Raw genomic sequence first — 144,179 nt, forward strand, 5'->3', positions numbered from 1 at the left:
TTCAAAATACTTAGTATATAAAGTTTATCAAAGAAAAAGTGATTAGAACTTAAATCTGATGGCATCTGAGGCAAGAGTTCAAGTGGGGCATATCCCTAAACATTTCTTTTCTGGTCTTCTGGATCTCATCTAATGTTATTCAGTCCAAAAAGGACCTTTAAAATGGGCAATGCAAGAGTGCAGTAGGAGTAGACTGAGTAAATACAGAGTTCCAGCATGACAATCTGGGAGACTCTTAAGTTTGTGAGAAAGTCAATACCCTTAGCAACCATCCACCTTACCCACTATTTTAGTTTAATAAAGAAATTGTAGGTATAGTCCATCTGACAGTGACCTGGGCTTCTTCAAAGTAGAGGTTCAAATCAAAAATACTGTAATCTCTTTCATCCTTGATATATGATTTTCTTTTATAACAGAAGTTCAGCAAAGAAAACAAAATCTTGACTCTTTCCCAGAAAACATGTTCCATCTCAGGAGTGGTAGTAAAGAAGTATTTGTGAAGCATGTTATATAGAACATAATGTTTAGGAAGAGCAAAAATAATAACTATATGTTTTACTATTCCAGAGAAGAAGTGACATAATGACACTAATATATACAAAAATTTAGGGGTGAATACATTCAGGTAATGAATCTGTCATTTCAGATTTGTGTGACAAAATTTTCAATGAACCAATCAGATCTGAATGTTTCTAAATAATAATTATGCACTGACGTCAGACATATTTAGGTGATTAGTATATCAAAATCTCTTTAAAATAATTCATAAATAATTTATTTCATAGGCTGAATCTATGAGGTGGAAATATAGGTGTATTTACCACACACACAAAAACAAGTTTTCTAAAGATGTTACTGAATGTATGACCTTTGTTGCTTGCTTACTTTAAAAATCTTCATGCTTTATATGGTATATATTATATAAATTTAAATGAAGATGTCCATGTAACACAATTCTACTGAATAACAAGGTATCCTTTATTGACATGGCTTTTATTATGTTTCTTTGTACTGAGGCAATTACAGCATCAAGTATTTCCAATGCAACTCACAGGAATATTATATTACTGGGGCCTAATGTAATAAATCTTAAGTGAAGCAAGTCAGTCTAAAAATCTTGGTCCAATGACACTGCTCTGTGGTTGAAGGAAGAGCAATGCTGAGTACAATACGGCATTTACCGTGCAGACTTGTTCTATGCATGAGCTCTCATTCTCATGTGCCTACAGCTTGTCCCAGGGAAGTCTTCAATTAAAAAGGAAATGAACTTAGCAGTTCACATTAAACTTCCTCTGGGATGCAAAAGGAAGTAGAACAAATTGGCACAGCATATTGATAATCAGTTGCTAAGTCACATCCAACTCCTTGCGACCTCATGGACTACGGTATGCCAAGTTTCCATGTCCTTCACTATATCCCAGGGTTTGCTCAAACTCATGTACATCGAGCTGGTGATGCCATCCAATCATCATCTCCTGTTGACCCCATCTCCTCCTGCCCTCAGTCATTCCCAGGATGAGGGTCTTTTCCAATGAGTTGGCTCTTTGCATCACGTGGCCAAACTATTGGAGTTTCAGTATCAGTCCTTCCAATAAATATTCTGAGTTAATTTCCCTTAGGATTGACTGGCTTGATCTCCTTACTGTCCAAGGGACTCTCAAGAATCTTCTCCAGAACCGCAGTTCAAAAGCATTAATTCTTCAGGGCTCAGTCTTCTTTATAGTCCAAATCTTACATCCATACATAACTACCGTAAATACCACAGCTTTGACTAAATGGACCTTTGTCAGCAAAGTGAGGTCTCTGGTTTTTAATACATTGTCTAGTTTCATCATAGCTTTTCTTCTAAGGACAAGGGTAGTTTAATTTCATGCCTACAGTCACCATCTTTGGCTACTTTGGAGCCCAAGAAAATAAAATCCATCCATGTTTTCACTTTCTCCCCTTCTATTTGCCATGAAGTGATGAAATAGAATGCCAAGATCTTCGTACATTGAATGTTGAGCTTTAAGTCAGCTTTTAAACTCTCCTTTTTCAACTTCATCAAGAGGCTCTTTAGCTATCCTTCACTTTCTGTCATTAGAGTGGTACTACCATCTGCATATCTGAGGTTATTGATATTTCTCCCAGCTATCTTGATTCCAGCTTGGGATTCATCCAGCCTGGCATTTCACATGATGTACTCTGCATATAAGTTAGATAAGCAGGGTGACAATATACAGCCTTGATGTACTCCTTTCCCTATTTGGAAACAGTTTGTTGTTTCATGTTTTGTTCTAACTGCTGCTTCTTGACCTGCATACAGGTTTCTCAGGAGGCAGGTAAGGTGGCCTGGTATTCTCATCCCTTTAAGAATTGTCCACAATTTGTTGTAATTCACACATTCAAAGGCTTTTGCATAGTCAACAAAGCAGAAGTAGATGTGTTTTTTTTTTTCTGGAATTCCCCTTGCTTTATCTATGACCCAGTGGATGTTGGCAATTTGATCCCTGGTTCCTCTGCCTTTTCTGAATCTAGCTTGAACTTCTGGAAGTTCTCAGTTCACATACTGCTGAAGCCTAGCTTGAAGAATTTTAATCATAACCTTGCTAGAATGTGAAATGAGCGCAATGGTACAGTACTTTGAACATTCTTAGACATTGGTTTTCTTTGGGAATGGAATGAAAAGTGACCTTTTCCAGCCCTGTGGCCATTACTGAGTTTTCCAAATTTGGTGACCTGTTGAGTGCAATTTCCCAGGTGGCGCTAGTGTTAAAGAACCTTCCTGCCAATGTAGGAGACACGGGTTTGATCTCTGGGTCAGAAGATCCTCTGGAGTTGGAAATGACAACTCACTCCAGTATTTTTGCCTGGGGTATATCATGGACAGAGGAGCCTGGCAGGCTAAGGTGCATGGGGTCCAAAAGAATCAGACATGACTGAAGTGACTTAGCCATGCAGGGAATGTAGCACTTTACATCATCATCTTTTAGGATTTGAAATAGCTCAGCTGGAATTCCATCACCTCCACAAACTTTCTTTTTAGTAATGCTTCCTAAGGCCACTTGAATTTATACTCCAGGACATTGGGCTCTAGGCGAGTGACCACACTGTCGTGGTTATCTAGGTCACTAAGGCATATTTTGTATAGTTCTTCTGTGTATTCTTGCACCTCTTTTAATCTCTTCTTCTTCTGTTATGTTCTTGCCATTTTTGTTATGTTCTTGCCATTTTGTCCTTGATGCATGAAATGGTATCTCTAGTTTTCTTGAAGAGATCTCTAGCCTTTCCCATTCTATTGTTTGCTTTTTTTCTTTCTTTACATTGTTCATTTAAGAAGGATTTCTTATCTCTCTCCTTGCTATTCTCTGAAACTCTGTTTTTGGTTGGGTATATCTTTCCCTTTCTCTTTTGCCTTTTGCTTCTCTTCTTTTCTCAGTTATTTATAAGATCTTGTCAGACAACCAATTTACCTTCTTGCATTTCTTTTTCTTTGGGATGGTTTTGGTCATTGCCTCCTGTACAATGATATAAACCTCCATCCATAATAGTTCTTCAGGTACTTTGTCTACTAGATTGAATCTCTTAAATCTATTTGTCACTTGCATTGTATAATCATAAGGGACTTTACTTAGGTCATACCTGAATGGTATACTGGTTTTCCCTGATTTCTTCAATTTAAGTCTGAATTTTGCAATAAGGAGTTCATGATCTGAGCCACAGTCAGCCCAGGTCTTGTTTCTGCTAACCATATAGAGCTTCTCCATCTTTAACTGCAAAGAATATAATCAATCTGATTTTGGTATTAACCATCGGGTGATGTCCAAGTATAGAGGTGTCTCTTGTGTTGTTGGAAGAGGGTGTTTTCTATGACCAGTGTGTTCTTTTGGCAAAACTCTGTTAGTCTTTGCCCTGCTTCATTTTGTACTCTGAGGCCACACTTGCCTCTTATTACAGGTATCTCTTGACTTCCTACTTTTGAATTCCTCCCCTGTGATGAAAAGGACAACTTTTTGGTGTTAGACCAGACCATCTTATCTGCCTCTTGAGACATCTATATGCAGGTCAGGAAGCAACAGTTAGAACTGGACATGGAAAAACAGACTGGTTCCAAATTGGGAAAGGAGTACGTCAAGGCTGTATATTGTCACCCTGCTTATTTAACGTATACACATGCAAAACGCCAGACTGGATGGAGCAAAATCTGGAATCAAGATTGCCGGGAGAAATACCAATAGCCTCAGATATTCAGAATACACCACCCTTATGGCAAAAAGCGAAGAGGAACTAAAGAGCCTCTTGATGAAAGTGAAAGAGGAGGATGAAAAGGCTAGCTTAAAACTCAACATTCAAAAAACAAAGAGCACGGCATCCAGTCCAATCACTTCACAGCGAATAATGGGGAAACAATGGAAACAGTAACAGACTTCATTTTCTTGGGCTCCAAAATCACTGCAGATGGTGATTGCAGCCATGAAAGTAAAAGACACTTGCACCTTGGAAGAAAAGCTATGACAAACCTAGACAGCATATTAAAAAGCAAAGACATTACTTTATCAACAAAGGTCCATACAGTCAAAGCTATAGTTTTTCCAGTGGTCATATATGGATGTAAGAGTTGGACTATAAAGAAAGCTGAGCGTTGAAGAATCAATACTTTTGAACTGTGGTGTTGGAGAAGACTCTTGCAAGTCCCCTGGACTGCAAAGAGATCAAACCAGTCAATCCTCAAGAAAACCAGTCCTGAATATTCATTGAAAGGACTAATGCTGAAGCTGAAGCTCCAATACTTTTGCCACCTGATGTGAAGAAATGACTTCTTAGAAAACACCCTAATGCTAGGAAAGATTGAAGATAGGAAGAGAAGGGGATAACAGAGGATGAGATGGTTGGGTGGCATCACCAACTTGATGGACATGAATTTGAGCAAGCTCTGGGAGTTGGTGATGTACAGGGTAGCCTGGCATGCTGCAGGCCATGGGGTCACAAACAGTTGGACATGGCTGAGTGACTGAATTGAACTGAAGGTATTGTAGGTCTTCATAGAATTGATCAAATTCAGTTTCTTTAGCATAAATGGTTGGAGCATAGACTTGGATTACCGTGATGTTGAATGGTTTGGCTTGTAAATAAACTGAGAACATTCTGTTATTTTTGAAATTAAGTCCAAGAACTGCATTTCAGATTCTTGATGAATATGAAGGTTACTCCATTTCTTCTAAGGAACTGCTCACAGTAGTAGATATAATGGTCTATTAAATTTCTCCATTCCCATTCATCTTAGTTCACTGATTCCTAAAATGTTCATGTTCACTCTTGCCATCTCCTGCTTGACTATGTCCAATTTACCTTGATTCAGGGACCTCACATTCCAGATTCCTATGGGATAACTGTCCTTCACAGCATCAGACTTTACTTTCACCACTAGATACATCCATAATTGAGTGTTTTTTCCACTCTGTCTCAGTTTCTTCATTCTTCCTGAAGATCAAATCAGATCAGATCAGTCGCTCAGTAGTGTCTGACTCTTTGCAACCCCATGAATCGCAGCATGCCAGGCCTCCCTGTCCATCACCAACTCCCGGAGTTTACTCAGCTCATGTCCATCGAGTCAGTGATGCCATCCAGCCATCTCATCCTCTGTCGTCCCCTTCTCCTCCTGCCCCCAATCCTTCCCAGCATCAGGGTCTTTTCCAATGAGTCAACTTTTTGCATGAGGTGGCCAAAGTACTGGAGTTTCAGCTTTAGCATTAGTCCTTCCAAAGAAATCCCAGGGCTGATCTCCTTCAGAATGGACTGGTTTGGTCTCCTTGCAGTCCAAGGGACTCTCAAGAGTCTTCTCCAGCACCACAGTTCAAAAGCATCAATTCTCCAGTGCTCAGCTTTCTTCACAGTCCAACTCTCGCATCCATACATGACCACTGGAAAAACCATAGCCTTGACTAGATGGACCTTTGTTGGCAAAGTAATGTCTCTGCTTTTCAATATGCTATCTAGGTTGGACATAACTTTTCTTCCAAGGAGTAATTTTAATTTCATGGCTGCTGTCACCATCTACAGTGATTTTGGAGCCCCCAAAAATAAAGTCTGACACTGTTTCGTTTTCTGAATGTTGAGTTTTAAGCCAATTTTTTCACTCTCCTCTTTCACTTTCATCAAGAGGCTTTTTAGTTCCTCTTCACTTTCTGCCATAAGGGTGCTGTTATCTGCATATCTGAGGTTAATGATATTTCTCCCGGCAATCTTGATTCCAGCTTGTGCTTCTTCCAGCCCAGCATTTCTCATGATGTATTCTGCATATAAGTTAAAGAAGCAGGGTGACAATATATAGCCTTGACGTACTCCTTTTCCTATTTGGAACCAGTCTGTTGTTCCATGTCCAGTTCTAACTGTTGCTTCCTGACCTGCATACAAATTTCTCAAGAGGCTGGTCAGGTGGTCTGGTATTCCCATCTCTTTCAGAATTTTCCACGATTTATTGTGATCCAGAGAGTCAAAGGCTTTGTCATAGTCAATAAAGCAGAAATAGATGTTTTTCTAGAACTCTCTTGCTTTTTCCATGATCCAGCGGATGTTGGCAATTTGGTCTCTGGTTCCTCTGCCTTTTCTAAAACCAGCTTGAACAACTGAAAGTTCATGGTTCACGTATTGCTGAAGCCTGGCTTGGAGAATTTTGAGTATTACTTTACCAGCGTGTGAGATGAGTCCAATTGTGTGGTAGTTTGAGCATTCTTTGGCATTGCCTTTCTTTGGGATTGGAATGAAAACTGACTCCTCAGCAGCATATTGGACTCCCACAACCTGGGGGGCCCATCTTGTGGTGTCATATCTTTTTCCCTGTTCATATTGTTCATGGGTCAAGGCTAGAATACTTAAGTGCTTTGCCATTCCCTTCTTCAGTGGACCACATTTTGTCAGAAGCCTCCATGACCCATGTCTTGGGAGGCCCTGCAGAACTTAGCTCTTAGCTTCATTGAGTTACACAAGGCTGTGATCCATGTGATTGTTTTGGTTGGCTTTTTGTGATTGTGCACAACGTAGGATAAATGAATTATCTTCAATACTGCAGTATGTTTTTGTTGTCTCAAGCAGATATATCATAGGTGGTACTTGTAACAATAGTTATGGTGGTTGGGGTCAGATAATTTGGCTTAAGAGTACATAGTGCATTTAGGATTGCAGTGTCTCTATTTTTCCTATAGCAGTTTCTTTTCAATGAGTTTTCTGGGACACCTAGCACAGTTTTGGAGTTTTCAGAGTGTGGCATTGTAGTAACTCTCATCACTCTGACAACAATAAGATCCAACATCAACTACAGGACCAGCAAGAGATGACAAGTCCATAGCCAGAATCAGTGGCAGGAGTGAAGATTCCTCTACAAAGCTTGTGGAAATCAGGGCCTTCTGAATAAGCTTCAATTCTTAATTAGTGCATGTCCTTTCATATGCCACATATATAGCCCATCACTTCCTCAGAGAAGCCATCTCTGGGTCCCCACCTATGCTTCTGTGGTGCTGTTAAAACTCTTTCAATGAACACATCACACTTTTAGTTGTTTGGTGCCTACCTCCTCTCCTAGTTCCTAACTGGCAGGAGAACCTTTACCTGGCTCCTCTTACTTCATGCTCTATCCACAGAGCCTGACATATAACAGGGGCTCAAAATCCATTTGTTGAATTAATAAAAATGATACCCTGACTGGGACAATCCTAATTTCCCCAGAAGTCTTCCATATATAATGAGCAAATAAAATCACCTCAAACATAATAGACTGTTTTGTGATACAAGAATAGGGGCTGAGCTTCAATCTCTTAATTAGCCAGGAGCATAGGGAGCCCTGGGAATTTCCTAGGTGGCTCTAGTGGTAAAGAATCCACCTGACAGTGCAGAGGACATAAGAGACGTGAGTTCAATCTCTGGGTCAGGAAGATATCCTGGAGTAGGTAATGATATCACACTCAATTATTCTTGCCTGGAGAATCTCATGGACAGAGGAGCCTGCTGGGCTATACATTCCATGGGGTTGCAAAGAGTCTGATTCGACTGAAGTGACTTAGCATGCATGCATGCATAAGGAGCCCTGACAAGGAAATAAAACTATGCTCATAAGCAGGGATCATATACATATGCATTTGTCCAGCAGTGTGATGGGGTTTCCCAGGTAGCACAGTGGTAAAGAATCCTCCTGCCACTGCAGGAGACACAAGAGAGATGGTTTCGATCCCTGGGTTTGGAAGATCCCCTGGAGGAGGAAATGGCAACCTACCCCAGTATTCTTGTCAGGAAAATCCCCTGGACAGAGGAGCCCGGTGGGCTATAGTCCATGGGTTTGCAAAGAGTCAGACATGATTAAGCAATTAAGCACATAGTTGCCTGATAGGTAGATGCCAACAATGGTACTGGAAGAGGGCATGATGAAGCTGGAACAAGTAAAATGTTTGGAAGACCTAACTTATCCATGAGATAGGATCACCTTTAAAGCGAATACTCTTTGGGCCCTAAGATGTGTGGGCCTTGTATAACATTAGTTATACAAATTGCTCCCCAGATCTGTTGAAAAGAGCTCTTTTTCATGCCAAGAGAAAATACACAGTTGTATCTATTTGTACAATTTTCTAGAAATGGTCATGTAAATGGTGTGAGGAGGACATTCTTGTTTATAATCAGAGCTGTTCTTTTATTTTCTTTGGCTAAAGCTCTTCCAATCACTGATGCTATTTTGCCCTGAACCTCATCATATGTTTTAGATACTATGCTACTCCCTCAGAAGTCAATAGTGAGGAAAACAAAACATAATTTCACCAAGGAATTTGGTCTAGTAGAGCAGATGGATATGAAAATGGGCCAATTCAAACCCAATTTGTAAGTACTGTAATAAGAATAAGCAGAGAATACCCTGGGAGCAGAAAAGGTCACCCAAAGTACTATCAGGGATGGATTCTCAGAGGAAGTGACATCTAGGTTAAGATCTACAGAATGAATAGTAGCAGGATACAATGTCCATGCCTAGGGCAAAGCTTGTGTAGTGGTTTGCACAACATAGTTTATTGAAGAAATACCAAGTGGCAGATATAAACTACTATATGTAAAATAGAATAAAAAGGTCTTACCGTATAGCACATATTAGGGAATATATAATATATAGGGAACTAATATATTATTATACAATTTAATTATATTATAATTATAACACATAATATTGGGAACTATATTAACTATCCTGTAATAAATCATAAAGGAAAATAACATGAAAAATAAAACATGTATATATCTGAATCAATTTGGTATACACCAGAAATTAACACAATATTGTAAATCAACTACACTTCAATGAATTTTTTTTTTTCAAAAAAAGAAATACCAATTGTTTAGTAGAGCTAATTGATCAGAAGGTCATAACTGGTATAAAGGTACAGGAGAAGATTAAGAGATGTTAACAAAGCTAGATCATGAGGGCATTAGAAGCTATGATAAATGCCTTTAAAAATAGTAAATTTTGGGTTAAAATATTTTACTATCAAAAAAATCTCAGTTTTCCTTTCCAACCAATATAATAAAGAATTGTGGATCTGACAGAAACAAAAAAATGAAAATTAAAAAAAGAGAGAAAGAGAAACTATGCAAGAGACTGAACTGATCTACTTTATCCTGGAAGTATCTGAGAGTTATTAAAGGTTTTAGGGGTTTCCCAGGTGGTGGTAGTGGTAAAGAAGACAGAAGAGATGCTGGTTCGATCCCTGGGTCTGGAAGATCCCCTGTAGGAGGGCAAATGGAAGTGACAGTATCAATTTTGCATTTTAGAATGATGCTTCTGGCCATAGATAGTAAAAAATGATCACACAATTAAAGGTTAGATGTAGAGAAATAAGTTTGGAAGCTCTTACAAAGTTCTAATAATACCAATGGCAATGAGAACGATTTGAATGCCAAGACAGGATATTGCAAACTCTAAAGAGAAGTAAGCCTCAACAGTTGCTAAGTACTGGTTGATTGAATGAGGGATAAGAAAAAGGGAAGATTTTTGCTTGCACATTTGTGTTAATAAGAGTGTTCTGGCTCTAAGAAGGAGAATCCACTGGGCCTGAATGAAGTTAGACCATGACTGGTATGCATGTGGTGTAAGACTGTCACGTTACATGGATACAAGGAAATTGCTGAAAGAAAGCTTCCATGGTGCTGAGGGGGAAGTCCCCTACATTTCACAAGTATTTCCCGGGATAGTACCAGCTATCATGCTGTCCACTGAAAATATTAAGAGACGTACCTTCATCAGCTCTCTGTATAACTACTCCCAGATTGCCTTTGTTGCATTAACATTATTTCCACAATCTGGTTAAGAAATCAAGGCCCCTGAGCAAATTGCTTCCCTTGACACACTCTAAAGTGTATCAGGTACTTTCTGACACTTTTTTCCACATCATGGATATTAGTGCACCTGGAGAGGGCTTTTCCTTTCCTGTTTCAAAGAAACATAGAAGAAATGGGAAGCAAAACTATAAACTTTGCCAAAGCCATACTTACAAATCTACCTGCACTGGAAGCACAGAATCTGGCTTTCCTCCTATCACTGGAGATGAACTCCTTCGTTTCTTCCCTGGATTCTAATACCTTTCACCTGTTTGTGCCTCCTCCATCTTGATGTTCTCAGCAAATAATATCTCTATTTATCCATGATCTCAGGCAGAATGCCTTTTAATCCTTGATTCCTTGCTTTATCTTGTCCAATGAATCCAACTCAAATATCATCCCTGTGAGCACTACCACCAAAATATATCCCCAAACCATCCAATTTTTTTGGCACTTCCTCTGCTACTACTCTAACCCAGACACCAGTACCTACAGTAGAGACCGCACTGTGGTAACTTCATCCCAGATCTTCTTCATACTGATCATGACCCCTCAGGTTATTTTTTCATATAGCAGAAGTTAGCTTTTAAAATATACATTTGAGCATGTCAGTTCACTGCTCGAATCCCTCCAATGACTTCCTCTTATATTCAAATAAAATCCTAACCCCCTTCTATGTTCTTCAAAGCCCTATAAGATCTGATCCTTGTCTTATCCCGCCACCTAAAATACTCTGTCTGAAGTCCTTAAAATAACTCATTTCTCCAGGTCACTGAGCACGCCACTTAAATGTTAAGATACTGTTTAGAGTTCAATCAGAGAGTTTTATATATATATAACTCTCTGATAAATATATATATATATATATATATATATAGAGAGAGAGAGAGAGAGAGAGAGAGAGAGACTATCTCCACAAGCATGAAACTGTTGTTCACAGACAGAATTGCTCCTGTCTCACAGGAAAGCCTCAACTCTGATTTTAAACCTTCCAATTGATTAAGTCAGCCCATTCAACATAGTCAGTCTTACTAAAAGATAACCAATGAGAAATTATAATTACATCTACATGATTTCTTCATAGGATCATCTTGATTATTGTTTGATTGAATAGCTAACTGGGGACTATAGCTTACAAAGGTTGACACATCAAAAAGTCATCACAGTTACCAATTGACAGAGGCCTTCCATAATCATAGTGGCTATATCAGCAACCTGTCAATCTCCTTAGTCTGTATCCATAATCTGCTTTATGTTTTTCACAGCATGTATTATAAGATGACATTATTTATTTATGTATTCATTTTATGATTCCTCCAGTAACTCCAAGAAATTAGAGACTGTTTCATGTACAACTTTACTGTCATTTAAAAAATTTTAAATGAATGAATGAATTGGCCAATGAAATGATCACTACTAATGAACTCAGAAAGGGTGGGTGATTTTTCAGTGTACGATATAATTCTCAGAGATCTTTTCACAGTGCTTGGCAATGAGTGTGGTTATATCTTTCACTAGGGACTTACCGTAAGAAAATTTTGAAGGTATTCTCACCTACAACCCAAAGTAAGAGAGCAAGGACTGATAATGATCTATTTTATTTTAGTCTAAAGCATTTTAAAGACATGTGGTTTCTAATGCATTTCACTCTTCTGACATCTGTTAATATTTTTTCTCTACAACTGAAATCTTAGCTTCGTTTCTGACTAGAGAAGAGCAGCATGTATAGGTATAGAAATTAACAATGTGGTTCTCAGATATAAGAAAGAGAAACAAAGATAAAAGAAAGAAGGAAGGAAGGGAGAGAGAGAGAGGGAAGCAGGGAGAGTGAGAGAGAGGGGGAGGAAGAGAGGGGCCTAAAATTAATCCACCATCAATTTCAATTTTTTTGCTTGATTAATTTTTCTCTTGTGTTTCAAGAATACAGTAAAGTGTTATTTCTAATCATTGTGTTTTTTATTTCATATAAATATCTTTAAAAATACAAGTGACACTGTTGTCAATAAATTTTACTTCATTCAGTTTCCTGTTACAATGAATAGTGTGCATAGTCTGAAAAGAATGAAAACAGTGCTAATTCAATGTATTTTTACAATATACTGAAATTGTATTATATGATAGGCACTCAAGGGGTTGTGTGAGGGATACCAAAAATGACGTCTGCTTTTCTGTACCTTTTAGTATAAAATTTTCTTTCACTTTTCTCTGACTTTACTAAGCACAGATTCCCTTTGTCATAGTTATATTTGTTTTGAATTAACTTCAGTTAATGAATGAATAAATAAATAAATGTCACAAACCCATTTAAAACATTAATCTTTTCACAGGGGATCTATACAAACAATTGTTGATATGAGAGTTTAGGACATATAAAAATCAAAACCTATGCAGGGCAAGCAAGCAAACCTACAAAGTCGGAGTTCCTCAGAAGGAAAAAAGAAAGCTTTAGTTATACTGAAAGTAAATACTTCATCAACCAATTCTCTAGTTGGATGAATGGATGAATTATTCCCAGGGAGCAGTAAGTTGGGTCACTGCAAAGATCTAGTCTCTCAGGCCACTGCAGGCACATCTAGAAAATGAAGGTGCTGTATATAAACTGTATCCAATAGATTAGAAATCAAAATGCCTCCCTATCTCACTCACCAGGAGAATCTGGCAGATTGAGAATTGTTTTAGAAGACAGCATATTAGGCAACAAATAGTTTCCTGAATTATACCCAGTGTAGGAAATTAGAAATGTTAAGGAAAAAGCTCCTTTGAAACCAGCAGTATACAAAGATACTTAAGAGAGTAAAAAGCAAGTTCCAGAATAAATGATTCTCAGTGGCTTAACATTCTCATGGCTTAACAAACTCATACTAAAAATGACTTTCAAAACTTGTATGAGTGACTGCTCAAATAATATTTCAACTCCTGGGTTGGGAAGGTTTAACACCTGGGTTGGGAAGATCCCAATAGTTACTTTCTGGATGGGAGGTTCTCAATGTTTTGTACTTGTTGCACACTTTCAAATACACACCTTTCCCTCATAAGTCATATTTTCGTAATGCAAATTTGGTATGACTTGATCAATTAATCTTGGAGAATAATTATTAATTTCTATCAGATAGAATGAACTAATAACATTTGCTCTATTCTAGAGTTCATAAGAAAAGATTGGCATACACAAAGAAAATAGACACAATCAAACACTGGGTCTCTAATGAGATTTGTATTAATTTGTAACAATTAAAAATATAATTATCATTGAAACTTCCTGTGAATCATTGGTTAGCCCACAAATGAAAGTGGAAGTTCTCTATCATTAAGAATCAGTAAAGGAAAAAAAAAAATCAGTGTTGTTTATAGTAGCCAAGACATGGAAACCAACCGTTGATGGATAAATGGATAAAGATATTGTGGTATATATAATGGATGATTCAGTCATAAAAAACAAAAACAAAAACAGGAAATTCTACCATTTGCAACAATATGGAAGGATTTTGACGGTCTTATGTTGAGTGAAATAAGTCAGAGAGAGAAAGACAAAGACTATATGACTTCACTTATATGAAAAATCTAAAACAAAGAACGTCATAGAGAAAGACATCAGACCTAGAGGCAGAGTGCGGGGGTGGCGGGGGGCGGGGGGGGGATTGGAGGAAGGTAGTCAAAAGGCTTAAGCTTTCAGTTATAAGTATGTCCCTAGTATTTATAACTGTAAGTTTATGCTCTTTGACCACAGACTAGGGATATAGGGGTTTCCTTTATTAGAAAAGATCCTGATGTTGGAAAAGATGGAAGGCAGGAGGAGAAGGGGACAACAGAGGATGAGATGGTTGGATGGCATCATCGACTCAATGGACATGGATTTGAACAAACTCCAGGAGATGGTGAAGGACAGGGAAGACTGATGTGCTGCAGTCCATGGGGTCACAGAATCAGACACAACTGAGTGACTGAACAACTGGTTCAGTTCAGTTCAATTCAGTCGCTCAGTAGTGTCCGACTATTTGAGACCCCATGAATCGCAGCACGCCAGGCCTCCCTGTCCATCATATACTCCTGGAGTTCACTCAGACTCACGTCCATTGAGTCAGTGATGCCATCCAGCCATCTCATCCTCTGCTGTCCCCTTCTCCTCCTGCCGCAATCCTTCCCAGCATCAGAGTCTTTTCCAATGAGTCAACTCTTCGCATGAGGTGGCCAAAGTACTGGAGTTTCAGCTTTAGCATAATTCCTTTCAAAGAAATCCCAGGGCTGATCTCCTTCAGAATGGACTGGTTGGATCTCCCTGCAGTCCAAGGGACTCTCAAGAGTCTTCTCCAACACCACAGTTCAAAAGCATCAATTCTTTGGCGCTCAGTTTTCTTTCTAGTCCAACTCTCACATCCATGCACGACCACTGGAAAAACCATAGCCATAGCCTTGACTAGAAGGACCTTTGTTGGCAAAGTAATGTCTCTGCTTTTCAATATGCTATCTAGGTTGGTCACAACCTTTCTTCCAAGGAGTAAGCGACTTTTAATTTCATGGCTGCAATCACCATCTGCAGTGATTTTGGAGCCCAGAAAAATAAAATCTGACACTGTTTCCACTGTTTCCTCATCTATTTCCATGAAGTGATGGGACCAGATGCCATGATCTTCGTTTTCTGAATGTTGAGTTTTAAGCCAACTTTTTCACTCTCCTCTTTCACTTTCATCAAGAGGCTTTTTAGTTCCTCTTCACTTTCTGCCATAAGGATGGTGTCATCTGCCTATCTGAGGTTATTGATATTTCTCCCGGCAGTCTTGACTCCAGCTTGTGTTTCTTCTAGTCCAGCATTTCTCATGATGTACTCTGCATATAAGTTAAAGAAGCAGGGTGACAATATACAGCCTTGACGTCCTCCTTTTCCTATTTGGAACCAGTCTGTTGTTCCATGTCCAGTTCTAACTGTTGCTTCCTGACCTACATATAGGTTTCTCAAGAGGCAGGTCAGGTGGTCTGGTATTCCCATCTCTTTCAGAATTTCCCAGTTTATTGTGATCCACACAGTCAAAGGCTTTGGCATAGTCAATAAAGCAGAAATAGATGTTTTTCTGGAACTCCCTTGCTTTTTTGATGTAGGTCAGTGGTAATGCAGGGAATGCAAGTTTGATCCCTGGGTTGGGAAGATCTCCTGGAGTAGGCAATGCTGATCCACTCCAGTATTCTTGTCTGGAGAACCCCATGGGCAGAGGATCCTGGCAGGGTATAGTCCACAGGATCTCAAAGAGTTGGACATTACTGAAGCAACTTAGCGCACGCGCATGCGTGCGCACGCGCGCGCGCACACACACACACACACACACACACACACACACGGTAGCTCTATTTTTATTTTAAGGAACCTCCATACCATTTGCCACAGTGGCTGAACCAATTTAAATTCCCACCAACAGTGTAGGAGGGTTCCCCTCTTTACACACCTTCTCCAGCATTTATTGTTCATGGATTTTTGATGACACTGAAAAATTTTTGCATCCCTGGGCTACATTTCATTTGATCATAATATATGATCTACTTAATGCAATATTAGATTTAGAATACTAGTATTCGTTGAGAATTTTTACATCTATGTTCATCAGTGACATTGGATTGTAATTTTGTTTTTGTGTGTGTTATCTTTGTTTTTAGAATCAGGGTGATGTCCTCATAGAATGAGTTTGGGAGTATTTTTTCCTCTGTAATATTATGGAAGGGTTTCAGAAGAATAGGCATTAGCTCTTCTCTAAATATTTGATAGAAATCACCTGTGAAGGTATCAGGTCCTGCACGTTTGTTTGTCAGGAGTTCTTACATCACAGTTCAATTTCAGTGCTTCTCTTGGTCCCTTCATATTTTCTATTTCTACCTGGTTCAGTCTTGGAAAATTGTACCTTTCTAAGAATAGGTCTATTTCTTCCATTTTATTGGCATACAGTTGCTTGTAGTAGTCCCTGATGATCCTTTGAATTTCTGCGGTGGGCAGACAGACTGAAACCACAATCACAGACAACTAGCCAATCTGATCACATGGACCGCAGCCATGTCTAACTCAGTGGAACTAAGCCATGCCACATGGGGCCACCGAAGATGGATGGGTCACAGTAGAGAGGTCTGACAGAATGTGGTCCATTGGAAAAGGGAATGGCAAATCACTTCAGTATTCATGCCTTGAGAACCACATGAACAGTATGAAAAGGCAAAAAGATAGGACAATGAAAGATGAACTCCCCAGGTCGGTAGGTGCCCAATATGCTACTGGAGATCAGTGGAGAAATAACTCCAGAAAGAATGAAGGGATGGAGCCAAAATAACACCCAGTTGTGGATGGGACTGGTGATAGAAGCAAGGTTTGAAGTTGTAAAGAGCAATACTGCATAGGAACCTGGAATGTTAGGTCCACAAATTAAGGCAAATTGGAAGTCGTCAAACAGGAGATGGCAAGAATGAACGTCGACATTCTAGGAATCAGCGAACTGAAATGGACTGGAATGGGTGAATTTAACTCAGATTACCATTATATCTACTACTTGGGCAGGAATCCCTTAGAACAAATGAAGTAGCCATCATAGTCATCAAAAGAGTCTGAAATGCAGTACTTGGATGCAATCTCAAAAATGACAGAATGATCTCTGTTCATTTCCAAGGCAAACCATTCAACATCGCTGTAATCCAAGTCTATGCCCCGACCAGTAATGCTGAAGGAGAAGGCAATAGCAACCCACTCCAGTACTCTTGCCTGGAAAATCCCACGGATGGAGGAGCCTGGTAGGCTTCAGTCCATGGGGTCGCAAAGAGTCAGACATGACTGAGCGACTTCACTTTTACTTTTCACTTTCATGCACTGGAGAAGGAAATGGAAACCCACTCCAGTGTTCTTGCCTGGAGAATCCCAGGGAAGGCAGAGCCTGGTGGGCTGCCATCTATGGGGTCGCACAGATCAGACACAACTGAAGTGACTTAGCAGCAGTAGCAGTAACACTGAAGAAGCTGAAGTTGAACGGTTCTATGAAGACCTAAAAGACCTTCTAGAACTAACACCCCAAAAAGATGTCCTTTTCACTATAGGGGACTGGAATACAAAAGTAGAAAGTCAAGAAACACCTGAGTAACAGGCAAATTTGGCTTTGGAGTACAGAATTAAGCAGGGCAAAGGCTAACAGAGTTCTGCCAAGAGAACACACTGGTCGTAACAAACACCCTCTTCCAACAACACAAGAGAAGACTCTACACATGGTCATCACCAGATGGTCAACACCGAAATCAGATTGATTATATTCTTTGCAGCCAAAGATGGAGAAGCTCTATACAGTCAGCAAAAGCAAGACCAGGAGCTGACTCTGGCTCAGATCATGAACTCCTTATTGCCAAATTCAGATAAATTGAAGAAGGTAGGGAAAACCACTAGACCATTCAAGTATGACCTACATCAAATCCCTTATGACTATACAGTGAAACAGAGAAATAGTTTTAAGGGACTAGATCTGATAGAGTGCCTGATGAACTATGGACAGAGGTTCATGATATCGTACAGGAGACATGAATCAAGATAATCCCCAAGAAAAAGAAATGAAAAAAAGCAAAATGGCTATCTGAGGAGGCCTCACAAAAAGCTGTGAACAGAAAGGAAGTGAAAAGCAAAGGAGAAGAAGAAAGATGTTCCCATTTGAATGCAGAGTTCCAAAAGATAGCAAGTAGGGATAAGAAACCCTTAATCAGTGACCAATGCAAAGAAATAGAGGAAAACAATAGAATGGGAAAGACAGAGATCTCTTCAATAAAATTAGAGATAGCAAGGGAACATTTCATGCAAAGATCGGCTCAATAATGATGGAAATGGTATGGATCTAACAGAAGCAGAAGATATTAAGAAGAGGTGGCAAGAATACACAGAAGAACTGTACAAAAAAAGATCTTCATGACCCGTATAATCACAATGATGTGATCACTCACCAAGAGCCAGACATCCTGGAATGTGAAGTCAAGTGGGCCTTAGGAAGCAGCAATACGAACAAAGCTAGTGGAGGTGATGAAATTCCAGTTGAGCTATTTCAAATCCTGAAAGATGATGCTGTGAAAGTGCTGTACTCAACATGCCCGCAAATTTGGAAAACTCAGCAGTGGCCACAGGACTGGAAAATATCAGTTTTCATTCCAGTTTCAAATAAAGGCAATGTCAAAGAATGGTCAAACTACTGCACAATTGCACTAATCTCACATGCTAGTAATGTTCAAAATTGTCCAAGCCAGGCTTCAGCAATACATGAACTGTGAACTTCCAGATGTTCAAACTGCTTTTTGAAAAGGCAGAGGAACCAGAGATCAAATTGCCAACATCCGCTGGATCATGGAAAAAGCAAGAGAGTTCCCGAAAAACATCTATTTCTGCTTTATTGACTATGCCAAAGCTTTTGACTGTGTGGATCATAATAAACTGTGGAAAATTCTGAAGAGATGGGAATACCAGACCACCTGACCTGCCTCTCTTGAGAAACCTATTTGCAGGTCAGGAAGCAAAAGTTAGAACTGGACTTGGAACAACAGACTGGTTCCAAATAGGATTAGGAGTAGGTCAAGGGTGTATACTATCGCCCTGCTTATTTAACTTATATGCAGAGTATATCATGAGATACGCTGGGCTGGAGGAAACATAAGCTGGAATGCTGGGAGAAATATCAATAACATCAGATATGCAGAAAGTGAAGATGCAGAAAGTGAAGAGGAACTAAAAAGCCTCTTGATGAAAGTGAAAGAGGAGCATGAAAAAGTTGGCTTAAAACTCAACATTCAGAAAACTAAGATCATGGCATCTGGTCCCATCACTTCATGGAAATAGATGGGGAAACAGTGGAAACAGTGTCAGACTTTATTTTTTTTGGCTCCAAAATCACTGCAGATGGTGATTGCAGCCATCAAACTAAAAGACACTTACTCCTTGGAAGAAAAGTTATGACCAACCTAGACAGCATATTAAAAAGCAGAGACATCACTTTGTCAACAAAGGTCCATCTAGTCAAGGCTATGGTTTTTCCAGTGGTCATGTATGGATATGAGAGTTGGACTATAAAGAAAGCTGAGCACAGAAAAATTGATGCTTTTGAACTGTGGTGTTGGAGAAGACTCTTAAGAGTCCCTTGGACTGCAAGGAGATCCAACTAGTCCATCCTAAAGGAGATCAGTCCTATGTGTTCATTGGAAGAACTGATGTTGAAGCTGAAACTCCAATACTTTGGCCACCTGATGCGAAGAGTTGACTCATTGGCAAAGACCCTGATGCTGGGAGGGATTGGGGACTGGAGGAGAAGGGGACGACAGAGGATGAGATGGCTGGATGGCATCACCGACCTGATGGACATGGATTTGGGTGGACACCGCGTGTTGCTGATTGACAGGGAGGCCTGGCATCCTGCGGTTCATGGGGTTGCAAAGAGTCGGACACAACAGAGCAACTGAACTGATCTTGTAATATATTCTTTTCTATTTCTAGTTTTATTTAATTGAGTAATCTCTTTTTTTCTTGATGATAAACCTTTAGGTTTACCAATTTTATTTATATTTTCAAATAACCAGCTTTTAGTTCCATTGATCTTTACTATTATTTTATTTTTCATGTATTTCTGCCCTGATCTTTGATTCTTTTTGCCTTCTACTTACTTGAAGCTTTATTTGTTCTTTTTTACCTAGTTATTTCGCATGTTAGGTTAGTTGTTTAGTTGAAATTTTTCTTTTTTTTGATGGCAAGATTGTATTCGTATAAATTTCTGTCTTAGAAGTGCTTTTGCTGCATCCCATAGGATTTAGATTGTCGTCTTTTTTTTCTTTTTCCCTTGTTATTATCTGACTTCTTCTTTGCATTCCTCAGTGATCCACTGGTTGCTTAGTAGCGTATTGTTTAGCCACTATGTTTGTGTTGGTTTTTTTTTTTTAAGGTTTTTTTTTTTTCTTGTAGTGTATTTCTAAATTCACAGCATTAAGGTTGGAAAAGATGCTTGGTGTGATTTCAATTTTCTTATGTTTGCCAAGGCTTGCCTTGTGGCCCAGCGTAGGGCCAATCCTGGAGAATGTCCCATGTGCACTTGAGACGTTTTTGATGGAATGCTACTAAAATTTCAATTAAATCCATCTGATTCAATGTGTTCTTTAAAGCCTGTGTTTCCTTACGATTTTTCTGCCAGGATGATCTGTCCATTGGTAAAAGTAGTGTGTTAAAGTCTTCCACTATTATTGTGTTAATGTTGATTTTTCCCTTCATGGTTGTTAGTATTTGCCTTACATATGAGGTGCTCCGTTGATGATTGTGTATATATTTACAACCATGATTGTGTATATATTTACAATATAATATTTATATATCTTCTTGGATTTATCCCTTGATCATTATGTAGCATCCTTTTTTGTCTCCTATAACAGTTTGTTTTAAAGTATTTTGTCTGATAGAAGTACTGTTCCTCCAGCATTTCGATTTCCATTTGCATGGAATCCCTGCTAACACATGACTTTCAGTCTGTATGGGTCCCTAAGTCTAAGGTGGGTCTCTTGTAGACAGCATATATATGGGTCTTATTTTGTATCCATGCACTGGTGCATTTAATCCATTTATACTTAAGGTAATTATTGATATGCATGTTCCTATTATCATTTTCTTATGCAAAGAAGTAGAGAAAACAAGAAATTGGGAAAGATTACAGATCTCTTCAAGAAACTGGAGATATCAAGGAAATATTTCATGCTAGGATGGGCATGATAAAAGATAGAAAAGGTATGGGCCTAATAGAAGCAGAAGAGCTTGAGAAGGAGTGGCAAGAATACACAGAACTATACAAAAAACGTCTTAATGACCCAGATAATCATGATGGTGTGGTCAGGTCACTCATCTAGAGCCAGACATTTTTGAGTGTGAAGACAAGTGGCGCTTAGGAAACATTACTACAAACAAAGCTAGTGGAGGTGATGAAATTCCAGCTGGGCTATTTAAATCCTAAAAGATGATGCTATTAAAGTGCTACACCAAATATGTCCGCCAATTTGGAAAACTCAGCAGTGCCATCAGGACTGGAAAAGGTGAATTTTCATTCCAATCCCAAAGAAGGGTGATGCCAAAGAATGTTTAAAATACCATATAATTGTGCTCATTTCATATGTTAAGCAAGGTTATTCTCAAAATCCTTCACACTAGGCTTCAGCAGTATGTAAATAAAGAACATCTAGATGTATAACTGGATTTAGAAAATGAAAGAGAATCAGAGATCAAATTGCCAGTATTCATTGGACCATAGAAAAAGCAACATAATTAAAAAATCACTTCACTGACTAAGCTAAAGCCTTTGACTGTGTGGATCACAACAAACTGTACAAAAATTCTGAAAGAGATGGGAGTACTAGACCACCATACCTGTCTCCTGAGAAACATGTTTGTGGATCAAGAATCAACAGTTAGAAGCAAACATGGAACAATGGAGTAGTTCAAAATTCAGACAAGGCTGTGTAATTTTCACCCCACTTATTTAATTTTTATGCAGAGTTCATGCATGCTCAGTTGCTCAGTTGTGTCTGACTCTGTGACATCATGGAATGGTGTTAATCTCCTCTGTCCATGGAATTTTCCAGGCATGAATACTGGAGTGGGTTGCTATAAGAGACAGGAAGAATAAAAGAAAAGCAGGTCTCAGCAAGGGCCACAAAAGATATTTATAATTACTGATAAACTGGATGCTATAAGGCATGAGATTCTTGGAACAAGTCCAGAGGGAACAGTTTATAATCTTGAAAACAAGATATGATCCTGGGGTCGGAAACCGACCCCAGACTGTTTCTCAACTGGTGTCTCAGAGTCACATGTTTTACGTATCTGGTGGCAAATCTATAGATAAGAATATTAGTCTTGGTTACTGATTTGTTATTGAGTACTGTTTCCTAATTACTCAATGGCTAATGATCATTTTGTTCTTTGGTCCTGAAGGCCACATGTTATAGTTTAACTCCCTGCATATTCTTTCATTCATGGCTGAAAGTATAATAAAGCTGGCTTGGATTCTGTTTCGGCACTTTCCCCTTGGAGTAGTGTTGGTCCCCCATCCTCACTTTTATCTCAATTTTTGTGTCTCGTTTCTCATTCTCTCACCATATCGCACTTTCAGAAACCCTCTTGTCAAGCTGGTCTCGACAGGTTACCATTTCCTCCTAGAGGGGATCTTCCTGACCCAGGGATTGGACCCTGGGTCTTGTGTCTCCTGTTTTGGCAGCTGGATTCTTTACCACAGTGCCACCTGGTACATGATGTGAAATGCCTGTCTGGATGAATCACAAGCTGGAATCAAGATGTCCAGGAGAAATATCAACAACTTCATATATGCAGACAATACCAATCTCATGGCAGGAAGTGAAGATAAACTAAAGAGCCTCTTGATGAGGATGAAAGAGGAGAGTGAAAAGCTGGCTTTAAACTCAACATTAAAAAAACTAAGATCATGGCATCTGATCCCATCACTTCATGGCAAATAGAAGGGGGAAAAGTGGAAACAGTGACAGATTTTATTTTCTTGGGCTCCAAAATCACTGCATATGGTTCCTGCAACCATGAAAGTAAAAGACACTTTCTTCTTGGAAGGAAAGCTATGATAAATCTAGATAGCATATTAAAAAGCAGAGATATCACTTTGCTGACAAAGGTTTGTATTGTCAAAGTTTATCCAGTAGTCATGAATGGATGTGAGAGTTGGATCATAAAGAAAGCTGAGCACTGAAGAATTGATGCTTTCAAATTGTGTTGTTGGAAAAGACTCTCAAGAGTCCCTTGGACTGTAAGGAGATCAAACCGGTCAATCCTGTAGGAAATCAACCCTGAATATTCATTGGAAGAATTGATGATGAAGCTGAAGTTCTGATACTTTGGCCACCTGATGCGAAGATCTGACTCATTAAAAATACCCTGAAGCTGGGAAAGATTGAAGGCTCAAGGAGAAGGGGGCAGCAGCGGATAAGATGGTTCGATAGCATCACCAACTCAATGGACTTGAGTTTGAGACAACTCTGGGAGACTGTAAAGGACAGGGAAGACTGATGTGCTGCAGCCCATGGAGCCACAAAGAATTGGACATGACTAAGAGTCCCTTGGACTGCAAGGAGATCCAACCAGTCCATTCTGAAGGAGATCAGCCCTGGGATTTCTTTGGATGGAATGATGCTAAAGCTGAAACTCCAGTACTTTGGCCACCTCATGCAAAGAGTTGACTCATTGGAAAAGACTCTGATGCTGGGAGGGATTGGGGTCAGGAGGAGAAGGGGACGACAGAGGATGAGATGGCTGGATGGCATCACTGACTCGATGGACGTGAGTCTGAGTGAACTTAGGGAGTTGGTGATGGACAGAGAGGCCTGGAGTGCTGTGATTCATGGGGTCGCAAAGAGTCAGACATGACTGAGCAACTGAACTGAACTGAAGCTACTGAACAACAACTGTTTTGTATTTGTTTTTGTAGGTCTTTTCCTTTTCTTATGTTTTCTCCCTAGAGTAGTTTCTTTAGCATTTATTTGTGGTGCTGCATTCTCTTAATCTTTGCTTGTCTATAAAGCTTATGATATCTCTGTCAAATCTGAATGACAGACTTGATGTGCAGAATATTCTTCATTGCAGGTTCTTCCTTTGCATCACTTTAAATATACTGTGCCATTTCTTTCTAGTTGCAGTTTCTGATGAAAAATCAGCTGTTAACCTTATGGTACCTCCCTTTTCTGTTGTCTTTTTTTCCTTTTTTGCTTTTAATATTTTATCTTTGTCTTTTATTTTTGTCAGTTTGATTACTATGTGTCTCAGCATGTTCCTCCTTGGGTTTATCCTGCCTGGATAAAAATGGATATTTCTGTGCTTCAAGAACTTGGTTGAGCATTTCCTTTCCCACCTTAGGGAAATTTTCAGCTATTATCTCTTCAAATATTTTTTTGGGTCCTTTCTCTCTCTTCTTCTGGAACCACTATAATAGAAACCTTGGTGCATTTAATGTTATCCCAGAGGTCTCTTAGGCTGTCTATATTTCTTTTCATTATTTTCTCTTTATTCTGTTCCACAGCAGTGATTGCCACCATTTTGTCTTCCAGGCCACTTATCTGTTCTGCTTCAGTTGTGCTGCTATTGATTCCTTCTAGTGTATTTTTCATGTCACTTGCATTGTTCATCTGTTTGTTGTTTAGTTCTTCTAGGTCTTTGTTAAACATTTCTTGCATCATCTCAATCTTTGCCTCCATTCTTTATCAAAATCCTGGATCATCGTCACTATCATTATTCTGAATTCTTATTCTGGTATGTTGCCTATCTCTATTTTATTTAGTTGTTTTTCTGGCATTTTATCTTGTTCCTTCATCTGGGACATAATCCTGTCCTTTCATTTTGATTAACTTTCTGTGGTTGTGGTTTTTGTTCTGGAGGCTTCAGGAATGTAGCTTCTTGTTTTTGCTGTCTTCCCTCTGGTGAGTGAGGCTATCTAAGAGGTTTATGCAAGCTTCTTAGAGACTGGGAGAGATTGGCAGTGGGTAGAACTGTGTCTTGCTCTGATGGGTAGGGCCTTGCTCAGCAAAACGTTAATCTGATTTTTTTGCTGATAGGTTCTGCTGTGTTCTCTCTCTGTTAGTTGTTTGATATGAGGCAACCCAGCCATGGAGTCTACAGGGTCTATGCTAGGGCTAATGGTGACCAACCTCTAGGAGGGTTCTGACAGCGGACCTGTGGTCCTAGGTTCTGACAGCAGACCTGTGGTCCTAGGACCACTTCTGCCAATGTCCGTGTCCCTGTGGTTAGTCACCACTGACCTATGCTACTGCAGAGGATCCTCCAATATTAACAAGCAAGTCTGGTTCAGTGTCCTATGAGATCACTGCTCCTTTCCCCTGAGTCCTGGTACACACAAGATTTTGTGTGTGTCCCCTAAGAGGAGGAGGAAAATTGTGGTTTCCCTCAGTCCTGTGGAAATCCTGCAATCAAATCTGCTGGCCTTCAAAGTCAGTTTCCCTCAGGATTGCTATTTGCTTTGTCAGATCCCCAGGCACAAAAGCTTGACATGATTAGAACCTTCACAACAGTGCAAGAACTTTTGTGGTACACTTGTTTTCCTGTTGGTAGGTAACCCATACAGCTGGTATGGGATTTAATTTTATTTTTGTTGCACCCTTCCTACCATCTTGTTGTGACTTCACCTTTGCCTTGGATATGCGGTTTATTTTTTGGTGGGTTCCAGCATCCTCTGTCAATGATCGTTCAATAGTTAGTTTTGATTTTGATGTTCTTGCATGAGGAGGTGAGTATGCATCCTCTACTCTGCCATCTTGAAACAAAATCCTTACTTGTGATTAGATTATTTCACAAAAGAACTGCACCACGTTCCAGACTCTAATGCTTAGCAGATAATCAATAAATATATAAATGAAAGACATTCAATTAAAAAAAGATACAATTTCATTTATAACACAAAAAGGCTTACAGGACTAGAAATGAGAACTTTCTATCAGAACCACTTAATAGTAAAACAAAATTTTTAAAGTTGAGGCAAAGTGAGGCCCTTGTTCAGTTAAAATTCAAATATACATCACCTAGGTGATTCATCCCCATAACAGCAACTTACTGTTCCACTTCCTCCATGATGAAGTAGCTGATGCAATAAAATTGAAAACTTTATATTCTCTCTTTCTCTCACATACACACACACACACACACACACACACACACACACATATATATATATATTTTTTTTTTTTTCCCCCCTGTGTTACATTCTAGTATGAATGTACACAATCTCACAGATTGGTCTCTTGTCTCTTTCATTTTGGAAGAAAGAAGTAGACTTTACTAGGTTATAATAATCATAATGAAGGTGTGGCTGAGTCTCTAAGAACTCTCAATGTGAGACCTGACTTACCCCTTAAAGCCTTGTAACCTGTTACAAAGTTTCAACATTTGTAGAATGGCTTGTCAGTTGGAAGTGATAAGTGCTACTACTAATATCCTCCACCTTCTTGCAAGTTAACTAGGTGTTTCTCAGCTAAAAAAGTGACCAAAAGCTATTTATTAGTCAATATATTGAATTACTGGTTTCTCATTTTTAGAAACTGCTTTGGATCATTTAATTATTCTATAGATCAAAGTATAGCAATCTATGATTCATGGACTGAATAAAATTTACTTAAGCTTTAAACATGTGTTTATATAAATAAAACCTTTAGATAGAAAACACCTCAAAAGCAGACTCTAACATCCAATTTGGTTATGTCTTACAATAATACAGTACTATGACTATTAAGAGATTGCATGATGATATGTATGTGTGTGTATCCCCAAATTTGAATTAAATTATTCTCCCAGGTAAGGAGCTTAGCTTTCAGAGCTACAGAATATAACTCATGCTGTCATCTGTTAGATTTAGATATGATCATTACTGTGTAGTTATTCTGAAAGCACAGGGACAGAGGGACCCTGAAATCTAGGATCATTAAGACAAATCTCTTATTTTTCTCTCATATTTCCTTCTTTCAGATTTCATGTATGCCATTCATTCCTTTACCTAAGACACCTTCTTGAGGCCATGTGTGTATGTTTGTGTGTGTGTGTGTGTTGGTTTCTCAGTCATGTCTGACTCTTTGTGACCCTATTAACTTCAGCTGGCTAGGCTCCTCTTAAGTATCAAATACTGTCTTAAAAATGTAGCCCTTTCTCATAGCAAGTGCAAGTGTGATGAAGAGAGATATGTGAATGCGTGATACAACAGAACTCGCTGTCATTTAATTGTCCAGTCATGTCTGACCCTTTTGTGACCCATGAATTGGGGTTCTCCAGGCAAGAATATTGGAGTGGGTTGCCATTTCCTTTCTCCAGGGGATCTTCCTGACCCAGAGATTGAACCTGAGTCTCCTGCCTGTATCTCCTTTACCTCTGAGCCACTGGGGAAGCCCAGAAATTGCTACAGATAATATTTAAATCATAGTATACTGATGAGCACTGCCTCAAGAAAGAGAGTTAATTTTTAAATCATGTTTTGAGCCTAAGTAGGAATTTTCCAAAAAGACAAACAAGGGCATTACCATTCAGGAAAAAGAATACATGATTGTTTCCAGGTACAAAATAGCTCAGAATTCTTAAGGACATGGGTTACTTCTAATCCATCAATAGAAAATAAAGCAAAGGAATGTTACCTACTTTCTTTACTTCAAGATTATTTTTTAATCCTTAAAACTAGGGACCAAAGGTTGAATGATCAAAATTATAAGGCAATATTTCTATACATATAGAATAACTGTGTGATACAGACAGAAAATATATGAAATTTTTAATAATGTGAAATAGCATTTGAAATTGCATGTTGTGAGATGTTTAAAGGACAGAGTGAGGAAGAGAGATACTATGGCTAGAGTAGGACTTTGAGGATGAGTGGGGTTTTGGCAAGTAACAGAGTGGAAGTATGATGTAAGTGAAGGATGTCCAAGAAGGGCTACAGTGTTGCAAAGTTCTACAGTATAAAAGTCTAATTGCAATTCTGCTGTGGGGAGAACTATTTGCATAGACTAAAATGTGAATATGTCATTCCCGTTTTTCCTCCTGGATTTGTTGAACTCAGCAGTACCAAATAACACACCCTGAATATCCCCTGAAAGCCTCGCCACAGAATTTGCAATTTAGAGCATCAAAAGTTGTTTAAGGCCTAAGGAGCCAATTTCTTCTTTGAGTTTGGGATCAGGCCACCTTAACACCGAATCTCAAGAGAGTCCTAAAGGTCACTAGCTTTCTGTGCCTTGCTTCTGCTGATCCAGCACTTAGAATTTTCATTTCCATTTTGAAACCAATAAATCAGCATATCTTGCCGGAGGAGTTTTAACCTCTTACGATGCAATCAAATTGCTCAGTCAGAATGACTCCTGAAAATTGATCTGTACATTGTTAAGAATGGAAGAGAAAGTGTTTCTAAGGAATATATATCTCTGATTTATAGAATAATGTTAGCTGGATCCTGAAGAATTGAGTAAAACGTTATGAGATTGTCCATACCAAATGGAACAGAAAGTTGCCAATCAGTGATACTGGCCAATTGTACACAGTTAGATAACCACTGTAATTAGTGTATTTGCTGATACATTGGTAATTATCTCCAGGTCAGCTTGAATGTTTATTGTCTCAGATCACTGATAAGAATGGTAAAATGCAAAATACATCTTTAATTATTGAAGTATCCCTCTTGGTGATTTAAATCACATACCAAAGGCTTGAAAGTTGCTTCAGGGTTTTTGGTTTTTGTTTCTTTTTTTGGTCACATAGTTTTAATTTTTTATCCTTTTTCTTTTTTTCTATTTTGATCAAAACAATTTTCACCAGAATTAGGTCTTTGGATGAGACAATTTTACTTTTAATATGTTAATTTTCTCATTCAATATATGTTTCAAAGCAGTAGTTTTATCAATATGTTGTGTCTCAGTTTTCTTCATCCCAATCTCATCTTATTTCTTTGGTCAGAGCTTGCCAAACCTCCCAAAACAATCTTAAAGTGATCATTTATCTCCCTGCCTGAATATTAGGATGGAGTTGATAAATGACCACCTCCCTTGGGACCCTACATCCCTCTTTAATGAAGCAATATCCATGTAATTAATTAAATCAGCTATCATAAAGATTAGCAAAGTAACATGTCCCAAGTGTCCTGTGTTAGCTAGAGAAAGGTACTATGTACACAGAAGAAGCAGCATGATGTTATTTGTGCATTATTCCCTCAGCCCTTAAACTGATTGGCTGGTTTTCAGCTTCAGTGCTCAGAATCAAGTGAGCATAATATTAACATAGGAAGAACATGTGAATTGGCAACCACCAAATATCCCTAAGTAATATCTGAAATATATGAACATGAATAACAAGTCTGCTATTGGGAATCTCAGAATAGAATTTTTTTTTTTCTTACAGACTTTAGCATTAATTTCTCCCCTCTTCACCTGATAAATGTCATGTAAAAAGTACCTTGCACATGTTTTACTAAACTAGCAAGGCAGGTAGCATTGTTGCTGTGTTCCTGTGGAAAGGAACTTAAACCTCCCCCACTGTAAGCAAGGTATAATGGAACAACCTTTTCTTGTAAAATTTTGTATTCTTATGAATATAATACTAGTATTTTTGTTAATGTTGTTAGCACCAACTCATTTTCTGTTTGAAGGCAAAGACTGCTAAAATATAAATGGGAAAAGGGAATAGAAAACTGAAGGAGTCATTAAAAGAGGATTGTGAAGCAAATCTAGTAATACAGCTGCAATGCATTAAATTGTAGTTTAATTATTTCAAAATTTTCCTCAGAATATTGAAGGAAGAATTGTAGGTGTATTGGAAAGGAAGGGTCAAGTATCTAAAGAAAGTATTCTAAGTTTCTCAACCTCTGTTATTTTTCTTGTGCTTTTTGTAGCACAGAGGAAGGGAAGGAAATAATAGATGCCATCCTCATCCCTATGGCCAAGATCTTGGTTGCAAAAGTCTCAAGAATGTGCTGCTGTCCCTTTGAGCTTGCTCTGCAATTATGATACGGGCTTTTCTATGAAGGGACACTGAAGAAAATCTTCTAGTGTCACTTTGTCCAGAAATTATTTTCATTTCTTCAGAAGCTATACAAATTACTTCTTGGGCCCTCAAGAACTGTAGAATGTGAGGCTGATATTAGGCAAAACTTTACTCTTATTCACATTTATGAACCTCTGAAAGTGAAGAGCCTTTATACATAAAGAGAAATATCAGCATTAGGCAGGGTACCAGCTCTGACCAGTTCCTACAAGTCAATTGTTAAATGTTCTGGCATTTGATGACCCATTTTTTAAGCCATTGGTAGCTTCAAATTGGGCCTGGCAGGAGTATTTATACCTGATAAACATAACACATCAGTCCCCTAGTTTATAAGAACACTAGCATGCTGAAAGAAGTGGCTAGTGTAACAGTGACTGCCCTCTGGATCTTATGTACTTTAGTAAAGATACTCAAGTTTAAGAGGATTCATGTGGAAGACTTTGTTAGTCTTGAGATGATCATCACAGTGGCTTTCAGAAAGACAATGGATACAGGATGATACAGAGGATGAAAATGCAAGAAAAAAAATGTCTAGAAGTTGTTTAAAAATGATCACTAACCACCCATGATGGATGTTCATTCCTAGACAGGAAACTTTGCCTTAAATATCACCATGCTTGACTGTATTAACTAAATGTCAAAACTGTATGCAATTTAACCAGTTTCCTCTCTACCTACCCCTGTCCCCAAGCAATTCTCTTAGTGGTATCCTAAAGCTCAAATTTCAAAAAAATCCTTTTGTGTGTTAGTTGCTTGCTGCTGCTGCTAAGTCATTTAGTCGTGTCCAACTCTGTGCGACCCCATAGACAGCAGCCCACCAGGCTCCCCCGTCCCTGAGATTCTCCAGGCAAGAACACTGGAGTGGGTTGCCATTTCCTTCTCCAATGCAAGAAAGTGAAAAAGTGAAAGTGAAGTCGCTCAGTCCTGTCTGACTCTTAGCGACCCCATGGACTGCAGCCCACCAGGCTCCTCCATCCATGGGATTTTCCAGGCAAGAGTACTGGAATGGGGTGCCATTAGTTGCTTAGTTGTGTCCAACTCTTCGCAACCCCATGGACTGTAGACCACCAGGCTCCTCTGTCCGTGGAATCCTCCAGGCAAGAATCCTGGAGTGGCTTGCCATTTCTTTCTCCAGGTGATCTTCTTGACCCAGGGATCAGACCTGGGTCTCTTGCATTGCAGGCAGATTCTTTACCTTCTGAGCCACCAGGGATTTTTTTTTTTTTTTTCTTTCTTAAATCAAAATACAATGTGAACTTTCTGGAGGTCACTGCCTCAGGTTTTTGCAGACAATATCTATATGGGTAACTGAGCAAATTTAGTTGTTTATTTATGCTCATAAGAGGACAGTTGCAAGATAAATAGCCAATACAGATTTGAAACTATAGTTAATGCTTATACACTGCTTACTATGTACTACATATATTAAATACTATATCCTCATATAATGTAACTACTTCCATTTTACAAATGAAAAAACAAAAACAAAAGATGAAAACCTGAGTCATAGGGAATTGCATTCCTTGCCTACTATCTCACAGTAGCAAGTCTGGAGCAGGATTTTGAATCCAGAAGGGCTGGCTCCAGAAGTGAAGAGCTTAAACATTACACCAGTCTCTTCATGGAACCATGAGGATTGTGGCATTCAGAAGTCTACTGGCTAAGAATGTTCCAACTCAGTTGCCTCTTTTGCTGGAATAAAGTATAATGTGATGTGCATTATATTTTCTCTCTTTTTAAAATAAATACTGTTTTTATGACAAGATTTTGACATATTTATCAATTGCTGTCATTACCAGTCCATCCTAAAGGAGATCAGTCCTGGGTGTTCATTGGAAGGACTGATGCTGAAGCTGAAACTCCAATACTTTGGCCACCTGATGCGAAGAGCTGACTCATTTGAAAAGACCCTGATGCTGGGAAAGATTGAGGGCAGGAGGAGAAGGGGACGACAGAGGATGAGATGGCTGGATGGCATCACCAACTCGATGGACATGAGTTTGGGTAAACTCCAGGAGTTGGTGATGGACAGGGAGGCCTGGGGTGCTGCGATTCATGAGGTCACAAAGAGTCGGACACGACTGAGCGACTGAACTGAACTGAACTGATCATTACTCCAGTAATTAGTATAAATATGAATTTCTCTACTTCAGTTTGACTTAACAAACAAGAATTTGCCAGAAATGATATATTCTACTGAGCACTATGAAGAACAGAAAAACAAGACAAACAATAACATGATATCTGAACCAAACATTATTACAACAGAACCTAAGGAGCAAAGCTTACACACTTGGGTCACTGAAGATTGGAATAAGATAACATACAATAAACTACTTCCTCTGGGAAAGTGTGTGTAAGAGACGATATTAAATCTAGGTGCAATCCATAAATATTTTTATAGAAAAAATAAGGTAAAATAATTAAACATTAGCAAAATAAATGAGAAAGAAACTGTTGCTTTGACATATAAAGGTGAATTAAAGAAATGATGATATAAACAAAGGATTTTCTAAGAAAAGTTGACACTGGGGAAAAAATAAAAAGCTGAGATGATATATAATCCTGAAAAACTGAAAAAAAAAAAAAGTGTGCAATGCAAGAAGAAAGCATGGCTGTAAATATAATATAAAGCTGAAGCTACAGGGGACAAACTTAAATTAGAAATTCAAGAGGTGCCAATATTTCCTTCAGTACATTGAGGTAACTGGATTAATAGCACTGCAACTGTCAAAGCAGATGAATAAAGAAGTATGTTATATATTTATTCAAAAATAATATTTTAAGTATATTAATGCAAAACTATTTTAACATTAGATATCCTTGATGATTGTTTTGACTGAGTTTAAGTCCTATTTGAATTAAAATAACAAAATTATTTAATTTAATGGGTTATAAGTTTCTGACTTATTGTCCATGTTAATGGGATGACTGAGGAGCTAATAAAGCATTTAAAGATGAAGACAGAAGTAAGGATCCATGGTGTCATCTGAGGAAGACATGAACTCAGAAAAGAAATGATGGAATGGACATGTAGTCAAATATTTTCCAATAAGCAAGGAAATTGATCCAATATTCTTCCAAGGCTTGGAGGTGTACCCAGGAGGATGAGGGTAGCACTGTGGAAAAGCATGTGTGAGAACAGAAATTCTAGAGGAAGCAAGCAACTTTCATGATAAAAACTAGATGAAATTTTACCTCATAAGGGCATTTATTGGTAAATTGATCACAAAAAAGCAATGGTGAGATCCTAAGGCCTATTATCAAATGGAATGTTATCTATTTCTAGTTGTAAGTCTACAGTGGTTACTGCTGCTGCTAAGTTGCTTCAGTCGTGTCCAACTCTGTGCGACCTGATAGATGGCAGCCCACCAGGCTCCCCCATCCCCAGGATTCTCCAGGCAAGAACACCAGAGTGGGTTGCCATTTCCTTCTCCAATGCAGGAAAGTGAAAAGTGAAGCCGTTCAGTCGTGTCCGACTCTCAGCAACCCCAGGGACTGCAGCCCACCAGGCCCCTCCGTCCATGGGATTCTCCAGGCAAGAGTACTGGAGTGGGGTGCCATTGCCTTCTTTGCTATAGTGGTTAGGCTAATGTCAAAAGTGTTAGAGTATGCAACCCTTGATATTGCAACAGATAAATTCTGGAATTTTAGAGGTTTAACAAAAATTTGTATCTCACGTGTGAAAAGTCTAACATGGGCCAGTCAATGCTCCTTCATCTTGTAGTTATCACATCATCCGTAATACCTGGCCTCCAGGCTCACCACAAGAGGAAAGGTATGACCTGGAGTTATGAATAATTTTGTAAAAAGTTCAAGCCAAGAAACAACACACATTGTAACTATCCATATCTCTTTGGTCAAAACAGCCACACAACCTAACAGCAAGGAAGTATAATTTTCCTGTGTGTCCAGGAAAAGAATGCATTAAAGTGTAAAATAGTTCTGTTTCTGCCAATATAACTTATTAGCATATAAGGAACAACAAATATGCTTAGATAAAATTCTGCTTTTTATTACTCATGACTAGGAGACAAAACTGAGCAATGGGATAGAACAGTTAATCACCAGTGTTGTCTCTATGAAACTAAAAGAACTCTGAATAAAGCAGTGTCTGTCCAATGTACAGTGAGCCAGGCTTGAGAGAAAGGAGAGTGCTAACTAGCCAAATTTAAAAATTGTGGCTCATAACACACCAATCATCAATAAGAATTTATATATAGTCTCTCTAAATACATACCATCTTGAAATCCTTTTGTCTCTGTGTCCCTGTACCATTCTAGACACAAAGTTGGACTTCTGAAGATTTTCCAAGAAGTCATCCAATGTAGAATTACCTGATAAAATTATGGACGGAGAAAGGTACACCACAAGGAATAATTTGACATTCTTCTTGAGATACTTCAAAATTGGCCTCCAATTTGCACTCCAGTACATACATATTTGCTTTTTTGCCACTTATTTTTTAATTGAAGGATAATTGTTTTACAGCACTTTGTTGTGTTGTTGTTTTCAGCAAGAATCAGCCATAGGTATGCCCATGTCTCCTCCCTCGTGAACCTCCTTCCATCTCCCTTCCCATCCCACCCTTCTAGATTGTCACAGAGCTGCTGTTTGAGTTCCTAGAGTCATACAGAAAATTCCTGTTGGCTATCTACTTTATATATGGTAGTGTAAGTTCCCATGTTACTCTCTCCATACAGCTCACTCTCTCTTCCCCTCTCACCCCATGTCCATAGGTTCTCTATGTCTGTTTCTCCATTGCTGCCTTGCAAACAAATTCATCAGTACCATCTCTTTAGATCCCATATATATGCATCAGTATACAATATTTATATTTTTCTTTCTGATTTACTTCACTCTGTATAAAAGGCTCTAGGTTCATCCACCTCATTAGAAATGCCTCATATGCATCCCTGTTTATGGCTGAGTAATATTCCATTGCATATATGTACCACAGCTTTTTTTATCCATTCATCTGCTGATGGGCATCTAGGTTGCTTCCATGTTCTAGCTATTGTAAATAGTGTTGCAGTGACCATTGGGGTACGTGTGTCTTTTTCAATTTTGGTTTCCTCAGGGTATATGCCTATGAGTGGGATTAATGGGTCATATGGTAGTTTTATTCCTTGTTTTTTAAGAAATCTCCAAACCATCTTCCATAGTGGCTGTATCAATTTCCATTCCCTCCAACAGTGCAATAGCATTCCCTTTTCTCCACACCATCTTCAGCATTTATTGTTTGTAGACTTTTTGTTGATGGCTATTCTGACTGGTGTGAGGTGGTATCTCATAATTTTGATTTGCACTTCTCTAATAATGAGAGATGTTGAGCATCTTTTCATGTGTTTATTAGCCATCTATGTGTCTTCTTTGGAGAAATGTCTGTTCTAGGTGTTTTTTCCCACTTTCTGATTGGGTTGTTTGTTTTCCTTGTATTGAGTTGTATGAGCTGCTTTTATGTTTTGGAAGTTAAATCTTTGTCAGTTGTTTCCTTTGCTATTATTTTCTCCCATTCTGAGAGTTGTCTTTTCACCTTGTTTGTAGTTTCCTTTTCTGGGCAAAAGTTTTTAAGTTTAATTAGGCCCTACTTGATTACTTTTGTTTTTATTTCCATTACTCTAGGAAGTCAGTCATAGAAGATCTTGTTTGATTTATGTCATTGAGTGTTCTGCCTATGTTTTCCTCGAAGAGTTTTATAGTTTCTGGTCTTACATTTAGATCTTTAATCCATTTTGAGTATATCTTTGCCTATTGTATTAGGAAGTGCTCTAATTTCATTCTTTTGCACGTGGCTGTCCAGTTTTCCCAGCACCATTGAAAAGGCTTTTTTCCCATTACATATTCTTGTCTCTGTCAAAAATGAGGTGCCCATAGGTGTGTGGGTTTCTCTCTGGACTCCCTATCTTCTTCCATTGGTCTATATTTCTGTTTTTGTGCAAGTACCATATGGTCTCGATGACTGTAGCTTTGCAGTATAGTTTGAAGTCAGGAATTTTGATTCCTCCCGCTGCATTCTTCTCTCTCAAGACGGCTTTGGCTATTTGGGGTCTTTTGTGTTTCCATATGAATTGTGAAACTTTTTGTTCTAGTTCTGTAAAAATGCCATTGGTAACTTGATAGGGATGTACATGTTTATTATACAAAGAAACTTACATTTTGAGAAATTCATTCATAAATTTGAATACTCAGGATCATCATTTTTCCCAGGGTAAGTAAGGGGGATAAAAGCTTGGTGACATTACCAAGTTTCTCATCCCTAACGCTTTAGAAGGAAGAAGGAAAGTAAATAAATGTATAAATATATTTTTCTGTCTTACTGAAAGGGAAGAGGAGAGGATGGGGAGGAGATATGGAGGAAAAGGACTGGCTAGCTCAGAAGATCAGATATTTCTATCCCCTGAAATAACTGGATCAAGGATGGACACATCCAAACAGGCAATTAAGATTTATGCCTGAAATTTTTCTGAAACTGTCAAGAAATCTCTCCTAATTTGATATGTTTTGATAATATAAGATGGTAGATAGAGAAGACTCTTGTTCCACGTTATGTAGAAAAATCTAAGCATAAATTAAGTAAAATTAGACAAAGTAGCTGAGAGATGGAAAAACATAGAAGGAAGAGGACATGAGGGAAGAGACAGAGAGAGAAAGGAAGAGAAAGAATCTTATATTCTTCCAGAACTGAAAATATTTCTCAACTTTTCAATTACTGAGCTAATAAGTTTCTACACTATGCTACTTCCACAATTCACATAAAGAGTTGTTTGTATATATAATATAATAGATACATATCCATTTAACAATAAAATTAAGCTTACTAGAGAAATATATACATAAATATAGAAATAAAGGATGAATCAACCCTGAATACTTTTTGGAAGGACTGATGCTAAAGCTGAAGCTCCAATAGTTTGGCCACCTGATGCAAACAGGTGACTCATTGGAAAAGACCCTCATGCTGGGAAAGATTGAAGGGAGGAGAAGGGGACTACAGAGGATGAGATGTTTGGATGGTATCACTGATTCAATGGACATGAACTTGGGAAAATTTTGGGAAATGGTGAGGAGAGGGAAGCCTGGTGTGCTGCAGTCCATGGGGTCACAAAGAGTCGGATACAACCTGTCAACTGAACAACAAAAATCAATAACTACAAAACTTTATAAAGCAATATTTTAAGATTTTTACGTTAGTGCTACAAAGCTTCATGTTTATACAATCCTTTGTACTTATTAAATTTTCTCATAAATTAACTAATTTAACCTTAATTGTACAACACTTACTATAACCCCACTCTACAAGAAGTAAACTTGTGGTTCAGAGAAGGAAAATGATTTACTCAAAGTCATACACTAAGAACCTGAGCAAAAACTCAAACCAATGCTCTCATTCTTGCTATGTAATTAAAAACTGTTCATCTTAAAGCCCAAAACTGTAAAGTCTAAATTAAATGTAACCACATATGATCAAAAAAGGTTACTTCCACCACAAAAAAATAATTACAGAAAATAATTCATTTTAGTCAGTCATCTTGGTTTGAGTTCATATGAAAGCAGAGCCTGAGATAAGCACAGATATTTTGTTATTTTATTTGGGAGGTGATCCTATGGAGCTCGAGTGAAAGAATGGGGAGACAGAGAAAAAGAATAAGAGAAAGACAGTAGAAGAGGGAACACTGAGCTTGTCATCATTATGAGCAACTGAAGCTCAATCCCATTTGGGAACATCCGATAAATATTACTGTATATACACAAAATTTTTGTGGGAAGCGTTAGAAGCTGGGGTTTGTATTTACCAACCCTGGATTTCTACTGTTTATTGTTCCATATCATCCCCTGCATCAGTACTTAATTGCAAATGGGCTGTGAATGACTGTCTCTGCTGCTTAGAGAAAGACCTATGAAAGAGCTCAGCATTTCAGTGAAGAGTCCCTTACAGCTGTAATAAGACTCAGAGGTGACCTGACACAGGACACCATAGTGTGTACTACAGTCATACCCAAAATAGATGAGCGTTAAAGTCAATGTGTTGACATTAGTCTGAGATTTGACATGGACTTGGTAACTACAGAAAGAATAATGGAAAAGTCTGTATCCACTCTCTTGGAAAATAAGAAACTTTTTCTCATTATCAATTAAGTTCAATACACAACTTCCTAAAACAATTTGTAGTTCCAGAGAGATTCAATTTCAGACTTGAGTGATAAATATCATTATTCATAAGCAAAGAATGAAAATGAGCAAAAAGAAGACCAAACTGCTATATACAGATATAAATATGTTTCATCTGTCTCTAATTAGAAGCTCTAACAGATATCACCACTACAAGTGAGTCATAACTCATAGACCAATTTACCTTTAACACATGCATCAGGAGGGCAACTTCTTTGGGGCAGTAGACAAAGATAAATATGTCTCAAGAGATACAAGGACTTAACGACTTTTCAGTGTTACATATTAAAGATAAATTGTGTGCTGCAAAATTTAAAATTTGCAAAGAAATTCTTTCTAGTTTCAAAAGAAAATTTAATTATAAAAACTTAAGCCTTTCTATTTGAAATATCATGCTTGTTTATAGCCTTAAAGTCTTCATAAGCATCGATACTTCTAAAATATTTTTAATATTTGCCAAGAAGTCAGGACTGAACACACAGGAAATGGAAATTTCTAGTGGGTAAGCCATGTATTAGTAGTGAAATTAGCGTGATATCCACTATACCAGCCACTCAAGTCCATTCCTTCTAAAATTATGCTTTTGTTGACTTCAGGAGTTAATACTCAATATCATATAAAAAGAACCAGACAACTGTTTAGGCAAATCTTCTATGATATCTTAGTTTAAAATAAATTAAGCCAAGCAATTTTCAATATCAGATAAAGACTATTAAATAAGGCTAGAATTTAAATCTTTCAAAATTTTTAATCAAAATACTTGAAATGAGGCTAATTTTATGAATCTTTCCTAATGAAATGCAAATGCTTCACACAGAGGTTATAATGCTAGAAATAAGAAGACTTAGGGAATTTCTCATATAGTCAGGTATATTAGTATAGGTATTATTCATAAATGTTTTCAAAATTTAAATCAACTTTCAGTTCAGGTCAGTTCAGTTCAGTCACTCAGTCGTGTCTGACTCTTTGCGACCCCATGATTTGCAGCATGCCAGGCCTCCCTGTCCATCACCAACTCCCAGAGTTCCTTCAAACTCACGTCCATCAAGTCGGTGATGCCATCCAGCCATCTCATCCTCTGTCGTCCCCTTCTCCTCCTGCCCCCAATCCCTCCCAGCATCAGAGTCTTTTCCAATGAGTCAACTCTTCACATGAGGTGGCCAAAGTACTGGAGTTTCAGCTTTAGCATCAGTCCTTCCAGTGAACACCCAGGACTGATCTCCTTTAGAATGGACTGGTTGGATCTCCTTGCAGTCCAAGGGACTCTCAAGGGTCTTCTCCAACACCACAGTTCAAAAGCATCAATTATTCAGCACTCAGCTTTCTTCACAGTCCAACTTTCACATCCATACATGACCACTGGAAAAACCATAGCCTTGACTAGATGGACCTTTGTTGGCAAAGTAATATCTCTGCTTTTGAATATGCTATCTAGGTTGGTCATAACTTTCCTTCCAAGGAGTAAGTGTCTTTTAATTTCATGGCTGCAGTCACCATCTGCAGAGATTTTGGAGCCCCCCAAAATAAAGTCTGACACTGTTTCCACTGTTTCCCCATCTATTTCCCATGAAGTGATGGGACCAGATGCCATGATTCCTAGTTTTCTGAATGTTGAGCTTTAAGCCAACTTTTTCACTCTCCTTTTTCACTTTCATCAAGAGGCTTTTTAGGTCCTCTTCACTTTCTGCCATAAGGGTGGTGTCATCTGCATATCTGAGGTTATTGATATTTCTCCCAGCAATCTTGATTGCAGCTTGTGCTTCTTCCAGCCCAGTGTTTCTCATGATGTACTCTGCATATAAGTTAAATAAGCAGGGTGACAATATACAGCCTTGACATACTCCTTTTCCTATTTGGAACCAGTCCTAAACATAAAATACAAATAGGCTGAGAATTACTGCCCCCTCATTGAAGAATGAGCTAGAGAATAGAATCCAGTCTTTCGAACAACCCATTAGGAGCTCTTAGAGTTTATATTTGTCAATAGTGATGGCTGCTTGCTTGCTCCAGCTTTTCACTTGGTAGATCTCTCCATTCAGGGAAACTCTGGGGAAAAAATTGCTTCTAAATTATAGTTTCTACTTCTCTTAAAGTCTCCTGTTCTAAAATCTGCCAAAATCAAGACCCTGTTCTTTCTGGGATAACCAATACTTCTGATTCATCTATTCAAATTAAACAAAATGCTTAAACAACAAGCAGAACTGATCAAAGGGTATCATATAGTGACTTAATTACTGTCAGAACTAAATAGCATCCTACACAGATTTCAGTTCTCTTCGTGAAGAGGGGGCATTTCAGTTTTGTCAAAGGATCCTGTGCTCTGAGCAGTAGTTGTTTGATAATGATGATTAGAGAGGAGGCAAAAAGGGATTGGACTAAGAGGCAATAAGTGGGAAAGGAGTAACCTAAATTTCTCATATTTTTCTGGGGAAGTGGCTTTGGGCCTCCATCTACATCCCAATCCCCTGGGTTATGGCCATGGAAATTTTTATTTTACATGATTTGTGACTATTTTCTCCCTAATTTGTGAGTAGGAATATATATCAAAAAAGGACAAGCCATCTGGGTTTCCATGAAATGAATTTTAAATATGGAATATGCGTGCTATTTATTCCCTCTCAGTGAAAACATGTAAATGTCTTAGGGGAAAGGCTGTTAATTTCAGAATATCTTACTTAAGAGTGATCTTTATGATATTCATACGCTTTATTCCCATAAAACATCTTTATGTGATTAGGACCATGGAATTTCCAGATATACTTGGAGAGGGCCTCTAAGTTTTCCTGTATCATCTATATAGTCATATAAAGTCAATATTTTGTCTTAATACTTGAGGACTTCCTCAAACTTTGCTTTTCCTCCATTTTAGTTTTTGGTCAGCCTGTGGTATTTCCCCAAATTGCTCTTTGTACCAGACATTAAATCCCTGAATGAATTAAGCCACTGTAATTTAGATTGACAGTCTACATCCTTATACTTCTTTACCTTGCCTTTCCTCCTTCTGAAAGCACCTGCTATTTCCCCTACTTTGCCTCCTCACTTACCACATGGGTGGTTGCTGAGGTCCAGAAAGTGCATAGTTAGCCACAAGAAAATGTGTAAAAGAGAACAGAAAAAAAAAAAAAAAAGTCATTGGTGTATTAATAATAAGGGAGCTTACTTGTGGAGACAGAGAAGGCATATTGACAATCAGAGAAAAATGACACTGTGAAGAGTCATGTAGGTAAGAAAAAAAGATCATTAGAGAAGTGGTGGCAGTTAAGATTTGTGAGACGGATGACAACAGATCTTGGACGTCCATCACTGTGAGGTGAAAGATTGAGATATGACTCTACAGATAATGGGTTACAATTGACTGTGAAAAATACAAAACTTTGAGTGACTGAACATGCATGCAATCAGGACGAAACTGTAGCATGGACTTTTTACTGTACTGTTGTCGTTTTTTAATTGCTAAGTCATGTCCAATTCTTTTGTGACTCCTTGGACTGTAGCCCACGAAGTTCATCAGTTCATGGGATTTCCCAGGGAAGAATACTAGAGGAGGTTGCCAGTTCCTCCTACAAAGCATCTTCCCAACCTAGGAATTGAATTTACATCTTCTGCATTGGCAGGCAAATTCTTTACCATTGAGCCATCAGGGAAATCCTAAATGGCTATGCTGCTGCTGCTAAGTTGCATCAGTCGTGTCCAACTCTGTGTGATCCCATAGATGGCAGCCCAACAGGCTCCTCTGTCCCTGGGATTCTCCAGGCAAGAACACTGGAGTGGGTTGCCATTTCCTTCTCCAATGCATGAAAGTGAAAAGTGAAAGTGAAGTCACTCAGTCATGTCCGACCCTTAGCGACACCATGAATTATAGCCTACCAGGCTCCTCCGTCCATGGGATTCTCGAGGCAAGAGTACTGGAGTGGGTTGCCATTATCTTCTCCACTAAATGGCTATAATGTACCCTAAAATGCTTAAGGTGAGTGACATGTGTGTGTGTATAAGTTAACTTTAATATATACATTAAGGGCAGTTGGTTAATTCAAGTGATCCTAATCAGGATTAGGATTAGAAGAAGCACAAGCTGGAATCAAGATTGCCAGGAGAAATATCAATAACCTCAGACATGCAGATGACACCACCCTTATGGCAGAAAGTGAAGAAGACCTAAAAAGCCTCTTGATGAAAGTGAAAGAGGAGAGTGAAAAAGTTGGCTTAAAGCTCAACATTCAGAAAACGAAGATCATGGCATCTGGTCCCATCACTTCATGGGAAATAGATGGGGAAACAGTGGAAACAGTGCCAGACTTTATTTTGGGGGGCTCCAAAATCTCTGCAGATGGTGACTGCAGCCATGAAATTAAAAGACACTTACTCCTTGGAAGGAAAGTTATGACCAACCTAGATAGCATATTCAAAAGCAGAGACATTACTTTGCCAACAAAGGTCCATCTAGTCAAGGCTATGGTTTTTCCTGTGGTCATGTATGGATGTGAGAGTTGGACTGTGAAGAAAGCTGAGTGCCGAAGAATTGATGCTTTTGAACTGTGGTGTTGGAGAAGACCCTTGAGAGTCCCTTGGACTGCAAGGAGATCCAACCAGTCCATTCTGAAGGAGATCAGCCCTGGGTGTTCTTTGGAAGGAATGATGCTAAAGCTGAAACTCCAGTACTTTGGCCGCCTCATGTGAAGAGTTGACTCATTGGAAAAGACTCTGATGCTGGGAGGGATTGGGGGCAGGAGGAGAAGGGGATGACAGAGGATGAGATGGCTGGATGGCATCACCGACTCGATGGCCATGAGTTTGCGTGAACTCCAGGAGTTGGTGATGGATAGGAGTGCTGTCCATTCATGGGGTCCCAAAGAGTCAGACATGACTGAGCGACTGAACTGAATGAATCAGGATTACCTACTTGAGAGATGGTTGGTTAGTTAGCTGAAGTTCAAACTCCACAATCAACCTCAGTTTCTTCCATTGTCTTTAGCTCCATCTGCTCTTGTGGGTTTGTTAGCTAAGACTAAATATGTCAGAAATAATTTTTCATCAGTGATACATGTTATTCAAAGTATCATATTTTGCCCAGCAGGTTATACATTTCAGAGTAGTACCCTAGACACAATACTTTTAATTCAACCCTTGGTTCATATATTTAATGAAGGATTCTGTCACTGTATTTCAACCAGGACAGCTGAATTATGCTGCTAGAAGATTATTACATATGCCTTGAGCTAACCTTTCCTGTTACAGTCTCACTGGTAGGCCTAAAATGATAATAACCTGGAGTTCACTGAACTAAGAAAAGTTATATGATTGTTTTTGTCACTGTTTTTTAATTTGTTTCCAAAAGTAGCAGTATTCTGAAACTTGCATTTATCATATTTACTATAATGTAGGAGTACTATAAAAAAAAAGCATATTTGTGGCTCTCTCACTTAAATAATAATTTAATTGAAGACTCATTATACTTATTAAAACCAAAAATCTAATAATTGTGAATGGATAAATGTGGGCCATCATGCAACAAACATAAGATGAATATCTATTTTGAATATAGATCAACAGTATCCATGTGAGGGAATGATGGACTCTATTATATGTGGGAATCGAAATATTTTGGAAATACTGAGCTCAAAGTCTCTTTGTGAGCATTAAACAAAAGGAATTTAACCTCAGATTTAATTAAACTTTCCAACTTAAAAAATAAATTTAATTCAAGAACATTAGATTAAGAACAGTATTATAAAATATAAAACATATGACTCAAACTTTATTTAGTCATTTTGATTAAAGTAATAAGGATTAGTAGGAAAGTAGAACTAGAATAATACAGGAAGTAGTTAGAAAAAATAATTATATCATGGGAAAAAAAGGTAGAATTCCAAAGACTGCCAGTGGTTTATCTAGAGGCATATTACAGGCCCTGTAGAAGAGTAGCTAGCATTGTGTGGGATGATGGAACTGCGCTGTGTTATGAAAACACAGCTGCACATCCTGTTCTATATAAACTACTATGGCTAGGGGGACAGATTGTACGTTGGTGCAATGTGTACCTAGTTTGTTCTTATAAAGGACAATTTTATGTTTTGCCATTTCTACATATATTTCTACATAGTTTAGTCCATTCTGAAAATTACTCTCTATCATCCCCAAGGAACAGCAAGATAATTTTGACTTATTTCTTTTGTTAAAAAAAAAAAAAAAGGCAATTGAATATTCAGGGGGAAAAAAAAGAAGGTAAATATCACGTATCTCACTCTATATGCTCCTCATTTAATGAGGTTATTCCCCAAATTTTGACTGTCTCTGTGATAAGCAGAATGACAAACTATTAATATGACATGATTACAAAAGCATGAAAATTCCCTTTAGTGCCCAAAGGATTTCTATAGTACTTAATGATATTATTATGTTTGACATGAAGAAATTAGCTGAAGCTATAGTTTGACATGTAAAACTTCACGGTGCATAGTATGTATCAATAAATCATGATAAATTTAAATGTACATACTGGAATGATGGATAGAATAAAAGATCATTAGCTCCTTTTTTACAAATCAAGAGATTGGTTTTTTCTTTAGCATTAGTTTCTTCTTAGAAGAACTAGATCTTTTATTTCAAAGAAGAGCAAGCTAGAGTATGTCTGAACCTTGAACAATTATGTAGGGATGCCAAGCTGGGGAAGGGGGAGTCTGGAAACTGCCAAAAAGTGAATGAACAAGACTAAAAGAGGAATAATTTAATATTATTAGTTCAAATTATTGTAATATTAGAATTTATTGTAAAATGATTTTATTTCCTAACTCTAACCATAGAAAGAAAATAAAATACATTAATGCAAGCCATTTGTTTAAATCTTTATAAAGTTATTTTTAAAATATTCCAATTCTAGTTAGTTAATAAAAGTTAATTTGAAATAGGAGGGAAGGGGCTAGGGCATAACTTTCAAAGAATGACACAGCCCTTAAGAATACAACCTAAACTGGATAGAATCAACTAGTCTAAAATCGCAGAAGATTCCACCTCCAGTAGGATTCCAATCTCACTATATACTCATTGTAATACATCAGCACACTAAATGACACCCCCACAGGTGCCATGATAGTCCAAGGTCACCGTAAAAGACGAAAAAGGAGGGGTGACCCAGTTGCTGTTAATCCCCACCGTTTTTTCAAGATAGCTGGAATAATCCTCCCACTCATTAGTCTATGAAATCACCCAACCCGTAAAAACTAATCACTGCCCCCATTTTGGGGTCCCTCATCTTCTGAGATGGCCCACATTCTGTCTGTGGAGTGCATTTCTTCCATAGCCACTCTCACTTCAAGATAATTCCATGCCCTGCTCAAAAGCCTGATCTCACCTTTTGAGACAGACCCAGGTCAGTCTATGGAATGTGTATCTCTCTAAACAAATCTACTTCTTACCTATCACTTTGTCTATCACTAAATTCTTTCTGTGACCAGACACGGAGAACCTGAGCTTCAGAAAGTCCCGATACCAGGTGAGAGAGATTTTATCTAAAAGACAGTGAGTGTGACTCCCAATCAGAGTTAAGAGACTCAGTCTGTGGGTTCAAGTCCCAATCTGGGTTTAGGCTGGGTTCAAGTCCCATCTAAGTTGTGTGGTTTTAAAGATAAGATCAGTCCAATAGAATAGATTCTAGGAAATATATGAACAACTGATTTTTGATAGAGGTGCTAAAACAATTCAGTCAAGAAATAATAGATTTTTTCAACTGGAAAAAATGTGCTGTGCTGAAAACTAGAGAGCTATTAAAAAAATACTTCAAAGTATACCTTGCACTAAAAGTAGTTTATTAACTTAATGTAAATCTAAAACTTATAGAAGTAAACAAATCTTTAATTAGGAAAAGCTTTCTTAAATATAGGTATAAAATATGATTCATAAAATAAAATTATTTATATGTTAGACTTCATAAACATAAAACATTTCTCCTCTGTGAAATAAGAGTTTGAAGAATGAAAAGCATAAATTAGGAAAACAATGTCTGCAAAGCATATATCTGATGAAAGATTTGTGTCTAGAATTATAAAGAAAAGTCTTAACTCAATAATAAGTAAACAACTTAATTTAAAATACACAAAAGATTTGAACAGACACTGAAAGAAGTGACAAATTAGCCCATATAGATGGTTAGCACCAGTAATCATAGGAAAATGATGGAAAAGGAAAATGAAAACACAAAGTAATGTCAAGGAATGCAGAGAAATCAGAACTCACTGCTGGTGGAAATAGTACAGCTATGTTGGAAAGTAGTTTGACAGCGTCTTAAAATTATAAACATATACCTACCATATGACCCAGTCATTCAATCCTTAGGAAATAAAACATTTCCATAAAAAGTGTCCACATCAACTTTTTCATAAAAATGTCCCCAAACTGGAAACAACCCAAATGTCCATCAACAGATAAATTAATAAACAAATTTTGGTATATCCCTTTAATGGAAATCTGTTTAGCAATACAAAGTTATGGAAAACTGATATAAACAATGACATACAATTAATTTCAAATTGTCTGTGCTAAGGGAAAGAAGCCAGGCAAAAAAATAGTACCTACTGTAATTTTTTTTTCTAAAATTCTAGAAAACATAAGCTAATCTATACATAGAAAAAACAAATCTGTGACTCTCTGGGGATAAGAGATAGATGGAAAGTGCTGGGAAAGGGAAATAAAAGAGTAGCATGAGGAAATTTGGAGAGGTGACAAATATATTCATTATTCTGTTTATATACACAAACACACACAGATGCATATTTCACAAGTTAAACATTTGAAGTTTATTGTTTATCAGTTACACACCAAGTACTTTCCTGGCCAAACAATCGTTAAGACTCTGCACTTCTAATGCAGTGGGCACAGATTTGATCTCTGGTTGGGAAATTAGAATCCCACATGTCCCATGGTGTGGCAGTTTTTTTTTTTTTAGTTATAAAAATTACAACTCAATAAAGGTATTCTATTAATATAAAACATATTTCCAGCTTCTGTGAGATGTTTACATAAACTTATATAATGCTCTATGAAAGCATTCTGATGTAGCTCATGTTCCTTTAAATTTATCACAGAAAAGGATGAATTAAGAATAAAATTATATGGTAGAAAAGTCAAAGGATATAATTAAAAATGACAACTTTATGCTCTTGAAGGGAACCACAAACACTAAACAGCAGAGCACTACTTCCTAGACTATTACTGAATTTGAAATCATAGGAAATAATAAAGGAGAAAAACAAAGCTTACTGTAAATTGATCAATGAATTGAAAAGAATTAGGAAATGGTACATTTCTTAAAATATTGCTTTTCTCTGCCTTTGGAGTGATGACTGCCAAACTAAAAACTGAAAAGATCACATTTTGTACTTCAATGAGAATTTGAACATGGTCATTTAAAAAGTAACGAAGGAAGTGGTTTGAAAATGATGAAATGCTGGAACCTCTTTAGAGGGTTCTCTATAAACCGCAAATGCTCACAGGTCCTACAGAGAGCTACAAGCATAATGTGAGCTGCCTTATAAATATGCTAGTACTGAAGGAAACTTCCTAAACAATTAGTCATTTTTTTCTACAGTGAGTCAAGAATTTTTCCTAAGGAAACTATGGTGAACAGTCTGGAATTGATACAAATAAAAGATCTAGAGGAATTTATAAAATATTTTTAAGTTCTTAAAGATAAAGGTCAAGAGACTGGAGTCTTACTCACTTTTTTCTTTTCGGTTTTTAATCGGTGCCAAACACAGGCATACTGGTGGAGTACTCGACAAATCTTGGCTAAAATGCTTTTTTGTCCACTTTGTTTTGTTTTTCACATGGGAGAACCATCTTTTTAGTGCATTGAGATTTTATACAAGACAATATTGGTTTAATGATAATAATAATTAAAAAAGCAACTCTCATCTCTAGTAGTACATTTCTAATCTTTCATAAGTGAGATTAATCAAGTGAGCACAGGTCAACACAAAAGAAACCAAATATAAGAGGCATCACCAAGACAACCAGAATAGAGAGGCTTATCAGAACAGAGGCTAACAAGCTAGGGAGTTGAAACATGACAGAAAAGCAATAGAATCATGGAGAAGGCAAATAACTTCCAAATTAGTAAATCAATCTACTGCAAAGATTCAAAGGCCCTTCATAATTTCAAGGTGTTACACTATTCAGAACAGTAATAATGCAGAGCAAGGAAATACTGCAATGGTCAAAACTGATGAACTGAGGAGCCGTGGGTTCAGAGTAATAAATGGCTGTAAAGTTGTTTAAGGGCAAGGAATAGCAAAGAAAAGAACAGGGATGAGAGACCGGCTGAAAGGTTACATGAGTAAGAGGAAATTGAAAACACCCTCCCTTGAAGGGTTTGGGTAGTTTGATAAGTGGAATGAAGAATATTTCATCTGGGCAGCCACTTCTCAGTAATTTTGAGGGTAGGGCACACATGCACATTAGAAGAAGGTTAATGGCAACTGATGCCAGTACTCTTGCCCGGAAAATCCCATGGAGAGAGGAGCCTGGCAGGCTACATACAGTTCATGGGGTTTCAAAGAGCTGGACATGACTTAGTGACTAAACAACAATAAGAGTAGATTAGGACTTTAAAGCAAATGAGCTTTATTTTAACTCTTGGATCATATGTAAAAATGAATTGCCTAGAAGCATAAACAAAGGACAATTTAAGTAACCAGAAGTTGGGAGAATCCTGATCACTTCAAGACTGCTTTCATTTACCCAAAGCCAAATACGGCCATAAAATATATTTTCATCACACCTTATATTAGCTTCCTAGGGCTCCTCCTCTCAAGAGCTCGATTTAATCATAATTTATAATACTAATTAATATTCATTCTTTTGCCACATTCAGTTCAGTTCAGTCACTCAGTCATGTCTGACTCTTTGTGACCCCATGAATCGCAGCATGCCAGGCCTCCCTGTCCATCACCAACTCCTGGAGTTCATTCAGACTTACATCCATTGAGTCAGTGATGCCATCCAGCCATCTCATCCTCTGTCGTCCCCTTCTCCTCCTGCCCCCAATTCCTCCCAGCTTTGCCACATTATGTTATAATAAATTCTGGGATTTAAGACATACTTTGAGGGGACTACTATTTAACCTACTACACACATTTTTCTGGGAAAAAATCATATAATAACAAACAACAAAAAGTCACAATTTATAAAAAATAATGAAATGCACAATATTTTTTATTGTAAACTCCATATTAATCAATTCTCATGGTATGTTTTCACTGATTTTTGCTGAACTCTTGTATCCACAGCCAAATGACAATTTCAGTTAACACAGAAAGTTGATTGACATTTTAGCTTTTAAGTTGTATGAGGGTGAAATAATGAGAACAAATGTGGGAACTTTACTCATTCATCAATGCAGTGAGCAAATTTTTGACAGACAGTATATATCTGTCTGTATACAGAGAGAGAGAGAGAGAAAGAAGAAAGGTATTTTTTTTAATACTGAAAGGGTATTTTCTCAAATATGCTAGTCACAATGTAACAGCAACAGATGGCACATACTCTGAAATCTAATCTGCATTATTAACATTTTCTCTATCACTTTAAGTCCAGACAATCAGCAAAACAATAGTCAAGTCCTGATTTGTAACATTTGCTAATTTCTGTTGTGTAAACATACCCAACATGACTAAATTCAGGACACTAATATGAAATCACTAAATGCAAAGTTGGAAAGTGATATTTCATAACACACAATTATACAGTATTTCTTCCATGAGATACATAAATAACCTCAAGAGCATAGTAATATTTAAATATACTAAAATAATTAAGAAGTGATAAACATTGATATTTATTTTCAACACAGTTTTTGAATTTTAAGTTTACATAATTTAATTTTCAGTAACAGTTATGTTTAAAAACTGTCTTTTACTATTTCTGACAATTTAAGTTGGCGCTTATAAGTTATTATGAGCTTGTTCCAGCATATTACTCCATAACATGACCTTGATGAATTAGAAGAAATATTTTCAAATCTTTTCATCATTAATTTTTAACTAAAAATTAATGATAAGTTAGCAAGTTTAGCCAAAGCAAATGCATCTTAAAGTCTTTAATCTTTCCCAGGACTATTGATACAATTACCAGTCAGGGCTGGCTCCAAAGAACAATACCAAGTATTATGTTAAAGGTCTCAAAACTTCAGTTATAATAAGCAGAAAAAGAAGCTGATTTTCCTGTTCTACATTTCCAAAAGTTTCAGCTATACCTACTGATGAGTCTCCAGGTGAATTTCATGAGGGAGCTTACTGATGAGTTCTAATTATGGCTAATTCCATATCCACCAACAAATTCACAGTTTTGTGGTGTGACATTAGGCAAGTGACTTCCTTTTCCCTGGCAATTTCTTAATCTACAAAATGTGGATATCTTGAGGGGTGTAGTAAAGTATGAAAATTTAGAAACTATTATGTATCCAAAATACAATTCCATTTAAAATAGTAATTAAGAAAATTAATGTAGGGAACTATGACAATTCCTTTGGAACCAAGACATTAATCTTTAAATAAGGAAAGGAGAAACATAAAGGAGTAACCTCATCATGATCTTTTATAACCTCTCTTTTGGGAGAGAGGAATCAGGCAACACTTACTCTCTCACAGAGAAAAATAGAGAGGCATGTGACCCTCAGCCTATTTCTATTATGCCAGCATCTGCAATCATTAGGATAAAGTGGCATTTAAAAAAATTATTTTCTCCAAAAGAGTCCCTAGGAAACAATAATTATCATTTAATGGAATTCACAGTGGCACAACAGCATCTCTACTCTTCCCCACCAGAGTTCTGAACCAGTTGAGAAAGGCAGATGGGCACCAAAATACCATCTTTATTACTCATAACAGAAAATGCAGCTTTTAATGGAGGGTAACTGGGCTTTCTTATAATGAACAAAACATCAAAACTGACTTTCCTACCATGACAAAGGCAAAACGAGATCACTGCACACAAAGGCCAGAACAAGGCCCTTGAATACTTACAGCATGACACATCTGCACAGGATACATGCTTCCCAAGACAGTAAGGACAAAGGGTCAGCCCCTCACCCCAGCATCATCTTCTAAATTCACCCTACCTCTTTACTGAGGGATAAAGGAATGATGTGGCAGAAAAAGTCCTAGAATGTTATGCTAAAGGAGCTCCTTTAGCATAAAGAAGGAAACCTCAGGAGTAGAGAAAGTTCCTCCTTTCCAACTCCCCTCACCATCATTCAAAACTACTGGTATAAGAAAAGAGGGAGGAATTGCCCATGAGGTATGCACATCTTAGCAAAGAATTTAGGATCAATAAAGAGGATAGTTCCCTTTTGTTCTTTAATAGTGTCACACTCAGTGCTAGGTGCTCAAAGAAATCAAGCATCTTAAGTGAGTTTATACAGCCAGCAGTGGTGTATGACTAGACTATGTGCTCTCTGAATGCAGAGATTATACCTCAATAACTATATAATAGCTATAGTCTAATAACAGCCTGGAACATTGTAAATATTTATAAAAGGAAGTAAGAAAGGAAGAAACAAGGAAGGAGAAATGAAACAACTGAGAGAAATAAATTTATACCCAGTTTTGCATAGGTCCTCTTGCCACTCTACATTGCCAGATATGGGTCTTGTAACTGGCCCTTGTGATTCCTGGCATCTTATTAAACATTTAGGAAGGAGTAACTCTTGAATGATCATATTCTTATTCTTAAGAACAGTAAGTCTCTCTAAAGGAAATAAACTCAGCGTTCCAACAAACTCAGGTACAATTCTGGCTGCATGCTGATGATATATAATCTCATGTGTCCTCAAACCAAATGAGAAAAACAAAATGAACTGCATCTAATACATAATGGTGTTTATAATCATACTTAAGATCAGCATGTTATGCCATAAATAATAATGTAACTGCAAGCTTGCATTAGCATATTTTAGGCATCCTCTCTCAACACAACGCACAAAGCTAGAGCTGTCATTCTTTCGCTGTTAAAGATTGCTCTTATAACACTGACAAGCATTGATATATGGGATTAATACCTTTAACTCATTTACTCAAGAGATTATTCTCTACCATGCCCATGGCTGAATAAGCAAACAATAAATATTATTGAAAAATCATCAGCAATCATTGGTCAAAAAGTTCAGGTAAGAAAAGCAGTCAGTCATAGAGTTCAAGTAGTTTTTCTGCTCTTCACATATTTTGGGATTTAGGGAAATCCCAAATTTTTCTACTTACAAAGAAAAACTAAACCATTATGTATGATGAGCTATATGAAAAACTAGAGTGAAATTTCAAAAATGCTTTATATTAGAGGAAAAGATATTAATATACTTTTTAAACCTATATATTTGGTAATTGTGAGTCTCCTTTATTGAAGATTCTTACATAAATGTGCTCTTGAGAGGGAGAGGACTTATGTATATCTATGGCTGATTCATGCTGATGCTTGACAGAAAACAAAATTCTATAAAGCAATTATCCTTCAATTAAAAAAACAAATTAAAAAATGTGCTCTTGAATCTGTATTTTAGAGTCTAAAATTAATAACTAGTGGGACCACATTAGACATATGATGGCTCTCCTCTGGGTCTCAGTTATAGTATTTTGTTCATAAGTGAAAGTCACTTTGTCATGTCTGACTGTTTGTGACTGCATGGTCTATACAGTCCATGGAATTCTAGGCCAGAATCCTGGAGTGAGTAGCCTTTCCCTTCTCCAGGGGATCTTCCCAATCCAGGGATCGAACCCAGGTCTCCAGCATTGCAGGCAGATTCTTTACCAGCTGAGCCACCAGGGAAGTGCTTTATTCATTAGGATGATAGTAACTGGTTACATGAAGACAAAGGCCTAGACCAAACAACCTATTTATAGCCTTTATAGCCTTAAACATCATGATCTATGATTATGTGTAAAAACTTGCAATTTCAGACAACTGGGGTCTTAGGAAGTTAAGTGGCAAAATTGCTGTTCTCATTCATCTGCCCTTCTGCACCCATGGCAGCTTTAAGAAGGATGCTATCTTTTGTTGACTTGAGTGTTAGCTGCATCAGCCTCCACTGCAATAACATGAAGGCTGATGCCTAAAAGAAGCTTTATCCTCCACTCCAGTCAAGCCAGCCTCCTCTAGTACAAGAACGCTCCATAATCAGGCATGCAATTCAGTTCTGCCTGAAAGCTAAAGTCACTCAGTCCTGTTCAAGTCTTTGTGACCCTATGGACTATATAGTCCATGGAATTCTCCAGGCCAGAATACTGGAGTGGGTGTTGCCTACACAATGCTTATTCATGTCCTATTCAGGCTGTAAATCACACCTCCCCAGTATTAGTTTCTTATTACTACTGAAACACAGACTTAGTGGTTTAAAACACCACACATTTATTATCTACAGTTTTTTAGGTTAAATGCTCTGCATGGGTCTTTGTGCCAAATGGCATAACAAGGCTATATTCCTCTATGGAGGCTCCAGAAAAGATCTACTTCCTTGCCAAAAGGCTGCCTACATTCCTTGGCTCATGGCTTCTCTTTCATCTCTAAAGCTGGTCACTGACTCTTATTCCATATTCATATAAACCTCTAGCTGTAGCCAGGAAAGTGTTTCCATTTTAAGGACCCATGTGATTAGATCAGGTCCACCTGGATGGCTGAAGATAATCTCCCCATCTCAAGGTTTCAAGATCTCTGTTCTTAACTACATTTTCCAGATCCCTTTTGCCACTGTATTAGGGTTCTCCAGAGAATCAGACCTACTGGTATGTTCCTGTGCGCACGTGCACACACACACACACACACACACACACACACACACACACACACACACAGATTCATCTTAAAGAATCAGGAACTGGGTCACAGGATTGTGAGGAATGGCAAATCTGAAATCTGCAGGATAGGCCAGCAGGCTGGGAACCAGGGTAAAAACTGAAGTTATACTTTGAACCCAAAAGCATTGTGAAGGCAGAATTCCATCTTCCTTAGAGGAAAACGTTCCATCATTTTGTCTTTTAAGACCTCAAATGATTATAAGGCCTACTGACTTACAAAAGTTAATCTACTTTACTCAAAGTCTACTTATTTAAATGTTAATCTCATCTAAAAATGAAAAAAAAAATACAGTAACATTTAGACTGACTAAATATCTCAGTACCCTGGCCTAGTTAATACATAAAATTAATGATCACAGCCCTGTAGGTGACATATTCATAGGTTCCAGGAATTAGAGCAAAGACATCTTTTTGGGGAGGGAGTATTATCTTGTCTGTCATCTCCTCTATGAACTTCCCATAACCATTCCAGCCCTCGCTAATAAAACTGTACCTGGCACTACTGGATTCTATAATCTCAAGTATTTAGCAAGTCATTGATTACTGCCTTTTCCAAATCAGATTGTTTTCAATGTGGTGGGGCAACTATAAAATTTCTGTAAGACTTTCTGCTTTATGTGTCCAGTGACTTCTCATCCTTTCCCTTTCATGTTCAGAGTGCTCAGTACACAGTAATCAGCATATCTCTCAGATAATTCTTTAAAACCAAAAACTACATATTTCAGCTTTGAAGACATTTTATTTAACTCAGATTGAGTACCAGACAAGTCAAATGTAAATCTAAGGTGACATGGAGCAAGATACAAGTTTAGAATTTTTACAAAACCCATCAGTACTCTTCCTATTACCTCAAGTTAAGTGCTTATAAATAATAACCATACAATTTAGTTAGAAAATAGGCAAGGACATTGTACATGGGTATATATTTCCCATGATTTACCAGTATGAACATATATCATTTCATAACCAGGTTCATCGACCATTACAAAAAAAAGTTTTTAACAATGAATATAAAGAATATTCTAAAAACCCAGGGATACTGTGACTCAGTATTATGGTTACTATTCTTATTGTTATATACTATGATTTAAATTCTTATTGTTATATACTATGATTTTTAACATATGTTAAATTCAAAGTAGTTTGCAGAAATGAAGTCTTCCTTATTCCTTGCAAATATTTTAATTGTGCTTGCTTGCATGTGTGCCCAGTAAATAAAAAAAAAAAAAAACTTGCTGACTACCAGGTCCATGGAGGACACTTTAGTCCCTGGTACAGTTCACTCACTGATGTTTGGCATTAAGAATTTTCTGGGTCAATATTTAAATAACACTGAAGATCATCAGTGATTCTTCAAGAATTTATAGATGGGATAAAAGAGGTAAAAGAAGTAAACACACACACACTTTCTAATTACTTACATTGAAAAAATGATATATTATTTTCTTTTTTATATTTTATTTTTATTTTATTTTTAAACTTTACAATATTGTATTAGTTTTGCCAAATATCGAAATGAATCCGCCACAGATATACCCGCATTCCCCATCCTGATCCCTCCTCCCTCCTCCCTCCCCTACCCTCCCTCTGGGTCGTCCCAGTGCACCAGCCCCAAGCATCCAGTATCGTGCATCAAACCTGGACTGGCGACTCGTTTCGTACATGATATTATACATGTTTCAATGCTATTCTCCCAAATCTCCCCACCCTCTCCCTCTCCCACAGAGTCCATAAGACTAATCTATACATCGGTGTCTCTTTTGCAGTCTCGTACACAGGGTTATTGTTACCATCTTTCTAAATTCCATATATATGCGTTAGTATACTGTATTGGTGTTTTTCTTTCTGGCTTACTTCACTCTGTATAATAGGTTCCAGTTTCATCCATCTCATTAGAACTGATTCAAATGTATTCTTTTTAATGGCTGAGTAATACTCCATTGTGTATATGTACCACAGCTTTCTTATCCATTCATCTGCTGATGGGCATCTAGGTTGCTTCCATGTCCTGGCTATTATAAACAGTGCTGCAATGAACATTGGGGTACACGTGTCTCTGTCCCTTCTGGTTTCCTCAGTGTGTATGCCCAGCAGTGGGATTGCTGGGTCATAAGGCAGTTCTATTTCCAGTTTTTTAAGGAATCTCCACACTGTTCTCCATAGTGGCTGTACTAGTTTGCATTCCCACCAACAGTGCAAGAGAGTTCCCTTCTCTCCACACCCTCTCCAGCATTTATTGCTTGTAGACTTTTGGATCGCAGCCATTCTGACTGGCGTGAAATGGTACCTCATAGTGGTTTTGATTTGCATTTCTCTGATAATGAGTGATGTTGAGCAAATTTTCATGTGTTTGTTAGCCATCTGTATATCTTCTTTGGAGAAATGTCTATTTAGTTCTTTGGCCCATTTTTTGATTGGGTCATTTATTTTTCTGGAGTTGAGCTGTAGGAGTTGCTTGTATATTTTTGAGATTAGTTGTTTGTCCGTTGCTTCATTTGCTATTATTTTCTCCCATTCTGAAGGCTGTCTTTTCACCTTGCTAATAGTTTCCTTTGTTGTGCAGAAGCTTTTAAGTTTAATTAGGTCCCATTTGTTTATTTTTGCTTTTATTTCCAATATTCTGGGAGGTGGGTCATAGAGGATCCTGCTGTGATATATGTCGGAGAGTGTTTTGCCTATGTTCTCCTCTAGGAGTTTTATAGTTTCTGGTCTTACGTTTAGATCTTTAATCCATTTTGAGTTTATTTTTGTGTATGGTGTTAGAAAGTGTTCTAGTTTCATTCTTTTACAAGTGGTTGACCAGTTTTCCCAGCACCACTTGTTAAAGAGATGGTCTTTAATCCGTTGTATATTCTTGCCTCCTTTGTCAAAGATTAGGTGTCCATAGGTGCGTGGATTTATCTCTGGGCTTTCTATTTTGTTCCATTGATCAATATTTCTGTCTTTGTGTCAGTACCATACTGTCTTGATAACTGTGGCCTTGTAATAGAGCCTGAAGTCAGGTAGGTTGATTCCTCCAGTTCCATTCTTCTTTCTCAAGATAGCTTTGGCTATTTGAGGTTTTTTGTATTTCCATACAAATTGTTAAATTATTTGTTCTAGCTCTGTGAAGAATACCGTTGGTAGCTTGATAGGGATTGCATTGAATCTATAAATTGCTTTGGGTAGTATACTCATTTTCACTATATTTATTCTTCCAATCCCAACCAAAAGACAAAGACTGGCTGAATGGATACAAAAACAAGACCCCTACATATGTTGTCTACAAGAGACCCACCTCAAAACAGGGGACACATACAGACTGAAAGTGAAGGGCTGGAAAAAGATTTTCCATGCAAATAGGGACCAAAAGAAAGCAGGAGTAGCAATACTTATATCAGATAAAATAGACTTTAAAACAAAGGCTGTGAAAAGAGACAAAGATGGTCATTACACAATGATCAAAGGATCAATCCAAGAAGATATAACAATTATAAATATATATGCACCCAACACGGGAGCACTGCAATATGTAAGACAAATGCTAACAAGTATGAAAGGAGAAATTAACAATAACACAATAATAGTGGGAGACTTTAATACCCCACTCACACCTATGGATAGATCAACTAAACAGAAAACTAACAAGGAAACACAAACGTTAAACGATACAATAGACCAGTTAGACCTAATTGATATCTATAGGACATTTCATCCCAAAACAATGAATTACACCTTTTTCTCAAGCGCACATGGAACCTTCTCCAGGATAGATCACATCCTGGGCCATAAATCTAGCCTTGGTAAATTCAAAAAAATAGAAATCATTCCAAGCATCTTTTCTGACCAAAATGCAGTAAGATTAGATCTCAATTACAGGAGAAAAACTATTAAAAATTCCAACATATGGAGGCTGAACAACACCCTGCTGAATAACCAACAAATCACAGAAGAAATCAAAAAAGAAATAAAAATTTGCATAGAAACTAATGAAAATTAAAACACAACAACTCAAAACCTGTGGGACACTTTAAAAGCAGTCCTAAGGGGAAAGTTCATAGCAATACAGGCATACCTAAAGAAACAAGAAAAAAGTCAAATAAATAACCTAACCCTACACCTAAAGCAACTAGAAAAGGAAGAAATGAAGAACCCCAGGGTTAGTAGAAGGAAAGAAATCTTAAAAATTAGGGCAGAAATAAATGCAAAAGAAAAAAAACAGACCATAGCAAAAATCAACAAAGCCAAAAGCTGGTTCTTTGAAAGGATAAATAAAATTGACAAACCATTAGCCAGACTCATCAAGAAACAAAGGGAGAAAAATCAAATCAATAAAATTAGAAATGAAAATGGAGAGATCACAACAGACAACATAGAAATACAAAGGACCATAAGAGACTACTATCAACAATTATATGCCAATAAAATGGACAACGTGGAAGAAATGGACAAATTCTTAGAAAAGTACAACTTTCCAAAACTCGACCAGGAAGAAATAGAAAATCTTAACAGACCCATCACAAGCATGGAAATTGAAACTGTAATCAAAAATCTTCCAGCAAACAAAAGCCCAGGTCCAGACGGCTTCACAGCTGAATTCTACCAAAAATTTAGAGAAGAGCTAACACCTATCCTGCTCAAACTCTTCCAGAAAATTGCAGAGGAAGGTAAACTTCCAAACTCATTCTATGAGGCCACCATCACCCTAATACCAAAACCTGATAAAGATCCCACAAAAAAAGAAAACTACAGGCCAATATCACTGATGAACATAGATGCAAAAATCCTTAACAAAATTCTAGCAATCAGAATCCAACAACACATTAAAAAGATCATACACCATGACCAAGTGGGCCCTATCCCAGGGATGCAAGGATTCTTCAATATCTGCAAATCAATCAATGTTATACACCACATTAACAAATTGAAAAACAAAAACCATATGATTATCTCAATAGATGCAGAGAAAGCCTTTGACAAAATTCAACATCCATTTATGATAAAAACTCTCCAGAAAGCAGGAATAGAAGGAACATACCTCAACATAATAAAAGCTATATATGACAAACCCACAGCAAACATTATCCTCAATGGTGAAAAATTGAAAGCATTTCCTCTAAAGTCAGGAACAAGACAAGGGTGCCCACTTTCACCATTACTATTCAACATAGTTTTGGAAGTTTTGGCCACAGCAATCAGAGCAGAAAAAGAAATAAAAGGAATCCAAATTGGAAAAGAAGAAGTAAAACTCTCACTGTTTGCAGATGACATGATCCTTTACATAGAAAACCCTAAAGACTCCACCAGAAAATTACTAGAACTAATCAATGATTATAGTAAAGTTGCAGGATATAAAATCAACACACAAAAATCCCTTGCATTCCTCTACACTAATAATGAGAAAACTGAAAGAGAAATTAAGGAAACAATTCTATTCACCATTGCAACAGAAAGAATAAAATACTTAGGAATATATCTACCTAAAGAAACTAAAGACCTATATATAGAAAACTATAAAACACTGGTGAAAGAAATCAAAGAGGACACTAATAGATGAAAAAATGATATATTATTTTCTAAGTGATCTGCAAAATAGGGATTCTTAAGATGATCTCATTTGACTTAAAGATATAGATCCCCCCCATTCAATTAAATAGTGATAAAGTTTTCATACAAACAGTTTGGATTTAAAATTGTATAATATATGTAAGTAAGTAATATTCATGTTTGATATATGAATTTTATTTATTTCTCTGAAATTCACATATTGAAGCCCTAATCCTCATGTAATTACATCTGGAGATAGGATATTAATTAAGGTAAAATGAGTTCATAAGGGTGAGGCCATAATCCAATAGAACTGTAGATTTATAAGAGGAAGAGAGAAATTTCTCTCTTTCTGCCATCTGAACACATAGCCATTTTAAGTCAAAAAGAGAGCTCTCTTCAGAAACCAAATCCTGTTCAAGCCTTAATTTTGGATTTCCAGGCTCCAGAACTGTGAAAAAAAAAAAAAATACTTTTCCTGTTTTTTAAGTCATTCAGTCTATGATATATTGTTAGGGCAGCCTGAGCCAACAAATACAACTTCTAATTTATGAAATGGTTTCAATGGTAATATAATACAATTAACCACAACAATTCAGTACAGGTAACTCTCTTAAGCAGGAAATAAAGAAAGCTCCAATCAACAAAATAATAGGTCTTGTTGAAGGACAAATAAAAAAATAAATCTGCACGCAAAAAAATACCTAAACACTCACCCTAAACTTTTCAAAAACATTAACTTAAAATGAGTTAGAGACCTAAAACAAAAACTGTAAAACTTCTAGGAGACAATAATGATGAAAATCTAGGTGATCTCTGGTTTGGCAATGACTTGTTAGGAAACAACTCAAAAAGCATGATCTGTGAAAGGAAATTTTGTTAAGTTTGATTGCATTATCACTAAAAAGTTCTGATATGAAAAATACACTATTAAAGAATGAAACAACAAGTCACAGACTGCAAACCAAATATTTGCAAAACTCATATCTCATTGACTACATTCAAATATGCAAAAAAGCCTTAAAAATCAACAATAAGGAAACAAACAACCCAAATGAAGTTTACATAAAATATCTAAACAGATACCTGACCAAAGAAATTAGATGACAAATAAGCATATGAAAAGATGTAAACATGTGTCCCCCATCCTGAACCCCCCTCCCACCTCCCTCCCCATCCCATCCCTCAGGGTTGTCCCAGTGCACCGGCCCTGAGCGCCCTGTCTCATGCATCAGACCTGGACTGGCGATCTATTTCACATATGGTAATATACATATTTCAGTACTATTCTCTCAAATCATCCCACCCTCGCCTTCTCCTACAGAGTCCAAAAGTCTGTTCTTTACATCTGTGTCTCTTATGCTGTCTCTCATATAGGGTCATCGTTACCATTTTTCTAAATTCCATATATATGCGTCATTATACTGTATTGGTGTTTTTCTTTCTGGCTTACTTCACTCTGTATAATAGGCTCCAGTTTCATCCACCTCATTAGAACTGATTCAAATGCATTCATTTTAATAGCTAAGTAATATTCATGTGAATGTATGGCAAAAACCATTACAATATTGTAAAGAAATTAGCCTCCAATTAAAATAAATAAATTAATTTACAAAAAAGAAGTAAAATATTATTATTAGAAAATTTTAAATTATAATAAAACTATATACCTATTCGAATGGCTAAAATTAAAAAAAAAAAAAAACTCAACAAATGCTGATGATGATGTAGAGTAACAGAACTCTTACTCATTGCTGCTGCTGCTTCTGCTAAGTCACTTCAGTCGTGTCCGACTCTGTGCGGCCCCATAGACGGCAGCCCACCAGGCTCCCCCATCCCTGCTAGTGGCATGCAAAATAGTATTGCACCTTCTGAGGACAGTTTGGCAGTTTCTTACAAAGTCAAACAGTCTTAACTCTATCACCCAGCATATGCATTCCTTGGTATTTATCCGAACAAACTGAAACCTTATGTCCACACAAAAACCTGCAAATATTTTCAGAAACTTGATTGATAATTACCAAAACTTGGAAGTAACTAAGATATGCTTCAACAGGTAAATAAACAAACTGTTGTAAATCCATACAATGGAATATTACTCAGTGCTAAAAGAAGAAATGAGGTATTCATTAAGCCACAAAAAAGAAATGGAGGAATATTAAATGTATGTATGTGTGTGTGTGTGTGTGTGTGTATACATGAAAGAAGCCAGCATGACAAGGCTGTATGTTTTCAACTATATAATATTCTAGAAAAGACAGAACTATAGAGGATATAGAGGATTGCGAGGAGATCCAACCAGTCCATTCTAAAGGAGATCAGCCCTGGGTGTTCTTTGGAAGGACTGATGCTAAAGCTGAAACTCCTATACTTTGGCCACCTCATGCGAAGAGTTGACTCATTGGAAAAGACTCTGATGCTGGGAGAGATTGGGGACAGGAGGAAAAGGGGGGAAAACAGAGGATGAGATGGCTGGATGGCATCACCGACTCGATGGACATGAGTCTGAGTGAACTCTGGGAATTGGTGATGGACAGGAAGGCCTGGTGTGCTGCGATTCATGGGGTCGTAAAGAGTGGGACACGACTGAGAGACTGAACTGAACTAAATAGAGACATTTAAAAGAATAAGAATTGAAGTGGTTTGAGGGTGACGAATAGGTAGAGCAAAGGGGTTTTTTTAGGGCAGAGAAACTATTGAATATGATGTTGTAATGGTATGTGATTGTGTAATGCTGGATTCACGGCATTATGCATTTGTCAAAACCAAAGAGAACAGTGCAACACTAAGAATGAACCCTAATGTAAACCATGAGCTTTAATAATAATAGATTGACATTCATTCATCAACTATAACAAGTGTACCACATCTAAGAAAGATGTAAATAATAAATGAGGGAGAGGGAATATATAGGAACTCTATTTTCTGTTTAATTTCATGTAAACCTAAAACTAAATAACAAAGTATGTTGACTTTTAATAAATAGGCAAATCAAGATATAATCTATGGCAAATAAAAGATTTAATTTTATAATAAAATATCAAACATAGGTGGCAGATATTTCTTTTACACATTTGCATAAATTACTAGAAAACACAATTCTATGACATATCAGATTATAGACCTAAATGAATAAGAATCATGGGGATAGACAAGAAACACAACTATAGATACATGAGTAAAGTCTCTAAAAACAAACATGTTTATACTTAAACTCCTTCACAGATTGAAAATTGACTATATTTTAACTCCTAAGAGTAGTGCAAAACTAGAATGACTAGAATTATAATGTTTAGATTCTTAACATAAAAAAGAATCTGTATCTTTAGTGATGAACAACACTGGAGTGCATTCTGTAAAAGGTTTTCATAAATTCAAATTGTTCTCTACAGAGGCTATCGGACACTCTGGCATCTGTCTTACAACATCTTCACTGGGAAGAAGTAGTCTTTGTTTTTGCAAAGGTGGATCAGAAGGAGAAAAGTTTTCCAAGCTTCTTGGTCATAAGTAACTGCAAATTTGTAAGTGTCACGTACCATCTCAGGAGGAGATGGGGCAAGTGACATTAGAATGTTGTAAATTTTGTGACTGCTACTTGCTCATTATTTTTTAATATAATAACAGTTAATGATCCTTCAATTGATTGCTGACTGATTCATTCATCCAGAAAACAGCATTGGAGTTTCCATCATCCAATCTAGATACTAGTAGTAAAGCAATGATCAAAGTGTACCAGATGCTGGCTCTCAAAAGATGGAAATAAACCTTTAGTTCTTTCAATTAAAACCTGTGCATGCATGTATGTATTACTCAGGAATGATCATGCCATTGTCTTCTGGCATCTGCTATTGGTGAAATAACTCCTTTCAGTCTAACCAACTAACTAATTCTTCAAAGTAATCTATTATTTTCTCTGGTGACTTCTTTATTTTCATCTCCCAGCTTCTGTAGCTTCATTGTGACACATATAAATGTCGACTTGCTTTTATTTATCTTTTGTATGCTTGGTATGCTCCTTCAATCTGGAAAACTTTATGCCATTGCCTCTTGAAATACTGATGTACCTACACCCTCTCTATTTTCAAATGTCCTATGAGAACAGTATACTTCAATTGCTCTTTCATTTTTTATGATTTCTTTTCTTTTGCATGCTGTATTTCCCAAATATTTCTTACAACTTACTTATTCTCCCTATTGACTTGGTTTGACTCAACCATAATTAAATATTTATTTCTAAAAATTCATTTTATTTTCAGAGTATATGCTTCACTTTTTAATAAATCTGTTCAAATAAAAAAAAGTAAATATGTTCGACTTCCATATTTCCTTAAACAGTAAGCAAAGAAAAATGTAAAAAAAATATGGGAGAAGAATTTGTCATATTTAAGAACAAAAGAGAAGACAGTGTGAAAAGGAAAGAATGGTATAAAATGAAGTCGTAAACAGTAGGCAATAAATAACCAGATCTTGCTGGGTTATCTAGGCCATTTTAAGGAGTTTGGGTTTCATTCTAAGGGTGAAAGCAGTGTTCTAAACTGGGACATAAGATGACTTCATTTATGTTAAGAAACATGTCTTCTAAGAAAATAGGAAAAGGATGAAGGGAAAAGTGACAAACAGTATTTTAGAAATTTAGAAAAGACAGTGTAATGCTTTCAATTTGATCACTATAGTGAGAATGCAGAATAGTAAGAAATGGTCTTTAATGTGTTATATGTTGGCCAATGCTCACAGCCTTATGTACAGTATTACTTTTATCTTCACAATAGTGTTATTATCAGTCTAATTTTGCAGATGTGCAGAGGCTGCATCATTCTAGATAACTTGCTAAATTTGCAAAGATGTCATACAGGGCAAACGGTTTTTGATTAAAGTCTTTTAGTCCAATCATTGTATAAGAGAGAGAAATAATGAACAACAAACACGATATATTCAGATTATGACATGAGTTCGTCAAGGCTGTATATTGTCACCCTGTTCATTTAACTTATATGCAGAGTACATCATGAGAAATGCTGGATTGGAAGAAACACAAGCTGGAATCAAGATTGCCGGGAGAAATATCAATAACCTCAGATATGCAGATGACACCACCCTTATGGCAGAAAGTGAGGAGGAACTCAAAAGCCTCTTGATGAAAGTGAAGGTGGAGAGTGAAAAAGTTGGCTTAAAGCTCAACATTCAGAAAACGAAGATCATGGCATCCGGTCCCACTACTTCATGGGAAATAGATGGGGAAACAGTGGAAATAGTGTCAGACTTTATTTTGGGGGGCTCCAAAATCACTGCAGATGGTGACTGCAGCCATGAAATTAAAAGACACTTACTCCTTGAAAGGAAAGTTATGACCAACCTAGATAGCATATTCAAAAGCAGAGACATCACTTTGCCAACAAAGGTTCGTCTAGTCAAGGCTATGGTTTTTTCTGTGGTCATGTATGGATGTGAGAGTTGGACTGTGCTGAAGAATTCCTGCTTTTGAACTGTGGTGTTGGAGAAGACTCTTGAGAGTCCCTTGGACTGCAAGGAGATCCAACCAGTCCATTCTGAATGAGATCAGCCCTGGGATTTCTTTGGAAGAAATGATGCTAAAGCTGAAACTCCTGTACTTTGGCCACCTCATGTGAAGAGTTGACTCATTGGAAAAGACTGATGCTGGAAGGGATTGGGGGCAGGAGGAGAAGGACACGATGGAGGATGAGATGGCTGGATGGCATCACTGACTCGATGGACGTGAGTCTGAGTGAACTCCGGGAGTTGGTGAGGGACAGGGAGGCCTGGCGTGCTGCGATTCATGAGGTCACAAAGAGTTGGACATGACTGAGAGACTGATCTGATCTGATCTGTGAAGGTAATGTTGTTCACTTGCTAAGTCATATCCAACTCTTTATGATCCTGTCAACTGCAGAACATCAGGCTTCCTCTGTTCTCCACTATCTTCTGGAGTTTGCTCAAATTCATGTTCACTGAGTCAATAATGCTATCTAGCCATCTTATCCTCTACCACTCCCTTCTCCTTTTGCCTTCAATCTTTCCCAGCATCAGGGGCTTTTCCAAAGAATCAGCTTTTTGCATCAGGTGACCAAAGTGTTGGAGCTTCAGCTTCAGCATCAATCCTTCCAATTCATGTTCAGTGTTGATATCCTTTAGGATTGACTGGTTTTACCTCTGTGTAGTACAAGGGACTCTCAAGAGTCTTCTCCAGCACCACAATTCAAAAACATTAGTCTTTAGTGCTCAGCCTCTCTTATGGTCCAACGCTCACATCCATACATAATTAATGGGAAAAAAGCAAACAAATAGCTTCAACTATACAGACCTTTGTTGACAAAGAGATGTCTCGGATTTTTTTTTTTTTTTAATACACTGTCTTGGTTTGTCATAGCTTTCCTTCCAAGAGCTAGTATCTTCTAACTAAATGGTTGCAGTTGCCATTCACAGTCATTTGGAGCACAAGAAAATAAATTTTGCTATTGTTTCCACTTTTCCCCCTTCTATTTGCCATGAATTGATGGAACCAGATGCCATGATCTTAGTTTTCTGAATGTTGAATTTTAAGCCAGTCAGCTTTTTCACTTTCCTCTTTCACCCTCATTAAGAGGCTCTTTAGTTCCTCTTCACTTTATGCTATTAGAGTGGTATCATTTGTATATCTGAAGTTGTTGATATTTCTCCAGGAAATCTTGGTTCCCGCTTGTGATTTATTCAGTCCTGCATTTTGCATGATGCACTCTGCATATAAGTGAAATAAGCAGAGTGACAATACATAGCCTTGCTGTGCTCCTTTCCCAGTTTTGAACCAGTCAGTTGTTTCATGTCAGATTCTATATCTGTTGCTTTTTGACCTGTAGGTTTTTCAGGAGACATGTGAGGTGGTCTGGTATTCCCATCTCTTTATGAATTTGCCAGAGTTTGTTGTGATACACACCCTTGATTACTGATACAGACCAGTTTGAAATGATCATTTAGCAGACTTTGAATTTGAGAATAGGTTAAAAAAAAGTGTGATTAATCTGGTAGGAGGATTTCTATAAAGATTAAAAATTGAAATTAAAAAGAGAACCCCCAGCATAATACTCAGTATTACAAGTTTTAGGTCCAACTAAGAGCCACTCTTTTGATGTGTTTACATCTCTCCACATCTGCAGTGAGCAACACCTTAGCCCCACTATCAATCTCATGTCATATTACTGTGTCTAATAATGACATATCCCTTTAAAAGAAAAGCTTCCCCCAAGCCCTTGACTCTGGGTATAGTATGAGGGGGTTGACTGTTAGAAGAGTAAGGGCACTGATAAAAGAAACCCAGATTCCAATCTATAGATATGCATGGTGAACATTTTCTGGAAAGATAATAGCAGAAAGCTATTGAGAATAAATGACAGGTATCTGCCTTATGGAAGGAGAGCAGGGAAAATAGATCTGAGAATGAGGTTTTGGCTTCTAACTATATTTCTTGATGCATAAATGGCCCTCACAAAATTCACTTCTATCTTAAAAGTGTGTCACTATTTTAGAAGTTGTCCATCTGTTTTTATGTTCATTGGAAAAATCAACATGCCTTTAAGAAAAATTATTATTATGTTTAAATTACATAATTAAAAATTTTCTCTTGGCAGTCTTTGCCTTTGGGAATTCAACAGTGTTAGGAAGAGGCAGAGTTAGTAATGAAAATTTTGGCCTGATATATATCTCAATGTGTTTTACTTTTTAAAACTTTTTAGTTTATATTGCAATGTAACTGATTAACAATGTTGAGATAGTTTCAGGTGGATAGCAAAGGGACTTGGCCATACATATGCATGTATTCATTCTCCTCAAAATTCCTCTTTCAGTGTATTTTAAATTTTGGAAAAGTTACACAATTATAGAAGTAATATATGAATATATCGACACAGGTATACACACACACACACACACACACACACACATTCTGTATGTTTCCGCCTAGCAATCTTTTATTGACTTATACCAGTCAAAATGTTTCTTTCCTGGCATAGGCTTCTGAAAATTATAAAGAAACTAAAAAATAAAACACCACTTGATCTAACAGATGACAGAACTGAGAAACACAATTCGTGTGCTTGACTGCTGTGACTGCAATTATTTTCATTTAGTGATAAAGTACAAGTCTATATCTGAGAATACCTTATTCAATCCTCACCAGCTATAAAACTGTAGACAATGTTCTCTGTCATGAATAGCTCTGCAGAAAGAAAACTGTCTGGATAAGGGGAATGGTGGCATTGCCATGAACTAAAGCCCTGGCACTCTGCCCAGAATGCTATGTGCATTTAAAACCTGCACTTATTCTTTTCCATATGCAAGATGAGGAATAATAAGAAATTCAGCCATGCAGTATCAATAGCTCATATTACAGAGTCAGAATGCCTATTTCAAATACCCTGAGTCCTTCTTGTTAGTCAGATGTGCTTGGGTGAGTGACAGAGTCACACAAACATTCAGCTGCCTCCTTAGCAAATGGCTTGAATAACTGACCCCCCTCTTCCCATACAAGAGATGCTGCAAGGATTAAGTGAAGATAACTTGAATGTTCCATAATTATGTGATCAATAGTAACGATTTTCAAAGCACTTTCTTAGTATAAGACATGCTCACGCCCAGTCACTTAGTTGTGTCTGACTCTTTGTGACCCCATGGACTGTAGCCAACCAGACTCCAGTGTCCATGGGATTTTCCAAGCAAGAACACTGGAGTGGGTTGCCATTTCCTTCTCCAAGAATAAGACATAGAATAAGTAAGTAAATTATCACTATATTAAAGGAATTACTGCTAATTAATATGGGTACCAGACCCTTGAGTAAAACTGTTTATTGGGTTACACCATCCCCTGGAGAAGGGAAAGGCTACCAACTCCAGTATTCTGGCCTGGAGAATTCCCTGGACTATCCATGGGGTCACAAAGAGTCGGACATGACTGAGCAACTTACACTTTCACTACCCAATATATACGACTATTTTAGTGATATTTGATTTTCTTTCAATCCAGGACCTCACAAACACATACCGGAAGAAACTACACTGTTTACTACAAAGTATTAACTCAAACATAAATGCATATTTAACAAGATGCAAGTAGTATTTAATTTGGCAATTATATTAATTTTCTATTTTCTCTTTCTTGAGTTAACAGGACTAAATTTTAGCCAGAAATCTCTGAGTATCTCTCTCTTCCGGTTTCATTTATATCACTATCTTTCATTGTTCAATCCTATAATGCCCAGAATAACTCTCCTGTGTATTCAATGTAGTATTAGAACTTTCAATACAAATTTCTGGGATTCTTTCATCTCTCCTGCCTCAATAACTGCTCTATACAGAACTGGGATTTTAAAAGATTTCTCTATCCTTTAACATTTTCTCTTTAAAATTCTGGCTAAAGATGCTTATCCCTTATTACACAGGCTACAACCCAGGAAATGACTAGTCCCTTTATTTGCAAGATATTGCAGTTCTGTACAATAGCTCTTGATCAGAATTCAAGATTCTATAATCTTGACCCTGTGTCATTGTGAGAATGGAAGGGATTTTTATTACCAGTTGCTTTTAGCCAAGAGCAAAACTGTTTTCAGGGTGAGAATGTGAACATTGACATCCTGGAAATTGATGAATTGAAATGGACAGGGATGAGCAAATTTAAATCAGATGACCATTATTTCTATTAATGTGGGCAAGAATCCCCTAGAAGAAATGGAGTAGCCCTCATAGTCAACAAGAGTCCTAAATGCAGTACTTGGTTGCAATCTCAAAAACAACAGAATGATTTCAGTTCATTTCCAAGGCAGACCATACCTCACAGTAAATGAAGTCTATGCCCCAACCACTGATGCTGAAAAAGCTGAAGTTGACCAGTTCTATGAAGACCTAAAAGACCTTCTAGAACTAACACACACAAAAAAATGTCCTTTCATCATAGGATACTGGAATGCAAAAGTAGGAAGAGATACCTTGTGTAACAGGCAAGTTTGGCCTTGGGGTACAACTGGAAGCAGGGAAAAACCTAATAGAGTTTTGTCAAGAGAACATACTGATGAAAGAAAGCACTCTTTTCCAACAACCCAAGAGATGATTCTACCCATGGATATCATCAGATGGTCAATACCAAAATCAGATTGATTATATCCTTTGCAGCCAAAGATGGAAAAGCTCTATGCAGTCAGCAAAAACAAGATCCAGAGCTCACTGTGGTCAGATCATGACCTGCTTACTGCAAAATTCAGGCTTAAATTGTGGAAAGTAGGGAAAACCACTAGGCATCAGGTGTAACCTGAGTAAAATCCCTTATGAATATATGTGGGAGTGACAAATAGATTTAAGGGATCAGATCTGGTAGACAGTGCCTGAAGAATTATAGACAGAGTATCTTAACATTGTAAAGGGGCAGTGACCAAAACCATCCCAAAGGAAAAAAAAAAAATAATGTAAGAAGGCTAACTGGTTGTCTAAGGAGGTTTTATAAACATCTGAAGAAAGAAGAGAAGTGGAAAACAAGGGAGAAAGGGAATTATATACCCAACTGAATGCAGAGTTCCAAAAAATAGCAAAGAGAGATAAGAAGGCCTTCTTAAATGAACAATGCAAAGATGTAGAGGAAAACATTAGAATGGGAAAGACTAGAGATCTCTTCAATAAAATTGGAGATATCAGCAGAAGACTTCATGCAAGGATGGGCACAATAAAGGACAGAAACACCAAGGACTAACAGATGCAGAAGTGATAAGGAAAAGGTAGCAAGAATACACAGGTGAACTACACACAAAAGGTCTTACCTGGATAAGCTTGATGCTGTGGCCACTCACCTAGAGCCAGATATCCTGGAGTGTGAAGTCAAGTGGGCCTTAAGAAGCATTACTATGGAAAAAGTTAGTGGAGGTGATGGAATCCCAGCTGAGCTATTTCAAATCTTAAAAGGTGATGCTGTTAAACTGCTGCACTCAATATGTGAGTAAATTTGGAAAACTCAGCAGTTGCCATGGGACTAGAAAAGGTCAGGTAAGAAGGGAAGAAAAGTGATTAGGCTGGGACACGTGCCCCTGGGAGGGATTCAGGGGAAAAGGGAGATTACATGGATGAGGACCCTGGCTGGGGAGTGAGTGATTCAAGCCACACATTGGGTGCCCCAGGCAGGGAATCTGACAAAAGGAATTCAAACCCCTTGGCTGGTTGGAGGACTAGTGGGACTAGCAGCAGGGCTATGGGAAGTCTGGAACCTACTTCAGTGCAAATGCTTTTTTGAACCCAAAACAGGAGGGAGGGAGTGAAGAGGCAGGATTGAAATTGTGTAGCCCACAACCACCCTCATGGTATCCCAACCTGAGCCAAGCAGAGTCCAGCACTGTTTGCTCCACAATGGAGTGACAGCTGCCTTGACTGAGGAAACAGCTTAGTTGTGAGACACTACGGTCACTCAAACCCTAAGCAGCATATGAAAAGGCAATTACGTAAGTGGCTATCAGAAGCACTCCATATTTCTGACAGTGGTCTGACTGCCACACCCTGTACCCTGACCTAAACCAAATGATGTTTCCAGCCTCTCTTGCTCTAGCCCTGGTCCTCTTTGGGGCTGAGGGTCTTCTGCTGGGAGCGGGAAGAGATGCACTTAAAAGGAACCAGTGCACCTTGGACCCAACCCTCAGAGCTTCTGCTCTAGTAGTTCAGACCTGACCCTGCCCCACACCTCCAGCTGTAGCCCCTCTTCCTCCAGCCCTATCTCCTACCAAGGTAATAGCTGCCAGCACATTATGAGTAAAAGACATGACTTGTGCTCTCATCACATTCAGCTCTCCCACCAAAGCTACTAGGCACACACAGACTATATAGGGATGTGCCTATGTATGAACACCAGTTTGAGACTGCCACAGGTAATTGCTTGACCTAATTTAATAAAGACAGAGAAAGATAAGCAAAATGAGAAGACAGGAACTTGTCTCAATTGAAAGACCTAGAGTTCAGTTCAGTTCAGTCACTCAGTCGTGTCCAACTCTTTGTGACCCCATGAACTGCAGCATGCCAGGCCTTCCTGTCCATCACCAACTCCCAGAGTCCATCCAAACCCATTTCCATTCTGTTGGTGATGCCATCCAACCATCTCATCCTCTGTTGTCCCCTTCTCCTCCTGCCCTCAATCTTTCACAGCATCAAGAAAATCTCTTAAAAAAAAAACCAGTTAATGAAACAGAAACAGATTATATAAAGAATTCAAAGCATTAGTAATATGAATGTTAATTGAATCAAGGAAAAGAATAGATGAACACCATGAGCATTTTTACAAGAAACTAGAAAACATAAAAAAAGAATCAGGCATAACTGAAATAACACACATGAGAAGGAATCAATAGCAGCCTAAACAATATAGAAGAATGCATAACTGATCTCAAAGACAGAATAATGGAAATTGGGTAACCGGAACAGTAAAAAGAAAAATTTCAAACAAATGAAAATGGTTTACAATTATCTTTTCTGATAACAGCAAGCATACCAACATTTGCCTTATAGAGGTCTCAGAAGGAGAAGAGAAAAACAAAGAGGAAGAGGTCAAAAATGTATTTAAAGAAATTATGGCTAAAAACCTCCCTAGCCTGAGGAGGGAAACAGATACCCAAGTACAGGAAGCATAGAAGGTCCTAAACAAGACGACCCCAAACAGACCCACACCAAGACATATCATAATTAAAAAGGCAAAATTTAAACATAAAAGTGAATTGTCAAAGAAACACAAGAAAAACAAATACTCAGATACAATAGAACCTCCATGAGGCTATCAGCTTATCTTTATGCAGAAACTTTTCAGGTCAGAAGTCAGTGACAAAATATATTTATATTTTCTCCCAGTTGGAAGGTTGTATTTCTGTTTTGTTTATGGTTTCCTTTACTATGCAAAAGTTTTTAAGTTTAATTAGGTCCCATTGGTTTATATTTGTTTTTCATTTCCATTACTCTGGGAGATGGATCCAAAAAAAAAAAATTATTGCTGTGATTTATGTCAGAGTGTTCCTCCTATGTTTTTCCCTGAAAGTTTCAGAGTACATGGTCTTATGTTTAAGTCTTTAATTCATTTTGAGTTTATTTTTGTATATGGTGTTAGAGAACGTTCTAATTTCATTCTTTTACAAGAAACTGTCCAGTTTCCCCAGCACTTATTGAAGCGACTGTCTGTCTTTCATTGCATATTCTTACCTCTGTTGTAGATTAATTGACTATAAGTGTGTCAGTGTGCTTCTGGCCTTTCTATCCTATTCCATGATCTGTTTTTGTGCCAGCACCATACTGTTTTGATTACTGTAGCTTTGTAGTACAGTCTGAAGTCAGGAAGCGTGATTCTTCTAGCTCTATTTTTCTTTCTAAAGATTGTTTTGGTTATTCAGGGTCTTATGTGTTTCCATACAAATTTAATCTTTTTTTGTTCTAGTTCTATGAAAAATGCAGCTGGTAATCTGACAGAGATTGCACTGAGTCTGTAGACTGCTTTGGGTGATATGGGCATTTTAACAATATTGATTCTTCCAATCTAAGAACACAATATATATATCTTTCTACCTGTTTGTGTTGTCTTCAACTTCTTTCATCATTCAGAAAATATTAAACATTATGACAATTAGTTAATAACATGGTTTAGTCAACCTGAGACAGAGAAAAATGGGAAAGATTCCCCAATGTCACAAATGAGCACTGCCCAAGCTGAAAAAAAGAATCCTCATGTTATCACACTATTATTATTCACTTAAGTTAGTTTAGTGATCAAATATCCTTATATCTAGAAACATATAAGTAGAATGCATTCTTGATATTATGAAGAATTAAAAACAAAGGATAAATGGCAGACATGTTCTCCAGAGACAGTTGCTGTACTGGTGGTAAATCAATAGTGAAAACATGACATTTTATCTTTCACTATCATAATTTAAAATATAAACTGAAGAAAATGTACATATTTCTAACATCTAAACATTAATCTCATTTATCTCACATAACTTATTTATAAAATAAGAGTATTAGACAAATACATATTTACCAGTTTAGTCCTGTTTCTATCCTATGATTGTACAAAGAAAACACATTCTAGAGCAATAAGGCTATAGTTTTAATTTGAGACGAGATCTGAAGCTCAAAAGTATTTTGTCAAGATTGTGGAATACCTATTAAGTAGAGGCACTGATTCACACATTTGAGAAGAAAATAAAATCACTGCTGTTAATTTTAATATTTGATCAATTGATGAATCCTTTTAGCCCTTAACATGAATACTGTGTGCCAAGCAGTTAGAAACTAGAAAATAATGACTCAACTATTCTACCTTTTCTTTAAAGCTAATCATAATTCGCTACCTTCACATATATGCCCTACTTACTATTCTATAAACCAGAAGTTTCATCTCACAGAAAGAGAGCTCTCTGAGGCTCTACTACAGGAGAGGCATTTTGAGTTCTCACCTGTGGATAAAACAAGTAGATAACTGCTTCTCAGTTCTTGCATCCAAAGGATTTAGTATTATTTTCTGAGAAGACAAATAGGAGGAAACCATGCTACTACAAGCTTAGTATCATATTAGTCTCTAAGGATATTAAAGTATTTCCCCCTAAATCTTAATGATTCTTGGAACAGATATACCATGTCTTAGATTAAATTTAGTCACTTGACAATAGGAAAAAAAAAATTGCCCATGACATTCTTTTAAATAGAGATGTTATATTTCCATATTCTTATATAAATTGTATTCTTAAGTTTAATTTGCGACTGTATAATTGTTATAATTATATAACATACAATGAAATCCAGGCCAAAAACACATCACAGAGGAGCCTTAGCCAGCAAAAGATATCTTTTAAATTTCATTTTTACAATTCTTAATCTTGGAGTTGATACAGCCCCATTAGGAAGACTACTGCCTGGAAAAACTAGATGTAACATCATGTCAAGGGATAGATAAGACTGTACAATGCAGGCTTTAAAGTATGTGTGTCTATGGGTAAGTCAGGCGAGCTGCTTATGACATAAATACTACAACAAATATTGACATCATTTTGACGGTGGCACCACAGGTGGACATGATGGAAAATAGAGTGGCAGTTTTTTGCACTGTGTGTGGACATTAAAAAGGATAGTTCTCATTTTAAAAATACCAAATCTAAATGTTTCCTGTTTCATGTGTGATTAATGGAGGCTCAAATTCATCGTTATTCAGGAATGAGAATAGAGGAATGCGGGAATCATTGAGTATTAAAGACTCATATTCTTTAAGAATTTATTAACGATGATTAATTTTAATATCTGATCCATAATTTTAGTATATTTATAAGAAGATTCCAGGGGACTTTACCAATTTAAAACATTATTTATCTAACTTTTATTAATATGTTTACAATAAATTTAAATATGTGCATAATTAAGGTCTGACTATAATAACCTCAAAAAACCTATCCTATATCACACAACAATCTTATATATTCTCATTAATAAAATATTTACTCCAAGCACACTGTTTTTCTAGTTGCCTTTTTGTTTGCTGAATAAATGTTTTCCCATTTAGATGTAGTACCTGTTTGCAAATTGCACTGATTTATCAAATGAACTAAAATGATGTAAAACCTGATAATGCATTTAAATTCCACTGAATTTCCTTTCTGAACCTGCATTTTCCACCAAACTATTAAGAGTCCTATGCAATAAAGCGCCACTCTGTCACCATAAAACAACCTACTTTTTTAACTGTATTTTTGAGCTATATATATCAAGTCGGAGATGAGCTGACTCTGAAAATGGCTGTATCATAGCACAGAGCAGCAGAGGAGATGGTGAACAGAAATATGTGTATCAGCGAGAGACACCCAAAGCACCTTCCAAAGAGTCTGCCATTGGAAAAGTAATTCCTTAAGAAATAGTGGCAGACTTATCAGTGTGAACAGTATGCAGTTTCTTGTAACATTCTGTTCCTCTGATTATGATGTCATCAGTTTCTACTATAACTGAAGAAAATATTTCCTAGACACCTAATAGGAAAAAAGTTCTATAGCCAATTCCCCAACAAAAGAGTGCTTGTTACCATCCCTTATCAAAATTTATCCAACCTAAAAATGAGATGAAATTTGTATTATAAAAATTAAAGAAAATAAAAATTTTCTTATATGAGTATTCTGATATAGTAAGTTACCAAAATGTTAAATCCTTATGCTATTTTAACACATTAAAAACTCAATATTAAAAAAAAAAAAAAACCTAAGACCATGGCATCTGGTCCCATTAATTCATGGCAAACAGAAGGGGAAAGAGTGGAAACAGACTTTCTTGGGCTTCAAAGTCATGGCAATCAGGGACTGCAGCCATTAAATTAAAAGACACTTGCTCCTTGGAAGGAAAGCTATGACAAACCTAGACAGTGTGTTAAAAAGTAGAGACATCACTTTGCCAACAAAGGTCCATATACTCAAAGATATGGTTTTTTTCAGTAGTTATTCATGGATATGAGAGTTGGACCACAAAAGCTGAGCATCAAAGAACTTTATGTTTTTGAAATGTGGTACAGGAGAAGAGTCTTGAGAATCCTTTGGACTGCAAGGAGATCAAATCAGTCAATCCTAAAGGCAATAACCCTGAATACACATCGAAAGGACTGATGATGTAGCTGAAGCTCCAATACTTTTGATGCGAAAAGTTTGCTAATTAGAAAAACCCATGATGCTGGGAAAGACTGATGGCCAAATAAGAATGGGGGCAGCAGAGAATGAGATAGTTAGATAGTATCACTGACTCAGTGGAAATGAATTTGAGCAAACTCTAGGAGATAGTGGAGGACAGAGGAGCCTGGCATACTGTAGTCCATGGGGTCTACAAAGAGTTGGACATGACTTACTTAGGAACTAAAGAACAAGTCACCAAAATGTTAAATCTTTATGCTATTTTAAATTAATCTTTCATAAGACTTTTATAATTGCATTCTGAAATACAGTAAACACATACATGTTACTGGTGGGTTGAAAAAACATGGCTAAAGAAACATAATCAATGCAACTTTATGAATTCTCATTGTCCTTTCAACATTTATCCATGGAAAACTTTCCTGGTTGTTAACTTAAAAATCATATGATAACTTTATTCCACAGAAACCCTTTTAATAATTTCATTATAAATGTCCAGTGCAACAGCTAAAATCTTCATAACTCATTGAAAAGTAAAGTTTCTGGTAACTTCTCCCCACAAGCCCCAACCATTCCTCCCTTCTCCACCAGTATTGCTGAGTAGTAAGTAGAGCTTTGTTTTGTTTGTTTTTTAATGAAGGGGTATGATTGGCTTTCCCCCTTTATTCCATTCATAATTTTACTTCATGCTTTTAGTCTTTGGGGGGTTAGATTTGGGGTAATGGAATACAGAAAATTCCTGTTAATTAGAACAGTGATAAGATAATCTGTATAGTCTTTGAGCCTGGCATAGGTTAAAAATCAATGCTGGTCTTCAAGTTGCTTTCCTGGAAAGCTCCAAGAATGGTTACTGGGACTCTCTGGACAATGCCTGAGTGGACCACACAATTGGTCTTATATCTGTCCCACTCCTCGAGATGCCCTCTCATCCTCCTATTCCCTACTCCTTCACTCCTAGCCTTCTAGTTACTTACTCTTACACAGTTTCTTAGGCAGGATTTAAGAGGGATTCATTCTTGCAATCATTTTTCTGTGGCCCATTTTTATAAATGGACAATTCTTATGGTCTTCTCTTCTTCTGAAAAAGCACAGACCACCATTCTACTGCTAACATCACTCTGGCTTTCTTAACTTGTGTCAGGGACATATTCTAAGTCCCCAGGGTGGGCATAACTTCTGGGTGGTCCCACTGGGGTTGTTCAAAATGTCTGAGGCTAAGAGTAAGTCCTTCACTTAACTGGGTATCCTGTATTTTATCTGGCTACTTTAGTCACCCTTCCTTTGTGGCTGAGTAGGATGTAAAAGCACCTCTCTTCAATATATCCTTTCCAAATCTCACTCCAACTTCTGTATTAATTTGGGCTATATCCAGATTAATCAAGAGAAATAGCCAAGGACTAAGGACTAATGTATTTTGGTATATCCCATAACTCATTAAGTACAAAAAAATTTATCTTATCTCAGCATCTCAGCTGAAATTTTAAATTTAGCTTCTTGTTTTAATAAGTGTGATATATTGTGCCTTTGTGGGCTATTTTAAAATTCTGTAAAACTTCATACATTTTAAATCCTACTGTGTAGCCATTTACTATTATGATATCCTTTTATTATAATAAGTTTATATATTTATATCTCTTTTATTTTATTCATATGTTTATATGCTTTATACTTATGTGAATGCATAAAATTATAATTTATATAGCTTATAATGTATGTAATAATTATAATTTTTTTCTAATGCCTCAATTTTTCCAGGGACTATAACAATAGCCCCATTCTTTCTGGAATTGCCCATTTCCTTGTCACAATCATGATCTTCTATGACTTTGTTTCAGTCTCTTTGACTTAACTCAAGATGGTCTGTGATCAAAGCCAAGCACACCTGAGTTACAGTCAAGCCAATCATTGTCCACTGGTAATTTATAGCAATTCTGAGAAAAATCAGTTAAACTAAACTTTAACAAATAAAATTCAGAGGCTATAATTAACCATATGTTTTGCTTTCTAGAGATAACAGGACTTTAATAACAGCTAAGGAGGAATCTGAGACTCTGTTCCATTTATTTCTGTGGTCTAGGTGCTACTCTTGACCTTCGTATACATGGTATGTTTAATTTTTCTTTGTTTTGTAGAATGATTATTGATTTTTAAAATCTAATCTACCTGGAGTTACAATCAATAGATGAAACCAATCAATTGTATCTTGCCTTACAATCAACAGATTGCTTAAATGTTGCAATTCACTATTTTAATATTGTGGCCAACAAAATATTATCAAGGCTTTTACAAAATGTTGTAAGTACGGAAGATGATAGGTTTAAAATAGATCAACTAGCATGCATGAATCACTCCTATTTTAGGAACATAGTTAGAAGAGAGACAAACAGAACATTCACAATAGACAGTTAATACTTGGATACACCTCACAGTGATATTGAAGCCACAAAGTAGTTATAAAACATAAATGGGAGGTAATGCCTGAGTGGAATTATAATTAACTAGGATAAGAAAATAAAGGCTAAGAGTACAAGTTCTAAAAATTCTTAAACAGATCATCAAATATTCTTGAATGCTTTTTTTTTTAAAAAAATTGCTTTTATATAAGGAATTAAAATTAGGGTAAAAGTCCCTGCCTATATGAACATTAAGCAATGGCACTGTTTGGTACTTTTATGTGTGTGTCCCTAAACCACACTTCTCACAATGACATCTGGATAACTGAAAGTGTACAATTACCTATCTTATCTTCATTTTAACATATTCAGTTCTGGCTCTAATAAATATTTTAGGCAAATGGTTTGGTAGTCTATTCCTTGCCTCTTTCAGAGCTTTTCCCCTTATTTTATTAATGTCTCTCCAAAAGCTGCCTGGAGCTCTTTTGCTATTTTCTATGGCACAGATACTTAACTGGTTACTTCTGCACCCTGCATTACCACTCACAATAGTTAACACACCATAATATAATCAGGTGTGAATCTCGTAAATCACCTTTATAGGCATTCAACTAAAGTGTCTTCTTTGCCAGGCAACATACAGACAATAAAAAATTTTGCCTGTTTTACAATTTTTATTTCCATTTTTATGTTATTTTATTCATATTTTCTGACCTCTCAGGTGGTGCTGGTGGTAAAAAAAAACTTGCCTACTAATGCAGGAGACAAAAAGACACTGGTTCAATCCCAGGAAGATCCCCTGGAGGAGGAAATGTTAACCCACTCCAGCATTCTCACTTAGAGAATCCCATGGACAGAGGAACCTGGTAGGTTACAGTCCATGGGTTCTCAGAGTTGGACATGACTGAAGAGGCTTAGCATGCACACATTCATATTTTTTCAGTAAGTTCAGTCGCTCAGTTGTGTCTGACTCTTTGTGACCCCATGGACTGCAGCACGCCAGGCCTCCCTGTCCATCACCAACTCCTGGAGTTTACTCAAACTCTTGTCCATTGAGTCAGTGATGCCATTTAACCATCTCATCCTCTGTCGTCCCCTTGTCCTCCTGCCTTCAATCTTTCCCAGCATCAGGGTCTTTTCAAATGAGTCAGTTCTTCGTATCAGGTAGCCAAAGTATTGGAGTTTCAGCTTCAGAATCAGTCCTTCCAATGAATATTCAGGACTGATTTCCTTTAGGATGGACTGGTTGGATCTCCTTGCAGTCCAAGGGACTCTTAAGAGTCTTCTCCAACACCACAGTTTAAAAGCATCAATTCTTCAGTGCTCAGCTTTCTTTATAGTCCAACTTCACACCCATACATGACCACTGGAAAAACCATAGCCTTGACTACATGGACCTTTGTTGGCAAAGTAATGTTTCTGCTTTTCAATATGCTATCTAGTTTGGTCATAACTTTTCTTCCAAAGAGTAAGCGTCTTTTAATTTCATGGCTCCAGTCACATTTTCTAAACAGAGAAAAATTGTTTCCTCTTTCATATCTACTGTTTTGCAAATAAAATCCATGTAATTTTTATGAAAGAATTTTAACTTAAAGAATTACTATATAATTCATTTAATATTTATCAAGTTTATTATGTATCTTCCTTCATTTCAGAGGTCACATAACGAAAAAATAAACAGAAAACAGGATCTGAGATGTCATACATCACATATACTATAAACAAGGTAGAAAGCTGCAAATAATCCAACTGAAAAAAAAAAGTATAAAACATTTGTATTCTGAGGAAACCAACATGCAGCTGTATTAGAACATTTTTTCCTGTGGTGTTCATAAAAATTTCAAAAATTCAGAAAAATGTAATGATAAAAATATGGAGCCCTCTAAGAACTCTGCCTCTGAAAGAACAATAGAGGGGAAAGAGGTGATGAGTAATGGTATATCCGCCCCCCCCCCAAAAAAAAGAAGAAGGAAAACAAGACAAAATAGCTAGTGAAACACAAGAGAATCTGATTTTCTCCTTGGGGGCAAATGTAACATCAACTGCTTGACAAATGAAAGACACAATTGAATATGGGAGATATTACCATTGGCAAAGTACTTACTATTGCAATATGGATATAGAAAATAACAGCTTTTATACAAAGGGACTTTGAAAGGACCAGACTTTAACATAAATTAATTAAGGTTAGGGGAGAAGGTCTCTTTGATAGAGCAAGCATCAGGAACTCATCTTTCAGTTAAGTAATAAACCTAGTAGCAGGCTTTACACTGACTATTTCAAAGCAAAAAACAAAGCAAGTAGCAGGGAAGGGCTGTTATGGTACACTGCAGTTTGAAAAGAAGAATTCAAGATTGGTTATTTGTAAATTAAGTTAGTTAATTTTACTTGTTAAAGGAAAAAAATGAAAAAGAATTTAAAAGTTTCCTATCTGCATTTTATATATTTTGAAAAACAACTTCCAATTTTCTCTTATTAGCTATTAGATAGTGTTGTAACTTCTACTTTCCATTTAATACATTATTAAAACTTTGACATATTATATATTAGTGATATGGTGAAGTGAGGATATGTTTTCTTTTTTTTTTTAATATTTAGTCTTTGAGGAGCCACTGCTTCTATATATATGTCTGGACCTGGGTCCTGCAGTCACAGTTACTTTTCCCTGCTTTTATTTCACTCCCACCTCATTACTTGGCTCCAACAAATGATGATCCTCAATGACCAATGAGCATAGTCTTCTTATACAGTTTGTTGTATCTAAGGATGTCTGGCCAAGGCAGTAAGTGGGGCCTGAAATCTAGCCATGTTTCTCTCCCCAAGCTGTGTACCTTGGCATGGGGTGTGTATGCCCGAAGAAAGGTCACTTTTCTCTAGTTCTCATAAAGACTCCATCTGCTTGCCAAGCTGTTCACCTGCAGGGCTACCTCTACCTAGTAGGGAAGTCATTTGCTCATTTGTACAAAGGCTATGGAGCCATATGGGCTAGCAGAGGCCCTGCTAATGAAGAAACTCCATACTCTTTGCCTCAGTGATTGTTTCATGGATGGGCCCAAGCTCAAATCTGGCCAATCACAATATTCCCTTGAACTTACTTCACTATTAGCTTGAAATATTGCATTTAATGGCTAGGGTTGCAAAACTGAAGGATGATTGCAGCCATGTTCCTCATCATTTACAGGGTCTATATGCAGCATTAAGCAAACACAACGAGGAAAGAGAGCTAAGAGATTGGAAAAAAGAGAACAAACTCTAATTTGAATCCCTGGTTCCAGCCCTCACTGAAATAACTACCAGCATTTGAGCTACAGGAGCCAGTGGATTCTTCCTTAATTAACTTGTTGCAAGTTGAGTTTCTGTTATGTTCAAACAAAAGAGTTCTGATATACACTGGTGGTATAGTGATTAGTTCAGTTGTTGCAATTCATTAGAAAGGATGTTGTACATAATGGAATGCTACTAACCTCCCCCTAATAACAGTGCTCCAGTTACTATGTAATAACAAGCATCTGTTGCCTTTCAACCTGAACCTGTATGTAAAGGCAGGTGTTTTCAGATTAAATGACTGAGTACAGTGGCATGAAGTTAGTCAGGAAAGGATCTCTGAAGACAGATGAATGCTTTTTCCCAATCTCAAAGTAAAGAAACTGGATTGGCAAAAGAATGAAATGGAAGATTCCTTAATTTGAGGAAAGAGCAGGAGAAAAGGCACAAAGAAACAAGTTAGAGATATATATTATGACTCTCTTTTAAGTTTCAAAGGAATGAATTTATTAGCTCACTACTGAAAGTCTCCATGGATAGTATGGAAGCAGGATTGTTCTGATTTGTATTTAGATATGATTGTCTGGAGTCTCTCTTTTCTCTCCTCTCAGAGAGGGAGCTGCTCTTTCTTTGTAATTTCAGCATAAGTCTTAGGAGTAATTATTACTGAATTATTATGCTGCTTAGGTCATGCTGCTGCTGCTAAGTCGCTTCAGTCGTGTCCGACTCTGTGCGACCCTATAGATGGCAGCCCACCAGGCCCCGCCGTCCCTGGGTCATAGTACTGAGTAATTATGCTGCTTAGGTCATAGGTCCAAGCTTCACTGGATCTGAATGGCTAAGGTAATGTGAAGCTCTGATCAGTATTACCTGTAGTTGAGCACAGAGGCTCACCATCTGACCAAACACATTGATAAGTGTTTGCCCAAGAAAGGAGGGGGTGGGTATTACTAGAAAAAGGAAAATAGATGTTGGATAGATTAAATATCCAAGGTCCAAAGAAGAGGATAAGATGACTGGCTAGGTGACAAGGAATGAATCTATTAGACAGCATAAAAAAATGAGGTTGGATAAATGAGGGGACCAAGTTCAAGAAATACTGAAGTGTTTTAAATTTGAAGTATTTGAATATCAGTATTGCACATAAAAATGGAGTTTGCACATGGTTATTTGTTTGGCACTGGAGAAATATTTGTGATGAGGTGTGCCTCTTCTGAATAGGGAACTCATGTAATTTATATTCCAAGCTGCAACACTTTCAAGAGTAAAAGGGGAGTAGTCTTAATGATTACACTAGAAAAAAGAGGCATAAGTTGGGACTTTACCATGGAAAATGGGGGACAGATGGCTATTCTTTTTCTCAGGAAAGTGGCCAGAAAAAGTAGCTTAGACACTATTTCATGGGCAGTGGCATTTGACCCTGTTATCATAGCCAGAATCAATTCCAAGCATCTGTGACTAAACTTAAGGCAGTCACCTATAGCTGAACATAAGAAGGACCAGGCGATTGGCAGGAAAATCTGTGCCAGAATGAATACTTGATCAGACGGTGATCTATGAATACAAAGCCAACTGGATTCTCTCAAGGAGTGTTAGATTCAAGACACAGAGCAAGAATGGTTGGAATGAAGAAAAAAATTTTTTAAATCAGAGATAATATAGTATATTAGTTGGTGTGGGCTAAAGGTCTATAAAAGAAACAAATATAAGTCTAAACCAATGGAAGTTGTATCTTACTCCTGTGACAATCCCAAATGAGTGTCCTAGTTAGTGGGAACTCTCTTCACACAGGGATCCTGAGAGTAGGACTGTTTCTACTCTGTGGCTTTGTTGTCCCCAAGTCACAGATTAGAATTACCATCAGTACCATCAGGAGGGATCAATAAGACATTGGAGGAACCAAAAAGTTTTTCTTAAAAGTCCTGGCCAGGAATGGTCCATATCATTTCTATTCACTTTCCATGGATACGAAGTAGTCACAGGATACAACTGCCACTAGAAGCAAGGGTGGGAATAGGGTCCTTTCTTGGGAAAGGAAGTATGGCTAGGACAGCTCTATACCAAATAAAAGACTTCAGAAGTCTACCAGTGGTCTTTGTCCCAGGCTATAAACAGAACCTCAGCAAAACACCTGAGAACTGGAAAGATGGGCAGTTAGAGTGAGTTAAAAATGGACATTTGCATAAGAAGCGGAGACAGAGAAATGTTGACTAAGCCTTCTCAGCCCAGCCTCCATAAATTGGTGTTTGAAGGATTTTCTCCTGACCTGCTCTTTTTGTTTACAGCAGTATGTGCTTACATGCATTAATTTGGAGGAAAGTAAGAATTCTGTAACCTTATCAAGCTTAAGATCCACCTCTCTAAATTCCCCAAGCAATACTGTCTACTTCTGTGGCTTTGATTACAGTTTACACTGTTTATGTCTTCAGGACAGACTTTTCTCCTGAGCTCCAGCCTGGCATATCTAGTAGCACTGCACAGCTCCACTGTATCTCATAAACACACAACTCAGCATCCCTGCACTGAATTCATCACTCATGCTCCTCCAGCTTGCTCCTCTGTGTTTGCATCTCAGTGAACAGCATTACCATTCATCTGCATGTTCTGATGGGAAAGTTGTGAATCACCCCTAAATCTCTTTATTTCTCACACCTCATAAAATTGAACAGGAACTGGAGATCACCTCCTTCTATGGCTGGAATCCACCCATATGACTTCATCTACTGCAGGTTTCATAATCCAGTTCATCTCTTCTTCCCCAGATTTTCACAGGAGACTTTAACATATTTTTTTCTACCATAAGTTTTGTCCTTCTATTGATTCTTTACACATCAGATAGAGTGATCATTAAAGTCCTATTAATATATATATATAACATATTATATATATATAACATAATATATTATAATATAATATATATATATATATCCATCCCTTCTAAATAACTCTTATTTACCATAATGTGATCTGTAAGGCCCTTTTATCAGTCAGGTTCCAATCAGGAAAATAGAATCCACCCAAGTTAATTAAAAAAGGAAAGTGAATATAATCAACAATTACAAAGGAGTTGAGGGAAACAAAAAGAAATATAGGCGATACTGAGACAGGTAGAAACTGGCAACAGCAGGAAACCACTACACTCTACAGCAGCATGAACAAAGAGATCAAGTGATATTGTCTGAATTCAGAGTCAAGAATTACTAAAAGAAGACGGAAATTCTGCAGGAACTTGTCTGACAGGAGTTAGGACTATGGATGAGGAGGGTCTGGTGAAAGCTGGAATCATGAAGATGATGCAGCCCCTTCAGAGAAAGAGAGAAAAGACCACTCTGACTTCTCATCTCCTGCTCTGCACTATTGCACCTTCAATCACGTAACTTACCTGGAAGCCAACTGGCAAGGAGCCTGTGTAACATACTTTCAGAACACAAGAATATTAGGAAATGAATGCGCACAACTTCATATTCTGGCCCTGCTTATCTTTCCAGCTTCAGCCCTGCCACTACTCCCTCCCTAGCATACTCCGCACTTCATCCCAGGAACCTCATTTCAGTTTCCTCCATACTCTGTGTTCCCTCTGTGTTTGCACACCCTTTCACCCCAATTCAGAAGGGCCAGAAAAGTGGACACACTTTTGCCTTCGCTCGAGTGCCTGAATATCCCCAGCAATGCTTTGGGTCTTAGCTTAAGTATCACATCTCTGGAAAGTCTATTTTGGTCTCCAAATGTGAACTAGATACCCTTAACATATAAGCTCTTAAGAGTCTATAATAAATTCCCATTATAGCATTTATAAAAAAAATTAAAACATGATATATAAAGATTGATATTTTCCAACTTACTATGTTCTGAGCCAGCTTACAAATTCTATACATGGAACAACAGACTGGTTCCAGATTGGGAAAGGAGTATGTCAAGGCTGGACTGAGTGAAGCACAAGCTGGAATCAAGATTTCCGGGAGAAATATCAATAAGCTCAGATATGAAATGACACCACACTTATGATAGAAAGCGAAGAAGAACTAAAGAAAGTGAAAGAGGAGAGTGAAAAAATTGGCTTAAAACTCAACATTCAGAAAACTAAGATCATGTCATCCGGTCTCATCACTTCATGGCAAATAGATGAGGAAACAGTGACAGACTTTATTTTTTCGGCTCCAAAATCACTGCAGATGGTAATTCCAGTCTTGAAATTAAAAGACACTTGCTCCTTAGAAGAAAATATATGACCAAACTAGACAGCATATTAAAAAGTAGAGATATTACTTTGCCAACAAAGGTCCATCTAGTCAAAACTATGGTTTTTCCAGTAGTCATGAATGGATGTGAGAGTTGGACTATAAAGAAAGCTGAGTGTCAAAATAATTGATGCTTTTGAACTGTGGTGTTGGAGAAGACTCTTGAGAGTCCCTTGGACTGCAAGGAGATCCAACCAGTCCATCTTAAAGGAGGTCAGTTCTGAATATTCATTGAAAGCACTGATGTTGAAACTGAAACTCCAATACTTTGGCCACCTGATGCAAAGAGCTGACTCACTGGAAAAGACCCTGATGCTGGGAAAGATTGAAGGTAGAAGGAGAAGGGGATGATAGAGGATGAGATGGTTGGATGGCATCACGGACTCAATGGATATGAGTTTGAGTAAACTCCGGGAGTTGGTGATGGACAGGGAGGCCTGGCGTGCTGCAGTCCATGGGGTCACAAATAGACATGAATGAGAGACTGAACTGAACTGAACTGAATACATTCTATGAGAGTAGGGGTCCCATATCTGCTAGTCACCATAGCATACAGTTGGTGCTCAATAACTATCCCTTAACTAACTGTGTGGATCAACAAATGAAGGTGGTAAGGCAGAAAATAACAGAGATTGACAGGGAGTGGTGCCCATCCCTGCTCTGGAACTTCAGTGAGGATTTCTCTGCTGTTATATTTTGAAATACAAAGGACACTGTTCAAATTTTCCATGATTTCTGAAGGTGTGATAGCTATCTGGGTTTTTGAGTATCTTATTTCGCTTCTACCCTTATTTCCTCACTCCTTGACTTAAGACAACACACAACTTACTGTATTAAATAGATGAAGGAGAAAGACACAAGAAACCAGAAACCCAGCTAAAGGGCTATTGTAGAAATTTATGCATGAGTTTATAGGACAAATAAATTAAATATGAGAAAAGAACAATGAGGATAACATTTAAACATGGAAATAGTTTAATTTGGAAATAAAGGAAAGAAGGAGTAATCAGAGAAAGCCATACTTACCTGAGAAATTACTAGAAAAATTTATCCCAATCCAGTTTAGATGCTTCCTTTTTTACTCATTTGTGAGAAAAAAGCAACAACAACAAAAATTAGCTAATGAAAAGCTAATACTACATTTTAGAAAAAAAAAGTACATAGTTCACTAATAGTTGTATTGTACTCATAAATACAATATATACCTCAAATAAAAAACAAGAGTCAGTATGGTTCTGGCTTTAATCATCATTTCCCCAGTCACAAGTAAGTTGGGTGGCATCTCTCTCCTCCTAATCCCACATGTTGATTCTGCTGCTGGAAGCTGAGACAACTCTTCTAGGAAGTGCTATTGTCGCTGTCTGTTGGAATGACCATCTTTTATTATGATAGTTCATTTGTATGCAGTTTTTTTTTTTCCATTTTAGTTCATCAATAATTTCTTTCCTAGCCATGTAGATTTGTTCTTGCCTCTTCTATTTCCAAACCTAATTTCTGTTACACAAATTTATGATGATGAAATTCTTCAGGGTTTCTAGTGCAACTGACTTAATATGTGAATGTGCTGTGCTTGTAATCTTCTGTTCTGTGTTGGAGAGGGTTTCAATTACTCCTATCTGTGAGCAGAACATCTTCTAGAGTAGTCCATGAGGAACATTTCTTGATATACAATGCTCCTTTCCAATGGCTTCTTGTCTCTATGCTATAGTTATTAACCTGAGCAGTTAGAGATAAAAATCTCATGCTCTGTAATAAAACTCTGCTTCACTAGGTCTTTGCTTACTGTATATTGGTTCCATATATTATCAATATTAAATAAAGAAGCAAATAAAAATTGAAGTAGGATATGTTTACAAAAGATTACAGAGTTCAGTCATGAAAAAACAATATAGGTATGTTCTTAAACAAATACTACTTGAACAAACTTGTCATTAAATCTAAACTTGTGACTAGGGATATTAAAAATCAATAACATATATGCCTTAAAATATAAACTTATTGAGTTTTTAAATTCAAATACAAGATCAACAATGATATTGCTCGTAAAATAATTCAGTACTTTGAAACTGGCTTTATGAAAAGTGAAAAATGTCTTCAAACAAGAGAAAGGAAGCTAGAAGTAAAGGTAGAGATCAGCTTGCATGATTTTTTAGGAAAACTTCCTATATTTCATATATCTTGTCACTCAATTTCCCACATGACTGTACACAAAGCAGCTGTACAGCCAAGAAGACAAATAACAAATAAAAACATTACCACAAGAGTTCATAGCTGCATTTCATAGTCAGACAGGAGTTCTACTGAGGAAACTGATTTTATGATGCTCTGAATAAGATAAAATACATTTTCCAAACACAGGCATAGCAATGTCACCTGAAAATTCTGGTTAGATATAACCCACAGGCAATTTTTATCTAATGGAGATAAATATATTAACCTCATGAGGTTTGTTATGAGGATTAAATAAGGTAAAGTATATATAACACCTTCTATGGGTTGAATTATGTTCCCTTATAATTCATGTTGGAGTCCTAACCCCCAGTACCTCAGAATGTGATCTTACTAGGGTTGTTGCAGATGTAATTAAATTAAGCTGAGGCCATACTGGAGTAGAAAGGGCCATTATGCCAATGACTGATGTCCCTATAGAAAGGCAGATGAAGGCAGAAAATACCTTCAGTCTTTTACAAGCCAAGGAAGACCAGAGATTGCCAGCAAACTATCAGAGGTAGGATATAAGCATGGAACAGATTCTCCTCCACAGCTCTCAGAAGGAACCAATCTTGCAATACCTCGGTGGCCTTCTAGCTTCTAGACCTGCGAGACAATGTATTATGTTGCTTAGGCCTCCCGTCAGTGTTATTTGGGTATGGTAGCTATGATAAACTAATATGATATCTAAGAAAGACTGGTACAGAGTGGAGGTTCAACTGATGTCAGTGCCTCAATGACAAACTTGTGTGAACACATTCATGTAAATAAAGGGATATAAGAGGTATATATTCCTGTGTAAAGGAATGTAGAAGCATATGAAGGGCTGCATCAGAAGTTTCATAGTAATTTTAAGGACCTGGGATGCCAGATCTCTAGTTTCCTGGAGGAGAAAGGAGAGCAAGATAGGAACCTAGGACAAAAGGAACTGAGACATTTGACAAGACCATAACAAAGCACTCGTAATTTAGGAATTCAGCTGTTCATCCAGTTGACAGAATAATCTTTGGACAAAAATAATGAAAATGTGGGTACTGGGATTCAGTTAAGTTCAGCTCAGTCACTCAATTGTGTCCGACTCTTTGTGACCCCACAAATTGCAGCACGCCAGGCCTCCCTGTCCATCACCAACTCCCAGAGTTCACTTACACTCACATCCATTGAGTCAGTGATGCCATCCAGCCATCTCATCCTCTGTTGTCCCCTTTTCCTCCTGCCCCCAATCCCTCCCAGCATCAGAGTCTTTTCCAATGAGTCAACTCTACTGGGATTAGGGTCACATTAGTCATTCATCATTTCTAGGGTATCCATCATATGTTCAAACATTTTGCTAGATACAGAGGGCACAAGAATAAACAACTCCTGGCTTTTATGCTCAAGAGCTAACAGCCTACTTGGGAGGAAGTCATAAAGAGGTCATAAAAATTACCATTAGGATATAAAGTAGAAATAACTGATAATGAGCAAAATAGTTCCAGATTCAATGAGGATTCAGATGTGTAAGGAAACTGTATGTGGTTAATGTTATCAACTGTCACTATTGAGCCAACACTTTATGGCGTCCCTTGCATGTTTTCTTAGAGCAACTTTGTTGTTTGGGCTAAACTATGGTCACCAGAATTGAATAAAATCTGAGTAGTTCATTATGACATCTTTTCTCCAGAGTTTGCTATGTGCCTGACACCCAAGGCACACATGCTTTTGGTGAGTAATGTATTTGTTCCTGCTATTTAGCAGCATCTTTATTATAAGAAAAAACATGTTTTTTGTGGGCCTAGTTAGAATATGCTCGATGACCTTTCTTGAAAATTCTACAAAGGTAGATACTAAACTCAAAAAAACTTCTTATAGCACCCACCATAGAGATTGGTGGTGGTGGTGCTCACTCATTCAGTCATGGGCAACTCTTTAAGACCCAGGCTCCTCTGACCATGGGATTCTCCAGGCAAGAATACTGGAGTAGGTTGCCATTTCCTCCTCTAGGGGATCTTAATGACCCAGGGAATGAATCCATGCCTCTTACCTCTTCTGCATTGGCAGGTGGATTCTTTACACTGTGCCACCGGGGAAGCCCACTACCATAGGGATGGGCCCCATTTAATTCATAATTGTCTAACAGAATTGGTCAAAATATATTATGGTTAGTCATTTCCAGTTCTTTGTGTTTAAAAATTGTGTACAATGAAAGGAAACAATTTGCCTTGCACTCCTAAACATGTTTGTTTCCATGAATCCAGTATGTTGTTTTATGTGCAGGACCCATACCATGAAGTGTGTCCTCCTGTTGTTGGGGAATAATACAAAAAAAGGACATAATCAAGGCAATGCAGAGTAGTATCAGGAGTATACAGCGTTATTCTTGTTGCACTGGGCCTGCAGCTTTCAAGGGGTGGGCGTGCATGTTGACACAGCATAAAGGAGCAGTCTAGCAGCTCTGCAGTTCAGAGGTTCTGCACACAGATGGAGGTGAGGTGACGGGCTCAGCGACAGGTCATGAGGCTTGAGGCTCAGAGACAGTACTTTGGTTCTGGGCCATGTTATGAAGGCCTGTGATGTGCTACAGGTAGTGACAAAATGACTCCAGCTGTGGGGATTGGCAGAGGAGAAAAGAGAGATGTTTACATGGACTAAGAAACAAGCAAAGAGTCATACCCCAGAGGATCAGAACAAAAAAAGTATATAATACAGACCAGAACTTCCCTATAAGAAAGGATCTAGATGAGAGGGGTGACAAGAAGTTGGGGACAAAAAGAAATAAAGCAACATTTCAATAGTTATGATAATATGTAGACTTCCTGTGACAAAAGAGTCTAATATTCCTCCTACCCTCTTTCCAGGGACGAAAAATGGCCTCAGCCAAATGGATGCCAGCAAAAACACCTGGTTAGAGAAGATGTGAGGCTGTCAAAATCAAGGCAGTTTATGAAAAAAGTGTGTACATATTTAGAAAGATAAGGGTAACATAGTTTGCAAGCTGCATTTTAAAGATGAAATTTTGAAAAGCTCCTGGAAAGTTTTTGATTCATGTTTAGCAAAATTCGGAGAAGGCAATGGCAGTCCACTCCAGTACTCTTGCCTGGAAAATCCCATGGACAGGGGAGCCTGGTAGGCTGCAGTCCACACGACTGAGCGACTTCACTTTCACTTTTCACTTTCCTGCTTTGGAGAAGGAAATGGCAACCCACTCCAGTGTTCTTGCCTGGAGAATCCCAGGGACGGGGGAGCCTGCTGGGCTGCTGTCTATGGGGTTGAACAGAGTCAGACACGACTGAAGCGACTTAGCAGCTTAGCCAAATTAATATAATCATGATTCATATATGTCAAGGTATTACCACCCCTTTAAATATAGCTAGCGTATCTTATTTACATTTTATAAGGGAAAAAGATGATGGTATAGGATAGCAGATGTCATGGTTTAGTGTCCCAAGAAACTCATTCTCTTTTCAGGCTAAATTCAGCTACTAAAACTTTATAGTCAAGCATTAAGATGCCTGGGGAAACAAAGGTACTGGGCAAAGATCCTAGCAGATATTTCTGGAAGCATGAGAGGTGATCTTGACTCTAAAGTAAAATGAAATCATGAATATAGATTCACAACTAACTTTGAGTCATTAGGAAAAAAAATCTACATATTTGAAATAATAAGAAAATGTTTGACTCAAAGGTAAGATGTAAATAACTTTAAGTCCATTTTTTTTTTAATGGAATCAATGTTATTTTAAGGCATTGGTTCTCCAAGCGTGTTTCTAGAACTGACAGTATCAATATCCCCTAGGAAATCTGTGAGAAATGCAAACTCTCAGCACCTATTCCAGACCTGCTGGATCAGAAATTCTTAAAATGGGATCAGCAACCCAGGTTTTAACAAGCCCCTCAGGTGCACAATTGCCAAATTTAGAAAATGAATGTACAGTACACACACCTGAATGGAATTTCAGATAAAATGATTAATTTTTAGTATGTCCAATGCTATATTTGGGACATATACTAAAAAAAAATGCACTGTTTTTATCAAATTCAAATTTAACTGGGCATCTTTCATTGTATCCTACAAACTTATCCAGGCAACTCTGATATAAATTAAATGCTGAGAATTTTAGTGTAAAAATAGCAGCAATGTTCAAAAATAGTCTCTTCTTTGCCCATAGAGCAGATGACACTAAAAGTATTTTTTTAGTGTCCAGTGCAAGCATCTGTCTGCATCTGTCTGATGGAATGTTGAATTCAGTTTTAAAATATTTTTGTTTTGGCCAAACGTGTATGCTTTTGCTTGTTCTTTGTGTTTGGATATTTAATTGCAACTAAAGCCTTTGATTGTGTGGATCACAACAAACTGTGGAAAATTCTTAAAGTGATGGGAATACCAGACCACCTGATCTGCCTCTTGAGAAACCTATATGCAGGTCAGGAAGCAACAGTTAGAACTGGACATGGAACAACAGACTGGTTCCAAATAGGAAAAGGAGGACGTCAAGGCTATATATTGTCACCCTGCTTATTTAACTTCTATGCAGAGTACATCATGAGAAACACTGGGCTGGAAGAAGCACAAGCTGGAATCAAGATTGCCAGGAGAAATATCAATAACCTCAGACATGCAGATGACACCACCCTTATGGCAGAAAGTGAAGAACTAAAAAGCCTCTTGATGAAAGTGAAAGAGGAAAGTGAAAAAGTTGGCTTAAAGTTCAACATTCAGAAAACTAAGATCATGGTATCCAGTCCCATCACTTCATGGCAAATAGATGGATAAACAGTGAAAACATTGGCTGACTTTATTTTTCTGGGCTCCAAAATCTCTGCAGATGGTGATTGCAGCCATGAAATTAAAAGACGCTTACTCCTTGGAAGGAAAGTTATGACCAACCTGGATAGTATATTCAAAAGCAGAGACATTACTTTGCCAACAAAGGTCCATCTAGTCAAGGCTATGATTTTTCCAGTGGTCATGGATGGATTCGAGAGTTGGACTATAAAGAAAGCTGAGCACCAAAGAATTGATGCTTTTGAACTATGGTGTTGGAAAAGACCCTTGAGAGTCCCTTGGACTGCAAGGAGATCCAACCAGTCTATTCTAAAGGAGATCAGTCCTGGGTGTTCACTGGAAGGACTGATGTTGAAGCTGAAACTCCAATACTTAGGCCACCTGATGTGAACAGCTGACTCATTTGAAAAGACCCTGATGCTGGGAAAAAATGAGGGCAGGAGGAGAAGGGGACGACTGAGGAAGAGATAGTTGGATGGCATCATCAACTCAATGTACAGGGTTTGAGTGGACCCTGGGAGTTGGTGATGGATAGGGAGGCCTGGCGTGCTGCGGTTCATGGGGGTCACAAAGAGTTGGACACAACTGAGCGACTAAACTGAACTGATTCAATTAATTGCAACTAATCTAAATATTTTCAATTATCAAATATCCAAAAATTAAATTATATTAAGTATTTAAAATATTGTGAAATTTCACATAAAATTATGATTTTGACCAGTATGGCAACAATTGAGACTTTTAATAATCCACATTATTCCATATCATTCTTCAATCCATATCATTCTCTATTGTGTGTCTACCATGAATCTAGACATTTCTGGTTTATTCCTGCAATTGTACTGGTTTAATGTATTAATATTACTTGCCTCTGTCCTTGTAGACATATAAGGTGTTCTTCAAGTTTTCCCCCTACATGTGGACCCTTTGTAATATGAAACATCTCAAAAGAAAGGTCTCATGTGGTAAATGGGTGTCATGTCACTGGCTATATATCCCAGAAAATAAGTTATTAGAATTAGAAATCAGGGTTGTAATATTGTCCAGCCTAGGAGAACCAAGGCTGACTTACATAAGGACCAATTTAGAGGGGAAAAAAGTATTGGGTTCCTTTTGATTATTTCATTTTTAAAAAATATTATTATTGATTCTCCAGGTGAAAATGTATATTTAAAATCTGATGATATATTTTAGTAGTGAAAATAATATCAATATAAAAATTAACAGTGATTTTAAAGGACTAAAATATTAACACTGAAAAATATTTAAGAAATAAAACACTGGGGATTTTCAATCTTTCACACTAAAACTAAATTTTGGGTTATATCTTACATTTAGACCTCATACATGCACTCTAAGATTGTGACTTACTAATCACTTCTCTATACCAGCTTGAACTAATACATGGGTGTGTAGACTCAATTGGTAATGCCTTGTTGGAATTTGGTTCCTGTTGCACTTCAAGAACTCTTTTGGCTGTTGAAGGAATACCTTTTAGATATTGTTGCATTTAAATACGCGAATAAGTACTGAAGAAAATTCATCTATTTGTTCTTAATGCAACTTTGTGCCTTGAAGATTTGAATTCTGCAGTCACTTTTGATTCAAAATTTTGCATCAACATCACTTTTACTATCTCAAAAGTTTTCCCAGAATAAATCTTTCCCCTTCTAATCCAGGCTTGGAGAAAATGTGCAATGCTTTTGTGACATATGGGCCTGCCTAAAGTAATTAATTTCTAGTTCAGTTCAGTTGCTCAGTCGTGCCTGACTCTTTTTGACCCCATGGACTGCAGTACGCCAGGCCCCCTCATCCATCAGCAACTCCCGGAGTCCACCCAAACCCATGTCTATTGAGTTGGTGATGCCAACCAACCATCTCATCCTCTGTCGTCCCCCCTTCTCCTCCTGCCTTCAATCTTTCCCAGCATCAGGGTCTTCTCAAATGAGTCAGTTCTTTGGCCTGATAGGTGGCCTGATAGGTGGCCAAAGTATTGGAGTTTTAGCTTCAACATCAGTCCTTCCAATGAATACTATGGACTGATTTCCTTTAGGATGGACTGGTTGGATCTCCTTGCAGTCCCAGGGACTCTCAAGAGTCTTCTCCAACACTACAGTTCAAAAGCATCAATGCTTCTGCGCTCAGCTTTCTTTATAGTCCCACTGTCACATCCATACATGACCACTGGAAAAACCATGGCTTTGACTAGACGGGCCTTGCTCCATGTTAGCAACTCTTGTTATCTTATTAAATGTAACATTGTCAAATATAAACAAAATATTCCCAAAATAATGATTATTTTTTCAAATATGTACACACATCATAATTCCTCTATTGTATCAATTATTAAGTTCTCTCTGTTCACTAAATATTTCCTAGCCTCTTGATCTCAAATGCATTGCATGTTCCAATTTATCTTTTTAATTATATTGATGATTATTTGTGTTCTGAATATACTGTGGAGGCAGAAATTAGATTCAATTTTCTCTTCTCATGATATTTTACATACATCTATCTATCTATCTATCTATATATATATATATTTTTTTTTACATATAGCTACCCCTATGTGTTTTATTTTATCCCTACCAGTCAGGAAAGTAGAAATCCCAAGTGTTTTTTTATTTTTATGTAAAGTAGATTAGTGTTCCTGTCTGATTGGTCAATGAGGAAGGGCATTTTGTCCACTTACAACTCCCTCCTTCAGATTGGTATACGCATCTTAAATCCATCTGGACTTTTTTCTTTACTGCATTTCCATTTAATCCAAACTCCAGAGTAGTAGCTTATTATAGTAAAATTTGGTTTTAGATAGCGTAAATAATTCAGGCATTTACAAAGCTGTCAGTTGTTGCTTTGTCACAATTTACAACAGAGAAAACCCCTGAGGGAATGAATTCATTACTCTCTAGATTTGTGAGACATTTCTACAGCAATCCCCTAATTCTCATGTAGTGCGTTATAGGATGTCCTTACATGTCTCTACATGCCTAATTCTAAGTTACCCCTTATGCATCAAAATATATTTTATATATAAATAGTAAAATAGTTATAAACATGCTGTTCTCGTTTCTGAAGTCTAATATATTACATTTTTAAAAAATCATATGAAATTTGCATAGCCTTCACAAAAATGTTCATCTAAAGCAACAGTACTCTAGACAGGACCTCTCAATTTACTTTAAAAAAAAAAGTGAGGGTATACACAGGTATATGTGCAGCAGTAGGAAGATAAAATAGAGCAGTATCTCCTTCTTTCTACCTATACCATTCCCTGAAAACAGGCCTTGTTAAGGGATGGAAGGTAGGAGCATTCTAAATTCCTTTAGTCTGGAATATTTAAATCATATATATATATACTTTTTTTTTTTTTAAGTAAAGGGAAAAAAAAAATGCACTTTCACTTGGGTATTATGTTTACTACCATAGGGATTAGAGGGCAGAACTACGGGAAGGGAAAGCCCAAAAGCCTGAATCCAGCACTTCCAATCCGAAATACTGTGGGGGATTGAAGGGGGAAGGGAGAGAAAGGCAAAACAAGTATGTCGGGTAACTGGGACACATGTCCTGGCAACCCCACCCTACCCTTTCATACTAAACCTGTGGAGACAGGGAGAGGGGCCTTTAGAAACGTCCAGAGAGCTCTGGTAGAACCCAGATTTACAGGCCTACATCTCTGAGGGTGTGTGTTTGGGAAGTAGGGAGGTGGACTGGGAGCTCCTAGCAGAAGCCTTGCATAAGGCTAGTGGGTGACTGTGCATAAGGAGAGCTAAGAGAGGGGATGCAAGTAGTGAGATAGTTACAGGAGAGGTGGTAATTTTTAAAAGCTAAATGTCAAGGTTGTGAGGCCTACCTTAAAGTACAGGATGTCAGAAGGTCATCTCCAAGACCACTGGACACTAGTTTCTGAGGACCATCTACAATGGAGGAAGTGCATCACGGATTAAGAAGCTGAAGATTCAGTTCTTCTGTTACTTCCCTTGTTACAGGGAAAGCTTTCAAAACACAGACACTTCTGTTCCTTTGGGCACAGGCAAAAGGCAATTAAATCGGCCAAGCTAAATTGAAAACAGGTGATGGTGAAGGGCACGGCGGGCTTGAATCAAGGCTGGTGGCTGTGTGGATGTACACAGAGGTGATATCACCAAAGGCTGACTGTCCTCGCCCTGGCTGCTGTCACTGCCCCACAGCCGGAGCTCTACAATGACTGTGGCAGAGAACTCTCACTGGACTAGGAGTCCAGGGCACACTGGCCTCACCAGGGCTCCAGCTGCGGATCCCATCATCCCCCGCAGGACGTCAGGTGATGAGGGTGACAGAGCTGGGGCTGAGGTGTCCGCAGAGAACTTGGATACTCAAGAGGCAGGCGTGAGTGGCTGGTGAGGTTCACCAGGGGAGGTTTGGAGGCCTACAACAACGGGAATGTTTCGGCAGCCTCAGGGTAGCTGTCACCAGGCCCTGCCCTTGGCTGGTGCCCCTTCTGGAGGATGCATGAGTCTGAGAAGTCTGAAGTTCTTATCTCCTCACTGTCCTCGTCATGAACACACTGAGGCCGCTGTCCATCCTCAGAAGGTGGTGTGCTGACAAAGTATTCGGTGCCCAGGCGGAGCACAGGGTCTGGACGTTCAGCCCTGGTTATGGCTTGGCCATGGTGGGCATGTCTGACGTGGGGACAGCCAGTCCACCAAGCCCAGCACCTCCACACCCGCACGCCAAGCGCTTGAGCGGCTCGTCCAGCTGCTAATGGTTGCACAACAGCATAGCCACTGCGCATGCGGGTTGACGTCAGGCTCTTCACACGCGGCAGCACCTGCAAGTCCCCATGCACGTCCTAGTGCTGAGAGCATCCCGCACCCCGGCGTACCGCGACATCTGCAGGAAGCTCCAAGGCCAGTGCGGAATGCAGGTGTGAGAGCGGCCTGGGCTGGGAGACTCTGCAGAGACGTATGTATATAAGTGTATTTATATGCTTCTCTATTTACATTTGTATTATATATGTTATGTATAGCATGTTTTATAGACAGCCCTCTCTTGGTCTGTGGCGGGAATGTGGATATTCATTTATTTATGAAATCTAACAACTGTTTTCTCATGCTCTGTCGTGCCTCTTTGGAACGTCCAGAAACATTCATAACCTCTGCTAAGCTAAGTCGCTTCAGTCGTGTCCGACTCTGTGCAACCTCAGAGACGACAGCCCACCAGGCTCCGCCATCCCTGGGATTCTCCAGGCAAGAACACTGGAGTGGGTTGCCATTTCCTTCTCCAATGCAGGAAAGTGAAAAGTGAAAGTGAAGTCGCTCATTCGTGTCCGACCTTCACGACTCCATGGACTGCAGCCTACCAGGCTCCTCTGTACATGGCATTTTCTAGGCAAGAGTACTGGAGTGGGTTGCCATTGCCTTCTCATAGCCTCTAGGAGGAGTATAACCTGATACAACTACTTTGGAAAAGCGTGTGTGTGCTCAGTACTCTCCATATCTTTGCGACCCCAAGAATTGTAGCATTGGTGCATAAGTGTACCATATTGTAATTAAAAAGAACTTCTAGCAGTGGCATTTTTAATGACACAAAATTGAGAGAAAAAATAAAAAAGCCCATCCACAGTTAAAATTGAATTTTATATGTACAAACATGGAAAATACAATTTACCTAAGAGTTTTATTTGATATGTTCACAGAAGAGGATATAATCCAGTTTGAAAAACAACAACACAGAGGTATGTGTGACAAGGTAGATGGATTTTGAAATAGTAATTAAGAGCAAGAGGCATAATAGAAGTGTTGTCTTATGATTTCCCAAAAAAGTTAAAGGTAGTAAAAGCTTAGTGTAGACAAAGAACAAATTAGCCAAGATGGTGCGGCCAGGCTCTCTCGACCCACGTTTCCCAAATACATGGTTGTTATTGCAACAGCTGAGATCACTTACAACACAGTGAATGCATATCACAATGCACCCACTCAGTCAGGGGCCACTTTTGCTCTGTAAATACATATAAGCTCCACCTGAAAAGCCCTTGCTGCTACCTTATGGCTGTGTCTCAGCTGGGTCAGTGGGCCAACTAGGGCAGGAGAGAGTGAAGCGTGTCTGCTGCTATGGCTGCTGTCCAGTCAAGTGAGAATAAACGTGTCTCCAGTTCCTTTTCTTCCAGTTTCCCCACTCTCACCTTGCTTACCCTGTGTTCCGTGAACAGTGAGATACAGCAGGACACTAAGCTATAAATTATATTGTTTAGGAATGTATACTTTGATGTTATATCTGTTCAGGAAAACAATAAATGAACTGCCACAATGGTTCTGGTAGTGGCTACCTCTAGGAGTTGGAAAAGAAAGATGTTTGTAGGGGTACAAAGAGGCTTCCAGGCTGTTAGAAATGTTCTAATTTTTAACCTGGATGGTGAGTACATTACTGTTTGGTTTATAATCATTCTTCACACAACTTGTTTATATTTTACACATGTTTGTATACATTTTCATAGTTTAAAGCAAAAAAAAAAAGTTTCAAGCTGGGGATTTTTTTCAGACACCACATAATTTTCAAAATCTTCTTATACAAAGGATTCACAGTGGGCTGCCTGCTAGGGCTGGTACTCATGGTCCTCACAGCCAGACTTCAGGGCATTTCCTGGGACCAGCCACAGACTTCCAGATGCCAGCCATAGTTACTTTTGACAGTTCATCGAGGAACCCATACCTGCCACCCCTAGGAAAAATGCAAAGGTTATTTGAAATGGAAAAAAAAAAAATGTGTTTGTACCCTCAGTCATGTTTGACTCTTTGTGACCCCATGGACTGTGGCCTGCTGGGCTCCTCTGTTCATAGCATTTTCTAGGCAAGGATACTGGAGTGGGTTGCCATTTCCTCCTCCAAAGGGATCTTCCGGATCCAGAGATTGAACCTGCATCTCTTGGGTCTCCTGCAGTGGCAGGTGGATTCTTTATCACTGCTCCACCTGGGAAGTCGTAAAGGTTGTTTGCTGCTGCTGCTGCTAAGTCGCTTCAGTAGTGTCCGACTCTGTGCTACCCCATAGACGGCAGCCCACCAGGCTCCCCCATCCCTGGGATTCTCCAGGCAAGAACACTGGAGTGGGTTGCCATTTCCTTCTCCAATGCAGGAAAGTGAAAAAATAAAGTGAAGCCGCTCAGTCATGTCCGACTCCTAGCGACCTCATGGACTGCAGCCCACCAGGCCCCTCCATCCATGGGATTTTCCAGGCAAGAGTACTGGAGTGGGGTGCCATCGCCTTCTCTGAAAGGTTGTTTAGAGCACAGCATATTTATGCATGGTTACCAGATCCCTTCCACCTTGGGAAGGAGCAGGGTAGACCTCTGAGCGTTTTTATTTAAAGAGGTTAAGCATTTACCTAAAAGGACTCTTAAAATGATTCCTTTCCCAATGCTTACCCAACTGAACTAACATTTATACTTTTTTTTCCCCACTAAACTGAAAAATGTGAAACTATAAATAAATTTATATCAGTAACACACAAAATAAATTGCATTTTCTTTGGACATCTAAATGTAGTTAGAGTAAATCTTTGACTTAGCCATAAATATATGTGCATTTCTAAAGGAAAAATGGGGAGGAAAGAAATAATCTGCATTGTTTGTAAGTATCTCATTGAAACAGACCTGGGATTCAATTTACTCAATAATTAATTGTTGTTGCAGCTAATTCTCTCATCCACTTTGGTTCTCATGGTTGTATAGCTCTTAAATTTGGTGTGGCAAAGTTTTATATATGTACTTTGTTTCTTTAGCTATGGCCTGTATGCAGAACTACACTTGATTGCAGTTAGACCTTGTATAGAGAACATCAAAATATGAATATGGACAGTAATAGTTAATTGAAGTACTGATATTCTTTAATAACACTGTTGAAATTGTGAAGTAAAATAATGAAGCAAAGATGCTTATAAGTCTTTGAAGGAAAAAAAAAAGCCTGCTTCAATTATTTTGAAATCCCTTATATGACATTCTTTTGTTACCCAGAATAATACTCTAATATTATTAAAAGTTATAAATAGATTATGAATTAGAATAGAAACTTTCTATAACACATAGTCTGACACAGAATGTAGCTGTTACCACAATGAGATTGGCTCTGTGCATGGTTTATTTCAAAACTCTTCTGAAGCAAGAATCTCATTAAATATAATTTTATACCCTTCATACCATATGAATATGTAAATGAATTAATGAACAAAAAGTTTGAAATCTTCCCCAGTTTGGAATTTATAGTTCAAAATAATATAGTAATTACTTTAAAATTATTTTAAAAATCCAAATTTTGCCGAAATGTTATATATCCAGCTGCATTACTTTTTTTTTTTTTGGCCATTTGGTAGAGTTCCACAACCAGGGAACGAACCCAACCCATGCTCCCTGCAGTGGAAGCATAGAGTCTCAACCACTGGACCAACAGGGAAGTCCCTCTTTATTTTTTTATTCAGATATAATTGACTTATAACACTATGTTAGTTGCAAGTGTGCAGTACAGTCATTCCCGCTTTTTAATACATTACAGTATGATTACTGTAAGTCCAGTTACCATCTGTCACCATACAATGTTATTACAATATCATTGACTGTATATCCTATGGTGTACATCTCACCCTGATGACTTATTTATTTTTTCACTGGAAGCTTGTACCTTTTAATTTCCCTCGTCTGTTTCACTAATCTCTCCGATCCTTTCCCCTCTGGCAACCTCTTGCCAGCTTTTTCTCTCTGTGTCTGTGAGTCTGTTTCTGTCTTGTTATGTATGTTCATTTGTTTTTAGGGTCTGCACATAAATGAGATTGTATGGTATTTGTCTTTGATTTATTTCACTTAGCATAATACCCTCTAGATGCATCCATGATGTTGCAAATGGCAGAATTTGTTTTGATGGTTGAGTAATATTCCTTGTATTGTGCGTTTGTGTGTGTTTATGGATAGATAGATAATTAGATAGATAGATATTTATATATGGCTTCCCCAGTGACTCAGCAGTAACGAATCTGCCTGCAATACTGGAGATGTGCAGAAAATGTAGGTGCAGTCCCTGATTGGGAAAATTCCCTGGAGTAGAGGACTTCCCTGATGGCTCAGTGGGTAAAGAATCTGCCTGAAATGCAGGAGACAGAAGAAACAGGGCTTTGATCCCTGGGCCAGGAATATCCCCTGGAGAAGGAAATGGCAACCCACTACAGTATTCTTGCCTGGAAAATCCCATGGACAGAGAAACCTGGCAGGCTACAGTTCATAGGGTTGCAGAGAGTATGGTCATTTTAAAAATATTAATTTTTCAAGTCCATGAACTGACATACTTCTCCATTTGTTTGTATTGTTTTCAATTATTTTCATCGGTGTCTTACTGTTTTCAGAGTATAGGTCTTTCACCTCCTAAGATTCCTAGTCATTTTAAGTCTTTTTGATGTAATTGTGAGATTTTTTTCCCTAAATTTCTATCTGATAGTTCTTTATAGGTATATAGAAACACAACCTATTTTTGTGTGTTAATTTTGTATCCTGCAACTGAATTCCTTTATCTAACTCTCATCAGTTCTAATCATTTTTGGTGGTGTCTGTTTGGTTCCTCTCATAGGCTTTTTTTTTCCTGTGTGTGGTTCATGTGTTGCTGCTGCTTCTGCTAAGTCAATTCAGTCGTGTCTGACTCTGTGTGACCCCATAGACGGCAGCCCACCAGGCTCCCCCATCCTTGGGATTCTCCAGGCAAGAACAATGGAGTGGGTTGCCATTTCCTTCTCCAACGCATGAAAGTGAAAGGTGAAAGTGAAATCGCTCAGTCGTGTCCGACTGTTAGCGACCCCATGGACTGTAGCCTACCAGGCTCCTCTGTTCATGGGATTTTCCAGGCAAGAGTACTGGAGTGGGGTGCCATTGCCTTCTCCATCATGTGTTGCATGTCTCATTATTTATTTTGTTACTTGATTCCAGTACTCCGGCCTGGAAAATCCCATGGATGGAGGAGCCTGGGAGGCTGCAGTCCATGGGGTTGCTAAGAGTTGGACACGACTGAGCGACTTCACTTTCACTTTTCACTTTCATGCATTGGAGAAGGAAATGGCAACCCACTCCAGTGTTCTTGCCTGGAGAATCCCAGGGGCGGGGGAGCCTGGTGAGCTGCTGTCTATGGTGTCGCACAGAGACAGACAGGACTGAAGTGACTTAGCAGCAGCAGCAGCAGCAGCCATTTTACATAATACATTGTAGCAATTCTGGATGATGATTTTCCTCCCTACTCTCTGGGGCTGTTCTGGTGGTTGTTAGTATTCATATTTGTTTTGTGACTTCATATTTGTTTAGGCTCCTTGGTATAGTATGTTCCTTGCACCTTTGACTTTGGTGTCAGTCCTTTGAGGACATAACATTGGGCATGTGGCCCATGCCTAGGATAACAGTGATTTTTACCAGGGCTCTCTTTGCCTGTCTTTCTCTGATCTTTCTGATAAGCCATCTGCTTCCTTTGTTATTACACCCTGCTCATAAGGCTTTATTAATCACTCATTGGTTATCATTTTTAGCATCACCCTACAGCATAAATTGCTCTACAATCTGGTCCAGTTAATTTGGACAGTGATCATTTTTAAGACCAAACTTTAAGGTGTTTTTTTTTTTCCTCTCCCCAGAAGGACTCTTTTCAACTGTTTCTTTCCATGCTTGTCACTGGAAAATTAGATGGCCAGTGGTTTAGCTTGTCACTCTTAATTAAGAGAAACTGTTATTTTCGAGAGCATCCTTTGGCTTGAACTCATTTCAAGTAAAGAACCTAAAGTAACTCCTTTAGATAAGGCTTCAGAGCTCTCTTCTTAATGGACTGCCTCTTTACCTGGGACATCTCTGAGCCACTACTCTGGGCTCTGGGTGGGCAGTACCCTCTAGTTTTCTAGGCTTGCCTCTTGGAGAATGGAATCTGCTCTAGGAAGGAGCTAGGGTTAGGGCCATAGGGGCCTCAGTAGTCTCAGCATGCTGCACGTAGGGTAGTGCTTCTGTCATATGAATAGGAACTGAGTGGGAAAGGGGCCCTTCAACTATTAGCTGGCATTCACCAGGAATTAGCTATTTTAACTTGCAATTAAAGTAGATGAGGAGTACTGATGGCTTATACCTCTGTGAAATACAGTAACACTTGACTGAGAGCTGAAGGAAAAGGGAACCCCATCTTCTTAGGCCAGACCTGCCTACAGTGGAGCTTTCCTCAAGCTGAATTTGGTGGGTGGAGAAAAGCAGAGGATTGTAACTCAAATGCCTTGTCTTTCACTGTTCTTACTCAGAAAAGTAAAAACTCACTTTATCCTTGAACAATTTTTGTTTCCATTTGCTGTGTGTCCTTAGAACGATTTCTAGAGACTTTTTTTTTCTCAAGTTTTATGCTTATCATTAGCTTTGCTTGTTTCACTGAGGAATGGGTTTGCAGGGCTCTTCACCTTGTTATCTTGAAAATGGAGTTCCTGTAATCTCATTCTTTAAATTTTTGTTTTATTTTATTCCAAGGAAATACGAGGTGAATGTGAGGTGGAGAGATATGTTCAGTTGGCTATCCTGATTTAACCCTTTTCATCTCTTTTTGAGACTTCATTCTTCTTTCCATATTCTTTGTTGCCCAGGTAGGAGACATTGATTTGTGTGTTCTGTTACTGGCATTTAAGAGAACCAGGTCCAGAAACACTCTTAGTAAACCTGATTTCAAATCCAGCCTTCTCTTACTAGTTGTTTGACCTTAACACCATATTGGCTGTTTGAATATCTGCTCCTTCACCTGTAATAAAAGGAAAGAGCACTTACCATGTATTGTCATTAGAGATAATGTAAAATGTTAATCTAGACATCACTTTTAGAAAAAATCAGATTATCTCATCACAATTATAGGAAATATAAGAAAGAATGTGGCAGAATTTAGCTTCATTATCTAATAAGCTTCAAACTACTCTTGAGTTTTAAAAAAATCTATACACAGCAGTTACTGCTTCATTAAAATGTTTCAAAAGAATGCAATCAAACCCATTTTTAATTCTTGATTAATCTCTACAGTGCCTTGAATTCTCATGTAAGATGCATTTAAAAGCTCATGATTGGTAAAAAATAATTTTCTTTTTTATATGAATGTCCTCAGATATTTTGTTGCTGCTTTTGTATAGATTTAGACAAAACAGATGATTTTCAAATTCTAGTACCAGAGGGTTTCATTTCAGAAACTATTACTATTTAATCCCACAGTGACCGATTTCTGTATCTGGAGTGCTGGATTTAACTTAAAGGCTTATAACTTCAGTATTTTCCATAATGTTAAGAAATGCCATGCTGTTGTATTAAAGTTGTACTGATTATTGCCTCATTTATTTGAAATCTGAAAAAATTTACATGTGGATTGTGTGAAAATTTACCTTTGCTATTTTTTTGTATTGAGGTTTTTCTAAATATCATATATGAAACAAGTCACCAGTCCAGGTTTGATGCACGATACTGGATGCTTGGGGCTGGTGCACTGGGATGACCCAGAGGGATGGTATGGGGAGGCAGGAGGGAGGAAGGTTCAGGATGGGGAACACATGTATACCTGTGGCGGATTCATTTCGATATTTGGCAAAACCAATACAATATTGTAAAGTTTAAAAATAAAATAAAATAAAAAAAATACTAATACAACATGAATACTAATGAAATAAATACAATACTAATGAAGTAAAAAAATAAAAATAAAAATTTGTCAGTGCAAAACCTAGTTGAGAACCCAACAAAAGTATGTAGGCAATTGCTACGTTTAATAAATTGCTATATTTAATAAACATGCTCTTAGTAGAGGGAAGCATTTGATAAGCAGGAATTTGCCACATATTTAGACAAGTGACAAATTATACATTTGTAAAAATATGGAGTATAGGAAAGGTCTTCAGGACCTTGCCTAGCAATACCTTCTTACATTAGTTGTTTTAAAGCTGGGATTTGCCCCATTATACAGGGCAAATTCTGTAGTTTTAAAATGGTGTATCAGCAAATCTTTGCAGATTTTTCAAGATCCTTTAGTGATGGAAATTGATAGTTTGTAAAAATTCTAAGAATTCCTCCTTCTTCAACCTTTGAACTTTTTTGATTTCACAAATTTCTATATGTTTCATTCATTCAAACAAAGGGTCCTGTGATGGTTAAGTTTATGTCCATTTGATTAGATGCCAGTAACAAGATATTTGGCCAAACACTAGTCTGGATATTGCTGTAAAGATATATTTTTAGATGTGATGAAGCTATTTTTAGATGAAGATATTTTTTAATTCAGTAGGTTACTCTCAATAATGTGAGTGAGCCGTGTCCAAGCAATCAAAGACACTGAAAGAAAACAGACTGTGCAAAGTTCCCTGTGTAATACAGTTTCCTGTCTTTGGGAAAAGAATCTAAAAAAAGCGGATATACTGTGTGTATAAATGATTCACTTGGCTATACAGCAAACACAACAATTTAAATCAACGACATTACATTTTTAAAAAAACAAATCAGATCTCTGAGGAAGAGTTTTGCCTGCTGACTGCCTTTGATCTTGAGCTGAAGTATCAACTCTTCCCTGGGTCTCCAGCATGCTCTGCAAATTTTAGATTTGCTGGTCTTCACCTGAACCAATTCTTTAAAACAAATTTCTCAATCTCTCTCTCTCTTTCTTTAATCTGGAGAGCATTTAGAGTTTATTTTACTCAGTATCTCACCCTCACTATTTTTACCATATTAACATCCCTTAGGTACAGCTCTTACCTTAATATTTGTCTTCAGTCTGTTTAACTTTTATTTAAAGATCAAGATCACATACCATAAATAGAAACTAACCACAAAAATTAATTAAATCAAAAGAAAAGAGTAGTATTACATTCTAGAAACTGGGCTTTGTATTGAGGTTTGAGTCCTTCTTTTTTAAAAAAATTAATTTGTTTATTTTAATTGGAGGGTAATTACTTTAATTGGAAGGACTGATGTTGAAGCTGAAACTCCAATACTTTTGCCACCTGATGCGAAGGGCTGACTCATTTGAGAAGACCCTGATGCTGGGAAAGATTGAGGGCAGGAGGAGAAGGGAACGACAGAGAATGAGATGGTTGGATGGCATCACTGACTCAACATACATGGGTTTGGGTGGATTCCGGGAGTTGGTGATGAACAGGAAGGCCTGGCGAACTGCAGTTCTCATGGGGTTGCAAAGAGTCAGACATGACTGAGCAACTGAACTGAATTACTTTAAATACTGTAGTGGTTTTGCCATACATTGACATGAATCAGCCATGGGTGTACATGTGTCCCCCATCCTGAACCCCACTACCACCTCCCTCCCCATTCCATCCCTCTGGGTTGTCCCAGTGCACCGGCTTTGAGTGCCCTGTTTCAGGAATTGAACTTGGACTAGTGATCTGTTTCGCATATGGTAATATACATGTTTCAATGCTGTTCTCTCAAATCATCCCACCCTTGCCTTCTCCCACAGAGTCCAAAAGTCTATTCTTTTTGTCTGTGTCTCTTTTGCTGTCTCGTATATAGGATCATTGTTACCATCTTCCATATATATGCATTAATATACCGTATTGGTGTTTTTATTTCCGACTTACTTCAGTCTGTTTAATAGGCTCCAGTTTCATCCATCTCATTAGAACTGACTCAAATGTGTTCTTTTTAGGAGCTGAGTCCATTGTGTATATTTACCACAGCTTTCTTATCCATTCGTCTGCCAGTGGACATCTAGGTTGCTTCCATGTCCTACCTATTGTAAACAGTGTTGCGATGAACATTGGGGTATGTGTTCAATTCTGGTTTCCTCGGTGTGTATGCCCAGCAGTGGGATTGCTGGGTCATATGGCAGCTCTATTTCCAGTTTTTTAAGTAATCTCCACACTGTTCTCCATAGCGGCTGCACTAGTTTGCATTCCCACTAACTGTGTAAGAGGGTTCCCTTTTCGCCACACTCTCTCCAGCATTTATTGTTTGTAAATTTTTAGATAGCAGCCATTCTGACTGGCATGAGATGGTACCTTATTATGGTTTTGATTTGCATTTCTCTGATAATGAGTGATGTTGAGCATCTTTTCATGTGTTTGTTAGCCATCTGTGTGTCTTTTTTGGAGAAATGTCTGTTTAGTTCTTTGGCCCATTTTTTGATTGGGTCATTTATTTTTCTGGTATTGAGCTGCATGAGCTGCTTGTGTATTTTTGAGATTAATTCTTTGTCAGTTGCTTCGTTTGCTATTATTTTCTCCCATTCTGAAGGCTGTCTTTTCACCTTGCTTATAATTTTCTCCATTGTGCTAAAGCTTTTAATTTTAATTAGGTCCCATTTGTTTATTTTTGCTTTTATTTCCTTTACTCTGGGAGGTGGGTCATAGAGGATCCTGCTGTGATTTATGTCATAGAGTGTTTTGCCTATGTTTTCCTCTAGGAGTCAATCTCTTTTTCTTTCTCAGTATCTTTTTGTCTCTCTCTCTCTCTCCCCCTCCCTCCTCTCTCTCTCACACACACACATACACACATACCCCTAATAGGTTTTGTTTCTCTGGAGAACCTTTACTAATACAATCACAAGCCTTTTGCTAGAAATCTTGATATGTTTCAACCTTCTCTTTGTCCAATAAACTCTTATTAACACACAGATTACTGAACTTCACTTCCTCCCTGATAGAATTTTTGGTTCAATATATTCAAAGAAGGACTTCCCAAATTTGCCTTTAATTTCTAATGAGTTTCCCTGTTATGCTGACCCTGCTAATTTAAAGACCACACTTGAGAACATCTCTAGATTATAGTGTAAAATATGGGGAAGCAATGAAGGAGCTGCATTATACTAGGGGAAAAAAAATCACTAAATAAATCATTTAGCATGGCCATTTTCTTGGATCTTTTGATTTGGATCTACTGCAATTTTCATCCATATTCCTGTACCTCAGATTTCTTATTAGTAACATAAAAACTTTAGATCGAATTATATTTGATGTTCCTCCTTATTACAATTTATAAAATTTTATAAAAACTATTTATTGTGAGAATTAAAGAAAAACAAGGAAATTCTGGAAGTATCTTCTAACAATGAGAAATGATTTGACAGCAGGTAACTGTGAACTTTGTAACTGTGATTTGAATAAATTGTTTTCTCACGTGAAAAATATCTGAAAGTAGGTGAGTATCATTGTTTTCATGATTGAAAGTTGAGTTCTCTGGAGCAGAGTTTGAGATGAAATTTGGGTTATAAAATCCCCACATTTTATAATGTGGGGATCAACACCTAAGGGGAAAAATGGGAGCAAACAGGATTGGGCAGATAAAGCCTGAAATGTTTGTGCCCAAGAAAATCTCAGCCATTCTCACAGAACACTGCCTAGAAAAGGGTCTTGTGTTAGCCTGGAAGAGCTGGATCTGTCTTAGGTTGTGAACTCCATCTCACTCTGTGACTGGAAGAGTGTGACCTCAGCCAGACAGCTTTCAGCAGCTGAATTAGTCCCTGAAAAGTTGATGTTTGGTTCCTGTCTACTGATTCTGGGGCTTCCCAGGTGACACTAGTGATAAAGAACCCACTTGCCAATGCAAGAGACAGAGAAATTTGGGTTTGATCCCTGGGTCAGGACTATTTCCTGGAGGAGGGCAGGGCAACCCACTCCAGTATTCTTGCCTGGAGCATCCCATGGACAGAGGAGCCTGGAGGGTTACAGTCCATGGTGTTGCAAAGAGTTAGAAGTGAATGAAGCGACTTAGCAGCATGCACTGCTGATTCCACTTTCCACACCTAGCAGCCAGTTCTTACTTGAAGTGGGTAATGGGCGGTACATCGTTTGTCTACCTCAAATATCAACACAAGTCCTCTCTGGCTTTCTTTGCCTTCCTCTCATTCAGAAAATGGCTCCTGCAGTAGCAAGTATTACATGTAATTCAGAGCACCAAGGGAGAGGAGAAGCACTGATGTCCATCTCTTTTATCAGGAAATAAAAAGGTTTCCTAGAAACCATTGAGCATATTTTGCTTATGCTTCACTTACCAGAAAGTAATCACATGACTAGATCTGTAGAGGTTGGAAAGGTGAATACTTTCTGAATTAGTGTCTACAATGGAGCAATGAACGGGAAAGATGATTGGATGCGGGAGTCCAAGAAGTTCTTTGTCACTCATTTTGCTAATCACCTAAAATATCTACCAGTTACTTTTCTAGGTACAATGTGTTAAATCCCATGAAGATGTGCAAAATCAGTACTGTTATTCCCAATCCCCAGAGAAAAGCCTGAAAACTAATTTTTTTTCTTTCTCTCTTTCGTTTTTTTTTTTTTTTTTTTTAACATTTTCCTCAGTCATTGTCCTGACACCAAGAATTAAAAATTTTAGGCTTTAGAAAATTTATTGGAGCAGCAAGCAAGGAAGTTTGCTGGTATTGTATGTAGAGTGCAGTTTTACTAAGAACATGTTCATGTTCCTATTATAGAAAAATAGCATTTACTAAACTTAGTATTTTTATTTTTCCTTTAGAATCCGAATAAGTTTTCTTATCTATCCTGAGAAAATATAGGCAGGTACCTCACAAATGTGCCATGAACTGAAGGTTTCAGGGGCTGTAATTTATATCAAAGCCAAACCAACAGGACTCCTGTCATCTCCTTTCCAAAGCAATATTATCCCAATGGATGTGCTATTTCACTGTAAACCAAGGAGTTCATGCTCAAATATGCAGGTGCCAGCTTACAATTGAACATAAAATGTCTTAAGGAAGCAAGAAAGTAGGTGGAAAAGAAGCTCTACAAATCTCAGGAATCCCTCCTGTTCTTAAGTAGCAGACATTGTGCTAATCAATGAAGATGAGTAATGACCGAGTGAATTACAATAATGCAGATTGTCAAGTGGATACATCATAACTGAAAATAAGGACCATGCTTTCATAATTGCTGAAGTGGATAGGAAGGAGGAGGAATCTAATTATCTTATTTCTATAGCTTGTCTGATTGAAATTTGGCTATATTCAAACTCACTTTCCTGTAAATATATTTCTAGGTCAATTTTGACCTAGCATTTGAATTTTTTTTTTTCTGAAAACATGTAGGGATTGTATAGAACAGCAGAATAATGTCAGAATTGTAACATCAAAATTATTGCAATAAGGACTATGTTTCTAATTGCAGTATGTATATAACTTCTTAAAATAATTTAGATAGCTCTCTTTTATGGGGTGCTTTTAGAAATTGTTAGAAAAGTGAATACTTTGATATTCTGGAAAAGAATATACTGTTTTCCTAATGAAATTGTAAAATGTCTCTCTGCAACTTTAACAACCAAAATAGACCAATCAATTAGCAGCTTTGAACGAATTGACTTCCAGGAGGACAAAATAAGCAGTGAATTTAAAAACTTGTTATTTTAAATAAAAACAGTAGAAGACTCTAAAAATGATGAAACAATCAGCTGCTAAAGCTAATTTGATTGAGTCTCAACTAGGCATGACACATTTTACACACATTATCTCATGTATAAAAGAAATATGGAAGCTATGAATATATTATTAAAAAACTAGCTATTTATGAATAACTTTCCACACAATATTATTTATCCTTTTAAGCCATTCCTTGACTGTTTTTTTTATTATTTCTCAATAAAAATTCCAAAGAGGCAATTTAATCACTTACAGAAAGATTTCAAACATACATTCTCTTGGTGTTATTTCTTTAGGGAATAGTGTTCTCTTCTTTCAATATTGATTTATGTGTTAATTTTTTTTATGCCACGGAACATCAATGGATATATCATTCAAGGGGCTGTATCTCTAAATTATATTAGAATAGAATTTATCTACTTTCATAATTAAAGTTCCAGGAGATATTTTTCACAGGAATAGAAATATAATTTTTAATATCCATCTTAATGCTACTACAAATAATTGCATTATTTTCCTAATGAACTACTATCACCAAGCCTCCATGTTCAAAGAACTATATTAATTTTGACAGTATTAATTTTGTGTACATATTTCACTCGGGTAATTTTCTAAATAGAGGATACATTTACTCAATATGGAAAATATGTTTTGAGTGTTGTTTTTAAGGTACAGTTTTTTAAATTTGATAATTAATAAGATGGAAACAATTGATTATATTTAATGTTTAGCAACATCGCTCTCCCCTACTATAGATAATTGGGGAGCAGCAAGGTGGCTGAACATCTAAATTTCTTATTTTTTTTTATTTCTTCAGATTTCCCAAAGGTATATATTAAAATACAGAAATGAGAAGTTTACAGCCACAAACACATGCAGAACTCAAGATAAGTTCATGTGAAAGGAATTAATGGCAGCGTAACCAGAGTGGTAATGTTAAATATTTCTGCAATGTGAGAGGCAGCACATTGTTATCACGGGGGCACAGACTTGGAGCAAGACTACCTGAGTCAAAACTAGGCTGCACTCACCATCTGCATGCCTGTGGGCAAGTTGGTGCCTCTCTATCAATGTGGGACATTACCATAATATACTTAATATACTACTGACTTAAAGCATTAACATAACTTTCCAAGGGACCTATTTTATTAATAAGAGCCTGGTTTAAACCCAAAGACAGTTGAGTTTGAATAATAAAGCCTGGTTAAATATTTCAAAGTATGAAAATAATTTTAAATTTTATGATATTAATGAATGCATAGTAATTTATGTATTTGAATCTCTTGTTTCTATTCTTCAAAATTCATCTCTTATTTTTCCATCTCTTCTCTCTTTTAGCTATAATCTGACATGGAGGCAGGGCAAAAAGGAAAACGCACACTCCTAGAACGTTTCTTAGAAATAGAAGTCCTGTGAACATCATAAATAACTTTTAAAATTAGAATATTAAGAAAAATATCAACCACAAAAACCAGAAGCTAGTCCCATTCTGTTTTTATTTCCTTCCTAAGGTAAAAATCAGAAATATTAGACTTATATACAAAATATATATAAAATGAAAGATCAGATGCATCCTTTCATTTTCTTCTGCCCTTCTGTTTGCATTCCGCTTACACACAATACTGTTTATTAAACTAAGAAGATGTTTTGTCAGCTTTTATTTTTCACCAACCACTCTCAATTAGCCTGTGACACAACTAAAAGCACTGTCAGATGATATTAAAGATAGGCAACGTTCCAAATGAACATAAACTGAACAATTTAATTATCTGCCACCAGTATTGTCAGTGTGCCTCTGTTGTGAGTTTCCATTTCACAGAAACAGCTGCCTATCCAATTATTTCTATCTGTGGAATCTCAAGACGCAGTTTCCTAATAACGTAGTTACTGGACAACCAAAATATATTCCCTGGTTTATGAATGAACACTCAAAAAGAGTATTCAGTTAATCATGGAGGGATTTAAGTAAAATCAGTTTGTTTTAGAAAATGATTTAATGCTGAAGGGTTGTTTAGAAAATGATTTAATGTTGAAGGCAGGGGCTCAGGTTAGCTTTAACAAAGTGTACATATCTATTTGCTTCCTCTTATAGAAATGAGAGAAACAAAGATAAATAGATGTATTAACTGTAAAAGTCTATGGCTCAAGGAAGGGAGTTATTTGTGCTGGGGAAATGAAACGGTTTTTACACTAAAACCTATACTTCTATGTATGAGTATATACATTCATATGTATAAAATCACAGCACTATATAATTACAACTTCACTGTGGGAATTAGTTGTAAAAATATGGGGTCTTAGATACCCTGAGATTGGCACTGAGAAAATAATATTCTAAAGAAGAGATGATTATAAAATATACTGTTTGATCTTATTGTGGAAAAACTAGTGTTGGGGTGGGAGAAACTATAAGTGGTTTTAAACATTTTACATAGTTTGACATGTTTATACCCTCAAGACTGCCACAAACAGTGACTTTATAAATCTTTTTTGGTCTTAATATTTCTGTTCTGACAGATCAGTGAGCTTGAGGGGTGAAGAGAGTTATGAAACTTCAAATACCTATGTCATCTTTAGTAGACTTTCTATTCTATTATCTTCTGCATTTAGCAAGAGGTTACTTACAGATGTAGAAAACACTTATTTTCTCTGAGACTCAATTAATTATTTTGCTCAGTAATTAGGTTTGATTAGATGTTCTCTTAGTACCTTTATATTTAAACTTTGTGATTAAAACACAAAATAGAAAATAACCACAGATCCAGAATATTTTAGAGACACACTTACAGATATCAATACTAAAAATTACTTGAAGAGATAAAAAGGGAGAGAAAAGCCGAAATCTGTGCACAGGGAAGTCTTGGGGGTATGAATGAAAAAGTAATTGCTGTTGTATTCTCCTTTTCTTATATTCAAATTAGTAAGACATAAATATATTTCAGGGGGTTTCAAACTGACTGGAACTTAAATAATATCCATATAGAATCATTCATGTTATGGATGAGAAAACCATAACGTTGAGAGGATTAAAAAGATTAAAGCATGGGTATTATCACTAATCTTTTCATTAATTAATTTATCACTCATTTAAATAAACACTATTGCATAGAACACTTTGTTAAGCACTAGAGAACAAATACAAATATGCCATTGACCCTGCCTTTGAGAATATTTTATGTTCTTGGAAGGAAAAGCAAATTTCCTTCAGCAAATGTCTCATAATTAAAGACAAAGTTGTTCATAGTTAAAAATGTTCTTTGATTTAAATATGTGTGTGTATATATATATATTAATATGAGAGATCATTGTAAGTTCATCAATTTTAGAAAGAAGGAAAGTGGTATAAAATGTTCCAACAAAGAATAGTCCAGTCCCAGATGGCTTTAATAATGAATTATCTCTAACATTTAAGGAAATAAATGCCAATTCTATTCAAACTCTTTCAGGAAAATAGAAGAGGAAATAATTTCCAACTTATTTCATGAGGTCACTATTAACCTAATATCAAAGCTCAACAAATACATTTCAAGAAGTAAATGTTATAGACCAATACTTTTTATAAGGATGCACACAAAAATCCTCAATAAAATATTAGCAAAATCAAATCCAGTAACATGTATAAAGTCCAGTACATCATTACTAAGTTGGACTCACCTCAATAATGTAAGATTAGTTTGACATTTAAAATCAATCAGTGTAATTCACCATATTCACAATATAAAGAAGAAAAAATATGACCATTTCAATAGATGCAGAAGTATATTTGAAAAAATTCAGCACCAAGTCATTTTTAAGACTTTAACCCACATGCAAAAAGAGAATTTCCACAAACTTCTAAGGGCCATCTATGGGAAATCTGCAGCTAGCCTCATAATTAAGGGTGAATATTTGGTATTTTCTCTCTAGGATTAGGAATAAAGCAAGGATGCCTGCCCTCCCTGTTACCATTCAACTTTAATATTGGAGGTCCTAGGTATTACAATAATGAAATGAATATCAAAAAGGCATAATGGTTGACAAAAATTATGTAATAAAAATTCATATTTCAGTAAAACATTATTGTTTACATAGGAAATCCTCAAGGACTTAACAAAATAGCTACTAAAAGTAATGTGTTAATTTATCAAAGTGGTACAAGGTTAATGTATAAAACTTTTGCATTGTGCATCGAACCTGGACTGGCGACTCGTTTCATACATGATATTATACATGTTTCAATGCCATTCTCCCATATCTCCCCACCCTCTCCCTCTCCCACAGAGCTTGGGGCTGGTGCACTGGGACGACCCAAAGGGAGGGTATGGGGAGGGAGGAGGGAGGAGGGTTCAGGATGGGGAACACAGGTATACCTGTGGCGGATTCATTTAGATATTTGGCAAAACTAATACAATATTGTAAAGTTTAAAAATAAAATTAAATTAAAAAAAAAAAACAAAGAATGCCTACTCAAAAAAAAAAAAAAAAACTTTTGCATTGTTATATAACGAAGAAAAACAATTGGAAAATTAAATATTCTGTTTAAAATAGTGCAAAAATATAATGCAACAAGTAATTGATTTAATAAAATATAAGCAAAGCTATACACACTAAAAACTATAACGTATTACTGATAGAAAATAAAGAAGACCTAAATAAAGATATTCACTATGTTCATGGGTTGGAGGAGTCAGCATTGTTAACATGTTAATTTTCTTTAAATCCATCCATAGAACTAACCCAATCTCAATCAAAATCTTAGCATTTTTTGGTAGCAATTAATAAGTTGATTTGAAAATTTATGAAAGTGCAAGTGTTTCATAAGAACCAAAGTCACTTTTAAAAAGAACAAAGAAGACATACCTTACTTGACTTTAAGACTTGCTATGAAGCTCCAATACCATGGTCACCTGATGCAAAGAGCTGACTTATTGGAAAAGACCCTAATGCTGGCAAAGAATGAAGGCAAGAGGAGAAGGGTATGACAGAGGATTAGGTGGTTGGATGGCATCACTGACTCAATGAATGTGAGTTTGAGCAAACTCTGGAAACAGTGAAAGACAGTGAAGCCTGGCATGGTGCAGTTCATGGTGTGGCAAAGAGTAGACATGACTTAGCAACTGAACAACAATAAATGAAGCTACAATAATCAAGACAGAATGGCCCTGATGAAATGATAGACATATCAAATGGTTAACAGAACAGAATAGTGAATCCAGAAGAAAATCTGTGCATATATGATCAGTTGATATTTGTCAGTGGTCCCAAAGCAATTCAATGACTGGAAAAAAAAATCTGTAATAAATAGTGTTGGAACCACTGGATATCCCTGAACAAAAAGAAAACATTAAACCATGTCATATATAATACACAAAAGTTCTCTTGAAATGCCTCACAGTTATAGTGGTAAAAATATAAAACTTCAAGCAGGGAAAATCTTTGAAAATTTCTGTTAGCTATTGTTTTCTTAGAACATAAAAGGCATGAACCACAAAGAAAAAACGAAAAATTCAACTTCATGAAAATTAAGACAGTTACCTTTTCAAAAGACACCTTAAGATAATAAAAAAGCAACCCATATAAATGTGAAAATATATGCAGCAATAAGTAATTAGTGATTCACCATAGTGCCAAAAACAAAATTTGAATAAATATATGGTTGAGCAATAATAAAGATTTATAACTTAATAATGAGAACAAGTAAGCCAATTATAATGGGCAAAAAGGTTTGAACAGATTTCAAAATAGAAAATTTTTGGCAAATAGACTCATGAAAATATACTTAATAAAATCATAAGGGAAGTATAACTCATAATGAGTTATCACTATCTATTCATTAAAGTGGCTAAAATAAATAATATTGACAATACCAAGTGTTGGGATGGGTGTGAACAACATATATAACTTTTCAAAATGTAGAAGTAAATAGCCATAAAACTTTAGAAGTTTCTTAAAATATTAAATATCTATGTGCCTTATGACAGCACTGTTGCACTCCTAAGAATTTTCCCAAGTGAAGTGAAAAGGTATTTCTCTATAGATTTTTATGTGAATATTCATATCAGTTTTATTCACAATAGACAAAAGTCCTAAGCACAAAGATTCTGTGTTAACAGCACAATAGGGGAAAGGGGCCTTTCTTTCTTCATCTTGTTCACCATCAGATGGCTGAGCAGCCCTTATACCTTGGTGTTTGAGAACATTTACTCCTGGGGCATTCTGTTTGGAAACTGACCAGATATATCTTGGATGATATCATGATGTGGCAGGTACAGGTGGGGGTTTTGCTAGTTCAGAGCAGCAAAATGACCCACCACCGAAGTAGAAAACATCTGCAAACAGGATGAAATATTGTGAAATAGTGGCCTGAGTGGCATGTTGCAATGAGAGCCTTTGACAAGTTAATTGGAGGAGACGAGCTGAGGTCAGAGAAGCAAAGAGCAGAAGCAGGTCCAAGTTGGATTGATTAGATGTAGCAGATGGCATGTGCAGCATACCTTAAAAGAGGATTGAAACCCTCCTTATCAGGGCAATGGGGAATCAGATTAGTACATTAACAATAATATCAATATTTTACTCTAGTAGATAAATTTGGGAAACTTTATGTTAATTAAACATACAAGAGGATTCCTAGCAATAGTCACAAAAATTAGGATGCCAGACAGAAATATATGCATCTTGTCTCTCAGTGAAGGTCTTGTAAAGTTGGGATACCAGATGTAGGGTTCAAACCCTTATTTCTTCAGGAAGAAGATCTAGATTCTAAGTTCCCTCATGATTGTGGGTCGTTATGCTAGGAGTGGGTTTTATGGCAAAATTGAGTCCCAGCCTCTCCTATCTGTTTCAGCGTGATTTTCTTCTCATTTGCCTTGTGTGTAGTTGTCACTTAGCCAGTCTTTATTTATTTATTTATTTTTTTAACAGGAAATGGTTCCATATTGTAGCTGTAGAGTCAGTGTGTCTGTGGGAGAAGTAAGTTCAGGATCTTCCTATATCACCTCTTGAACTGAAACCTCCTTTCCAACCTCTGCATCCCTACCTATGCATCATCTGACTTTGGTGGCCAATGAAGGTTTAAGCTTGCTCGTGGTTCTTTCCCCCAGGACAGGGACCAACAGAGAAAAAGTCCTTAAACAGCTACTACGACCAGGACACAGCAAAAGTAATAGACCCAGGAGCTCAGTCTTTCTGTGAAGGAGGCCTATTAGCTAATCATGATGACTGCAGCCTGAGGGGCAGGCTTCTAAGTAAACATGTATCTAATGGCAGACTGTGGTTCTTTCCAGAAACTGAAGAGGGGGGTGCTGTCTTTACACTCATCCTCTGTCATGCTCCAGAACACCAGTGTTTCCTGAAGGGGAGCTTTATATGCATCTGACACCTGGTTTGTAGCTCTAGCACCCTGTTTCATATAGCTGACACTCAGAGGACACCTCTTGATCACCTGACTCTGATGACCAGACGGACTAAAATTCTTGGATTCCAGAGGCTGTGGCAATCAGAGAAACAATTATTGGTTGGCTACCACCCCAGGGCAGTGCACCACACAGACAGTGGATGGAGACAAACCACCATATCCTTTTGTGAGGAAGGCCTCCACTTGTCCTAGTGCTTTGGCCTGAGGAGCAGGCTTCAGATTTAGCATACACTTAGTGGCTAGTCACGGCTATGGTTTTTCCAGTGGTCGTGCATGGATGTGAGAGTTGGACTAGGAAGAAAACTGAGCACCAAAGAATTGATACTTTTGAACTGTGGTGTTGGAGAAGACTCTTGAGAGTCCCTTGGACTGCAAGGAGACCCAACCAGTCCATTCTAAAGGAGATCAGTCCTGGGTGTTCTTTGGAAGGACTGATGCTAAAGCTGAAACTCCAATACTTTGGCCACTTCATGCAAAGAGTTGACTCATTGGAAAAGACTCTGATGCTGGGAGGGATTGGGGGCAGGAGGAGAAGGGGATGACAGAGGATGAGATGGCTGGATGGCATCACCAACTCAAAGGACATGAGTCTGAGTGAACTCCGGGAGTTGGTAATGGACAGGAAGTCCTGGTGTGCTGCAATTCATGGGGTTGCAAAGAGTCGGACACGACTGAGTGACTGAATTGAACTGAACTGAGTGGCCTATAGAGCTTCTCTAAAAGGAATACGGACTGTAGATACTATCTCTTTCTGCCTTGCTCCAGCTTATTGATATCTTGAAGAAAAGAATTTATACTCACTTTGAGCCCCCATTTTTTTTTTTTTTTTTGACTGCTGTCAAGGGATCATCTCTAGATTATCTGTCTGGTGGCCAGTAAGATTTACACTTGTGGTATTATAAAAGTGTATATATTTGCATAATTTTAAAAGCTGCTTCCTGAGGTCTGATTCAGCTTGACTTTAGGTGCTGATACTCTTTCTTTTGGGACACTGACAGTTCTTGGTACATCATTTACTGGGAGCTGTTAACAATACAATAGGGCACTTGGACAAGCACAGAGATTCAAAAGATGGCAGATACTTGAGGTAGGTTAAATAAGAAGGTTCATTTCCTATATGAGGTCATTCCCTCAGGACTGGGGGAGGTAGTTGTTTTATCTACTGTGTAGAAATTAAGACATGGTGTCAGGCATAATGAAGGAACAGAGGAATATGTGGAAAATGAGAAATAAAAGGAAACATCAGAAAAAAAATTAATGAAATGGAGATAAGTAACTGATAAGTAATTTGAAGTAATGGTCATTAAGATGCTTACTGAACTAGGGAGAAGAATGTATGAACACAATGAGAACTGCAATAAAGGTTTGGGCAGTATGCTGCAGGACACAATAATGGAGCTGAAAAATACACTAGAGAGATTCAACAGCAGATTAGAAGAAGCAGAGGAAAGGATCAGTCAAGTCACAGGCAAAGCAGTAGAACTCACTCAATCAGAGTAGCTCAAAAGGGAAAAAAAAATGAATAAAGTACAGATGGTCTGTGGGACTTATGGGAGAACATCAGTCAACTAACATTCACATTATTGTATAGGTTCCCAAAAGAAGAGAGAGAGAAATGGGCAGAAATCTTACTAGAACACTTTCTAACACCATACACAAAAATAAACTCAAAATGGATTAAAGATTTAAACATAAGACCAGAAACTATAAAACTCCTAGAGGAGGACATAGGCAAAACACTCTCTGACATACATCACAGCAGGATCCTCTATGACCCACCTCCCAGAATATTGGAAATAAAAACAAAAATAAACAAATGGGACCTAATTAACCTTAAAAGCTTCTGCACATCAAAGGAAACTATTAGCAAGGTGAAAAGACAGCCTTCAGAATGGGAGACAATAATAGCAAATGAAGCAACTGACAAACAACTAATCTCAAAAATATACAAGCAACTCCTACAGCTCAACTCCAGAAAAATAAATGACCCAATCAAAAAATGGGCCAAAGAACTAAATAAACATTTCTCCAAAGAAGACATACAGATGGCTAACAAACACATAAAAAGATGCTCAACATCACTCATTATCAGAGAAATGCAAATCAAAACCACTATGAGGTACCATTTCACACCAGTCAGAATGGCTGCGATCCAAAAGTCTACAAATAATAAATGCTGGAGAGGGTGTGGAGAAAAAGGAACCCTCTTACACTGTTGGTGGGAATGCAAACTAGTATAGCCACTATGGAGAACAGTGTGGAGATTCCTTAAAAAACTGGAAATAGAACTGCCTTATGGTCCAGCAATCCCGCTGCTGGGCATACACACCAAGGAAACCAGAATTGAAAGAGACACGTGTACCCCAATGTTTATCACAGCACTGTTTGTAATAGCCAGGACATGGAAGCAACTAGATGTCCATCAGCAGAGGAGTGGATAAGAAAGCAGTGGTACATATACACAATGGAGTATTACTCAGCCATTAAAAAGAATACATTTGAATCAGTTCTAATAAGGTGGATGAAACTGGAACCTATTATACAGAGTGAAGTAAGCCAGAAAGAAAAACACCGATACAGTATACTAACACATATATATGGAATTTAGAAAGATGGTAACGATAACCCTGTATGCGAGACAGCAAAAGAGACACAGATGTATAGAACAGTCTTATGGACTCTGTGGGAGAGGGAGAGGGTGGGATGATTTGGGAGAATGGCATTGAAACATGTATAAAATCATATAAGAAGTGAATCGCCAGTCCAGGTTCGATGCAGGATACAGGAAGCTTGGGGCTGGTGCACTGGAATGACCCAGAGTGATGGTATGGGGAGGGAGGTGGGAGGGGGGATCAGGATGGGGAACACGTGTACACCCGTGGCGGATTCATGTTGATGTATGACAAAACCAATACAATATTATAAAGTAATTAGCCTCTAATTAAAATAAATAAATTTCAATTAAAACAAATAATGGCTGAAAACTTACCTAACTTGGGAAAGGATACAGACCTCCAACTATAAGAGTCAAAGAGAGTTCCAAAGATGAACCCAAAGTGACTTACACCAAAACATGTTATAATTAATACACTAAGAATTAAAGACAAGGAAAGAATATGGAAGAAGAGAAAAACAGCATAGAAGAACACCCCCTTCAGACTATTGGCAGATTTTTCAGCACAAATTTTGCAGGCCAGAAGGGAGTGGCACAGTATATTCAGAGTGCTGAAAGAAAAAAAATGAAATTTCAACTAGGAATACTCTTATCTGCCAAAGTAGTCATTAAGAATTGAAGGTGAAGTAAAGCCTTTTCTAGACAAGCAAAAGCTAAATGAGTTCATCTCCACAAAAATTTTCTTTAAAACAATATTAATAGGACTTTTTAAGTTGAAAGGAAAGGTGATAGTGACAAGACCACATACGAAGGAATATATCTCACTGGAAAGGTAAATATCAGGAAAAAGTAGTGGATTGGTTACTTTAAGGCTAACATGAAGGTTAAGAAGTAAAAAAGAAAGTAACTGTAAAAAAATAACTGTGTTACAATAATTTGTTAAGGAATGCACAGAATACAAATACTCAAAATGTGACATCAAATGCATAAAATTTAGGGGCAGAAGTAAAAATATTGAACTTTACAATTAAAGTTGTAAGTTTCGAATTAAACATAAGTTGTTAACTTAAAATAGACTGTTACAGATATAAGGTGTTATGTGTAAGCCTTGAGAGAACCAGGAAACAAAAATCTATGGTAAATACACAAAAGATAGAAAGAAATGCGAGTTTAACAGTAAAGAAAGCCATCAAATCACAATGGAAGAGAGCAAGAGAAAAACAAAGGAGTGAGAGGAACTACAAAAACAGCCAGAAAACAAATAGCAAAATGGGAAGAACACATGTATTATTTGCTCAGTTGTGTCCAACTCTTTGTGGCCCCATGGACTGTAGCCCACCAGGCTCCTCTGTCCACGGGATTCTCTAGGCAAGAATACTGGAGTGAGTAGCCATTCCCTTCACTGGGGATCTTCCTGACACTGGGATCGAACCCAAGTCTCCTTCATTGCTGGCAGATTTTTCACCCTCTGAGCCACCAGGGAAGCCCAATAAACACATACCTAGCAATAATTACTTTAAATTTAAATAAACTAAATTCACTAAAAGAAATAAAATGGCTAAAAAAAAACCACTCATCTCTGCTGCCTTAAAGAGACTCACTTCAGATGTGAAGACATGCAAGACTAAAAGTGAAGGGATAGAAAGAAATATTCCATGTAAATACTAATTAACATCTAAATACATTAAGTAAACATTAACAGACCTAAAGGAAGAGATAGCAACACAATAATAGTAGGGAACTTTAAGACTCCACTAACATCATGGATTGATCATGTAGACAGAAATTATAAGGAAACATAAACTTTAAATGTAACACATTAGAACAGATGGACTTACATATTTACTGGGCTTTACATCCAAAAGCAACAGAATACCCATTTTTCTCAACTGCATAGGAGACAGTTTCTTAGATAATATGGTAGGCCAGAAAACAATTCTTAAATAATTGAAGTGAGTTAAAATCATTAAAAAGAAATCATCTTTTCCAACGACAGTTCCATAAAGCTAGCAATTAATTGCACAAGAAAAACTGTAAAATTTATAAATATATAGAGATAAAATGCTACTGAACAACCAATGGGCCAAAGAAACACTCAAAAAGATACCTTGAAACAGGTGAACATGATAATGTAAAATAACAAATTTCATGGGGGGTAGCACCTACCTCAAGAAATAAGAAAAGTTTCAAACAACAACCTAACTCTGCACCTCAGTGAAATAGAAAAAGAACAAATGAATGCAGTAGTAGAAGTTAGTTAGTAGAAGGAAGTAAATAACAAAGATTAAACAAATAGAGACTCAAAAGACAATCAGTTCAGTTCAGTCGCTCAGTCGTGTCCAACTCTTTGCCACCCCATGGACTGCAGCACACCGATAGAGAAGGTCAATGAAACTAAGAGCTGGTTCAGAGTTTTAATAGCTCTGTGTCAGGATTCTCAGATGTTTGTCTAGATTGCAGAGTTTTGTTTAGTTGTGATTTTTTTTTTTCTTTTTTAGTGTGCGTTAGTCAGACTTTCCCAGAAAAACACAACCAATAGGTGATTTTATATATACATATTTAATATACACATATATAGGTATGAAAATATTTATTATAATGTACTGGTGTACATATCTGTGGAGACTGAGAAGTAGTAAGATCTGTTGTTGGCAAGCTGGAGACCCAGAATAGCTTGTGGTGCAGTTTGAAGGCCTGTGTAATGGAGTTCAGGAATCGTGAACTGGTTCACAAATATTTCCTTTGATTTAAACTTTGTTGTGGTTTCTCAAATTTTTTTCAATTTAATTTTTATGATTCTTTTTTATATAAAATTGAGATTCTGAAACTGATTATTCATGTCAAAAATAGCTAGTCTAAAATGATACAGTATTCTAAATATTGCAGTGTAGTGTCATAAGAGGCATGGCACCTGGAAATTATGACTTTCTGAGTAACTCATTCTTGCTCAACATCCAGATAGTTGATTTGGATAACATGCTTATCTAAAAGTATCTTTCTGCAATATGAGGTGATGACATGAGATGATATCCAAGATCCCTTCTAGCTCCAACACTTTTTACTTCTATAAAAAAAAGTAATACTATTTTTATCACAAGCAGGGAATACTGTTGTAAAGAAAAAAAAGGTTATGAAGAAGAATTATTGAAAAATATAGAGAAAGTGAAAATAATTTCTCTTACCACCACTAACAGGATTAAACTGTTGTCCTAATTATACCTTTTGTTTTAACCATTTGTCAAGTGTTATTTCTTGCTGATTTCTCCAATTTCTATTATAAGCCTTCAATACCCTCCAAAGTCTCTCCATCCTAATGAATTCTATGCATTCCTTGGGCATGTTTCACATGTGAACCAAAATTATCGTTCAACTATGAAACTCCTCCCTTAAGTGTTCATCTTTGGGGCCATTCTAGTGGGTTCTATCTCTCCCACTAATCTATTTACTGTCAGGCATCACTGTCATTGCCTCCCTCTGGGTATCAACATTGCTTCTGTCAGTATCCACTGTTGTTTGTGATTTTTGAAGACCTTTGATAAAGTCAGTGTGTGAACCTTATAGAAGCTGGCGGTTTTCCTCTCTCTCTCTGCTTGAGTGTTGTTTTTATCCTCAGGGGTACCAAAAGCCTTAGTGCTTATACTGCAATGTCTTAGAAAACCTTTTGTGAATTAAATGTGTTGGATTTTTATCAGTAACTATTGTCATGTACTCCCACCATAAATACATATACTATTTCAGCTTGTCCTTTGTGATAAATGGGTAGAATGAGAAAGTAAACAAAAATTAGTTACTGTGATAAATGAATGACCATTTGTGCTTGGATTCTAAATTGATTGTGAGGAAAGAGAAGCAAGAGCAGGCCTAGACACAGGAAGCCAAGAATTCATGAGTGTGTAGTGTGCCTGGACTGTGGTGCTTAAGAGGAGGTATGTGGTTGTGCTATAATGTTCTATACATGTAAGAGAGATCATCCAAGAACTAAATCGAGAAGTTGTCTTAGAGTAATGTGGTCTGTATTCATCTGAAGGAGATGACTAGGGGATGCACAGGTTATTTAATGAATTCATTATTCAGTAACCATTTTTGATGACAAATTGGATGGAAGGTAAAAACATCATATCAGAGTTAAATATGATATAGAAGTATATATAGCTATATAGAATGAAAGGGGCAGAATATGCCATCCCAGATATGACACTTTGGCATATTAATTATTTTGAATTAAAGTTACTTAGGAAACAGCCAGTGCAAGAAAGACATTACAACTCTCCTTTGTCCCTCTGAAGTGAAGTGAAATGAATTTGCTCAGTCGTGTCCGACTCTGTGTGACCCCATGGACTATAGTCTACCAGGCTCCATAGTCCATGAAATTTTTCAGGCAAGAGTACTGGAGTGGGTTGCCATTTACTTCTCCAGGGGATCTTCCTGACCTAGGGATCGAACCCAGGTCTCCTGCATCACAGGCTTTACCGTCTAAGCCATCTCCCATGAAATGTACCCTTCCTATGCCAGGAGGGTGGAAGAGGTATCCTTATCACTAGAGGTAGGGTACTAGGAGGGTGGAAAAGGTATCCTTATCACCACAGTTAGAGTGCCAAGGGGTTAGAAGAGGTATCCTTATCACCAGAGTTAAGGAATTCAGGGATGAGAAGCCTATATAAACAGACCTTGTTAGTTCTTCACTAATTTACTACCCCAAGCCCAAACTCCTTTATCTTATCAGTTCTCCACACATTTACTATTTCTTTGTCTAAAACATTTAAAATCTGCCTGCTTTGATTTGTCTTTGTATGTTATACTTTTATGAGCTCCCATATGTAAAAAAAATTAAATTTGGTTTATGCTGTTAATCTCTCTGATATCAATTTAATTATTCAGTTCAGTTCAGTTTGGGTCCGACTCTTTGTGACCCCATGAATCACAGGACACCAGGCCTCCATATCCATCACCAACTCCAAAAGTTTACTCAAACTCTTGTCCATCGAGTCGGTGATGCCATCAAGCCATCTCATCCTCTGTCATCCAATTCTCCTCCTGCCTCCAATCCCTCCCAGCATCAGGGTCTTTTCCAATGACTCAACTCTTCTCATGAGGTGGCCAAAGTATTGGAGTTTCAGCTTTAGCATCAGTCCTTCCAAAGAACACCCAGGACTGATCTCCTTTAGAATGGACTGGTTGGATCTCCTTGCAGTCCAAGGGACTCTCAAGAGTCTTCTCCAACACCACAATTCAAAAGCATCAATTCTTCAGCGCTCAGCTTCTTCACAGTCCAACTCTCACATCCATACATGCCCACTGGAAAAACCATAGCCTTGACTAGACAGACCTTTGTTGGCAAAGCATTATCTCTACTTTTTAATGTGCTATCTAGGTTGGTCATAACTTTTCTTCCAAGGAGTAAGCGTCTTTTAATTTCATGGCTGCAATCACCATCTGCAGTGATTTTGGAGCCCCCCCAAATAAAGTCTTACACTGTTTCCACTGTTTCCCCATCTATTTCCCATGAAGTGTGGGACCAGATGCCATGATCTTAGTTTTCTGAATGCTGAACTTTAAAACAATTTTTTCACTCACTAGTAATGTAATGCTCAAAATTCTCCAAGCCAGGCTTTAGCAATACGTGAACCATGAACTTCCAGATGTTCAAGCTGGTTTTAGAAAAGGCAGAGGAACCAGAGATCAAATTGCCAATATCCGCTGGATCATGGAAAAAGCAAGAGAGTTCCAGAAAAACATCTATTTCTGCTTTATTGACTATGCCAAAGCCTTTGACTGTGTGGATCATAATAAACTGTGGAAAATTCTGAAAGAGATGGGAATACCAGACCACCTGACCTGCCCGTTGAGAAACCTGTATGCAAGTCAGGAAGCAACAGTTAGAACTGGACATGGAACAACAGACTGGTTCCAAATAGGAAAAGAAGTATGTCAAGGCTGTATATTATCACCCTGATTATTTACCTTATATGCAGAGTACATCATAAGAAACGCTGGGCTGGAAGAAGCACAAGCTGGAATCAAGATTGCCAGGAGAAATATCAATAACCTCAGATATGCAGATGACACCACCCTTATGGCAGAAAGTGAAGAGGAACTAAAAAACCTTTTGATTAAAGTGAAAGAGGAGAGGACCAGTAAAAATCCTAGAATGGAGGAAATAAAAGTTTTTCTCCCCTTCAGGAGCTATAAAGGAGGTAGCTACTACTTTTACATCAGAAGGTGAAAAATATTGCAGTTGTTGACATTGGCTTTTTCAGTTCAGTTCAGTTCAGTCGCTCAGTCATGACCGACTGTTTGCGACCCCATGAATCACAGCACTCCAGGCCTCCCTGTCCAGCAACAACTCCTGGAGTTCACCCAGACTCACGTCCATCGAGTCGGTGATGCCATCCAGCCATCTCATCCTCTGTCGTCCCCTTCTCCTCCTGCCCTCAATCCCTCCGAGCATCAGAGTCTTTTCCAATGAGTCAACTCTTCGCATGAGGTGGCCAAAGTACTGGAGTTTCAGCTTCAGCATCATTCCTTCCAAAGAAATCCCAGGGCTCATCTCCTTCAGAATGGACTGGTTGGATCTCCTTGCAGTCCAAGGGATTCTCAAGAGTCTTCTCCAACACCACAATTCAAAAGCATCAATTCTTTGGCGCTCAGCATTCTTCACAGTCCAACTCTTACATCCATACATGACCACAGGAAAAACCATAGCCTTGACTAGATGAACCTTTGTTGGCAAAGTAATGTCTCTGCTTTTGAATATGCTATCTAGGTTGGTCATAACTTTCCTTCCAAGGAGTAAGTGTCTTTTAATTTCATGGCTGCAGTCACCATCTGCAGTGATTTTGGAGCCCCCTCAAAATAAAGTCTGACACTGTTTCCACTGTTTCCCCATCTATTTCCCATGAAGTAATGGGACCAGATGCCATGATCTTCGTTTTCTGAATGTTGAGCTTTAAGCCAACTTTTTCACTCTCCACTTTCACTTTCATCAAGAGGCTTTTGAGTTCCTCTTCACTTTGTGCCATAAGGGTGGTGTCATCTGCATATCTGAGGTTATTGATATTTCTCCCGGCAATCTTGATTCCAGCTTGTGTTTTTTCCAGTCTAACGTTTCTCATGATGTACTCTGCATAGAAGTTAAATAAGCAGGGTGACAATATACAGCCTTGATGTACTCCTTTTCCTATTTGGAACCAGTCTGTTGTTCCATGTCCAGTTCTAACTGTTGCTTCCTGACCTGCATACAAATTTCTCAAGAGGCAGATCAGGTGGTCTGGTATTCCCATCTTTTTCAGAATTTTCCACAGTTTATTGTGATCCACACAGTCAAAGGCTTTGGCATAGTCAATAAAGCAGAAATAGATGTTTTTCTGGAACTCTCTTGCTTTTTCCATGATCCAGCAGACATTGGCAATTTGATCTCTAGTTCCTCTGCTTTTTCTATGTCAACTCCAATAGCTTGGTTTGTGTTCTTTAGCATAAAGGATCAGGGCCTGAGAGTTTTGAAGCAACCACCCATCTCCCATGAAGGAGTGAGCATAAAGGTGACTTGAGTTACATACAATATGTTAAATTCTTATTGTTTCCTGCTTCTGATGACTACAGTTTTATTATTAAGTCAAATGTGTCTTTTTCACTCTCTTTTCTTGGTAGAAATGCATTCCCAATAGGCTTTTAATTTCCTCATGCAAACAACCTTTGAGTCAATCTGAGCCAATTTGTTTTTTTTTTTTTTTTCAAGTATGTACAAATATTAGTATTGGATTTAGTTGGGTTGCAAGATGGACTATACCCATCAATAAACATGAGTCTAGATAAATTATTCAGCTGCTTTGTGTCTCTTATATCTCACTTGTAAAGTGAAGTGAAGAGTAGTATCTGTTTTAAATCTTTAACTCACTTCTTATCACAAAATGTCTGAAGTAGATTAAAATTTATGTACGTGCTAAGTTAATGACATGATAGAAGTAGAAAAATTGAGAACAGGTGTTATTAATATAAGTAAAATAGTAAAGCTAAAATATTGTTTGAAAGCATAAGTAATCATCAATATTAATTTTGTTATGAGCTGTCATCATCTTAGTTAAATAGGGGGACACAGTGAATTACAGAGTTTGCAATATCAAAATTAAGTTTGAGCCCTTTTTCTACTCAGAAAGCCACAAGATGAGGATGTTGCTCCCCATTAAGTACAAAGCCATATAAATTATAAAATTAAAACTTTTTAAAAAACTCACTAGAGATGTTTTTTATAAGGCTGAAGTGGTAAGGCAAGCAGATGAACTGAATTCCAAAGGGTAACAAGCAGAGGAGGAGATAGAGCATATACTGAATGTTACATCTCTGGCAGATTGTGGGAGGAAGAAATGTTAGGCATGAACACAAGTACAAGCATGCACACCTGTGCATGCAGGCCTGCAGGTGGGAACTGGCTCATGCTGGGGACAGGACTAGTTCTTATGTATTAGGATCTTTTCTTATGCAAAGTAAAATCTGACTTATCTTAGGAGGAAAGGAGAAAAGCCTTTAACCCTATGGGCCCAGAACAACATCCACTACCACTGGAAAAAGGATAAAAGCAGAAGCTCTCTAGTGCTAATGGAAAAGCTGGAACCTCCCCAGTACCTCTGACTCCAGAAAATCTTGGCAGCTGTTTGTTTCTCCATCCGTTTTGTGCTGATACTCAAGAAAGGGTGGGTAACTCACTAGTATTGAGGATCCTTCATTGATTCAAAGCAAAGATTACCTACTGCTGTTCATTATTAAGCAATAAGTTAATCGGTAGAATTAGATCAGAGACTGAGGGTCCATACAGGGGATGTGAAGTAATTACAATTAATATATTGAAAGATATATTAGTAGAAAAAGTGAATGGAAGAGTAAGGATTTCATGAAAGAAAGAAAAAAGAAATCAGTCACAGAAGTGCTTGAAATTAAAACCAACTAATCAAATAAAAAAGAAAGCACTGAATTAGAGAGTGTGTAGTCCATATTCTCTGAAGATAAATGCTATTAGTGACATAATACTAGTGATGGAAGAAGTGTATCAATAGAAATCCCTATGAAAGGAAATGGAGAGTGAGTCGAGGGATGCTGGCAGAGCCATCAGACAAAAAGGAAGTATGATTCTATATGAAAGAGAATGGAAAGGAAGGAAGGCATGGTTTGTGAAAGTTTCTTCCATATATGGGTTCTAAAGAAACTCTCCAAGGGTACATATGATGACTTATATAAGAATGTTTAAAATGCTTTCTGTTTTTGTAGCAAAGAATTACAGATAACCTTACTGGTTCCAAATAGGAAAAGGAGTACGTCAAGGCTGTATATTGTCACCCTGTTTATTTAACTTATAAGCAGAATACATCACTGGGCTGGAAGAAAAACAAGCTGGAATCAAGATTGCTGGGAGAAATATCAATAACCTCAGATATGCAGATGACACCACCCTTATGGCAGAAAGTGAAGAGGAACTAAAAAGCCTCTTGATGAAAGTGAAAGTGGAGAGTGAAAAAGTTGGCTTAAAACTCAACATTCAGAAAACGAAGATCATGGCAGCTGGTCCCATCACTTCATGGGAAATAGATGGGAAAACAATGGAAACACTGTCAGACATTATTTTTAGGGCTCCAAAATCACTGCAGATGGTGACTGCAGCCATGAAATTAAAAGACGCTTACTCCTTGGAAGGAAAGTTATGATCAACCTAGATAGCATATTCAAAAGCAGAGACATTACTTTGCCAACAAAGGTCCGTCTAGTCAAGGCTATGGTTTTTCCTGTGGTCACGTATGGATGTAAGAGTTGGACTGTGAAGAAAGCTGAGCGCTGAATAATTGATGCTTTTGAACTGTGGTGTTGGAGAAGACTCTTGAGAGTCCCTTGGACTGCAAGGAGATCCAACCAGTCCATTCTAAAGGAGATCGGCCCTGGGTGTTCTTTGGAAGGAATGATGCTAAAGCTGAAACTCCAGTACTTTGGCCACCTCATGCAAAGAGTTGACTCATTGGAAAAGACTCTGATGCTGGGAGGGTTTGGGGGCAGGAGGAGAAGGGGACGACAGAGGATGAGATGGCTGGATGGCATCACTGACTCGATGGACGTGAGTCTGGGTGAACTCCAGGAGTTGGTGATGGACAGGGAGGCCTGGCATGCTGCGATTCATGGGGTCGCAAAGAGTCAGACACGACTGAGAGACTAAACTGAACTGAACTAGGCATCCCTTGCTGTGAAAAATGAGAAATTAAATGCAGTAGGAGCATATAATGGAAGATTTAGCACAGTAAGTAGCACACATGTACATATCTACGTCACAAAACATTGTATGTTTCCTAGGACACATTTACAACTAAGCATATTGGCAATGGAATGGGTTGGAAAACTATGTACTCAATATTCTAGAGGTAGGATTGAAATAAGAGAGGATTGTGACTGAAAAAGGATGAGAACAAGGAAATATAAAATTAATTCAAGGACAGCTTTGGACATAATGATGCTGATAATGTGATATGAACTTAATTCTGTATATATGATATATATGAAGTTCTTTTAAAAAGAAAAGAAAGATCTGTATCTTCTTCCTTTAGTTAAACAGCATTTCCTGACTTCTTACTATGAAGGTGCAAGTATTGGTATGTGTACTTTTCCCTATACCTTCAACTTCAATAATCCAGACCTTTTATCTACACCTAATCTATACCTAAAAAGATAAACTAATTTTATCTTTTTAGCATTGGTCAATCCCTTCAGCATCTATATTTTAGTCTTCTATATTTTGTCTACCAGTTGATTCTAAAAAATAACAATAAAGGAGTTTTTTAATCATCGTGACTATGTGAATAGTATGCATTGCGAAGCCAAATGGTGTCCTGGAATTACACCTTCTACTCTAATTGTTGAGTGTTAACAATTACCAAACCACTAAAATGGGAGTGTCCCTTGGATCTACATCAGATAGTTCAACTTTTCTTACTTAGCATCAACTATGCAATACCCGTAGCCATTTTTATTTGCATCATATGTGGATGATACTGTTTTTTGGAGGGAAGTGACTGCTAGTTTTTTTATAATTTTTAATTTGTTGAGAATAAGGACAATATGCTGTCTACTAATCCAGTAATATCATCCATTTCTCAATTAGTTATCGGTTATGTGGAGTCTAGTCAAATGTTCTTCATAATATTCTTCTTAATGCTTATTGTTTTTTCAACTTCACTTGGAAAAAAGTTTAAAAAGTAGAAAAATCATGGAAAATACTAGAGACAAAAGCAAAATTGAACAGTAAAAATAGAAATTAAACCCATATGAATTTATTTCTGAATTTGCATTTAGTAATTAAATCTGATTAGGAAATAATTTATTCTGATGCTGTGAAATAGCTTATTTTATAATTAGTGATTTGAAAAACAGCATCTACTGTGTGCTTACTACCTGATTTGTATATGCTAAAAGTTTTACATTCCTCAACTCATTTTTCACGACACTTATAGTTGTGCAGTTTAATCATTATTTCCATTAGATAAGATGAGATTTAGGTCATAATGCTTTTTACAAACATCTTAAAAAGTAAAATGACCCTGGTTGTCATGGTCTGTTGCAATGAAGATGTGGGGTACATTGTTGTTAATATGAACTTTTTATCAGTTAAGATTGTAAGTGACTGTATACTATAGTTGTCTACTTCTGCCATAATGAAATATTACAGATTGGATGGCATAAACAACAAAAATCAAATTTGTTAACATTTGTTGAGAACTTTTGTGTCTATGTTCATCAGGAGTATTGGCCTGTATGTTTCTTTTCTTGTGACATTCTTGTCTGGATTTGTTATCAGGCTAATGCTGGCCTCATAAGATGATTTTGGAAGATTTCTCTCCTTTTCTGAGAAGAGTTTTAGAAGGATCATTATTCATTTGTACTTGAGTGTTTGGCAGAACCCACTAGTGTAGCTGTGTGATCCTGAACTTTTGATTATTGTCAGAATTTTGGTTACTGATTCTATGACCTTACTGTTAATTGGTCTGTTGATATTTTCTGTTTCACCATGATGCCCTACTGTCCACCAGAGGTGAGCCGGTGGTTAGTCACAAAAATTGGGGCTCCTGATGAGTTTAAATTCTTCTGGCTGATACCAGCAGCATGGAATGAAGCAGAGGGAGAGCAGCAATATGGTGTCCACAACTTATTTTCCTTGAGAGAAGCTCCTTAGGCCACTAAATATGTGCCAAACCTGAAACCTGTCCCTAAGGCTGAGGCTCTGGGACAAGCAAAAGGCCCTTTTCACAGAGAGACGAGAGTGTGGCTGTGGGGAGGTGCCTCAGGCTGCTTTCTGTGTAGAGTCCTGGGGTTGGTAGCCTATGAAGAACTTTTTCTCTGATTGCCACAATCCCATGAGATCCAGGAATGCAAGCCCTCAGCCATCAAATTCAGGAGATCAACGGGTGTCCTCTGAAATACAGTTGTAGGATCCAGGGCTTAGACATAAACAAACAAACAAACAAACAAACAAAAAAAAACCAGAAGACTGCAAAACTCCCCTGCAGGATTCACTGATACTCTGGAGCCTTGTGGAGGTTGAGCACAAAGATAATGCCCACCCTTTCAAGGTGTCTGGAGAGGATTACACTCAGTTCGTAGATGCACATTTAATTCGAAGCTGCTCGTCAGTCCACAGGTACGATGATTAGCTAATAGGCCACTTCATGGAAAGACTGAGCTTCTGGCTCTGTTGCCTCTTGTTGTGCCCTGAGGATGGTAGCTATTTAAAAACTTTCTCAGTTGGTTACAGTCCCATGGACTTAAACCCCACTGGCCATAAGAACCAGGTGATATTGAGGTATCACCTCAAAGCAGTCCCCAAAATGGGGGCCTCCAGAATCAATAATGAGATCCTTTCTGAATAACATCAATTATTACAGATTAATATAATCCCAGGGAACCAGGAATGTAAATTCCTTTGGTCTTCAGTGCCAGGCAATCAAAAAGTGTTCCCTATGTGGCAGCCATAAAATTTGGATCACAGGACATTTGTAAAAGTTCCCTTGCAGGAGTTATGAGTGCTCTGAAGCATAGCAAAGGTGGTGCCCACCAGTTTCTATACCCAGAGGGTATGTTAGCAGGCTCTTAAGTGTCTGTGTTAAATTAGATGCCTGCTCCTCAGGCCAGTGCTTTAGTATAAGAAGGTGAGCCTCCTTTACCTTAAGTCTCTGAACAGAGTCTCTGCCTGCCTCTGAGCTGGGCCCCGAAGTGGGTGAGTCCACATGTGCAAGCCCATAAAGAGAATTTTCTTGGATTGCTTCAGTCTTATGGGTGTTTTAAAGTTAGATATTTTGAGGGCTCATCTCTCAAGTGTGTGTCTTAATAATTATGATGCCCAATGTGAGCTTTGAACCCTTTGCTCCTCAGAGAGAAGCTCCAGGTTACGAGTTCCCACCAGTTGGCAGTCACTGTGCCAGGGAGGTGGTTATGGTAAGGTTGTGACCTAGCCTCTCTTTCTTGCCTCAGTGTGGTTTTCTTCTTGTTTGCTTAATGTGTGGTTTTCATTCAACCAGTAGATACAGTCTCAGTGTGTCCATGGGAGGATATAAGTTCAGGTTCATCCCATATCTAAGCTGGACCCCCTTGCCAATTTGTGTGGGTCTATGTTTTAGTTGCTCAGTTGTGTCTGACTCTTTGTGACCCCATGGACTGTAGCCCACCAGGCTCCTCTGGCCATGTCCTCTGTCCATTCATGCCTCTTCTCTAGGCATGGATACTGGAGTGGGTTTCCATACCCTTCTCCAGGGGTTCTTCCTAACCCAAGTTCAAACCCAGGGATCAAACCAGACTAGACTGCAGGCAGATTCTTTGCTATCTGAACCACTGGGGAAGCCCTAAGCTGGAACCACCGCCCCCCCCCACCGATTTATTAATTTTTAAAATTAAGTGACTGAGCTTGTACAGAAAAACAAAAGTGAATACAGCAAAACTGGTGCAATTTTGGAGCTCATATTCTATCTAACACCCCCCCCCCCCAAATATCCTTTTCATTATAGGGAACTGGAATGCAAAGGTAGGAAGTCAAGAAACACCCAGAGTAACAGGCAAATTTGGCCTTGGAGTACAGAATGAAGCAGGGCAAAGGCTAATAGAGTTTTGCCAAGAGAACACACTGGTCATAGCAAACACCCTCTATCAACAACACAAGAGAAGAGTCTAAACATGGACATTAACAGATGGTCAGCACCACAGATTGATTTTATTCTTCGCAGCCAAAGATGAAGAAGCTCTATACAGTCAGCAAAAAGAAGACTGGGAACTGACTGTGGCTCAGATCATGAAATCCTTATTGCCAAATTCAGACTTAAATTGAAGAAAGTAGGAAAAACCACTAGACCATTCAGGTATGACCTAAATCAAATCCCTTACAATTATACAGTGGAAGTGAGAAATAGATTTAAGGAACTAGATCTGATAGGCAGAGTGCCTGATGAACTATGAATTCATGACATTGTACAGGAGACAGGGATCAAGACAATCCCCAAGAAAAAGAAATGCAGAAAGGCAAAATGGCTGTCTGAGGAGGCTTTACACATAGCTGTGAAAAGAAGAGAAGTGAAAAGCAAAGGAGAAAAGGTAAGATATACCCATTTAAATGCAGAGTTCCAAAGAATAGCAAGGAGAGATGAGAAAGCTTTCCTCAGTGATCAGTGCAAAGAGAGAAAAACAATAGAATGAGAAAGTCTAGAGATCTCTTCAAGAAAATTAGAGATACCAAGGAAACATTTCATGCAAAGATGGGCTCAATAAAGGACAGAAATGGTATGGACCTAACAGAAGCAGAAGATATTAAGAAGAGGTGGCAAGAATACACAGAAGAACTGTACAAAAAAGATCTTCATGACCCAGATAATCATGATGGTGTTACCACTCACCTAGAGCCAGACATTCTGGAATATGAAGTCCAGTGGGGCTTAGAAAGCATCACTACAAACAAAATTAGTGGAGGTTATAGAATTCCAGTTGCTGCTAAGTCGCTTCAGTCGTGTCTGATTCTGTGCGACCCCAAAGACGACAGCCCATCAGGCTCCACCTTCCCTGGGATTCTCCAGGCAAGAACACTGGAGTGGGTTGCCATTTCCTTCTCCAATGTATGAAAGTGAAAAGTGAAAGTGAAGTCACTCAGTCTTCAACTTAGTGACCCCATGGACTGCAGCCTACCAGGCTCCTCTGTCCATGGGATTTTCCAGGCAAATCCTAAAAGATGATGCTGTGAAAGTGCTACACTCAATATGCCAGCAAATTTGGAAAACTCTGCAGTGGCCACAGGACTGGAAAAGGTCAGTTTTCATTCCAATCCCAAAGAAAGGCAATGCCAAAGAATAGTCAAACTACTGCACAATTGCACTCATCTCACATGCTAGTAAAGTAATGCTCAAAATTCTCCAAGACAGACTTCAACAATATGTGAACCATGAACTACCAGAAGTTCAAGCTCGTTTTAGAAAAGGCAGAGAAACCAGAGATCAAATTGCCAGCATCTGCCGAATCATTGAAAAAGCAAGAGAGTTCCAGAAAAACATCTGTTTCTGCTTTTTTGATTATGCCAAAGCCTTTGACTGTGTGGATCACAATAAACTGTGGAAAATTCTGAAAGAGACAGAAATACCAGATTACCTGACCTGCCTCTTGAGAAATCTGTGTTCAGGTCAGCAGGCAACAGTTAGAACTGGACATGGAACAACAGACTGGTTCCAAATTGGGAAAGGAGTATGTCAAGGCTGTAAATTGTCACCGTGCTTATTTAATTTATATGCAGAGTACATCATGGGAAATGCTGGGCTGGATGAAGCATAAGCTAGAATCAAGATTTCTGGGAGAAATATCAATAACCTCAGATATGCAGATGATACCACCCTTATGGCAGAAAGTGAAGAAGAGCCTCTTGATGAAAGTAAAAGAGGAGAGTGAAAAAGTTGGCTTAAAACTCAACATTCAGAAAACTATGATCATGGCATCCAGTCCCATCACTTCATGGCAAATAGATGGGAAAACAAAGGAATCAGTGTCAGACTTTATTTCTGGGGGGCTCCAAAATCACTGCAGATGGTGACTGCAGCCATGAAATTAAAAGACACTTGTTCCTTGGAAGTAAAGTTATGACCAACCTAGACAGTGTATTAACAAGCAGAGACATTACTTTGCCAACTAAGGTCTGTCTAGTCAAGGCTACGGGTTTTCCAGTAGTGTGTATGGATGTGAGAGCTGGACTATAAAGAAAGCTGAGTGCAGAAGAATTGATGCTTTTGAACTGTAGTGTTGGAGAAGACTCTTGAGAGTCCCTTGGACTGCAAGAAGACCCAAGCAGTCCATCCTAAAGGAGATCAGTCCTGGCTTTTCATTGGAAGGACTGATATTGAAGCTGAAACTCCATTACTTTGGCCACCTGATGAGAAGAGCTGACTAATTTGAAATGACCCTGATGCTGGCAGGAGAAGAAGGGGATGAGAGAAGATGAGATGGTTGGATGGCATCACGGACTCAATGGACATGGGTCTGAGTGAACTCCGGGAGTTGGTGATGGACAGGGAGGCCTGGCTTCCTGCAGTCCAAGGGGTCGCAAAGAGTCTGACATGACTGAGCGATTGAACTGAATGGATTCTGTCTAAGGAGCTTCCCACGTGATCCTAGTGGTAAAGAACCCACCATTCATTGCGGGAGACCTAAGAGATGTGGGTTCAGTTGCCTTGGCCAGGGATATCCCTTGGAGAAGGGAATGGCTACCTGCTCCAATATTCTTGTCTGGAGAATCCCATGGACAGAAGAGCCTGGTTGCCTGCAGTCCATAGGGTCCCAAAGAGTCAGACACACCTGAAGTGACTTAGTACACATGCATGCACACTATCTAAACAGGGGGGAAGGAAGAAGGGATGTAAGCAACTTAGGGTAGAGTGAGTGAGTGAGTCAGTGAAGTCACTCAGTTGTGTCCGACTCTTTGGTACCCCATGGACTGTAGCCTATCAGGCTCCTCCATCCATGGGATTTTCCAGGCAAGAATACTGGAGTGGGTTGCCATTTCTTTCTCCAGGGGGTCTTCCCAACCCAGGGATCGAACCCAGGTCTCCCGTATTGTAGGCAGACGCTTTACCATCTGAGCCACCAGGGAAGTAAGGGTAGAAGGAATGATTTTTAGGAAAGATGAATGGGCCCTTAGAAGAACAGATGGGAAGTATGATAGTTTGTGACAAAGTTGTCTGAGTGTGAAGTAGACTTCCAGTTTCCTCTTCTGTGATAAGAGTCAACCTCCTATAGTTGATGAAATTCCCAAGGAGGACATCAATGATAGATGAGTTCATTTTGCAGCATCTGTCCGTAGAAAGTCAAGACAAGTCAGAGAAAGTCTTTCCTGCTGTTTTCCCAAGTGCCTTTGCTTTCAAAAATAATCAATATACCATAGTCGCTTATTTGTGGTAATATGTCCTGAATTCTTTCAAAACAAATAGAACCAGACTTTTTTTTTTTTTTTTCCCTGCGCCATTGTAGCTTGTGGGAACATTTCCAGACCAGGGATTCAGACCAGGCCATGATAGTTAAAGACCAGAATCCTAACCACCAGGCAACCAGGGAACTCAAGAAGCACCTTTTTCTTATTTAGCCTGTATATAGAATGGAATGTTCTGGTAATCCAAATTCATTTTTGGAAAGGTTTAACTTATGTATATATACTCAAATAAACATTACTATTGATAAAGAATATAAATACAATTTAATATAGGATTTTTAAGATTTTTAAATATTAAAATATAGCTATTTATTTCAAGACAATTTCAAAATAACAGAAATAGTTGCAAGAACTTTTAATAGAAACCCCTTTTTCCTTTCTGTAGTTTCATCAATTAATTAAATTTGCTAAAATGACTTTTGTACTCTCTCTATATGTATATTATTAGTTTTTCTGAACAATTTTAGAATAAGCTGCATATATTATATACTTTTAACTTTTGATTTCTATATATATTTTCTATTATCTTTGAATATGATAGAACTCTATGAATGATAGGGGTATGATAGAACTCCATATGAATGATATAGTGCTGTTATCATTAGATCTACTGATCTAATCATTATTTATTCAAAAATATTTGTTGAGGACTGTATGTGTAACTATAATGGCGAACAAATTTGCTTAAGTCAGTTTTACAAAGGAAAATAGTAATTATAAGAAAACTATATTGGGGATTATAGTAATAAAAGTAAAACTGATGTGAATCACAAAGCAAGAACATCTAATATATTTTCGTGTATCTAAGAAATCTGGAGAAAGGTACATTTAAGAAAGGGCTTAAAAAGTAAAACCTAAGAGAAGCAGGGAAAAGGGTCTTCACAGAGTGGACTGACTCTTTGTAGAGCTCCAGAGGTAAGACAATATACTCAAGCTCAGGAATATTCATATCCTTGGGCTCTTGTTTGTTTTAGCTATTTTTACTTATAATTATTTCCTTTTGTATATAAGGAAATCAAGAATAAACTCTTTCACTAGTGATCTCAAGGAACAAAAGTGAGAATGCTTATGGGGTCTTTTGTTTACCAATTGCAAAGTTGAGAAAGAGATGGACTTCTTTAGAAGGTAGAACAGCTCCTGTGCTGTGGTTTAATCAGATAGGAGAAGAACTTTAGATAGTAGGCATTTCCAGACCTTGGGTAAATGACTGATGGAGTGAATTAATTTAAGGGCTTTTCCTAGAATAGAAGATGTCTGCTTGGTACACATGAGTTAATGTTCCATAAGAGGACTCTGACCTGAAGAAGAGAGGTGAGTGCCTACCAGCTGAGTAGGAAGAAGTGCTCCCATCCGCTGAGCCACCATTATGGAAGTCAGCCAAAGAGAAAAGTCATTAGCCAAGTGAATTGACCAAAGGCATTACCTTTAAACAACCAGGCCCAGTCAGAGAGACCTCAGGATAACCTCAGGTCAGTCTTTTTATGGTGTGGTTTGAGACTGTAGAATCATGTAAAATTGTTCATCCTCAGGACATGGCTATTGCAAATCACGTGTGTCTTAGCAAGTGAGAGGACTGGAGACAGGCATATGATAGTCTCACTCCATGTCTTCCCTGAACAAAACCAAGCTTAGTACTTTGTATGCAGACACCTGCTTGTGAAAGAGACTATCAAGAAAGCAGTCAAACATGTTTGTTACTGAAGTATAAAATGTGGGAAATTCAGGCATACTTCTGAAAATTCAAGCATGCTCAAAAATAAGCATGAATCCTAATGCTTTTAGTGAAAACAAAATATTATAAAGCAAATCTCTGATGAATCTTAGAGCTAAAAGTGCTCTCCAATTATAAATACAGTTATACATGTGTACATATATACCGATTATTTCTGCTACAGTCTTTAATACAGTATTATAATTATTGGCTGTTTCCCATCTCTTCAATTTGAATATGGGCCCCTGTATTGTTTCTATGTTTCTTACATTGCCCAGTGTAACAGCGAATATTACCTGATATGTGGATGAAGCAATCCATTCAGTTTTACCAAAGGAATGTATTGATTGGCATTGATTTATCTAATCATTGGAATTACCAACAGGATTATATGGAAATGAGATATTAAATTTTATAATATTCTCCAGTATTTAAAGTAACACATTTGTGTTTTGACTATAAATGTTTTGATAAATTTATTGTTTAATAATAAATTTATTATTATTATTTATTATTAACCTATAATAAATAGGTTAAGAATCTAATCCCTCTTACCTCTATCTGTACTTAGAGGGACATTTTGAGAAAACCTTGGAGAATACAACTAATTTGTATTTAGTTTATAGAAATAGCATTTATTAAGGGCTAAATGAGCTTCCTACGGAAGAACTGCTGGAACTTTTCTGACTATTCTGTTCTGCCTGACTTGAAAGATCTAGAAAAGCAACAAAGCTTTCCAATTGATGAATTATACTTCAATTAACCATCTAGAGTTCTCCAGTCAGTCAGCTAATGACATTTTACTTCCCAATTGTGATTAGAATAAAGAAATAGCAGTATGTTTTACTGGGGTGGGTCATTCAATACCCTGACCTAAAGCAAAGATGAAATTTTCAGCAAACCCCAACTCATTATCTCTGCAAGCTGAGGTCTAAAGGGCAAGGTTATTACTGGTGACTTCCAAAACAACTTAATGTATGTTTCACAGAAATGGTAAAAAAAAAAAAAGTCATTTTAATGAAGGAAATGCCACATCATTTATTTGTAGGGTTTCAGTCACAAGAAGGCCAGAATGATAATATAGGGAAAATAATTATTTTAGCCTGATGATTTTCAGGAAGTTGATTAACATTACTAGGCATTCATTATATTAAATTATTTTTTTTTATGTAGAGATGAAAATTTTTAAAAGTTACTTTTCTTTTTGTAATATTTTAAACTTGAATTTTCCTCATTTTATTCTGTGTGAGCAGGGGTCACAACCGGGAGAAAGAACTCTGTAAATCTGTCTGGACAACATAAATTACTGGGAGATGCTCAGAAACCAGAACATTAACTATTTTCATTCTGAAACCTATCTCCCAAGAAAGCTTCATAGATGAATGTGTTGTACATTAAAGTTGCAAGTTGAGTCACATACAAAGGTTTTAGACATTCACTCAAAAGGAATCAGCTGTTCAAAGTGTCTCTCTATGTGAATGTGTGGGCAAAAGTCAGAGGCATTATTCCTTAAAATTATCTATTTGCTTTTTCTGGTGTGACCTTTATAGTAAGGACATGTTAACATACATGGATGTAAGAAAATGACTGATTCAGGATTACTTGTAAGGACATAATTTTTAATTAGCACTTTTTAACAGGAACTAGTTGGATATAATATTGGTTTTTGGTCACATGCTCTGAATTCACCCCTTCCCCAGCTTGTCTGTGTTTAAAAGTCATTAATAGTAAAACTAATTTCTTTCATCTTTCTGGGTGCTGACAATGAAAAGTCAGCAAACAAGTTGAAGTGAATATAAATATTAGATGTCAAAGTGTATTGCTGATTTATCATGGAAAGGGAACTGGGTATTATGTTGATCAGGGTACATTCTACAGCATCTCACAGAGCCATTTCAATTCCTTTCAAAATGATAAGTCAAACCTCGCAACTACAAGCTAGTAATTTGTACATGATCTAGCTCTCTATACAAAAAGGCCGCATTTTCTTTTCTACATTAATCTTTTTTGCAAAATGAAGGCTGGAAGGGAGGAGGCAGGGTGGAAAGCAGAAGAGAAGGGAAGAAAGAAGAGAGGGAGGGAGAAACTGAAGAAACTCATACACTATCTGAGTCACTACCTAAGGTTTATTTTCTCACTTTTTTTTTCTTCTTAGTTTGTGAAGAGACACGTTTTCATCTGCTGTAGGGCTTTTGAGATGGAGACAAAGTGTAGACAAGTTAACATTAAAAAAATAATAATAATAACATATAGTGTATCTTCCTTCTCCTGGAAATCTTCCCGACCCAGGGATCTAACGTGCTTCTCTTAACATCTCCTTACTTACATTCCAGCCTATAAGAAGTACCTACGCTACAGTCCATGCGATTGCAAAGAGTCAGACGTGACTAAGCGACTAACACTTTTACTTTCTTTTTCAAGCTATTAAGTACTCAAGTGTTGTAGGGAATTTTAACACGTTGGAGACAACACATGAATAAATGTGTGCTTTCAGTTTAGTTAATTTTTTGTTATTCTTGTTTTTTCATGATTATTCATATATTCTGAAGGTTTTGAAAAAGTATTGTGAATTACGGATGTGAGTGACCAGCACTAGTTTTGTTTTGCTTTCTTTTGAAACTCAAGTTGTATAGGTTCATATACGGATACAAATATACAGTACTTCAACACATCCATGCATTAGCAATTCATAGCAATGTGATCTTATAAATATCAGTTTATGGCATATTCTCATTAACTCATCAGATAATATGCAAAATAATATTTCTTATGTGCCTATGACCTGCTCATAGAACTCTAGGCCCTGGGGATATAGACATAAACAAAACTGACAGTCTCTGTTCTTACGGAATTTTAATATTAATGGAAGTCAGGACAGAAAATAGACAAATAGAAAATTCATATGTAATATTCTAGATCATAATAAGAGTGTATGAGCAAAAAATGAGCAGAGTAAATGGTATGGAAAAGCTTCTTTGATAAGAAGATAATTGAACAGAGATCTTAGAGGAAGATAAGCATCCTTAAGGTTTCTTAGGGTAGAGCATTCTGAGAAGTGTGAAAGCCCTAAAAGAAAAACCTGTTAGTCACAGAAGAGTAAGGCAATCTGGAGAACAAGTATGAAATCAAAGATCATTTTGAGATTGTAAGAGTTGTTACAATGAAGTGAAGGTGTTTCTTTGTGAGAAACCAGAATATTATCAATTTGATGTAACCAAAACAAAAGTAGGTTCCAAGGCTAATACAGAGGATGAGATGGTTGGACGGCATCCCTGACTCAATGGACATAAGTTTGAGCAAGCTCCGGGAGTTGATGATGGACAGGGAAGCCAGGTGTGCTGCAGTCCACTGGGTCACAAAGAGTCAGACACAGCTGAGCAACTGAACAGAACTGAAGACTAATACAGGGGCAGATGATCCACTAATAATCTAAAATCAAAATGTTATTTTCCTCAAAAGAATCAAGATTTTCACTGATTTACTTTTTGAGATTATTTATTTCAGATTATAAGTGAATGCCTATATATCAAATATCACTTTATCTCCTCTTTGTTTTTAGCGCCCAATAATATCTTGTTAAAATATAATTATCAGCTAAAAATATATATAACTTACAATTATTGAGTCATTTGGACTTGGATAACTTAATCAGGAATGTTTTAACTGTGCAAACAACAAA

Source organism: Bos taurus, chromosome 6 (genome assembly GCF_002263795.3).
Source record: "Bos taurus isolate L1 Dominette 01449 registration number 42190680 breed Hereford chromosome 6, ARS-UCD2.0, whole genome shotgun sequence".
NCBI classification, from domain to species: Eukaryota; Metazoa; Chordata; class Mammalia; order Artiodactyla; family Bovidae; genus Bos; species Bos taurus.